Below are 118,258 nucleotides of genomic sequence, written 5' to 3' on the forward strand. Positions count from 1 at the left end.
GCAAAGACCCCCTCAGTCATTAGTCATACAGATGTATGGAAAGGTGCTCCGGTCTCCAACCAGCACAGACAGAACCACCTTCCAGCTTTGCAGAAAGCCCTCAAACAAAGAGATGTGAGGACCGTGTTGGGCAAAGCAGGTTAGGGTGCCACCTGCCACGCCGGCATCCCGTGTGGGCGACAGATGGAGTCTTGGCTTCCGATCCAGCTTCCTGCTAATGCGCCTGGGAAATGCAGCGGAAAATGGCTCCGCTGCAGCCATGTGGGGAGTTAACCAGCAGATAGAACATCTCTCTCTCTCTATCTCTCCCTTTCTTTCTCTCTAACTTTCAAATTTAAAAAAAAAAAAAAAAAATCTGAGGGGAGGGGGAGGTAGTTCCTAGCCACAGAGCCGGCTGCAGTAGTGAGTCCCAAGCCCTGAGATGAGTGCATGTCCAAGCAGCAGGGCCTCTGCCCACAGCGGATGCCCCCATAGCTTTCGTGACTAGAGTACAAGGAGAATGGGATCTGGGTTCTAATCCCGAGATCTCCGTAGGATTCTGTGGAATCCTGCCTCGGTTTGGTTTGTCTGGTGTTTTATCATGATTACATCGAGGCAAAAGAGATAGTGTTCACTCATCAGCGCATTACGTCAGGAAGTACACGGCATCAGTACAGGTGATTAACCTTGGCCCTGGTCTGGGCGGTGCTTTGGTTCCTCCTCTTCTCTATTTTTTCCTTTAGAATTAATAAATATGCCCAAAAACTACTTTGAGACTGTGTTTCTCACCACATTTTCACCCAGGAATCTTATTGTAAAATTCTGTTTATTTATTTGAGAGACAGGGAGATGGATATGGGGGGGGGGGGGCTCTCATTTGCTGGTCTACTCCCCGGATGCCTGCAATGACTGGAGTTGGACCAGCCCAAAGCCAGGAACTAAGAATTCCATCCAAATCTCACATGTGGGTGGCAGGGACCCAGCTACCTGAGCCACCACCACTGCCTGCCAAGAGTCTTCACTAGCAGCAGGCTGCAGGCAGGCACAGAGCCAGGTGTCGGACCCAGGTGCCCCAACACGGAATGCAGACACCTGAGCTTTTAACTGCTAGGCCAAATGCACCCCCCACCCACACACTTTAGCACCCATTAAGGGTTCTTACCTACGACTCAATTACCTGCAACTGTAATGCCTGTAGGGTTTTACCTAATTGTGATTTTCTCTTTCCTTCATTTTTTAGATCTACTTTTAAATTCGTCTGCACCCCAGCTTCCTTATCTGTAAATGAGGATAACAATTATGCCTATCAGAGGATCGCTGCGGGTTTAATTAGTGCATACGAAAGTGCACACACGACATAGGCTCAGTAAATGTGCTTTTTCCTCGGTGTTCCCAGGGGAGTCCAGAGTCTTTCGCTGCCCTGCTTCTCTTGAGCGTCGGTCCCCTCCCAGGGCTGATGGGGAACTGCAGTAGCTACTAGCAGGGATGCCAGAGACGGCATCTACACCCACGCCACAGGGAGCACAATGAGAGCGTGGTCCTGAGGTTGACTGTGACCTCATACCTGGTAGGCAAAGTCAGGTGAGTCAAAGAAAACTGTCCTTGACTTGGGGCAACTCAGAGTCCAGGAGAAGAGGTGGGAGGGAAGACGCGCCTTCGGGGAACTAGCCTCCTCCTACTGTCAAGGATGAAGAGGGTTCGTGGATCACATGCATGCAGGGGGCTTGCAGGCTGCTCAGTTTCTGGTGGTTTTTTTAGATTTATTCATTTATTTATTTATCTGAGAGAGAGAGAATCTTCCATCCACTAGTTCATGCCCCAGATGGTTGCAATGGCCTGGGTTGGGCCAGGCTGAAGTCAGGAGCCTGGAGCTTCATCTCGGTCTCCTACATGGGTGGCATCTTCCTTTGCTTTCCCAGGTGCATTATCAGGGAGCTGAATTCGGAGTGGGGCAGCCAAGACTCAAATCAACTCCCATAAGGGATGCCAGTGTTGCAGGCGATGGCTTAATCTGCCATACTACAATGCCAGCCCAAAAGAAAGCTGTTCTGTTGATCAAAAGACCACAAACCTAGCAAGATATAAAACTTTTAAACAATAACAGCTCCACTCAGCCAACCTCCCCCAAAAGCCTCAGCAAAGCTGAGTGGGGGGCCTAGACACCCACCCTCACCAGGTCAGAGGAGATGCTCCAATCCCATCCTCCTTCCCACTGGGGAGTGTCAGAGAAGCTGAGCAGAGAGCTAGGCCCTTTATAGCCCCCACTCACCCCCAAGTCCCACCCCTTTCTAAGCAAATGATAAAATTATGAGAAAAACCAACAAGGATACAGAACTCAGCAACACAATCAACCAATTGGCGTATAAAGAACACTGCCCCCAACAACAGCAGTACCCATAGACTATTCACCAATGTACACTATATCTTGGTCCATCAAACAAACCTCAACTAATTTAAAATAATTGGAATTAGGGGCCAGCATTTTGGCGTACCGGGCAAAGATGTCACCTGTGATGCTGGCATCCCATATGGGCACCAGTTCAAGTCCCAGGTGCTCCACTTCCAATCCAGCTCCATGCTAATGTGCCTGGGAAAGCAACTGGGGATAGACCAATTGGGATCTTGTACCCATGTGGGAGACCCAGAGGAAGCTCCTGGCAGCAGATTGGCCCAGCTCTGGCCATTGTGGCTATCTGAGGAGTAAATGGAAGATCCCCCCCCCCGCCCCCATGTGTGTGTCTCACTCTCTGCCTTTCAAATAAATAAATAAATCTTAAAAAAACCAATATAATTGAAATCATACATACAGAGTATGTTTTCTAACCATAATAGGACCAGACTAGAAAACAATAATGGAAAGGCAACATGAAAATACCTACACATTAGAAACTAAACACACTTCTAGGCCGGCGCCGCAGATCAATAGGCTAATCCTCCGACTTGCGGCGCTGGCACACTGGGTTCTAGTCCTGGTTGGGGCGCCGGATTCTATCCCGGTTGCCCTTCTTCCAGGCCAGCTCTCTGCTGTGGCCAGGGAGTGCAGTGGAGGATGGCCCAAGTGCTTGGGCCCTGCACCCCCTGGAAGACCAGGATAAGCAAGCACCTGGTTCCTGCCTTCGGATCAGCGCGGTGCGCTGGCTGCAGCACGCCGGCCACGGCGGCCATTGGAGGGTGAACCAACGGCAAAGTAAGACCTTTCTGTCTGTCTCTCTCACTGTCCACTCTGCCTGTCAAAAAAAAAAAAGAAAAGAAAAAAAGAAACTAAACACACTTCTAAATAATCCATGGTCCAAGAAGTCTCAGAGGAAATTAAAAATTAAGTTGAACAAATTAACATGAAAACACAGCATGTCAAAATTTGTGGTTTTGTGAGACATGGGGTGGGCATTTGGCCTGGTGGTTAAGACACCACATCCTGCAGTGCAGTGCTGGGTTAGACTCCCAGCTCTAGCTCCAGACTCCCACTACTGTGGAACCTGGGAAACAGTGCTAATGGATTAAGTAGTTGGATTCCTGCCACTCACATGGGAGATCTGAACTGAGTTCCTAGCTCCCAGCTTTGGCCCAGCCTCAACTGCTGCAGGCATTTGGAAAGTAAACCAATGGATAGAAGTTTCTCTCTCTCTCTCTCTCTTTCTCCCTCTCTCTCCCCCCATCCCCCATCTGCCTCTCAGAAAATGACAAAAACATTTTTTTGGAAGTTATAACTGAAGTTCTGCTGAAAGGGAAATTTAAAGAAACAAATGCTTACATTAAGGGTGGGTGGTGTGGCATAGCAGGTAAAGCCGCCACCTGCAGTGCCGGCATCCCAAATGGGCGCTGGTTGGAGTCCCGGCAGCTCCACTCTTCCATTCTAGCTCTCTGCTATGACCTGGGAAAGCAGTAGAAGATGGCCCAAGTCGTTGGGCCCCTGTACCCGTGTGGGAGACCTGGAAGAAGCTCCTGGCTCCTGGCTTCGGATCGGCGCAGCTCTGGCCATTGTGGCCAACTGGGGAGTGAACCAGCAGATAGAAGACACCTCTCTCTCTCTCTCTCTCTCTCTCTCTCTCTCTCTGCTTCTCCTCTCTCTATGTAACTCTGACTTTCAAATAAATAAGTAAATCTTTAAAAAAAATGCTTACATTAGGGCAAGTGTTTAGCATCACAGTTAAGTTGCCATTTGGGATGCCCACATCCCATATTGGAGGGACCAGTTCCAGTCCCAGCTTCTCTACGTCTGATCCTGCTTCCTACTAATGCGCACTCTGAGAGGCAGTGGACAATGAATCCAGCACTTGAGTCCCTGCTATTCACGTGGCAGATTGACCTTCAAGCCACTGAATTCAACTTGGCACAGCCTCTGGCTGTTTCAGGCATTTGAGAAGCCAACCAGCCAATGTAATCTCTGTTTCTCTGCATTTTGAATAAAGTTAAAATTTAAAACTAAATAGCAAAAGCCTCAAATCAATAATCTAAGCACACATATCAGTAAGCTAGGAAAAAAGGAGAGCAAAATAAACACAAATCAAGCAAAAGAAATGAAACAATGAAGAGCAAACTCAATGACATTGAAAGCAAGAATAAAAAAATCAATGAAACAAGAAGCTGGTGCTTCATAAATTAAGATTTATAAACTTTTAGCAAGACTGATGAAAGTAAAAGGAGAGAAGACAATTATTGCCAATATTGGGAATGAAAAAGAGAATTAAAATTCATTTCTGCAGTTATTAAAGGAATAAATAAGGAAATACTATGAAAAGTTCAATGTTCATAGATTGGATAACCTGGAATAAATGAACTAATCTCATCCCACTAAACTACCAAATTTCAACCAAGATGAAGTACATCATCTAAATAATCCCATAATCATTAAAGAAATTGAATCTATAATTTTAAAACTCCTTAAAAAGAAATTCTCGTTCCAGATAGTATCTCTGGAGAACTCTAACATTTAGAGAAGAATTCACAATCATTTTACAGAATATCTCCCAGGAAATATATGAATTGGGAACATTTTCCAACTCATTGATGAGTCAATATTAGCCTGATACCAAAACCAAAGATCTTACCAAAAAAAAAAAAAAAAAGGTGAACAGAGGAAGTTACGGATCAATATCTCTCACAAATTTAAAAGCAATCAAGATTTTGTTATAATTAACAAAATATTAACAAACTGAACCTAGTGATGTATAAAAATAATTATTTGCCATGACCACACAGAATCGTTCAACATTTAAAAATCAGTCTATATAACCCACTGTCAACATGCCAAAAAAAATCATATTCTATGAACACAGTAAAGAGCATTTTACAAAATCAACACCGATTTATGTATTTTTTAAAAAAAGATTTAGTTTTATTGATTTGAAAGAGTTACTGAGAGAGGCAGAGACAGAGAGAGAGAGAGAAAGGACTTCCATCCACCAGTTCACTCTCCGAATGGCTACTGGGCTGAGCCAAAGCCCAGGAGCCAGAAGCTTCTTCCAGGTCTCCTACTCAGGTACAAGGGCCCAAGAACTTGGGCCATCTTCTGCTGTTTTGCCAGGCCATATGCAGAGAGCTGGATCAGAAGTGGAGCACCCATTTGGGATGCTGGCACTGCGGGCCAGGGCTTTAATCTGCCATGCCACAGTGCCAACCCCCCATTTATGGTTCTTTAAAAAATTGCCAGTAAATTAGGTATAAAGGGAACTATCTCAACTTGATTAAAAATAAAGTGTCTACAAAACCAATAACTAATAGCGTACACATTGGTGAAAGACTGAATATTTTTCACCTAAAATCTAGAATAAATCAAGGATGCCTGTTCTTGAGAGGATGGAAAAACAAGCCAAAGACTAGAAAAAAAATATTTTTAAGATTTATTTAATTTAGGGGCCGGTGCTGTGGCACAGTGGGTTAATGCTCTGGCCTGAAGTACCGGCATCCCATATGGATGCCGGTTTGAGACCTGACTGCTCCACTTCCGATCCAGCTCTCTGCTATGGCCTGAGAAAGTAGTAGAAGATGGCCTAAGTCTTTGGGCCCCTACACCCACATGGGAGACCTGGAAGAAGCTCCTGGCTCCTGGCTTCAGATCGGCACAGCTCCAGCCATTGTGGCCATCTAGGGAGTGAACCAACGGATGAAAGACCTCTCTCTCTCTCTCTCTCTCTGTGTGTGTGTGTGTGTGTGTGTGTCTCTGCCTCTCCTCTCTCTGTGTAACTCTGACTTTCAAATAAATAAATAGACCTTTTAAAAAGATTTATATAATTTATTTATTTGAAATGCAGAATAACAGAAAGGTAGAAAGAGGGGGGAGAAAGAGAGAGAGATCTTCCATCCACTGGTTCATTCCGCAAATGGCCCAACAGCCAGGGCTGGGCCAGGCTGAAGCCAGGAGCCAGGAACTCCATCTTGGTTTCCAAGATGGGTGGCAGGGGCCTAAGTACTTGGGCCATTTCTGCTGCCTTCCAAGGTGGCACATTAGCAGGAAGCTGGTTTTGAAGGGGAGGAGCCAGGACTCAAATTGGTGCTCCAGTATGGGATGCTGGGCATCACAAGGGGTGGTTTAACCCACTGAGCTACAATGCTGGCCCGTGGGAGAAAACCATGTATCTAGCAAATGACTAGTATTTAGAATATACAAAGAACTCTCAAAACTCAACAGTAAAAACAAATATTTAAAGAAAAATCCCACAAGTAATTCAGTTAGAAAATGGGCAAGAGACATATTCAGACATTTTCCAAGAAGATCTACATATGGCAAAGAGAGATGTGAAAAAATGCTTAACATCATTGGCCACTAAGAAAAAGCAAAATAAAACCACAATTAGATATCACTATGCATCTATCAGAATGGCTAAAATTAAAACTGTGACTGGACCAAATCTGGGTGAGAATGTAAGGAAACTGGGTTGTTGGTATACTGCTGATAGAAATATAAAATGGCACAGTCACTCTAGGAAACAATTTGGCAGTTTCTTATCAAACTAAACATGCAACTTCCAAGTGACTTGGCAGTGGCATTCCTGGATTTTTTCCAGAGAAATTATATTCACTCAAAAACATATATATATATATATACATATATATATATATAAACATTCATCACGATTGTACTGTATTGGCTATTTGTAATACTCAAAATTGGCAACAATCCAGATAGCCTTCAACAGGTGAATGATTAAACAAACTGTAACATCCATACCATGGGTGCAATAAAAAGGAACAAAGTGTTGATACTTGCAACAACTTGGATGACTCTGGAGATAAGCAGGCTGAATAAACCAAGCCAGTCCTCAGTGGTTATGTACTGTATGATTTAACTCACATAACATCCTTGGAATGGTAGAATTATACAAATGAAAGAACTACTAGTAATTGCCAAGGGTTAGGGACAAAGGGTGTGGGAGGGATGATGCAGGCACAATTATGAAAGTGCAGCACAAGGGATCCTTGTCATCACCAAATTGTTCTGTATCTGAGCTCTGGTGGCGATGACATGAATCTACACTTGTGATGAACTGCACAGCACTAAGTACACACACATAAGTGCCTATAAAACTGTGAAAATGGAAGCTTGGTGTATGGTATCAATGTCAACTCCTTGTCTTTGATGTTGTGCTATGGTTGGGCAGGCATTACCACTGGGGGAAGCTGGATGAAGAGTACCTGGGGTTGTTCTGTATTATTGCTTAAAACTTGGAGTGACTATACAACCATACCAAAATCAAAAGTTTAGTTTTAAAGAAAGTCCATTCATAAGGAACTGAGAGGGACTAGGTGAGGACAATATAACAGGCTTAAGAGAATGCATTTGGGAGAGACCATTCACCTACACCTACACTAGAAAAAAAGCTCCAATCTGGGTAGTGAGGAGAGTCATACAAGGTGGGTGCCTAAGAAAAGGGACTCTACATCTTGCGTTCTTCCCTCAGTGAAACTCATACAGGTTGTGGAGATCCAAGTGCATTTGAGCCACCTTTGTCAGGGCTCCCAAGAGCCAGCAAAATATGAAAGTGACACAATGAGTTGTGCACACCTTAGAATAACCAACCAAAATTTTTTTATTTTTTATTTTTTTAACTTTTATTTAATGAATATAAATTTCCAGTGTACAGCTTATGGATTACAATGGCTTCCCCCTCCCATAACTTCCCTCCCACCCGCAACCCTCCCCTCTCCCGCTCCCTCTCCCCTTCCATTTGCATCAAGATTCATTTTCAATTCTCTTTATATACAGAAGATCAATTTAGTATAAAGATTTCAACAGTTTGCACCCACATAGAAACACAAAGTGAAACATACTGTTTGAGTACTAGTTATAGCATTAAATCACAATGTACAGCACATTAAGGACAGAGATCCCACATGAGGAGCAAGTGCACAGTGGCTCCTGTTGTTGACCCAACAAATTGACACTCTAGTTTATGGCGCCAGTAACCACCCTAGGCTGTTGTCATGAGTTGCCAAGGCTATGGAAGCCTTCCAAGTTTACCGACTCTGATCATATTTAGACAAGGTCATAAAAGACAGAGTGAGGATAGTAACCAATGATCCTAAGAGTGGCATTTACCAGGTTTGAACAATTATACAGCATTAAGTGGGGAAGAGGACCATCAGTACACACAGGTTGGGAGTAGAGCCATTGGTGGTAGAGTAGAGGTTATGATTACAAAGGAATGAGGCCCAAGTGCACTAGACAGGGCCTAGAACAAAGGACAGAGTCATTATTAGAGGAGCTAAGAAAGGTGCTGTCTAAGCTACAAGTAATTTTTCTGATTGAGAGGCAAATAGAACCTGATAGAAGGGGCTTGATAATAATCTGGTGGGCTTTAGGCCTTGTAAATTCAGAGGCCCAGACCTATCTATCTCTTCACATGGGGTATATCCTAAGGGAGGTGTGCACCTCCTAGGGGAAGGCACTCTGTTGACTTTCATTACTTGGCTGGCCTGGGAGGAGAGCTGGCCAGGTAAAGGCAGGTGGCATCTCTAGCAAGAAATTTACAGTTCTGCCTGCAATGTTGCTGACCCTACTTGACCATCCCCTCAGTTGCAGTGGTCACTTTGGAAGTTGGGCTGAGTGAAGGGCTTTTCAGCTTAGAGCCAATAAGATCTGTGGCTCTGACCTGGGCATCCTTCGACTCCAGGGCAGGTCCATTTCCAGTGATCCAACTCTTGGCAAAGCTGCCAGGGCTCTTCACAAGCTGACTTCTGCTGAAGCCCAGGCTTACCACATTGAAAGCCACTGCAGTGGACTGGCCTGTTCGGTCTGCTTGAGGGCAGATCACTGTACAGATCAGCCATTAATAGGCCTGCCACCCATTGCTTCTGATGCCTAGCTTTCTTTTCCTCCTGGTTTTTGTTAAAGCAGACCAGAGGATGCAAGTCAAGGGAGTGCCCAAGTCCCATCTCTAATCTTTGGTGGCCTGAACTACAAGTCTATAGTCACAGGCATGTTAAGTGCCCTAGATAATCCATCAAGACCCTTGGCCCATCATAGAATCTTAGAATACCCTGTGCATCAAGAAGGGCACAGGAGGGGCTGGTGCTGTGGCGTAGCGGGTTAAGCTGCCACCTGTGACACCAGCCTTCAATATGGTTGATGGTTCGAGTCCCCAATTGCTCCAGTTCTTTTTTTTTTTGACAGGCAGAGTGGACAGTGAGAGAGAGAGAGACAGAGAGAAAGGTCTTCCTTTTGCCGTTGGTTCACCCTCCAATGGCCGCCGCGGTAGGCACGCTGCGGCTGGCGCACTGCGCTGATCCGATGGCAGGAGCCAGGTGCTTCTCCTGGTCTCCCATGGGGTGCAGGGCCCAAGCACTTGGGCCATCCTCCACTGCACTCCCTGGCCACAGCAGAGAGCTGGCCTGGAAGAGGGGCAACCGGGACAGGATCGGTGCCCCGACCGGGACTAGAACCCGGTGTGCTGGCGCCGCAAGGCGGAGGATTAGCCTAGTGAGCCGCGGCAGTGTCAGAGAGAGGGAGAGAGAGAGAGAGAGAGAGAGAGAGAGAGAGAGAGAGAAAGGTATTCCTTTTTCCATTGGTTCACCCCACAAATGGTCACTACGGCCGGCACACTGCGCCGATCCAAAGCCAGGAGCCAGGTGCTTCCTCCTGGTCTCCCATGCGGGTGCAGGGCCTAAGCACTTGGGCCATCCTCCACTGCCTTCCCAAGCCACAGCAGAGAGCTGGACTGGAAGAGGAGCAACTGGGACAGAATCCTGCGCCCCAACTGGGACTAGAACCCTGTGTGCCGGCGCCGCAGGTGGAGGATTAGCCAAGAGAGCCGCAGCGCCAGCTCAATTGCTCCATTTCTAATCCAGCTCCCTGCTAATGCTCCTAGGAAAGCAGCAGAAAATGATCCAAGTGCTTGGGCCCCTGAACCCACATGGGAGACTTGGATGAAGCTCCTGGCTCCTGACTTCAGTTTGGCCCATCCCTTGCCATTTTAGGAGTGAAGGAGTGAACCAGCAGATGGAAGATCTCTCTCTCTCTCTCTCACTCTCTCTCTCTCTCTTTCTCTGACTCTCCATATCTATATTTCTGACTTTCAAATAATTAGATCTTATTATTTAAAAAGGCATTTCTTGCACAACTGCATTTTCCCACTGAAATGCGCATTCATTATACCAATCATTTGCTGAAAGAAGAGAGCTAAGGTTTCTTTCCAAGTAACTCAAGCCTGTTTCACTGTCAGGAGAAAAATCTCTACCATTCTCATCAAGGGATTGACTCTAAAGGGGAACAAGATAGGTGGTGCAGGTGGGATTTGGCAGTGGGAGCATTGCCCTGCTTTCAGGGCATCCCCAACCCCCATGAGGTGGGGTAATCTTTCTTGCAGAGGCCCTTGCCTACCCTCAAATCAAAGAGTCCTTGTTCTTCAAATTCTTCCAGTGAGGCCCTGGGTTCATTGTCCCCAGTGTCTTCCCAGGACCCCACCCTGGAAACTCCCAAGGCTCCTCCCTGCAGCTGCTTCATGTTATATGAGGGTTTCGTTCTCGTGTTGGAGGGGTGGGGAATTACTGATGCTGTCAGTGCCTCACACATTGCCCTTGGCATTCACCTTTGCACACTGAGAGCTGTGTACTGTGAACACCTGTAACTGGCTATCTGAAGGCTTTTGTTTTTGGCCACAGAAGCATGCTTGGTCCATGTAAAGGGCAAGGAAGAAGTGCTGGTTAGTTGAGGACCCAAGAAATAACCTTCAACAACTGATGAACAGGGAATTGGTGTATTAATGTCCCAGCCTCATCATTGGGGCCAGTAGCTCTGAGGTGTGTATTCTACACTGAATCTCAAAATCTCCAGGGGAATTAAATGTATAACACACAGTGGTAACACACCCTGCACTGGCTGTCTCACTTCACTCTACTAACTGGTGCTTCCTGGGACTACTACTTGACTTGAATTCTTGTCTCAGCACCTGGTTTGGGGGAGAACTGAAAACAAGATCAGTGGCTACCTAGTATTTCAAATCAAATCCACTGCATCATATTGTATATATGATACCATTTCTATGACATTCTAGAAAGGTACAACTACAGAAATGGAGAAAAGATCAGTGGCTGCGGCCAGTGCTGTGGCACAAGTTAAACCACCACCTGAAACATCAGCATCCCACATGGGCACTGGTTCCAGTCCCAGGTGCTACACTTCCAATCCACCTCCCTGCTAATGTGCCTGGGAAAGCAATAGAAGGTTGCTTTTCCCTGTCACCCATGTGGAAGACCCGGAAAAAGCTCCTGGCTCTAAGGCATCAGTCTGGCCCAGCCCTGGCTATTGTGGCCATTTGAGAGTAAATCAGCAGGTGGAAGATCTCTCTCTCTCTCTCTCTCTCTCTCTCTCTCTCTCTCTCTCTCTCCCCTTCTCTCTTTCTGTAACTCTGCCTTTCAAATAAATTAATTAAATCTTAAAAAAAAAATCAGTGGCTGCCAGGAGTTAAGGGTAGAGTGAGGTATTGACCACAAAGGGACAGTGTGAGGGAACTTTGGGGATGATGGAACTATTCTGTAGCATGAATACTGAAGTGGTTACGTGACTCTACACTTAGAACTGTGTAGCATGAATTTCACAGAGGCACAGATAGCCTTAAAGACACGTGGAAGTCAGTCCATTCTTGACATTTATAGATGATGACCCTGAAATCCAGGAAGGGAAAATTACTTGCCTAAATCCCATAGCTACTTCAAGACAGAGCCAGGACTAGAAGCGTAGCCTCAATAGGATTAGGGTAGTGCTCTTTTCAACAATAAGAGGGAGCTCTGTCTTTTGGCCAATTTACCTTAAAATCTGTACCTCTAAGACTGGTTACAAAGATGGCACAGCAACAGTGGTCATCTTGATGATGTCTTTAACATACTCTTAGTCTCTTAGTCTCTCTGTTCTCATCCTGCTAGATTCACCCTGCATCAGCCTCATGGAGATTCCCTTATACCTCTCCCCTCTGTTGTATTCCCAATTTCCCATATCCTGTGTATTTCTCTGATTTCTTCTCTTGGTTTGTAGAGCATCTCCTTAATTTACTTCCTAGGAAAGGAAATATGAGATTGTACAAATCTGAAATTGTCTACTCATTTCTTGATTGACAGTTTGGCTAGGTATAGAATTCTGGGTTGGAAACAATTTTTCTTTAGACTTTTGAAGATACTATTCTGATATTCTACCAGACAGTGTTATAACAGCTCCAGTAAAGTCTGAAGTCATTCTTATTCTTGAGACTTGGTGTATATTCATACACATATTTGTACCTTATTCAAGCTAGTAGAATCTCCTCTTTGTCCCCAGAATTCTGAAATTTCACAATTATGTGTCTTGGTAGGACCTACTTTTACTGGTTGAACTGGACACTTAATGGGCCCTTTCAATCAGGTAACTTATGCTTTTCAATTTGGAAAATTTGTCTTGAATTATCTCATCAATCATTTTTTCCCTTCCCATTCTAGAATGCCTGTTATTCAGATGATAAACCCTCTTGACAATTCTTCTCACATTCTTTATTCTTTATTTCTATTTTTCATGGTTTATCTTATAGGTCTATTTTCTGTGAGATATTCCAGAGTTTTTTCCCAAGCCATCTATTGGGTTTTTCATTTCCGCTATTGTGTGTGTGTGTGTGTGTATGTTTAGTTTTAAAATTTATTGATGTTCCCTGTCTTAAAACAGCAACTTATTCTTGTTTCATGGGTATAATATCATTGCTTAGTTTCTTCCAAGTTGCTTTTTTCTGTCTACTTTGTTGTTAATTGGTTTGTTTATTTTGATGTTTGTGTTGTTCCTTGTTCTCTGTCTCCCAGGTCAGCAGTTTTCCACAGCCACCTGGTAATCTACAGTAGATGTTACTGCTGTCCTTGCCATTCCCACAGAAGCTGTACGTATGTGTTGTCAATGGATCAGAGCTGCCCCTTCCTCTACAGAACTGTCCTCAGCCAGGGTAGCTATGGCATCCTCCCTGGCAACCCACAGCCAGGGAGTCACCAAAAATAGGCCCTCTTGCTTCAAGGTGAGATCAACTCTGTGGTAACAATTCATGCCCAGAGCTCCCTGTGGATCAGTCTGAGGCTGAACTCCAGCCAAGACCACATCCTCCACCTCCTTTCCCTGCTGCTTTTGGGATGGAATAAGGAGCTTCTTCTGAGAGTTCACTGGGTAACGCATGAGCAACTGAATCCATGTTGGCCTCTGTTTCAACAGACCCTAAGACATCCTATTTGGCTGTCTGCTCTTGATTTAGGGTAAAAGCCTGAGAAGTTTATTGAAAAGCCCTGAGTGCCAGAGCTGGGTCTGTCAATGCAGAGACTCACCTCCCTTCATATAGGGAGATACGAGTGGTCAGTCATTTACTGGAAACCGTAATGCCAGTATTCTTAGATCTTTCTGTTTTGGCTGGCCAGAGTCCCAGAGAAGAGAGATGGATATAGCTGCCAGTGATTCAGGAATTGGGCAGAAAAGAAAGTGGAGGTTCTCAGCCTGCTGTGAGGAAACATGAGCTTACTGCCCTTGTTCTCCATATGGGCCTTTGTCCTAGGCTCTGCTGGTGCCTCCAGTCCAGGGACCAAATCTCCATGCTTCTGCCTGGTTAAGGAAGGACTTGCAGCACGGAGAGTGGGAGAGGGGAACTCAGACTTTAACTGTTTCCAATAACCTTTTACTCAGTGTTCTGGATTTTGGCTTGCTCAGTTCCAGAGGTAACTAAGACTGCCAATTCTTCTTTGTTCCCAATTATTATTTTTTTGGATTGTGCTATGGAAATGGGGCTGTTCTGAGTTATCCCTGGGTTTCGGCTTTCCTGGAGCTGCTAAGTCAATCAGCATTCATTCGTCTGTTGGCCAGCTTCCTCAGTTTTTTTCTGCTATCATTTCTTCTTCTTTTCTCTCTGTCTTCATGAGTCTGTTGTCTTTTTGAATCCCCTTGTATTAATTTCAGTGGGTTTCAGGAGGAGCAAAAAGCAAACTACATGTATGGATCCAGTTCACCATTTGAACCTGGGGGAAAACTTTAGAGTTAGGAAGCTGCTGCCTCCCAGCACTCCCCTCCTTGTGAGAGTCCCTTTGGATGACAGACAGGCAAGTGAGAAACTCCAGGGAATGGAGCCAAAGGCCTGGGATGGAAGCAGTGTCTTCCTGTGGAGTCTCCTATGCCCCACAGAGCCCTTCTTCCTGACCCCTTTACTCATGAATTCCAAAGATTCCTCCTGCCTAGATCCCTCCTGATGGGCCTCTCTTTCCCATAGTCTATGTGTACCTCTCCCATGTGACCCAGCCCACGGAGGGATGGATTGCATCTCAATGCAGGATGTGTGTGCGTAACTGCAGAACTGAGTGACGAGTCTTTCTTCCCTTCCTCATCGCCTGGGCCAGCCTCCAAGGGCATAAAGGTCTGAGTCCAAATTGTCATCATGTGGGTTGGAAGGCAGACAGCCAAGATAAACCAGGGAAACCTGCCTAGAGGAGGTGCTGCCTCAGAGCCAGAGAACATTCTAGAAAACCTGCTTACTCTCTTGCTCTGTCCCTCGTTTTGGAAGGAGGTGTTGGTGGTTGAGAGCTATGTGGGTAGACCAGATAGGATGAAATGCAGAAAGAAGAAAACCACCATAGTTCCTTTTTCCTAGAACAAGCTGTGGGCAAAGGCACCATCCCACTTCACTTCTTCCTCTTTCAGGTTCACACTGAAGAAGCCAGCAGAGAGAAAAAGCAATGACACAACCGAGTGGGAGAAATCAGGAGAGGCAGAAGCAGTGTTGCCAGGGGTGTTCTGATGGTGATGGAAGTGGGAGGGGCTGAGCTGGACAGCTCGCTTCACTCCTCAGATGTAACCTGAAAAAGCTCTGAAAGTCATCTGTAGGCAACGGGGAGACCGGAATCAGGGGGTAAACACCCCGGCCTCCTCGTCATCCAGCAGGACCATGCTCAGGACTGTGCCGCAGGGTTTCTCAGAGGCTTCCACCAGGATGGCACCCACTTGCCCAGGCAGTAATCAACCCATCAATACACCTTAGTATTGGCTTCTCTTCCTTCCAGATATCACTTCCTGCATTTCTGTACTCCTGTTTCCTAGGATCGCCTCCCAAGTAAATCACCTACCCTTGTCTCAAGGTCTACACTTGTATGGGAGAATCCATACAAAGACAGGTGTCCTCCAGTCCAAAAGGGAGTCAGCACACTGTACCATCCTGGGGAATCACACCTCTGCTCTTCTGTATGTGCTGCTAACCTTAGGAAACTCCCACATGGAATCCCAAGCACATTTAGATTTTCAGGAGCTCTGAGTTTTCTTTGTATGCTTGACTTGCATGTGCCAAAAAGGAAACGTGCCTGTTGGTCACTGGGGAAACAGAATCTCTGGCTCCCATCTCCTTCACTGGATTGAGGGGGGACACACGGCCAGGTCCTGTACCATGCACAGGGAACTTACATCCCCTCCCCACTCTGTTCCACAGTTATGCGCACATCCTACATCGAGATGTAATCCATGCCTCCTCCGTGGGCTGGGTCACACCCACTGAGAGGTACACATAGACCACGGGGAAGGGAGGCCCATCAGGAGAGACCTAGGCAGGACATGTCTATTTGGAATTCATGGGTAAAGGGGCTCAGGAGTCACAAGAGGACATCTGCTCTTACAGAAATGGTGAAATTCTTCTGCTGACCAAAACCAAGGAGTCAAAGCATTGTATGGGCCACTCTTGTAGAGGTCATTCAGAACTCCAACTAATTAAGCAGTCAAATGATGACCAGTAGGAGACATGTTTTTCTGGAACAATACCCACTATGCAGCAGGTGGGTACCCACTAGGTAGAGAGGGCTGTGGACAGCATTTGATTTCCATCTTCTGGGTTTTTTGTTTCCAGTGAATTTATTTAATCACACTCTTAGAGGGGTCTAGAAACCTGCGTTTTAAAAAAGATTTATTTATTTGAAATTCAGAGTACAGAGAGAGGAGGAGGAGGTGGAGAAGGAGGGAGGGAGGGAGGGGTAAAAAGAGGGAGAGAGAGAGGGAGAGGAAGAGAGATCTTCCATCCACTGATTCATTCCCCAAATGACCATAATGACCAAGGCTGAGCCAGGCCAAAGCTAGGAGCGAAGAGCTTCTTTTCTCCCACATGGGTGCATGGGCCCAAGCACTTGGGCCTTCCTCTGCTGCTTTCCCAGGCACATTAGCAGGGAACTGGGCTGGTGTCCACAAATATGCTGGCATTGCAGGCAGTGGCTTAACTCTCTATGCCACAATGCTGGCCCCAGACACCTACATTTTTAACAAGGACCACAGAAGATTATAAGTTCTGAATAAAGGTCTACTTTGGAGAAGCAATTTTAACCTTCATTATGTGAAGGTTACACATACAATAAAATTAAATTATAAGTCTTGTAATTGAATAAAAGTTTCATTTGTTTTAATAGATACCTAAACACAATATGGTTTTAAAAATGAAATCATATGTTTACAGTTGATTCATAAAGAATGCTGAACTGAAAGGTGTATAACAATGAGAAACATTAACAGCAAATCCAAGTATACATGAAGGTATTCTCTGAATGTGCATGTTTCAAACATCAAAGCCCATTAATCTGTTAGTCCTTTTCTTGTACATTATTCTGTACCCACATTCTCTGCATCTGATTGGATCTCTGGATTTTATTTCGTGTTCTGTGTGGTGTTTTCTACCAATGTATATCATTGGCTGCTGCTTAGGGGCTGATGTTCTTCCAGGTATCCACTGTTAGCTTCTACGTAGCACGAAGAAAGTTCTCACTCCACGATTCCAAACAGAGCCTGGCACATGGCTGTGTCTCTAGCTTCTGTTTAAAAGACTAATTTTGCCTTCACTAGTCAGGCAGTCATTCAACAAACTTGTACTGAGTGCCAGATGCCAGGATGACTAACAGCAGCCCATGCTCCTGCTATGTTCACCAGTCAGAAGGTTAGTCACATGTTTGATTTAAAATTAGATGCAATTTCTTTTCCAGAGGGAGTTTTGAAGGACGTCAGCACAGAGCTTTCTGAGATGGGTTGGGGATGAGGAAAATGCTTGAAAGGAGTAAAATGTAGGAAGGAGAAGGAAGAGGACTAGGAGGAGCCATGTCTTATCTGCCTGGTGCTTCTGTAGCAGAACAGCTGAGACTGGGTAACGTAGAGAAGAACCCAGAGGTTTGTTTCCTACCTTTCTGGAGTTTTGCCAAGAGTGAGGGACCAGCCTCTAACGAGTGGCCTTCCTTTAGTATCATCCCTCCGTGGAAAGAGGAAAGGCGAGAGAGTTTGTGCACATGTAAGCTCAGGCGTGGGTGGGTGGCGGGGAGGAGGAAGAGGAGAAGGAGAAGAGAGAGAGGAGGTGACTGAATCTGTCCTTTTATAAGAAACAAGCTCCCACAATTATGGCATTAATGCATTCACAAGAGCAGAGCCCTCATGAACTAGTTACCTCGTAAAGGTATGCTTACGTTGGGGCTTAAGTATGCTTACACTGGGGATAAGCTTCCAACACATGAACCTTGAAGGACACGTTCAAACCATAGCACGGGGACAGACAGTAAAGTCTTCCCCCACCCTGCCCCCATACCGTGGATCAAGAGCATGTGCTAGCTGGAAAAGCCACCACTCTAAGTACTGGACGTCGGCTGTTTCACGATGCCCACCTAGACCACCCAGAAAAAAAACCACCTAGACTTCCCTCGCATCTCTGCTATCCCAGACACCACTGGCATTTTGCCTAAGGAAGGGGCAGGTGGTTGCTAGTGTGTGTGTGAGGGAGGTGAGGGGCAAGTAGACCCCTGTGCATCACTAAGCAAGCAGATTAATCTCCATCTGGAGGAACCAGGAGGTTAAAAAACTCTGATTTTTTTTTCCTTCAAGGGAGACAAAGGACCCACTACTGGAGACAGGAGGACAGGATCCTGCCATATGCAGTGGAAATGCTGAGGCCAGGTTCTGCCTATTCAGTTGTAAGAAGGGACTTTCCCCCTGGCCCTATTAGCTGAGGCATCAACAAGATTTCATTAAGATGGACCTCCCTGAAAGTAGCAAGCGAACACGGCCCATGCTCCCACATTCACTCTCCCTCCCTGCCCCTGCCCTCTCCCTCATTTCCTCTTCTCCCCCAGTTTTCATAAAGACAAAGAATATGAACTAGAGCCACTCCACCCTCTACCCTGTTTGGACTAGTGATTACTAGCCAAGCTTTCTAAACAAACAAAACAGGTTTCCAAACACAAGCCAGGGGAAGGAAGCCAGAGAGGGAGAAGAAAAGAAAGGGGTTCAGCCTTTCTCTCCGCTGTGGAGGGATCAACGATCACCTACAAACATCACCTCCACCAGCAACCATTGCATCATGCCTGCTGCGCGTCCATCATAAACCAGGTCCTGAGGACACATTCCTCTTGTGGTTGACGGACTCACGTTCTGGTAAAAAATGCAAGTGAGTAGGGAACTCCAAGGGTGCCTGGTGCTGAGAGGGAAGTTCGTACAAGGCACGGGTACACATTCCAAAGGCAAGCCTGTCCATGGGGTGGTGCCAGGAGGGGAGATCTCATTTTAAAAAGTGACTTTTAAGACTTAATTTTTTAATAGCAGCTTTAAGTTCACTGGATAATTGAGAGGAAGGCACAGAGATTTTGATTGTTATCTCCTGCCCCCACATATGCATGATCAACATCCCCCATCACAGCGGTACATTGGTTGTAATTCATAAACCTACACTGACACATCACTCAGAATGCATAGTTTACATTAGGGTTGTACATTCTATGGGTTTGGACAGATGTATCATGACATGTATTCACCAGTATAGTATCATACAGAACCTTTTCACTGCCCTAACACCCTCTATGGATTCTTAGGGGAGAAAGTGACTTGCATGTTGCCATATCAAAGTTGCTGTCCCAGCAGAAGGAACAGCAGGAAACACAGCCACCAAGGGTGAAACATCACAGTGTTATCCTAGAAATGGCTGGAAAATAAGACCAAGGTGCTAGACGGGGTCGGGAAAGAGGAAAAGAAACTGGGGGCAGATTGGCAAATCATGAGAATAGATGTGCAACAGCCCAGGGACGCTATGAGGAAGCCTGATTTAGACAGAGAGGTATCCGCAAATTGATTGAGAAAGCCCTTCCGGCAACTGCTACTGTTGACAGCAAGGAGGAAGGGGCTACCCCAGTTTGTCTTGTAGGGCAGGGAGGACACAGGGGAAGAACTCTCCCACCCCTTCCTTTTGCCACACTTTCCCTAGCACGTGCCTCTTTCACCTTGGGAGGCCATGATCACTGGGGGCAGCTGACGTCTTCGGACAGTCAGGGATGTTTCCTTCTTGACTTCCTCCTTGCTTTGGAGGTTTATGGTTTGCCAAAGCAGAAGGAAGAAGCTTGCTGTCACTTTCCACGATGACTTGTGCTTCCCAAAGCTAAGCCACTGAGCAGTTGGTTTATGGTTTGTGTGGGGGGGCCAGGAAGGTGGGAGAAGAAAGGAAAATCTCATGGGGTCTGAGAAAATGGGGGAGGATGACGATCACTTCTGCAATGCATGAGCTGCAGTGCCCAAACATTCGGCTGGGAAGCTGTGAGGCCAGACTCCAAGGACTCGGAACCAGAGAGTGACTCGGTAGCTTGCATGCACATGCCAGGCCTCCACAGAGCTTTGGAGCTGCATTCGACCCCAGGCCAGGGTATTACAGCAAGGGCTGAGACACCCACTGCCAACTCCACCCCAAGAGTGGGAGGTGGGAGCTGCGGGGACAGGAATGCACTGTTTCCTACACACACTTCACACCACCATCTGGACAGTCTGGGTCTCATCCATCACTGCAGTCCCGGCACTCAGCTGAGAAGACCTGCGGCAGGAGGGACAGATGGAACAGGGGGCGGTGTGCACGTCTCCCTATCAAACTAATTACCACCCCCGTGCCCATTCCTGTGTCCCCGGGGACTCCCAGGATGGATGTTACAAAGCAGGTGGCGTTCCTAGCTTTTAAGAATTTATAGGGCAAGCAAATTTTTCAACACTGCAGCGACAGAGACTACCTAGCATAATTAAGCCCGCAGGACCAGGCCAGCGGGCACGACCCAACCAGGGCTCTACCAGGCCCAGCCAAGGAGCGCCGCGCCTGCGCGCTGCAGACTCTGAAGCCACCGCGCCCTTAGCGAAGTGGGCGGAGACTGCCCGGGCATCCGGGTCCCTCACCCCGCCCCCGCTGCATGAATGAGAGGCGCGGCGCCCGCCCCTCCCCCGCCGGGCCCGCCCCTCGCCCGGGGCCGCGGAGCGCACAGTCGGCCGCCGCCACCTCAGCTGCGCTGGTCCTGGCGGACGCTCGCTGCCCGCTGCCCGCTGCCCACAGCCCGCAGCCCGCCTCCAGCCGCCGCACGCTGACGGTCCTGCACGCCCGTCGCAGCAGCCGCCGCTGGCGCGCCCGGGTAAGTGTGCGACGAGCACCCGTGCTCCGAGGGCCGCCGCCCCCGGGCTGGGGGACGGGGCGGGTCCCGCTCCGGGATGCTGAGGAGACCTCGGGCCCGCGAAGCCTCCCGACCCGTCCTCGGAGCGCCCCAGCTGGCTAGGCTCGGGACGGAGGGATGAGACAGCGGCCCCTGGCAAGGGACGGTCGCGGAGGGGCGTCGCGCGCGGCCCGGGGCCGGCGGCTGAGTCCCGCACAAAGGGCGGCGCGGGGCTGTGAGCCGGGGGTCGCCGACGGGAGGTTCGCGGCGCCCCGCGCGCCCGCTTGCTGCAGCTCCGGCGTCGAGTCCCGAGGCGTGGGAGGAGGCGGAGGATGGCGGGGACGCTGGCCGGGTGCGGGCTGTGGGAACGCCGTGGGGGGGGGGGGCGCGGCGTGGCGCGGCGTGGCGGTGTTTTCCTGGTTCGGATCCACTCCTCCCCTTTCTTTGTGGCGCTGGTTGTCACAGGGTGCATGGCAGGGGTCTGGGTTGAGACCTCTCTGCCTGGCTTACTCATTAATGAAAGTCAGGTGGTGGCCTCGTCGTCTGTGGATGGGGGGCATGTGTGCTTCCTAGGCCGGGGAATTGAGAACCCTCCTTTGTTTGCCGAGACCTGGTCGGGGGGTGTGTTGTGTGTGAGAGGGACACCAGCGAAACGGGAGAATCGGAGATGGCCAGAAAGGGAGGCGGAGAAGACAACTCCATCACACCTGTACCCAGCGCTGTCTCTGATGTTATTGCAAACGGCGGTTGTCTGGTTAAAGCCATTACATGTTGTTAATTGGAAACGTCTGTATTCTTCCACAGCCCTGTCATGTAGAACACTTTTGGGGATTTGGTTAGTGAGGATGTGTCTCATCTGTGTACAGGGGGATATCCCCCCCCCCAAATAGGATGCTGCTTTCTGGGCTTAGTTCATTGGTAATGTGTCTCTGTGCTCACACCCGTGTCTGGGGAGCACTCCACGGCACTCGCTTCTAGGACACTCTTTCCCCAGGCTCCGTACAGGCAGATTTTGTTTCTTCCTGCCTCCTGTGTTTAATAAGAAGGTGATCCAGCAGGTTCTCTCCACCTCCTTGCTTTTTTTTTTTTTTTCTTCTTTCTTTCCCTTAATGCTTTGGCAAAGGGTTTTATTGCTTATTACCCTGACATGTGCCCTTGCTTTGATCTGAGTTTTCCTCTGTTCTGTTGTCTGATTGTGCAGCCCAGCTCAATGGCTCCTCTTACAGGACTGCTGGAAAACAGAACACCTTTTTTCATTGTCTTCATCCCCAGAGAGAGAAGGAAGGTTTGGAACCTTCCCACAGACTGGCTGGGTGGCACTGTCTGACTTTGTTGTATTGGTTAACTTATGAGTTATAGTTGGTGTATACTGGTCAGAAAAAAGGCTGTTGTGACAGCACCAGCTATCCCTTACAGTTTTGTTTTCAAACCAGATTATATACATTTCAGAAGATAGTTGTTTGGTTGCATGATGACTTTCAGTTTCTCTTTAATTTTACAGCGTGATGGGAAATTAGCAAGGCTCAGTTATAAGAAGCATACTTCCAAAATATTATTGTGATCTTTTGGCTTAAAAGTAGCAATAGTAAAAACTTAAGAGGAGCTTATATTGGGCGATATGAATAATTGGATAGGTTCTGTTTTCATTAAGATTCTAAGGTTATTTTTGAGTCACCTGTATTTTAATTTCTATTTGTAGTGCAAAATTAAATGTAAACCAGTAATGTTCCACAGTGTCTGTCTGTGTATATTCCCTCTTTTTAAAACAGTAGTTTTGAATTTGATGGGGGAAATTTCCCATTGGTTGATTCAGAACCTATTATTGTTGGTGAAATTTTTACCTTATGTTACCATGTTAGAAGTTTGAGGGGGGAGGAGAAAAGTTAAGATTAATAGAAGTTCATTTTTCAGTTGGAAATGTTGTGGCTTTATGGAGAATTTAAATAAAATATTAATGTCAGTGGATTTAACTCAGATGAGGTAAAGTGAAAACAAGAGCTCTATTAACTAATGTCACTAATATTAAAGCAACCCTAATACATTTATCAACTGCCTATCTTGTCTAAGATTTTTTTTTAGGCATCGCATTAAAACAAAACATGGGCTGGTGCCGCGGCTCACTAGGCTAATCCTCCACCTGCAGCACCAGCACATCGGGTTCTAGTCCCGGTCACGGCGCCGGATTCTGTCCCGGTTGCTCCTCTTCCAGTCCAGCTCTCTGCTGTGGCCCGGGAGTGCAGTGGAGGATGGCCCAAGTGCTTGGGCCCTGCACCCGCATGGGAGACCAGGAGAGGCTCCTGGCTTCGGATCAGCGCGGTGCACCGGCTGCAGCGCGCCGGCCACAGCAGCAATGCATTGGGGGGTGAACCAATGGAAAAGGAAGACCTTTCTCTCTGTCTCTCTCACTGTCCACTCTACCTGTCCAAAAAAAAAAAAAAAAAAAAAAACGATGAAGGGAAGTCTTAGGTAAACAGAGTAGTATAACTGGAATTGTCACTGGAATAAGCTTGCAGAGTACCACAACTTCATGGAACTTTAATTTTGCAAGAGTGACTTAGCTAATTTTTCAGATCATGAAAGGGTCCTAACTGGCCTGGCCCTGTTATTTGGCTCATTAATAAAAATCTTGACCAATCCCTAGTTCAGCATTTCTGTGGTATGATGATGGTAGAAAAAATCTGAAGTAACTTCTGTATCATCCAAATAGGATTAATTATGGTAAATGATGCTATAGTAGTAAATATATTATTTACATTCATTAAAATACTAATATTGTTAGTGATGGTAATAGCATATGTAGTGATACTTTGTTAACCAAAACTAGGATCCATTATTCTCCCAACAGTGTCTGATAAACGGTAGTTTACTGTAAAATCAGCAGTGTTATTATAATGCTTTAACTTGAGGCATTTAAAATTGTGTCTTTAGCTTAGAAAATGATTAAAAAACAGCAATTTTGTGTGTTTCAACCTGTCAGTTCTTAGTTCCTTCTGGTATCTATTTTGTTTTTAATGTTTATACTGTTTTTCTTGGCTTTTCATCTTTGGTTATTACCTATGGACAGCAGTTAAGATTTCATTATCTGCATTGTCTGTATAGCCATGCTTTATCCCCCTACTCATACTTGACAGTTCCCAGTAAAGTGAGTAGTTAGTATTTGTATAACTGTGACAGAAAGCCTAATATTTATAGATGAGCTATGTAGGGAATTATTACTACATTTCCTTCTCTTTTTTTTTTTTTTTTTTGTTTGTTTGTTTTGTTTTTGACAGAGTGGACAGTGAGAGAGAGAGAAAGGTCTTCCTTTTGCCGTTGGTTCACCCTCCAATGGCCTCCGCGGCCGGCATGCTGCAGCAGGCACACCGCCCTGATCCGATGGCAGGAGCCAGGTGCTTCTCCTGGTCTCCCATGGGGTGCAGGGCCCAAGCACTTGGGCCATCCTCCACTGCACTCCCTGGCCACAGCAGAGAGCTGGCCTGGAAGAGAGGCAACTGGGACAGGATCCGGCGCCCCAACCAGGACTAGAACCCGGGGTGCCGGCACCACAAGGCGGAGGATTAGCCTATTGAGCCGCGGCAACGGCCCATTTCCTTCTTATACCAGTTTTTTTCTTCTGAATTTAATGACCTTTTTATATTTTCCTTTGCTTAGTTTTCTTTGAATCAGTCACTCAGGCTTCAATAGTATGACAGATTGATAATCTTCCAATATTTTCAGGTAATCAATTTCACTTTCCTGGGAGATGGTCCTTCTGGAGCCCTCCTCTGCCTCCAGTATGGATTGGTTTGCTCTCCAGACTATCACACAGCCATCATCTTGGGATTTCCTTTTGCCTTCCTCATGTTGGATCTCCCATTTCCTGGATCCTCTGCCTTTCTTGTTCTTTAAGTAACTTTCTGAAAAAGGGAACTCACAAAGTCTGAAATTCCTTCCTGATTCTGAATTTGTGTATCTGGAGACGCCTTCATTTTACCATCACACTTTAGTGGTGGTTTACTTCAGTATCTGAGACAGAAACCCTTCGTCTTCCCTTCACCGAATCTAGAAATCAGCCTTGCTGAGCACCCATGTTTTCTGTCTTCCTCGTATCAGAGGTCAGCTAACTGACCTTCCCACCATGTTCCTCCTTATCTCTGCTACACCTTACACCCCCTCATAACTCAGCTCTTGCCTTTATGCCTCCCTCTTACACCATCAGCAACTCTCCAGGGAACTATCCACGTCTGCATATACTCATGTTCTCCTGTTGCCTGCCTTTAAAAACAATAACAGGGCTGGTGTTGTGGCGCAGTAGGTTAAGCCACTACCTACAATGCCGACACTCATACGGGGTGTTGGATCGAGCTCCCTGCTAATGTGCCTGGGAAAGCAGCAGAAGATGGCCCAAGTACTTGGGCCCCTGCCACACATGTAGGACACGTGGATGGAGCTCTGGGCTCCTGGCTTCAGCCTGGCCCAGCCCTAGCCATTGTAGCCATATGAGAAGATTCATATGTTCTGTCTCTCTGCCTTTCAAAATAATAAATAATTTTGTAGAAATAGGAATGGAATAAGAAAATAAACTTTCACTGATCTATTCATTCCCTTCTGTTCACATGAATGGCTAAATGCCTTTCTAACTCCTCTATAGTGTACATAACTCTGAAATTCTGTTGTTGTTGACTGATTATTTTGTTTCTTACCTTCATTATAGAAGGTCAGCTCCAGGAAGGCAAGGACTTCTTCTGTCCTGTTTACCATTGTGTTCCCTAGCACAATAGCTGGCACAAGTGTATACTTGGTATGGGCAATGGCACAGCTGACTTCTTAAAAGAGTTATGTATTTATTTGAAAGGCAGAGTTACAGAGAAAGGGAGAGAGAGACAGATTTTCCATCTGCTGGTTCATTCCTCAAATTGCTGCAGTGGTCAGGGCTGGGCCAGGCCGAAGCCAAGAGCCAGGAGCATCTTATGGGTCTCCCACAAGGGTGGCAGGAGCCCAAACATTTGGGCCGTCTTCAGCTGCTTTCCCAGGCACTTTAGGAGGGAGATGGATCATAAGTAGAGGAACTGGTGCCCATATGGGATGCCTGTGTTGCAAGAAGTGGTTTAACCAACTATATCATAATGCTGGCTCCAGACAGCTGACATTTTAAATCTGGTAATCTCCTTAAATTTCTCTAAGAAGATGGGCTGGCATTTGGTGCAGCCAGTTGGGACACTCACATTGAGTGACTGGGTTCAAGTCTTGGGTCCACTTCCAATTCCAACTTCCTACTAATACATGCCCTGTGAGGCGTCAGATAATGGCTCTAATAGTTGGGTGCCTGCCACTCACATGGGAAGCCTGGATTGAGTTCTGGACCCCTGTCCTTGGCCTAGCCCAGTCCAGATTATTGCAGGTGTTTGGGGAGTGAAATAGTGAATGGAAGATCTTTCTCTCTCTCTCTCTCTCTCTGCATATTTGTAATTACCTCTTTGCACTTTACTGAGTTAAAAAAATCATGACTATTTTTCCTTATGTTACATTACAGGTCCTTTTGTAAATAAGATTTATAATAATAATAATATTGACAGTCTTGCACGTAGATTCTGGTATCAAACCACTTAAAGTTTGATTCTAGCTCTTCTGCTTTGCCATGTGACCTTGAGCAGGTTTCCTGATTTGTTTCTTCATCTGTAAAATAGGAATAATAATACCTACCTTGTGTGTGTGTTACATGGGTCAAATGAAGTAATGTGAAAATGTTAAACTCAGTACTCAACATGGGGGTAAACCAAATGGAAAAATATAATTATAGCCTCCTCCAGTTAATAATATTTGACTCTGACTTGATCCCTGTATTTTTTGTTGAGATTACTTTTATCTCCTAGGGTACATTGGCTGTGAATTGGATTAAGCGGTTTCTGGTTTTGTAGTTTTTTTCTGATTCCTTTCCTCTGTATTCCTAAGATAAACCCATGTGATAGATTGGAAAAATGATCTACAGTTAGCATATGAGCACCCGTTGTACCTCCCAGCAGTTTGAGTATTTGGTAAATCCTTTTGATCACTTGATAAAATATTTTTTTGTTTTAAGCTGAATGCTGTTCTTTGTTTTATTTGGCTTGCTTAGAGATGAGGTTCCTTGTTCATATTAGTCCACATTAAGTTTTCTTATGTTTAGAAATGGAACTTGTTAAACACCCAACATGTCACCAATAGATTTTTTTAAGGTCATTATAAGACACTCTTCTTTTCACCTCCTAGCTAGCTGGATAGGTAAATAAATATATGTAGTAATAGATAGTCCACTCTGAGGTCACATGAAGGCTACAGATGGACTCTTGAAGAGTTGAGAAGGGAGAGTCAGATCCTAGCAGCATTAAGGAATTATTTTCCACGTGTTCAGTTGTTGGTTTTAGCTTATTTCCTTATTATTTGTCTTGATTTTTATTGTGAAAAAATTGTTTAGTAATTGTAGGAATTCTTTAGATTTTTAGATCAAATACAAGCTAAAATTGAGAGCAATTTTTAGTTCCAAAAAATTGCTTCTTGAAACAATTGACATAGCAGTTACTCTGCCTCTCTTATAATTTAGGTAGGTATTAAGGATTCCTCCAATTATCTGAACATTTCAGACCTCAGACCTCAGAGTATAGTGTTGGGTTAATCAGGGGCCCTAAAAGAGTGCCAGATGATTTGAAAGAAATTGTGAGAACTCCAACTAGTATAGTCCTTTGAAAGCCAGCTGGCTGGGCTTCCTCTGTTCTTGAGGGGGGAACCAGACACTTTGTTCTATGCCAGCTGGCCTAGGAGTAGCTGGCAAATGGCTTTACTTGTGGTTGGCCATTCTTGGGAAAGCCAGCCTGGGCCCAACACCTGCCTTAAGGGTAGTTGAACACCAGAGAGTTGCTGTGGACCTCCATGGCCTCCCTGGTGCCCCGGACAGTTGGGGTAACCCTGCAGTGGCAAGGGAAAGGAAGCCACTTTTTACATAGTGCTCAAGTGAACCCATGTTCTGAAGTTGCTCTGGAAAACTTTAATGCTAGCTGAATTTTTATGGATTCAGTGCTAAGCGTATGAGTTGCTTACTACTGAAGGAATTGTAGGGAATTTTTTTTTATTGTAAGTAACATCCAGTTTACCTGCTTTCAAAGTTCCTGTTTTGATTCATTTTTTCTTTAAATGATATCTGCTATTTTCATTGTTTTGGTTATCTAGATCAGTAGTTTTTTTTTTTTTATCTTGTGATAAACGTTCTTATATAAACCATCAGCTTCTATAGAAGTCTGATTATAGGAGCTGGTGTTGTGGAGAAGCAAGTTAAGGCACCACTTGAGACACTGGCATCCCATATCAGAGAGCTACTCTACTTCCAATCCAACTTCCTGCTAATGTACCTGGGAAGGCAGCAGAAGGTGTCCCAACTACGTGGGCCAGTGCCACCCATATGAATGACCAGGATGGAGTATCTGGCTCCTGGCTTTGGTCTGGGCTAGACCTACCTGTAGCAGCCATTTGAAGAGTGAACCAGAAGATGGAAGATCTCCGTTAATTTGTCTTTCAAATAAATAAACCTTTTTTAAAAATTCTGGTTACATGTGTTATGCTAAAATCTGTCTCTCACTTTATCTGTTATTTATATACTTTTTTTAAAGATTTGTTTATTTATTTGAAAGTTGGAGTTACACAGAGAGAGGAGAGATGGGGGGGGGTATCTTCCATCTGATGGTTCACTCCCCAGTTGGCCGCAACGGCCAGAGCTGTGCAGATCCAAAGCCAGGAGCTTCTTCTGGGTCTTCCACACGGGTGCAGGGGCCCAAGAACTTGGGCCATCTTCTGTTTCCCCAGGCTATAGCAGAGAGCTAGATAAGAAGTGGAGCCGCCAGGTCTTGAACCAGCGCCCATATGGGATGCTAGAGCTTCAGGCCAGGGCGTTAACCCACTGCACCATAGTGCTGGCCCCTGTTATTTATGTTTTCCTAGTTAAATGTGTATATCAGATGCAACGTTTCACTTCTTTTAACAAACTTAATGTCATAATTTAATAGACGTGCAAATATGGCACAGCAAATATAATGAGCATTCAGTTCATTTGATGACAGTGTTTATTGAATTCTCAAAATTAGTAGCTTTACTACTATCACTATGCTTTATGTTGCCTTAATTTTTTTTTTCGAATTTGGTATTGCATTAGTTATATTTATTTAGTTCTTCTAGACAAACAGAAAAAAAAAATGAACTACCTGTGTCTCTTTATTGTTCTGTCCCAAATCTCACTGTGTGAAATTATGCTTAGTAATATAACCTTGAAATAGGAGTCTAGATATCATATCCAAATAGTCTCTTCACCTTTGGCAGGATGAAAAAGTTTAGCAGATAATGAAATGCCAAATTCAGAGTTAATGTAGTTTGTGGGAAATGGGTAGAAAGAGAAATCAAAGGTGTAAGCTTGTGTTCTTTTTCCTTAGTGAAAAAGAAATTACAAAACTTGGAACTTTCATGCATGGCCGTCATTAAATAAAAAATTTTTTAAAATAATCCAGAAGGAATTTTTGTGGTAGTGAGAAGTTATTTAAAAATAAAAATTACAGAATTGTATGTATATCAATAGCTTGAGGCAGTATTATACCCTGGAAATCTGTCACATTAGGTAACCTATATTGAAAACCTTTTATGCCTGTAGCTTTTCATGTATTACTTATTTACTCTTTACAGCAACCCTCAAAGAGTTCTTTATGGATGAAATAACTAAAGATCAAAGAAGTAACCTATTCACAAAATGGGAGCCAGGTTTTGAACCCAGGCCTTCATCCTCCAAAGTCTACCATGTGGCACAGTTGATATTGTCACCTTTCATAAGAATCCAGTCTCTTGACTGTTCAGGTGCTTTCCTGCACTGACATGTTGGAGAGCTACTGATACAGGAAGTTTAGAGAACTTTGCAGAGAATAGATGGACAATAGGAGAGATTTAAAGGTACCTCTTCTGATGCCCTTGCAGAATAGCAATAAATAAAATTAAGTAAATAAAAATGACTTGTTAGGATGGGGCAAAGGCATAAGTTTCCCATGGTTGCAATATCAAATTATCACAAGCTCAGTGGTTTAGAACAACAGAAATTTATTCTTCCACAGTTCTGGAAATTCAAATCAAGGTATCAGAACTGTTGTGTTTCTTCCGAAGACTACAGAATTCCTTGTTGGCTTCTTCCAGTCGCTGGTGACTGCATACATTCCAATCTGCCTGTCTTCATTTGACTTTCTCTTTCTCTCTTATAAAGACACTTGTCGTTGGATTTAGGGCCTGTGTGTGTGTGTTTTTCTCTTCCTTTCAAAATTTAAAAATAAAAGATAATACCCTTTAGTAAAAAAAAAAAAAAAAACTTAAAAAGAAATGCTTTATGATTTGAAGATGCTTTTGGAAGAGTATTGTTTTTCTTTTAAAAGATTTATTTATTTATTTGAAATAGTTACACAGAGAGAGGAGAGGCAGAGACAGAGAGAGAGGTCTTCTATCTGCTGGTTCACTCCCCAGTTGGCCGCAACGACCAGAGCTGTGCCAATCTGAAGCCAGGAGCTTCTTCCAGGTCTCCCATGCAGGAGCAGGGGCCCAAGGACTTGGGCCACCTTTTACTGCTTTCCCAGGCCATAGCAGAGAGCTGGATTGGAAGTAGAGCAGCCAGGACTCGAACTAGCGCCCATATGGGATGCTGGCCCTGTAGGCAGCAACTTAACCCACTACGCCAGAGCACCAGCCCCAAGAGTATTGATTTTCTTTGGTTTACTTTGAACTACTTGAAGGATAATTTGAAAATTGATCTCCAAAGAGCCTTAGCCAGCACTCTCTGTAAATGAGGCATACTAAAAGTTAAAATACATTTCAGGATGGATGTGAAGGGGGCCCTGGATTCTTAGAAGAGTGATCAAATGATTGAAATGAAAAAAAAAAATTCAATAGTGTTCAGCTCAAAATGCAGTGTAACTTCTGTTTTCTGTGTGTCCATTTTTTTTCTGATTCAATTCACTGATACCATCTACTTACAATTCTAGAATTACATAAAAGCACAGCACAGTTCTGAGGGGATGAAATGGATAGCTGCGTTCCTAAAAGTTTTTTGTTTTTTAAAGAGTTACTTATAAATTTGAAAGAGTTCCTGAAAGAGAATGAGAATGAATCTTCTACCTACTGGTTCATTCCTCAGATGGCCACAACAGCCAGGGCTGGGCCAGGCCAAACCCATGAGCTTCATCCAGGTCTCCCACGTGGTGGCAGGGGCCCAAACACTTCAGCTGTCTTCCACTGCTTTTCCTTTGCCGTTAGCAGGGAGCTAGATTGGAAGTGGAACAGCCAGGACACGAACCAGTGTCTTTATGGGATGTTGACATCGCAGAAGGCGGCTTTACCAGCTGTGTCACAATTCTGGCCCCTCTAAAAAAATTTTTTTAAAGATTTATTTATTTATTTGAAAGAGTTACAGGGAGAGAGGTCCTCCATCCGCTGGTTTACTCCCCAGTTTATCACAATGGCTGGAGCTGCGCAGATCCGAAGCCGGGAGTCAGGAGCTTCCTCTGGGCCTCCCACGTGGGTGCAGGGGCCCAAGGACTTGGGCCATTTTCTACTGCTTTCCCAGGCCATAGCAGAGAGCTGGAGCAGAAGTGGAGCAGCCAGGTCTCGAACCGGCACCCATATGGGATGCGGGCACTGCAGGCGGCGGCTTTACCCGCTATGCCACAGCTTCACACACACACACACCCTTTTTTTAATATGTTCAGTAAAACTACTTGTTCTCTGCTATTGATTTTCTATAACCTACTTCAAGAGTGACGCAGTATTTGTATTACATACCTGGATGATCATATTATCAAGGAGAAAATTGATCTCTTTCATCTTATTCTACCTCTAAATAATAACTGCTGTGTAAATTTTTTTCATTGATCCCTTTATTTTCTAACTGGGACTAGTATTCCTTCATAGATATACCTGGATTGTTTTCAGACTTCTCTGCTGGTAAGGTTTTTAATTTTCTTTTATGAAAAACTGTATAAACACTCAAGAGCAGAAAGATAGCAGAACATACACACATGCCTATTCCCTCAGATTGAACAATTAAGATTTTGTGAATTTTTTTTATTTTATCCTTTTTCTCTTTTACCTTTTCTCACTGAGGTGTTTTAAAGAAAATTGTAGACATTCACTTTGGCATACTTCTATAAGCATCTCTAAGGGCATTATCTTATTGAATCAAAATACCATCTAATAATAATCAGCATTTATTCTTTGGTATCATCTAATAGCTGAACCCATTCAACATAGTCCAGGTATCTCAATATCTGTTTTTAAAGAAGATGGCTTCTTCAAAGCAAGATTCAGAGTCCACAGATCACATTTGATCATTTTGTCTCTAATGTCTATTTTGATCTAGGACAGTTCCTCCTCCTCCTCTTTTTGTTTTGTGTCATGGACTCTTTGCAGGAACTGGGTCAGTTGTCCTGTGAAATTTCTTGCATTTGGGATTTGTCTGCTTCATTGTGGTGTCAGTTCATTGCTCAGTTTCCTGCATTTCCTATAAATGGAAGTTAGTTCTAGAAGTTTGATTGAAGTCAAGCTTAAGTTTTTTGTCAAGAATATTTAGTAGGAATTTAATACTGCATCATGTCCAGAGGCCTGCCATGTCTGGCTGCCCCACTTTTAGTGCTGTTAAAAGATCCCACTGTCCACTCTGCCTGTCAAAAAAATAAAAAAAAAAAAAATTAAAAAAAAAAAAAAAAAAAAAAAAAAAAGATCCCACTGTTGCCGGCGCCGCGGCTCAATAGGCTAATCCTCTGGCTTGTGGCGCCGGCACACCGGGTTCTAGTCCCGGTCAGGGCGCCAGATTCTGTCCCAGTTGCCCCTCTTCCAGGCCAGCTCTCTGCTGTGGCCAGGGAGTGCAGTGGAGGATGGCCCAAGTGCTTGGGCCCTGCACCCCATGGGAGACCAGGAGAAGCACCTGGCTCCTGGCTTCGGATCAGCGCGGTGCGGCCATTAGAGAGTGAACCAACAGCAAAGGAAGACCTTTCTCTCTGTCTCTCTCTCTCTCTCACTGTCCACTCTGCCTGTCAAAAAAAGAAAAAAAAAAAAAAAGATCCCACTGTTGGTCACATCAATTTAAGTTATTTCATGTTTGGTAGCAAAATGGTGATTTTCCTGTCCTGTCATCTCTTCCACATTTATTAACAGGAATCCTGTAAAGAAGACCTTTACCTCATCAACCAGTGCTGTTTGGGGTTACCCTCAAATACAGTTTGTATGAGAGACTGCCAAGTAATTTTGTATTGTTGTATCCTTGATAAAGTAATGAGTTTTAATCAGAATAAAAGGAATTGAGTTAACTGAATTGAGGATTTAATTTTTTATTATAATGAATATTATAATGAGATTCTGAGTTCTGTAGCAAAATGGGAATTAATTGCATTTCTGTTAAAATATCTATACTCTGATACCTCTGAAAGTTAAAGATGGAGATATTGAAAAGCCTTTTATAGACTAGAATCAAGCAGAAGGGAATAAAGAGTACTAGATTAGGATAAAGAGTTAGGGGATTCCATAAATCAGCTTGATCCTTCCCCTCTTCCTTAAATATGACTGAACATCTAATCCATTCTTTGTAGACTAGAGTCTCTGTCAGGGTAACCACCACTAAGTTCCCAGGTTGGTCCTGAGTCTGGACTCAACAAATTTTTTTTTACATGAACCATGCAGAAGATACTGTTTTTTACTCAATAAAATAAAGAAGAAAATAGTGATGATCATATTGGAGTATTTTTTCTAGATTAAAATGCTGCTTAAACAAGATTTTTTTGTTTAGAGAGATAAACCTTTGATCTAAAGCTTTTTGGATGCAAAGAGCACTCTGCCTCCCTCATCCCACTTCTATCTGAATGAAATTAGAATGATGTTTTTTATCATAATAATTTCATTTGTTCAATTTTTATGATTTCTCAGGAGTATTATTTAGTGATTCTGAATTCTTAATTACCCTAGGATTTACCTGTACTTTTTGTTTTTTAATGTTTATTTGCTTATTTTCATCTACTTGAAAGGCAGAGTGATAGAGAAAGTAATCTTCCATACGCTGGTTCACTCCCCAAATGCCTATGACAGCCACTGCAGGGATATTCAGATTTACTAATTTGAATTCAATCTGATCTTTTAGTTTCTCTTTAGTTGTCTCTTCCCCCCAATTTAATTTGGCTTTAAATCTTAGAAGAATGGGGCAGGCTTTGTGGAATTGTGGATAAAAATACTGCCTGGGATGCCAGCATCCTGGCTGCTCCACTCTGATCCAGCTCCCTGCTAATGTGCCTGATAAGGCAGCTGAGGACAGCCCAAGTGCTTGGGCCTCTTCACCCACATGGGAAACCAGGAAGAAGCTTCTGGTTCTGGCCTGGCCCAGCCCCCGCTGTTGTGGCCGTTTGGAGAGTGAACCAGAGGATGGAAGATCTCTCTCTCTCTCTCTCTCTGTAACTCTTTCAAATAAACAAATCTTAAAAAAAAAAAAAAAAAAGAAAAGAAAAGAAAAGAAAAGAAAACTAGCAGAAGGAGCTTGACTAGTCAGATCTGTGGAGTTCTTATTGTTTATAATGAGATGAAAACCATAGACATACTCTGCCTTTTTAATGTTTTCCCTAAAATTCCTTTTTCTCTCCAGAAATTAACATTCTCTGTGTGTGTCTCTGAAATAATGTCTGTTTAAAGAAGTGAAGGTTGTATATTATAGAATTAATGCTTAAATGTTTTTAAAGGCAGAATAAATTCTCCATTGAATATTGTTCTTTTTATTTACATTGTACTTTATCGGAGAGAGTTCCTTGATCACCTTTTCTCATAATACCTGTTGTTTAACTTCACATATTCTTTATATTGCTATTACTGAATAAACTGATGTTGAGTAAAGCCTTACTTATATGTCCTGCTCCATTTTACCTAAGCCAGTTTAATTCTTTTCTCCTGAATTCTTGTATCCTGGGGAAAGTAACCTTGCTATCACATGAAAAGTAAACATATCAGTGTTCTTAGCTTAGTAACCATCTCTAGATAGCTATAATCATTTTATTTGAGAAAGTCATTAAAAGTATGCGCTCATGTGATTTCTCCATAGGAGAGCTCTTACTATTTATTTTTTTTTAAAGATTTATTTATTTGAAAGTCACAGAGAGAAAGGAGACACGGGGCGGGGGGGAGGGAGAGAAGGAGAGGGGGAGAGGGAGAGAAAGAGGTCCTTCATCTGCCGGCCTACCCCCCAGATGGCCGCAACGGTCAGAGCTGCACCATCCGAAGCCAGGAGCCTCCTCTGGGTCTCCCACACAGGTGCAGGGCCCCAAGGACCTGGGCCATCCTCCACCACTGTCCCAGGCCACAGCAGAGAGCCTGATTGGAAGAGTAGCAGCCGGGACTAGAACCACTCATATGGGATGCCAGCACCCCAGGCCGGGGCCCTAACCCGCTACACCACAGTGCCGGTCCCGAATGTGCTATTTAAAAACAATGACGCTGTGGATCTTCTGTGAAAGATAAAGAATGCTATTATACAAGGATTTATGGAAAAAAATCAGGGTAAGTATTTTTAATTAGTTGTGCCAAGCATGAAAGCCAATAATTTCTCAGTAGGGCTCTAAAATGGTTTTAGTGCTGAAAATGACATTTTTCTCACCTTTTGAATTAGACAGATGCTTTTGTAGAACACCTACTATGTGCAAGTCATTGTGCTAGGTCTGATGAAAAAGACTCACTTCATGTGTTCAAAGAGCCCTTATAGGAACTGTGTTTCCACTCTGTTGCCTCCTTGCCCTTTGTTTAATGCAGCCAAGTGCCCTCTGCCTTTGGGCCACACCATCCAGCCTTGTCCTGTTCCCTTGTTCACTTAAGGTGGGGGAGCTAGAAAGTAGTGGAATAGAGCAATTAGTGTGCTTTATGCTCTGCTCTTTGGAGGCCACAGTGCTTGTACATTGTTTTTTTCTGTCCTCCAAAATAAGGTGGTCTGTCTTTTTCAGTTTTATCCAGTATGCTGCATAGATGTACCATCTTACCTGTTTGTGTCAATAACTTTATTTTTTTTTTTTAGATTTTTTTTTATTTATTTGAAAGTCAGAGTTACAACAGAGAGAAGGAGACAGAGAGAGGGAGGGAAGGAGGGGTCTTCTATTCACTGGTTCACTCCCCAGTTGGCCGGAGCTGAGCCAATCCGAAGACAGGAGCTTCTTCCGGGTCACCCACGCAGGTGCAGGGTGCAGGGGCCCAATGACTTGGGCCATCTTCTGCTTTCCCAGGCCACAGCAGAGAGCTGAATGGAAGTGGAGCTGCCAGGTTTCAAACTGGTGCCCATATGGGATGCCGACACTGCAGGCAATGGCTCTACCCGCTATGCCACAGTGCCAGCCCCCAGCGACTTTATTAATATGTTCTGTGTACCAGGAATTGTTTGGTCTGAATTTATAGTTATAGATATCCATTTTAAGGTAAGAAACACTTGACAAATAACTCCCTGACATTTAATGGGTTATAGTTCACTTCTGAATTTATTAAATTTGAGGTTTTCATTCTGATACTCATTTTCTGACATTTTTCATATGATCTTTCTTGTAAAGCTGAAGAAAACTGGCACATCATGCGGAGTTTCAACAGTTTCTATAGGCAAGATGGAGCCTACATCCAGATTTTATTCAGACTAACTTCTAGCTCTCTTAAGAACCTAAGCATATATTTTTTCACAGTGAATTCCTAGTTTGTCTCCATAAAGGCAAAAATGAAGTAGGAAGTAGGGGAAAGCATATGGGATTTGAACAAGTTCTGGCCTACTTTTTTTTTTTTTTTTTTTTTTTTTTGGACAGGCAGAATTAGACTGTGAGAGAGAGAGAGACAGAAAGATCTTCCTTCCATTGGTTCACCCCCCAAATGGCTTCTACAGCCGGCACGCTGCATCGATCCAAAGCCAGGAGCCAGGTGCTTCCTCCTGGTCTCCCATGCGGGTGCAGGGCCCAGACACTTGGGCCATCCTCCACTGTCTTCCCAGGCCACAGCAGAGACCTGGACTGCAAGAGGAGCAACCGGGACAGAATCCAGCGCCCCAACTGGGACTAGAACACAGGGTGCCGGCGCCACAGGCAGAGGATTAGCCTAGTGAGCCGTGGTGCCGTGGCCCTACTATTTTCTAACTGTGTAGCCTTAGTGACTCACTTACCTCTCTTAGCCTCACCAGTGATAATTTTAATTGAATACTTCAGAATTATTGTGAATATAGTTTATCTCCCTCAATAAAGTACTGTCCTAATAATTATTGCAGTTAGGGAAGGATGAGGCAGTGGCAGGAGTGAACATCAGAACAAATAATTCTTGCAGCATTTCAGTTACCTCCTTTTCATCAATAGAAGATCAGTTATACTTCCAGGTTCCATTCCAGTGGTTGTCAGATGATGTAAAAAATTGTTACCACTTCACGGTACTTTGTATTTTCTTTTAAGGGGATTATATGTGTAGTATTTCTGATGGTTCTTTTAAGTCAGTTCTCTTTTTCCTGCTTTTTTTTAAACAGCTTTATTGAGACATAATTTATATCCCACATAGTTCACTCATTTGAAATATACAATTCAGTAGATTTTAGTATATTTACAGAGTTGTGCCTCCAACACCACCATCTTAGAACATTCTTTTTGTTATATTTAAGTTCTTAGAAGCTTACTGATCTATAGAGTGACTTTAAAAATATATATGTACACTTGAGAGAGAGTGAGAGTACATGCTTCTATCTGCTGGCTCACCCCTCAGATGCCCACAACAGCCAAGGCTGGGCCAGGCCAAAGCCAGGAGACAGGAACCCAAGTACTTGGGACATCATCTGCTGCCTCTCAGGTACATTAGCAGACAGCTAGATTGAAACCATAGGTGAGACTCCAGTATGGGATGTGAGCATCCCAAGCATCAGCTTACCCTGCTGCACCACAGTGCTCACGCTTGTTTAATAAAGAACATCGATTAATGCCCTCAGTCACAAATGATGAGAAAAGCTCTATGAACAGTTACTGTAGCTGCAGACCAAAGAATACTGTTCTAGCAAAGAATGTAGGAGAGATTCATGCTCCATCATTCTTTTTAGCTGCTTTTGTGTACATGAATAATGTCATGATTGTTGGTTTGTCTTTCAACACAGAGCACAATAGTGTGTGACTCTTTGGGGATACTGTAAGCAAAACTGTTGTGCCACTGTCATTTCTACTCTTGTTTGCTATTTTCCTTTTATAACTAATTTCCTGCTAACTGTTCAGCATAATTCAGATATTATAATGCCTATAGTTACATGCTACATTTTTATTCTTATGAGTTTGATGAGCTAAATGCTAGGATTTTATTTTGAGATAACCAGTTTTTTTTTTGACAGGCAGAGTTAGAGAAAGGTCTTCCTTCCGTTGGTTCACCCCCCAAATGGCCGCTATGGCCAGCGCACCGCGCTGATCCGAAGCCAGGAGCCTCTCCTGGTCTCCCTTGCGGGTGCAGGGCCCAAGCACTTGGGCCATCCTCCACTGCACTCCCGGGCCACAGCAGAGAGCTGGACTGGAAGAGGAGCAACCGAGACAGAATCCAGCGCCCCGACCGGGACTAGAACTCGGGGTGCGAGCACCGCAGGCAGAGGACTAGCCAAGTGAGCCGCGGCGCCGGCCGAGATAACCAATTGTTATTTGTTATATTACAGATTGAGCACCCCTAATCTGAAAACATGAACTCTGAAATGCTCTAAAATTTAAAACTTGATTAGCATTGACTTGACACAAGTGGCAAATCCCACCCATGACCTAACATGAAGGGTCACAATCAAAATGCAAGTACACTAAAATGTTGCATAAAATTATCTTCAGTCTATATGTATAAGATGTGTGTGAAACAGAAATGAATTTCATGTTAAATCTGGATCCCATTCCCAAGATGTCTCATTGTGTGTGTGTGTATGTATGTATATTCCAAAATCCAAAACACTTCTGATCCCAAGTATTTTAGATAAGAAATACCCAACCTGATGAGGCCGGTGTTGTGGCTTAGTGGGTAAAGCCACCGCCTGCAGTGCTGACTTCCCATATGGGCACTGGTTCGAGTCCCGACTGTTCCACTGCCAATCTAGCCCTCTGCTATGGCCTGGGAAAGCAGCAGAAGATGGCCCAAGTCCTTGGGCCCCTGTACCCATGTGGGAGACCCGGAAGAAGTTCCAGGCTCCTGGATTCAGATCTACCCAGCTCCAGCCGTTGCAGCCATATGGGGAGTAAACCAGTGGATGGAAGACCTCTTTCTTTCCCCGTCTCCCACTTCCTCTCCAAATAAATAAATAAATATTAAAAAAAGAAGAAGAAACAAAAATATCCAACCTGAAGTATACATGAGTTTTGGAAACAGGATACACGCAAGTGCAGTCCTTAGAGCATGTTCCCCACAAAACTCATGAACATAGTTTAAAACGTGGAAACCATCCTTTGACCTTGAAAATTCAGACTTTGTTTCTTCTGTAGAGTAGAGTGATTGAACTGTGAGACTTAATTAGGGCTGAAGGTGTTTAACTCTGGTTCTGTGAAGATAACTGATGTGTATTGCTGATGGCCTGAGACTAGTTTGTATAGCACATCAAGATTACATTGTAGTGTTAGATTTCCTATATTCTTGTGGCCAGCACTGTGGTGCAGTGGGTTGAAGCCCCAGTCTGCAGTGCCAGCATCCCATCTGGGCACCGGTTTGAGTCCCGGCTCCTCCACTTCTGATCCAGCTCTCTGCTGTAGCCTGGGAAAGCCGTAGATGATGGCCCAAGTCCTTGGGCCCCTGCACCCACGTGGGAGACCCAGAGGAAGCTCCCAGCTCCTGGCTTCAAATCGGCGCAGCTCCGGCCATTGTGGTAAACTGGGGAGTAAACCAGTGGATGGAATACTTTTCTCTCTCTCTGCCTCTGCCTCTCTGTAACTCTTCAAATAAATAAACAAATCTTCAAAAAATTTTTTTCTGTATTCTCTTCCGTTATCTAACTTGGTATCCTTGCAGAAATTTAGTAGTGTGTATAGTCTCAGCAAAAAATGTATTTTTTGGGCCGGCGCCATGGCTCACTTGGTTTATCCTCCGCCTGCGGCACTGGCATCCCGTATGGGCGCTGGGTTCTAGTCCCGGTTGCTCCTCTTCCAGTCCAGCTCTCTGCTGTGGCCCAGGAGGGCAGTGGAGGATGGCCCAAGTGCTTGGGCCCCTGCACCTGCATGGGAGACCAGGAGGAAGCACCTGGCTCCTGGCTTTGGATCGGCACAGCGCTGGCCGTAGTGGCCATTTGGGGGGTGAACCAGAAGACCTTTCTCTCTGTCTCTCTCTCTCTCACTGTCTACAACTCTGTCAAATAAATTAATTTAAAAAAATTTTTTAAATGTATTTTTCTGAACTAAAATTAGTTTGATATCCTAAATGGTCTTTGAATACAAAATAATGTAAAATAGTACTGGCCTAGAACATTAGTATATAATGTAGGTTCATCTGTCAGAGACAGAAAACCCAAAATAACAAGTGACAATACAAAATTAAAATGTATTTCCTGCAAATAAAAATAATAGTGCTTTGTGTGGTGAAGATTAATAGTTGCCTTGTGAAACGTTTTTATAGAGGAAAGTGAGTTTCCAGGCTAATGATATTACAAGTCTTGACTCTTTGAAACCCATTTAGAAGGAAATCATTCACTATTCCGGAGTGATTGTGACCTTTTAGAATCTTTCAAACTATGACGTCAGCAGAGCCAGAATCACCTCCCAGAATATTGAAATAATTCCATCTGGTTGTTCTGAAATCATCATGAGCACGAGATGCCGTGTCTTTAAAAGAATAAGGTGGTCCTAGTAAATGAAAGAGATTTTGAGGCAGTGCTTAGGACTGTAATTTCAGAAACTTTAAAGTTATTATCATCAGTGACAACCTAGCAGGAGCTTGCTGAATGCAGAACTGTTTAAGGATTGCTGAATAGGTCGTGAGTGTCTTAGATGCTGTTTTATAGCCACAGGATTTTCCTTACACAACATTAAGAGCCGAAGATTGATGGGCTTTTAATTAGATTAATTATCTGGAAATTGTTGGTGAAGAAATGTAGCTAGACTAATGCTTGTTTTCCAGAACTCCATACCATGCCCCAGTCACTTGAGAAAGGAGTCTGCCTGTGGCCCTAGAAGATGTGCTGCAGGCCCAAATGATTTCTGTCTCAGAAAAATTCATAAACTGACCAATATCAGCCTTGCAACAACCAACCAAAGGAGACCTTGATGGTAACAAAAAGCATTTGCTATATGCCAGGTCATCCCAGAGGTGGGTGTTGTAACTGTCCTCAATTTACAGATGGGAAATTGAAACTTGCCTGTACTCCTGGGGGTGGGGTACTAAGTGAGGGTTTGCAGGTTAATGCCCTCTGCTGTGGCATCTTGCTAGAACCCACTTAACTGCCATAGAATTTTTCCTGATTTACTCTCATTTCCTGGCTAATAAATTTCTAAACTCTCAGGAACTTTTTTTTTTTTAAGATTTATTTTACGGTTGGGGTGCCGGATTCTATCCCGGTTGCCCCTCTTCCATGCCAGCTCTCTGCTATGGCCCGGGAGTGCAGTGGAGGATGGCCCAAGTGCTTGGGCCCTGCACCTGCAAGGGAGACCAGGATAAGCACCTGGCTCCTGGCTTCGGATCAGCGAGATGTGCCATCCGCAGCGGCCATTGGAGGGTGAACCAACGGCAAAAAGGAAGACCTTTCTCTCTGTCTCTCTCTCTCTCTCACTATCCACTCTGCCTGTCAAAAAAAAAAAAAAATTAAAATTTATTTTATTTATTTGAAAGAGTTACAGAGAGAGGTAGAGACAGAAAGAGAGGTCTTCCATCCACTGGTTCACTCCCCCAGATGGCCACAACGGCTGGAGCTGTGCCAATCCAAAGCCAGGAGCCAGGAACTTCTTCCAGGTTTCCCACACAGGTGCAGGGGCCCAAGGACTTGGGCCCTCTTATCCCAGGCCATAGCAGAGAGCTGGATCGGAAGAGGAGCAGCTGGGACTAGAATCAGTGCCCATATGGGATGCCAGTGCTTCAGGCCAGGGCATTAACCCAGTGTGCCACAGTGCTGGCCCAGGAACATTGTTTTTTCTAATTTTTAAAGCTGTACAATAACAATCTTCAATTTTTATTTGTTAGCTTATTCCTCTTTTTTCACTCTAGAAGTGCTTGTGGCTTACCAAACATCCTTATTTCACTTTTGCTACATATAGTTTATGCTTTCTAATTTTTCTTCTTCAGGGATTCTAAGTTCCTATAGGAATTCTGAAAAACTGGTATCTTTCCTGGTAATTAGGAATTTGCCAGTAAAGTCTTGGAAATTAATGTACTTAACCCAGAGCCCCCAAGAATAAGGGTTTATGGTGGATCCTCTTGCTATGTCTCCCAAAGCAGTTTGAACAGGATCTAAAGATTGTACATCTTCTCCAGAGTTTGTACATCTTCTCCAGATGCAGGGGCATCTGCAACTCAGCAACTTTTATGTTGCCAATTGGAAAAGGACATCTATATGTAGAGAAAGTCATTGCCTTCTAATAACCTTTGTGTACATGAATTTAGTTATTAATTTAGCCTGTCTGTGGACTGAACAAACTCAAGCCCTGTAATTTAAAAACAAATCTTTCATAACTGCTCCATAAAACAGAGTTGTATTGAATTCTGTCTGGCACCTGTGGTTTTCCAGGGAGTTTTCACTGATTGTTGATTTCTTGTCATAGGAGCAGTTGTCTTAAATACAACTGACTACTCGGATAATTACAGCCAATTCTTTATTGAAAAAGTGGCTGTTTTTCCTATCATTAAGCCAATCTGGCTCTTTATTTTGGGATGTTTTCTTCGTTATCACATAGACCCAATCATTTCCAAAGCAGGTTTTCAGTAGTCAATACTGTTTCCAGAAATGCTGTGACATTTTCAGATTAAAATGAACCTTAATTTTAATTTAAAAGCCACAGTTTTTTTGTCTACTTTGTAGAAGTAAAGAGATATAACTAAATATGATATGGAATCCTGGATTAGATCCTAGAAAAAGGAAAAGACCATTAGTGGTAAAACTGGTGAAATTTGAATAAAGTCTGCATTTTAGTTAATAGAATTATACTAGTCTTGGGGCCAGCACTGTGGCACAGCAGGTAAAGCCACCACCTGTGGTGCTGGCATCCCATACAGGCACAGATTCAATTATCAGCTCTCCACTTCCAATCCAGATGCCTGCTTATGCACCTGGGAACATGGTAGAAAGATGGCTCAAGTGCTTGGGTCCTGCACCCATGTGGGAGACCTGGAAGAAGCTCCTGGTTTCAGATTGGCCCAGCTCTGGCCATGCAGCCATTTGGAGAGTGAGCCAGCAGGTGGATGGAAGATTTTCTCTCTCTCTCTCTCTCTCTCTCTCTCTGCCTTTCAAATAAACAAGTCTTTTTAAAAATAGAATTAAAAAATAGAATTGTACGAGTCTTGATTTTTCTGTCATTGTGTCATGGTTATATAAGATGTTAACATTAGGGGACGTTAGGTGAAGGGTATATGAGAACTCTTGCGGCTTTTCTCTAAATCTAAAATTATTTCAAAATTTAAAGTTTAAGAATATATACCATGTTCCAAATTATTTAGGAATTACATTGCTGGCCCATCTGGAGGCTGTAAAACGGTGAAAATAACCCAAGATACATCAACATTGACTGCCCACAGGAGCCAGGCATAAAAATTGTTTTACCCCTTCATGTAAGGCACAAGCTTACCAAGATTTTTGGAAGGCTGCAGGATCTCATTTTCTTTATCTAAATATCTGGGAGTATAGTACCCACCTCATGGTAATTAACAAGGATTAAGTAATATGTATATTAATCCTTATCATAAACTGTAAGGCAAATGTTTGCTTTCATTAAAATCCTAATTGATTACTTAGAAAAAGATTCTCTGGTTTCAAGGATTATGTAAAGAGAATTATACAGAAAATTTTGAAATCTGTGCATATGAGGGATCTTCAAAAAGTTAATGGGAAATGCATATTATGGGAAAACGATGTAAGTTTCAAAATATTTTTGCACTAAAATAAAGCCATCTTTTAATTCTATTTTTCCATGAACTTTTTGAACCGTCCTCATGTGTTAGGCTGGTTTTCTTTGGTCAGTTTTTCCTAGATTGATTGTATTGCTGCATTGACTGCAACCAAAATCTGTAGATGATATAATTAGAATATTTTGAGGGGCCGGCGCCGTGGCTCACTTGGTTAATCCTTTGCCTGCGGCGCCAGCAACCCATATGGGCGTCGGGTTCTAGTCCCAGTTGCTCCTCTTCTAGTCCAGCTCTCTGCTGTGGCCCAGGAAGGCAGTGGAGGATGGTCCAGGTGCTTGGGCCCCTGCACCCACATGGAAGACCAGGAGGAAGCACCTGGCTCCTGGCTTTGGATTGCCGTAGCAGCCATTTGGGGGGTGAACCAATGGAAAAAGGAAGACCTTTCTCTCTGTATCTCTCTCTCACTGTCTAACTCTGTCAAATAAATAAAGAATATTTTGAATCCTATATCATTAACATTTGAACCTAAACCAATATGACAAAGCAAGCAGTAAGCTAAGCATTGTATTCTATTTAATATAGATATCTTACTTGTACATTATTTTGATGTTTTTAAGCCAATCTCTAGCCCTTTTGCTTTTGGAAATCTTGATAGTACGATGAAAATTTCAAATATGAAATCCCCAAATTTGTTAGGTTTTCCTGAAATGTAAAGCTAAAGCCATCAATAAAATACATGGAGCTATTTTCAGTACAGACCTTAGGTAACAATGTCCAGTCAGCCAATTAAATGAGACATACAGCCTTGTTTGTTTTCACAAGTAAATTATTCTATAGCTAATCAAAACCAAGGAGCTCAGCCAAAATATTTAAGTACGGCTGCCACCTTTCTATATTGAAATTTTTCTTACTTTACATCTGAGGGATCTAAAGTGATTGTAAGAGCATATTTCAGATGGTTTAATGTTCTGTTTCTAGTGAACGACTGCTTGTGACTTCACCCATATTTTAATTCTTCATGCTGTGTCTACTGTCTGTTGATTTAGCTGCCTCACTAATGCAGCCTTACATAGATCAATCAGGGTTCTTTTTTAAAAGTCCCAATCTAGTTCCAGGGCCAAAAGAAGTCAAAGAAACAGAAGATTTTCTTGGGAACTCAGAGCTGTTCATCAGTAGAGCTCAAATGTTTACTCTTACATAAAGAGAAATACTTAAAAAAAGAATTGTCACTGAATTTTTAAAATAATGAGTGACATTTCTATATATCCTCAAGGAACGTATTTTCTAATTCAGTAGGAATAGATGGAAACTCCCTTGGTATGGTTAATTGTCTATGTGTCTGTGAGTATAACAGTAGATTGTATTTGCTGATGAAACAGTAGTCTTACTGGATTAGGATTAAAGACAAGAATTAAGAATAAGAAGTCTGTAATAACATGATTTTTATTATTCCAAAAATATTGGACAACTCAGAAGAAATAATTTATATATAATTGTAAAGAAGGAATTAAAATGATCATTTGATAATTAAGTCAGCAAATACTGATTTAAGACATCTATAGGATATTTATGAAATATATAATAATCCTTGTAATATTTCTTCCCAAATTCAGAAAATTAAAATTTTTCAGTCCCTGTGAATCTTCACAAACAAGGAACCCTTCTCATAAAAATGGCTTATTTTTCTATTTACAATTAAAGTTGTTATTCTCTTTAAATAATATGAACATATACTATAATATATTAAAGGTATTATAAACAGATATTCAGAGGCAGTCACTGAATTTTTAATGTATATTTTTAGAGACTTTTAGGCATAGACAAGCTAGCTTTTATTAATTCCTTTTACATTAATAGTATAGTAGCATACCATGTACCGTTTTGCACCTTGCTTCTATTTTATTGTTTTTATTTAGCAATATTATGCCAAAAATTGTACTGATCAGCACATATAGATCTACAGCTTTTTTGTTTTTAACAACTGCAAAGTATAAAATCATGGTGATATACTGTAACTGGCTACATATTTAGGTTATTTTCAGACTTTTGCATTATAAACAAGATTGCCTGAAGAGCCTGGTACATAAATGTCCCTCAGTATGCATGCAAGTACATCTGAAAGGTAAATCCCTAAATGTGAAATTATGGGGTTAGCAGTTAATCATGTAGAATTTTGCTAGGTTGTTCTCATGGAGGCTCACAATATCTACTAAGTGATGATTTCACTAATAATGTGTGAAAATGCTTCCTTGAAACCCCAAGCAGGAAGTTTTTGTGAATTTTTTGTGGGTTTTGTAAGGGGAGAGGTTACATCTGGGTTATACTTAGAAAGGTTTCCCCATTTTGAGATTTTAAAAACTTTTTTTTTTTTTTTAATTTGTAAAGTAGTGAGGGGGGAGGGGCGGGAGAGCAGTGGAAAGACAGCCATCCTACCCTGTGGTTCACAGCCAGAGCTGAGCTGAGGCTGAAGTGGGAGCCGAGAACACTATCCAGGTCTGATCTCCCATGTCAATGGCAGGAATCCAGTTACTTCAGTCTTCATTGCTACTTCCCAGGGGCAGCAGTAGTAGGAAGCTGGAGTCAGGTGCCAGAAGCATGTATTGAACCCAGGCATTCTGATAAGGGATGCAGGCATCTTAACCAATAGGCCAGGTGCTAGCCTTGAGATTTTTAAAAATAATTATTTGATATCTTCTTTTAATAGTTTCATAATTTAGTTTTAATTTTTATATTGGGTCATGAGAACTCTGCCCTCATGGATGGATTTACAATGCTATTGCGGTCGTGGGTTATGTTTATGACGTTATTGTGGTAGATGGGTCTAGGTTCTCGATAAAAGAGTGAGTTCATCCCCCGCTTCCTGTCCCCAACACACACTCATATTCTCTTGCCCTCCTGCCTTCTGCCATGGGATGCCACAGCAGAAGCCCCTTGCATCATATAGGTAGGTCCTTGGACCTGGGATTTGTCAGCCTCCAGAACCATAAGAAATCTCTGTGTAAATTACCCAGTCTTAGATGTTCTGCAACAGAAGCACAAAGCAGACTGAGACAATACCTAACAGTTATAAATTTCTACACTCTAAAGGTGTGTGTGTGCGTGTGCACCTGTCCCTGGCACTCACACACTGGTCTTAAATGAGATCAAAAGAAACTATCTGTAAACCATAAGAGACCAAAATTAACTTCTCACTATCCTAAAAGTTAATACAAAGCAGTAATGGGAAAACCAGCTTGTTGAGAAAGTAGTAAAGCACATGAACAAACACGGGGAAAGCGATACAACTGGCCACTAAACATGCCCCACTTCTGATCCAGCTCTCTGCTGTGGCCTGGGAAAGCAGTACAAGATGGCCCAAGTCCTTTGGCCCCTGCACCTGTATGGGAGACCTGGAAGAAGCTCCTAGCTCCTTCCTGGCTTCAGATCAGCTCAGTTCTAGCCGTTGCGGTCATTTGGGGAGTGAACCAGCGGATGGAAGACCTACCTCTCTCTTTCTCACTCTTTCTTGCTCTCGTACTCGCTCGCGCTCGCTCTACCTCACTATGTAACTCTGTCTTTCAAATAAATAAAATCTTTTTAAAAAAAGAAATTGAGTTATTCTTCAGCTTTTTTGTATCCACTAGGATATGCTAAGTTGTGCCATGTTAGTAACCAACCTCAAAATCCTAGTGGCTTACACAAACAAGAATTTTCAGGGGTTGACTGGGGTCCCTGACCCCTGTCTCAGAAACCTAGACTGATGGCTCTGTCACCATCTTCAACATTGTCAACTGTCCTGGCTAAATGAAAGGAGCCTGGAAGTGTCTCCATCATCAATAAAAATTCAGCCTGGAAGCAATATACCTAAATTTTGTACACACCTCACCGACTTGACCTGGAGCAGGGACCAGGAAATACAGTCACCTTGTGTCCAAGATGGAAAACTGAAGATATTTGGCAGACAGTGACTGTGACTGACTATTCTATTTTGTCATTTTAGTCTGTCAGTTCATGTTTCAGTAGCACAATTTTTTCTTTTTTGGAATATTTTTGGCTGTTCTCTCATTTTCATTTTTCCTGTTGAAGTTGAATTAGTTTCTTCATCTTTTCAAAAAGACTAACCCTGCTATCATTTTTTATTGTGCTTGTATTAAATTTATAAGGAAAGTTGACATCTTTATAATATTTAGTCTTCACTACCAAGAAGAGATTATACAAGGGTGCTTTAACAAGTTTGTGAAAAAGTGGGATTGAAAGGTAAGTTGATATGGGTGCAAAAAACCTTTTGAAATCCATATGTAGTTTTTCCATAGTACACATTTTCCACAAATTTGTTGAAGGACCCTCATATCTTTTTAGTTATTTAGATCTTTTTTTGTCTTTCATATTTTCTTAATATAGGTTGTATATATTTACTAGTATCCTGTTATTCCTTTAATGAGATTTTTTTTTATGTTACTATCATCTGCACATAATGATCATTTTAACTCCATTATAAACAAGGTAGTTTTCTTTGAAGGATTGGAAAAGATACAGCCACTTCTCAACTAACCTATCTATTGCCCCAGTCAAAAGATTTTTCAACAAATTTTGTACTAAAGATTTTCTTTTCATTATGTATCTCATTAATCCTAGTAAACAAGTAGATTAACATCAACACAATAAGTACTATTTATTCCAGCAACTTAAAACACTTAACAGAATTTTTAAACTTTTTATTTTGCTTTATGCTTTACAGGGTTTCTGTTAGGACCACCTGTAAGTACCATAGCTGATAGCTCTAAATAAAGAGACTCACTGGCACATTCAGCCATCCTGAGAGATACTGAAAATTAAGCATCCTTGAGGAATTAGTTTTCAGTGACATAGGCATTGTTCCCCTATTGAGTTCTGATTTTCTTTGCTGTGAGAAAAAGTATACATACAGTTTTGTTGGGGGAAAATTTTTTTCTAAAGTTAATCAGGCAGTGTATTACACTTAAAGTTTATTTCATTTTGAGATGGTAATGGCTTGTTGCTTCTTACTTCCTTTGATATAATTATGATGTGAAGTTGAACCTGAGAGTGTTTTCCTCTGTTATAACTTGTATTCCTTTTCACTGTCCTCCAATCTCAGGATTACCCTGTGTTCTTTTTTATAACCCAAAGAGTTCGGCCCTCAGTTAATTGCAAAGCCATAAGTCAAGTAGAAGTCAATAGTTAAATGCTGATAAACAGATTCTTTGAAAATTATAGTGCATGCGCTATCATTCCTGAGATAGAGCGATCAGAAGGGAGTACAGGGGGTGAAATTTTGAATCCATCACCATCATCAAAGTGAAGTCTCGTAACGATCTGATGGGATTTTAAGTTTGTTTGTTTGTTTGTTTGTTTGACAGGCAGAGTGGACAGTGAGAGAGAGAGAAAGGTCTTCCTTTGCCATTGGTTCACCCTCCAATGGCTGCTGCGGCCGGCGCACCGTGCTGATCTGAAGCCAGGAGTCAGGTACTTCCTCCTGGTCTCCCATGTGGGTGCAGGGCCCAAGGACTTGGGCCATCCTCCACTGCACTCCCAGGCCATAGCAGAGAGCTGGCCTTGAAGAGGGGCAACCGGGACAGAATCCAGCGCCCCAACCGGGACTAGAACCTGGGGTGCTGGCGCCGCAGGTGGAGGATTAGCCTATTGAGCCTGGGATTTTAAGTTAAAGTAGTTACACAGAATTAGAGAAAAGGTTTTAACGGAGCTGGCACAGAGAATAATTATTGGGAATATGGAAGAGTAAAAATAGAGCCACCATAGGCCAGCACCGTGGCTCAACAGGCTAATCCTCTGCCTAGCGGCGCCAGCACACCAGGTTCTAGTCCCATTCAGGGCGCCGGATTCTGTCCCGGTTGCCCCTGTTCCAGGCCAGCTCTCTGCTGTGGCCAGGGAGTGCAGTGGAGGATGGCCCAAGTGCTTGGGCCCTGCACCCCATGGGAGACCAGGATAAGCACCTGGCTCCTGGCTTCGGATCAGTGCGGTGCGCCGGCCGCGGCAGCCGTTGGAGGGTGAACCAACGGCAAAAGGAAGACCTTTCTCTCTGTCTCTCTCTCTCTCACTGTCCACTCTGCCTGTCAAAAAACAAACAAACAAACAAAATAGAGCTACCAAAATGAAGATCACACCTCAGGCTTGATTTTAGAACTTCTGCAACGCCAGCAAAGAGAAAAGCTGTGCCCAAACCCAGACAAGACAATGGTAACAAATCAACTGGAAAAAAAAAAAAAAAAAAAAAACTGCAGAGGCATTGGAATTGTCAGTAATGGAGCTAAAGAGAATAAAAGATTCAAAGACTATTAAAAGGAACTGATTAGAGACCTGCATTGAGGAACAGCAGGTTAAGCCACAGCTTGGACATCAATGTGCCATATCAGAGTGTCTGGGATAGAGTCTTGCTTCCACTTTTTTTTTTTTAAATAAAGATTTATTTTTTTGAAAGGCAGAGTGTACAGAGAGAAAGGAAGAAACAGAGCTCCATTTGCTAGTACATTCCCCGGATGGCCACAATGGCCTGTGCTGGGCCTATCTGAAGCCAGGAGCTTCGTCCAGGTCTCCCACATGGTGGCAGAGGCCAAGAACTTGGGCTGTCTTCCGCTGCTTTCCCAGGCACATTGGCAGGGATCTGCATTGGAAGCAAAGCAGCTGGAACTTGAACTGTCATCCATTTAGGACACCAGTGTTGGAGGCAGCAGCTTTATGCACTACACTACAACACTGCCCCCACTTACACTTTTTTTTTTTCTTTAAGATTTATTTATTTACTTGAAAGGCAGAGTTACAGAGAGGCAGAGAGAGAGAGAGAGGTCTTCCATCTGCTGGCCTCAATGGGTGGAGTTGTGCCAGTCAGGAGCTAGGAGCTTCTTCTGGGTCTCCGAGATGGGTGCAGGGGCCCAAGGACTTGGGCCATCTTCCAGTGCTTTCCCAGGCCATAGCAGAGAGCTGAATCAGAAGCAGAGCAGCCAGGACTCAACCCAGCGCCCATATGGGATGCTGGCACTGCAGGCAGCGGCTTTACCCGCTATGCCACAGCGCTAGCCCCCCACCTACACTTTCAATACAGCTTTCTGCTGCTGTGTACACCTAAATGGGATACTTGGATGGAGTTCCTGGCTTCTGGCTTTGCCCTGGCCCAGCCCCAGCTGATGCAGGCATTTCGGTAGTGAACCAGTAGATGGAAGACTTCTGTCTCTCTGTCATTCAAATAAACTTGCACCAGAAAAGGAGGGGTGGGGGTGGCGGGACTGTTCAAAATTTTTTTAAAGTACTGTGATGAAAGGTATAAGAATTTAAAACATTCCTTAATGAAACAAATAATAGGGTGGGGGTTGATGTTGTGGCAAAGTTGGTTACGCTGCCACTTGGGCATCCCATATCAATTGCCAGTTCAAGTCCTTAATGCTCCACTTCTGATCCAACTTCCTACTAATGTGCTTGAGACAGTAGAGGTTGATGGCTCACATGCTTAGGCTTGTGCCACCCACATGGGAGACTGAGATTTCCTGACTCCTGGCTTCAGCCTTGCCTATTTTAGTCATTTGGAGAGTGAACTAGCAGATGGAAAATCTGTCTCCTCTTTGTCACTCTGCCTTCCAAATAAATAAATTAACCTTTTTTAAAAACAGAGTGGTCAGTAAAATTGAAACTTAAAATGGAAAATTCTTGATTAAAATACAGATGGAATACATGAATAGGTTATAACAATTCCAGTAGGCATAGTTCTTTTTTGTACCTCCAGTCTCCTCAAAGAGAGGTGCAAATGAGAGGAAGCCTCAGTAAAGGAAAAATTGAAAAAGTTATTGTAGAGAAAACTAAACCTTTGTCTACAGATTGAGAGCTTGTGGAGTACCTAATTTTCAGATTTTGCACTTAAAAATTGGACAGTAGGAGAAACTGTTTTCTGGAGAATAAAAGAATGACCTCAGACATTAAACTCAAACAGTTGAGAGAAGACACTCCTAGAGAAATAGTTACAGAATACCACTTGGTTACCTGGCCTGTCTGCCTTTTGAAAATAAGAGATTTTTTGTACTCTGATAACCTTTTTCCCTAATAGATCTTTGATAGGTATTTCTAATGGCCAATTACCAAAAAGATTATAAAAGGCTGGGATTGTAGAAGTGATCTTTGAATGTGTCATCCAGGAGTACCAGCTTAGGTGCTCAGCTCCAGCCTCTCATTGCAGGACCTCCACCCATGGTCTGGGTCATAGGCTTCCAGAAACGCAGCCTCGCCTTTACTCTGGGATAACCAGGTCCTAGGAAAATCTTGCCTAGCCAGAGCTCCCAATGCTAATTTGTCATGAGAAATGAAATTTTCAGATGAACTTGAATATCGACCAAGCATGACCAGATCTTCACACTCTTAGCTTTCAGGTAAGTAATATAGGAAAAAAGAAAACCAGTGTATAATTGGTTACTTTAAAGTTAGAATAAAGGAATGTAACTGGTTTAAGAAGTATTTATTCTCTGACATAGGGATACTTTCTGGAGGGCCTAAGTGTTTGCATTCACTGGTGTACTCTGGATCTAGCAAAGTGTATGTTTCATTCTCTATGTGTAATCTACAGTTCATGCACACAGACTTCTGCTGCCATCTTCTTCCTTCAAATCCTGAATATGAGTATCTACCACCTTTTATATGCAGATGACATACTGGTCAAATATATCACTGATTTTTTTACTTTAAAATGTTATATTTTGAAATGATAATAATCATAGCATTCAAAATTTTAAAGATACAAAAGGATATATGCAGTGAAAAAGTTATCCCTCTTAGCTTTCTTATTTCCTCACCAGAAGCAGTACATGTTACCAATGTTTTGGGTATCACATCCTTTAGGGTTAATTTATGCATATCCAAGCCAACTTACACTCTTTACTAGTCAAATCTACTTAGTAATGGATGTGTTTGTAATATTATTAGCTTCTGACATGTTAGAGAGAAGTCACCTGCTCCTGACTGTTAAGATAAGAACCTACCACCTAAATTCAGTCAGGCTTAGGTTGTTGCAGTAGGGCCATGTACTGGCCTGTCCAGTGAGGCCACACTGTGGCTCATCAGCTAAACCTCAGCAACAGATTTGAAAATAATGATCTCTTCTGCAATTGGTTCCCCCATTAGCTGAATAAAACAAGGATGCATCCTCATTTTCTCTCATTTATAACTTGTTCCTCAGACTACCTTTGATTAAAGTAGAAAGCTGAAAGTTTGGGGCTGATGTAGTGGCATAGTGGATTAAGCTGCTGCATGCATCCCATTGCTCTGCTTCCAATCCAGCTCCCTGCTGATGTGCCTGGGAAAGCAACAGAGGCTGGCAGCACCCACATGGGAGATTTATCTGAAGCTCTTGGTTCCTGACTTTGATCTGACCATTGTGGCCTTTGGGGAGTGACCCAGTGGATGGAAGATTTTTCTCTTTGTCTATACCTTCCTTTCTCTCTAACTCTGACTTTCAAATAAACAAATCTTGGAGAAAGAGAGGAGGAAGGAAGGAAGCAAGCAATCAAGCAGAAAGCACAGTGTGTGTGTTTCATGTTCTCATTTGGGCAGGGTTTCAGGAGACAACCTGCTGGTTTATTTATTGTCAGATGGGTGAGAAGGGATCAACTAGTCCAAAACAAAAGCTGTGTTTGATGGTGTGTATTCTTTGTGATTCTTTTTTCTTTAAATATTTATCTATTTATTTGAAAGGCAGAGTTACAGAGATAGAGACAGAGAGAGAGAGAGATCTTCCATCTGTGAAGTCATTCCCCAGATGGCCACAACAGCCAGAGCTGTGTCAATCCAAAGACAGGAGCCAGGAGCTTCTTCCCAGTCTCCCATGCCCATGTAGGGGCCCAAGGATTTGGGCCATCTTCCACTGCTTTCCCAGGGAAAAGCAGAGAGCTGGATCGGAAGTGGAACAGCCATGACTTGAACTGGCACCCATATGGGATGCCAGCACTACAGGCGGCAGCTTTACCTACTACACCACAGCACCAACCCCTGTAATTCTTTTTTTTTTTTTAAGATTTATTTTTATTTATTTGAAAGAGTTACAGAGAGAGGTAGAGACAGAGAGAGAGAAGTCTTCCATCCGCTGGTTCACTCCCCAGATGGCTGCAACCCCGGAGCTGCGCCAATCCAAAGCCAGGAGCAAAGAGCCTCCTCCAGGTCTCCCACTTGGGTGCAGGGGCCCAAGGATTGAACCATCTTCTACTGCCCTCCCAGGCCACAGTAAAGAGCTGGATTGGAAGAGGAGCAGCCGGGACCAGAAGTGGCGCCCATATGGGATGCCGGCACATCAGGCCAGGGCTTTAACTCACTGTACCACAGCGCCGACCTGGGCCCCTGTAATTCTTTAAGTGATTTTTAAGTAAAAAGTTCATGCAGAAAGTCATTGTCTTCATTTGCCTTGCTGTTTATTTTTCAGCTTTTAAAAGATTGTTTGTTTTTAAATAAGAGGGAAAGACAGATTTTCCATCTGCTGGTTCACTCCATGATAGTCAGGGCTGGGCCAGGCGAAACAGGAGCCTAAAACTCCGTCCGAGTTTCCCACATGAATGGCAGGGGCCCAAGCATTTGGGCCATCTTTTGCTGCTTTCCTGTGTTTGTAAGCAGGTAGCAGGATCAGAAGTGGAGTAACTCGGTCTCAAACTGGTGTTTGCTTAGGACACCAGTGTCACAGGCAGTGGCTTAATTTGCTGTACCACAATGCCAGCCCCTGGAACTGTGCTGTGTGTGGTTGGTTTTGGTTTTTGTTTTGTTTTTGGTTTTTTTTTTGTTTTGTTTTGTTTTGTTTTGTTTTTTTTTTTTTTTTTTTTTGACAGACAGAGTGGACAGTGAGAGACAGAGAGAAAGGTCTTCCTTTTGCCGTTGGTTCACCCTCCAATGGCCGCCGCGGTAGCACGCTGCGGCCGGCCCACCGCGCTGATCCGATGGCAGGAGCCAGGTGCTTCTCCTGGTCTCCCATGAGGTGCAGGGCCCAAGCACTTGGGCCATCCTCCACTGCCTTCCCGGGCCACAGCAGAGAGCTGGCCTGGAAGAGGGGCAACCGGGACAGGATCGGTGCCCCGACCGGGACTAGAACCCGGTGTGCCAGCACCGCAAGGCGGAGGATTAGCCTAGTGAGCCGCGGCGCCAGCCTGTTTTTTGTTTTTAGTGTTCAGAACTGGGTTGTTTGGGTGTTTTGTTAAGATTTATTTATATGGCTGGCAGTTAATTGCACCTTTCCTACAAATTTTTCCAGAGTGAGCTGAAAAATAAATTTACAAAGAGCAGTAGTTTTTCTCTATGCCAGAAGAACCAGTTCAGAAAATATACTGGAAAAAAATCCCTTCTGTAATGTATATAAATAAATATGAATGTTTAATACTTAGGAATAAAGAAAAATTCAAAACCTGTATGAATAAGCTATTTAAATCTATGAAAAGTATAAAATAAAACTAGAATAAATGAAAAGATTTCTCATTTGCCTGGATATAAAGACCTGTGTTAGTCTGTTTTGTGCTGCTTTAACAGTACCACAGGCTGAATAATTTATAAAGAACAGAAATTTATTTTTCATGGTTCTGGAATCTGGCAAGTGCAAGGTCAAGGTATAGCATCTGACAAGGACCTTCTTGTTGCATCATAACTTGGTATAAGGCATCTCATGACAGAAGAACAGAGAGGAAGGGGGGCCCTCCTTTGATAACAGTATTAATCATTTATGAATGCAGAGCTCTTATAGATTTATTTAACCCTTTTCAATTTATTTTATGTATTTGAAAGGGAGGGAGGGAGGGAGAGAATGAGAAAGGGAGGGAGATCGAGGGAGATCGAAGGAGATCTCTTCCGTCTGCTGGTGCACTCCCCGAATGGTCACAATGGCTGGGGCTGGGGCTGGGCCGAACCAAAGCCAGGAGCCAGGAACTCAATCTGGGTCTGGGACCCAAGCACTTGGGAGAACTTACACTGCTTTCCCAGGCATTATAGTAGGAAGCTGGGTCAGAAGTGGGGAAGCTGGGACTCCACCTGACATGGATGCAGGTGTTGCTTAACCTGCTGTGCCATAATGCCAGACCTCCTAATCACCTCTTACTACTGTTGCCATGATAATTACATTTCACCATGGGGACAGGGGAGTATGTTCTTAGTGGTTATCAGTTAAGATGCTCACATATGTCTCTCTGCCTCTTAAATAAATTTTAAAAAGTTTTTTAAAACATGAGTTTGAGAGGGAACATTTAAAGCCATAGCAAGACTCATTCTCCTTAAAGTAAGCTATAAATCTAATGTACTTTCAAATCAAGTCAACTTCCCAACAGGTATTTTTCAAACTTACTTGTAAAAGAATTGTGTCAGAATACTTAGAGCATTAAGCCTGTGATAATAAAGTAAATTCAACGTATATTATCTTAAAAATTTTAAAGGAGGGCTGGCGCTGTGGCATAACGGGTAAAGCTGCCACCTGCAGTGCTGGCATCCCATATGGGCGCCGATTCAAGCCCCAGCTGCTTCATTTCCAATCCCACTCTTTTCTGTGGCCTGGGAAAGCAGTAGAAGGTAGCCCAAGTCTTTGGACCCCTGCACCTGCGTGGGAGACCCAAAGGAAGCTCCTGACTTCAAATCGGCACAGCTCTACCTGTTGCGGCCAACTGGGGAGTGAACCAGTGGATGGAAGACCTCTCTCTCTTTGCCTCTCCTTCTCTCTCTGTGTAACTCTGACTTTCAAGTAAATAAATATTTTTAAAAATTTTGAGAGATGGAAGGGAAAAATGATACTTTTAGAATCGTATCTGAAATTCATGAAATCTGTTCTCTATTAATTTTTAAAAATTGTTGTGACTAGTACCCCCACTATACTGTGTGATGCTTGAAACTTATTGCTTCTATTTAGCTCTGATTTGATCAGTACATAGTGTATACCTGTTTTGAAATGTCACACTGTACCCCAGAAATATGTACAATTATTTAATCAAAAAATTTAATGTTGGGACTGGGTTAAGCCTCAACCTGCAATGCCATCATCCCATATGGGTGCCAGTTCGAGTCCTGGTTGCTCTACTTCCAATTCAGCACCCTGCTAATGTGCCTGGGGAAGCAGGGGAAGATGACCCAAGTATTTGGGCCTCTGCACCCATGTAGGAGACCTGGATAAAGCTGCTGGCTTTGGCCTGGCCCTACCACAGCTATTGCAGCCATCTGGGGAGTGAACCAATGGATGGAAGATCATTCTCTCTCTTCTCTCTCTCTCTCTCTCTCTCTCCTCTCTCTCTCTCTCTCTCTAACTCTGCTGTTCAAATTTTAACAAAAGAGTTTAATGTTTTAAGAAATTTATGATAAAAATATTTGAAAATGATGGGGCCGGCGCCATGGCTCACTTGATTAATCCTCCACCTGCGGTGCCGGCATCCCATATGGGCAATGTGTTCTAGTCCCTGTTGCTCCTCTTCCAATCCAGCTCTCTGCTGTGGCCTGGGAAGGCAGTGGAGGATGGTCCAAGTGCTTGGACCCCTGTACCTACATGGGAGACCAGGAGGAAGCACCTGGCTCCTGGCTTCGGATTGGCACAGCGTGGCGCCGGCCATAGCTGCCATTTGGGGGGTGAACCAACGGAAAAGGAAGACCTTTATCTCTGTCTCTCTCTCTCTCACTGTCTAACTCTGTCAAATAAATTTTAAAAAATTGAAAATGAAAAAAGAATAACCTTGAAGATATTAAAAAGAATGGGGTCGGCACTATGGCGCAGCAGGTTAATGCCCTAGCCTGATGCGCCAGCATCCCATATGGGCGCCAGTTCGAGACCAGGCTGCTCCTCTTCCAGTCCAGCTCTCTGCTACAGCCTGGGAAAGCAGTAAGAAGATGGCCCAAGTCCTTGGGCCCCTGCACCCATGTGGGAGACCCGGAAGAGGCTCCTGGCTTTGGATCTGCACAGCTCCAGCCGTTGCAGCCAATTGGGGAGTGAACCATAGATGGAAGACCTCTCTCTCCCTCCCTCCCTCCCTCCCTCTCCCTCCCTCTCCCTCTCCCTCTCTCCCTCCTCTCTTTCTCTAACTCTGCCTGTCAAAAAAATATTAAAAAGGAAAAGTAATTATGGAAATAGTGCCCTATTGAGTATGAGTTCTTGTTGTGCTGATGTTTTATTAAACCAAAATAGTGCTGATGCAGGACATCATAGGGAAAAAGGAACACATTAGAAATTTAAGAAACAGATTGAGGAATATGTAAGAAGTGACTCAAAGTTTAACTTTATGACAGTAGAGAAAGAATTTCATAAATGTTATTGGAACAAATGCCAAATTTGGAAAAACCATTTCAGGTCTTTTTCCAAGCCATAAATTCAAGATGGATTAAACATTTAAATTTAAGTCACAAAACCATGCAAATATTAAAAAGTATTATAAGCGGGGTTTTTTGTAACCTGGTATGAAGAAACCAAAGATAGAAAGCATAAGACAGGGACTGGCTCTGTGTTGCAAATGGTTAAGCCATCACCTGCAGCACTCACATCCCATATGGACACCAGATTGAGTCCTGGCTGCTTTACTTCTGATCCAGCTACCTTCTAATGTACCTGGAAAAGCAGTGGAAGATGGCCCAAGTCCTTGGGCCTCTGCATCCATGTGGGAGACCCAGATAAAGCTCTGGCTTCAGCCTGGCCCGCCCTGACAGTTGTGGCCATTTAGAGAGTGAAACAGCAGATGGAAAGCCTCTCTTTCCCTCCCAGCCCCCTTCCTCGCTCCCCTTTTCTCTCTTTAACTCTGCCTTTCAAATAAATAAAATAGAAAGCAGGGCACACACTCAATGCCAACAGGGACCCCCTCCAGTTCTTTTGTACTTTGTTTTTGTGACAGAGGTAGAAATGTGTAACTACTCTGAGAAAATTAACTGCATAATCATATCATTAAGTGGCAGCTTAATTTGGTTAAGAGTTAGGGAGCGTTGAAAATGTCAACAAATGGGAGTCTGTTGATGGGCACACCTTCCCAACTCCAAATTGTACAACTTAGTGGCCTACGGGTCGAAGCCACTCAGCACCAGGTGTTTGCCATGCAAGAATGAAGGCTAGGGGGCTGATTGTACTGCAGCAGGTTAAATTGCCCCTCGCAACACCAGCATCCACTATTGGACTGCCAGTTTGAGTCTTGGCTGCTCCGCTTCCTAACCAGCTTCCTACTGATGTGGCTGAAAAGGCAGCAGATGTTGGCCCAAGTACTTGGACCCCTGCCACCCATGTGGCAGACCCAGATGGAATTCTTGGCTTTGGCCTCTTGCTCTCTCGCTCTCTCTCTTGCTCTTTCACATAAATAAATACATAAATCTTTAAAACAGAAAGAATGAAGCCCAGGTTTATCAAGTATTCTGATCTTTTCCCATGTAAAGCTGGAAATTGCAGATTTTGTGTTAAAACTCCCAAATTTAGGCTGTTATCTCTATCTTTAAAACTTTATCTAGGCCAAAGTATGTTTGCCAGCCAGATTAAGCCCATAGGCCTTGAGTTTATGAACCTTTCTATAGTTTGAGTGTTTTTTGTTTTTTGTTCTTTTTTTTTTTTTTTGGCAGAGAGAAAGGTCCACCTTTTCTGTTGGTTCACCCCCCCAAATGGCTGCCACGGCCAGCGCGCTGTGCCGATCCGAAGCCAGGCACCAGGTGCTTCCTCCTGGTCTCCCATGCAGGTGCAGGGCCCAAGCACCTGGGCCATCCTCCACTGCTTTCCTGGGCCACAGCAGAGAGCTGGACTGGAAGAGGAGCAACCAGGACTAGAACCTGGGGTGCTGGTGCTGCAGGCAGAGGATTAGCCAAATAAGCCACAGCGCCGGCCTTGAGTTTTGATTTAAGGGTTGCTTCACTCTTTAAGTAATATGTTCAATCTTTTTTTTCAGTACTCTAGATCAGTTTACATAACAAGAATTATATACACAAGTTTAGTCAGTTCCACCTCCTTTGTGTGGGGCTTTTTGGTAAAGATTTTCTATATTTTTAGGCTTTCTTCTTGAGCCAGTTTAGGTTATTTATATTCCTATTAAATCCATTTAATATAGACTTTAATGCTTGAATTATTTTATAGATTTTTTTCAAATCAGCATAAAATTTCTGCCTTCTAAAGTTGACTTTTGCTCATTTATTTTTATTTTTCAATTGATAATACAAGATTGTTATTCATTTTTCTCTCAGTAAAAGGCTTCTTTCCTGCATAATGTGATTAATTTCTGAATGATCTGATTTGGTTGAAGTAATTGAAGACTACTTTTGAATTTTCAAGTAGCTAGTTTTATTTATTTTTTTACCGCTGAGTTATTTTTATTGCAGATGGTCACAGAATATGGCTTATAACATTTTCACTCTTTGGAATGTTCTTTAAGGCATAATAAATAATCAGTTTATCTAATTATATGTGTTCCAGATTGATTTGATAAGAATGTGTTTTCTCTGTTAAGATACAAAATTCTAAATATATATTATTCATTAATGATTGTCTTTTTGTTATATTTTATTTGAAAGTATTTTTATGATTATAAAACATTATCCCATATAACCCTTTTTACCTTCATTTCAACTTATTTTAAAATTGATAACTCTGGCTTTCACTCTGATATTTCCCTTTTAAATTTTTGCTCATTTTATCACCACCAGCATTTAAAAATTTAAGCCATTTTAAATGTTTCCTTATAAACAGTATATAGCTAAATAATGTTTTATGTAATTGTCAAATCTTTTTTAATAGGGGGATTTAAACATTTATTTTTCTCGTACTTTTTTATCTTATTCCTGCCATTTTATGTTTCCGTCATTTGCTTTCTTTTGATTCTCCTCTCCTTTTTTTTCCTTTCTAGATTTTGTAGAGATGATCCAATTGTCTTAATTTCCCTGGTAGTGATAAAAGTTACACATCCCATTTGTGGCTATCTACTTTTTTTTTTTTTTGACAGGCAGAGTGGATAGTGAGAGACAGAGAGAAAGGTCTTCCTTTTTGCCGTTGGTTCACCCTCCAATGGCCGCTGCGGCCTGCGCACCGCACTGATCCGAAGCCAGGAGTCAGGTGCTTCTCCTGGTCTCCCATGGGGTACAGGGCCCAAGCACTTGGGCCATCCTCCAATGGCCGCTGCGGCCTGCGCACCGCACTGATCCGAAGCCAGAAGCCAGGTGCTTCTCCTGGTCTCCCATGGGGTGCAGGGCCCAAGCACTTGGGCCATCCTCCACTGCACTCCCGGGCCACAACAGAGAGCTGGCCTGGAACAGGGGCAACTGGGACAGAATCTGGCGCCCCGACCGGGACTAGAACCCGGTGTGCCGGTGCCGCCAGGCGGAGGATTAGCCTGTTGAGCCACGGCGCCGGCCACACTTTTCTAATTTCATAATTGATTTATGTAGGATAGCCTTTCAAAATGAAACTGTAAGCACAGCTTAACTTGCTTCCATCTCTCCATTCCTATCTTCCATGCTTTGCTGAAAGAATCCTTAATGTAGGTTACTGTGAGAGTTCTAATACATAGAATGACTATACATAACAAAAGAAGACTTTCATGCCTGAAAATCTCTCAATCTCTCTCTCTCTCCCTCCTTCCCTCCCCCTCCCACCACATGTAGGTTTGGATACAGAGTTACAATGTCACAGTTCTTTTCCATAAGATCTCAGTTGTTGCTTCACTGTGTATTTTTTAATTTTTTGTTTTGAGACAATTTAAGATTTACATGCAGCTATAAGAAACAATATAAAGGGCGCAATACTTAGGATACTACCTGGGAAGCCCCCATGCCATATCAAATTGCTGGGCTCAAATCCTTGCTCCATTTCCAATTGCAGCATTCTGCTAATGTGCACCCTAGGAGGCAGGAGGTGATGGCTAAAATACTTGGGTTCCTGACACCCACATGAGAGACCCAGATTCATCCTGGCCCTGCCTCAGCTGTTGCAGGCTTTGGATATCAACCATCAGATAGAAGATCTCCGTCTCTGTCTCTCTATGCCTTTCACATAAAGGTAGGTAGGTAGGTAGGTAGGTAGAAACAAGAAGAGACTCGACATTCTTTTTAAAAGAAACAATATAGAAAGATTCTGTGTGCCTATTACACAGTTTCCCCTAATAGTAGCATCTTGCAAAACTATAGTACAATATAGTAATCAGGATATTGATTTTGATACAGTCAAGATAACAAAATATTTCCATCACATCAGGAATCTTTCATGTTGCCCTTTGAAAGACGTATCAGTTTCCCCCTGCCCTAAAAAATGTCCTTAACTGATGATAACCACTAATTTATTCTCCTTTTCTATAATTTTGTCACTTCAAGAATGTTAATATATTAAGTGTACTCATTCTTCATATTTTGTGTAATCTTTTGGAATTGTTTTTTCTCATTCAACATAATTATCTGAAGAGTGATTCAGATTATTGCATGTATTTGTTCCATATTGTTTATTGCTAAGTAATATTCCGTGGTAGCATATACCATAGTTTGTTTAATCACCCACTTATTGAAGAACATCTGGGTTATTTCCAATTTGGGACTGCTAAAAATAAAGCTTATGTCAATACTGATGTAGAGGTTTGTATGTGGGTGTGAGTTTTCATTTCCCTGGGATAAGTGTCCAGGGGTAATCACACCCCTGTTGAATTTTATAAGAAACTGCCAGCTGTTTTCCAGAGCAGCTATACCATTTTACATATTCCCACAAACAAGATAAGAATTATTGGCCCAGTTCCATCCATTGTGGCCATCTTGGGAGTGAACCAGCAGATGGAAGACCTCTCTCTCTCTCTCTCTCTCTCTCTCTCTGCCTTTCAAATAAATAAATCTTTAAAAAAATAAAAAGATAAGAATTATCTAATTTATCTGTTAACATAAGCATATGGTAGTGTTATTTTTTAGTCATTCTGATAGGTGTGTGGTAATATCTGATTGTAGTTTTGATTAGCATATGCCTAATGGCTAATGATTTTGAACATATTTTCTTCCTTGTGGATTAGGGTGGGCGGAGCTTGAAGCTTTATTATTTATCTGAAAAGCAGAATGGCCTAAAGGGAAGTAGCGATCTTCCATCTGCTGATTCACACTCTAAATGACCACAACAGTCAGGACTGGGCCAGATTGAAGCTAGGAGCCAGGAACTCCATTCGGATCTCCACATGGGCTGCAGGGCTTCAAGTACTTGAACCATCATCTGCTTCTTCTCCGCACATTAGCGGAGAAATGAATTGGAAGTAGAAACCGGCACTCCAGTATGGGATGCAGGCATCCCAGGTAGCAGCTTAACCTGCTGTGCCACAACACCTACTCCAATTTTGAACATATTTCCATGTGCTTTTTATCACCTATAGACCCTCTTTGATGAAATGTTTCTTGCCCATTTTCCAATTGAATTGTTTATTATTTTCCTAGGACTGCTGTAACAAAGTACCATAAAACTGGTAGCTTAAAACAACAGAAAATTTGTCTCAGTTCTGGGGTTCTGAAGTCTGAAATTAAAATGTTAGCAGAATGGGCTCCTGGGTGCTCTGTGTGAGGATCTAACGCCTCTCTCCTAGTTCCTGCTGGCTACCAGTGATCTTTGATGTTCCTCAGCTTGTCGCTGAAGCACTTTGCTTCTTCCATCACATATCTGTGTCTCTTCTCTTCTCGTAAGGACACCAAATCATGCTGTAAGGTCTACCTTACTCTGTGACTTTTAACTTGTTGATTATACCGTAACTAATTACATATGCAACAACTATTTCTGAATAAAGTTAAATTTTGAGATACTGGGGATGATGACTTTGCTGTATCTTTGAGGACACAATCCAACCCATATTTTATTGTTTTTATTGTTGCATTTTGAGTTTAGATATTAGCCTTTTTTTTCAGGAATGTGGTATACAATTATATTCTCCCAGTTTGTAGCTTAACAGAGTCATTCATAAGGCAAAGATGTTTTTTCATTGCTTTTGGCATCAAGTCTGGAACCCTTTGCTTAACCCTAGATCCTGAGTAATTTTTCCTGTGTTTTACCCAACCATATTACAGTTCTGCATTTCGTATTTAAGTCCATGATTCATTTTGAGGTGTGTGTGTATGTGTATGTGTGTGAAAATCAAGGTTGTTTTTTTTAATCAATGGGTGTCCAATTGCTCAAGCAAAAATTATTGAAAATACTTTCCTTTCTCTATTGAATTGATTTTGCATATTTATCAAAAATCATGTAGATGTTATTTGTGTACATTTGTTTCTGGGTTCTCTATTCTGTTTCACTGACCTATGTGTCAATCATTTTACTAATTCCACACAGCCTTTTTTTTTTTTTTTTTTTTTTGACAGACAGAGTGGATAGTGAGAGAGAGAGAGACAGAGAGAAAGGTCTTCCTTTTTGCCGTTGGTTCACCCTCCAATGGCCGCTGCGGCCGGCACATCTTGCTGATCCGAAGCCAGGAGCCAGGTGCTTCCTCCTGGTCACCCATGCGGGTGCAGGGCCCAAGGACTTGGGCTGCCCTCCACTGCCTTCCCGGGCCATAGCAGAGAGCTGGACTGGAAGAGGGGCAACCGGGATAGAATCCGGCGCCCCAACCGGGACTAGAACCCAGTGTGCCGGCGCCACAAGGTGGAGGATTAGCCTGTTGAGCCACAGCGCTGGCCTTTTTTTTTTTTTTTTAAGATTTATTTTAGGCCGGCGCCGCCGCTCACTAGGCTAATACTCCGCCTGCAGCGCTAGCACCTCGGGTTCTAGGTATCGGCGCGGCACGCCAGCCGTAGCATACCAACCATAGCAGCCATTTGGGGGGTAAGCCAACAGAAGGAAGACTTTTCTCTATGTCTCTCTCTCACTGTCTAACTCTGCCTACAAAAAAAAAAAAAAAAAAAAAAAAAAAGATTTATTTATCAGAAAGAGTTACAGAGAGAGGTAGGGACAGAGAGGGATCTTCCATCTGCTGGTTCACTCCCCAGATGGCTGCAACGGCTGGAGTTGCACAGATCTGAAGCCAGGAGCAAGGAGCTTCTTCCTGGTCTTCCAAGCAGGTGCAGGGACCCAAGGATTTAGGCCATCTTCCACTGCTCTCCCAGGCCATAGTAGAGAGCTGGATCAGAAGATAAGCAGCTGGGACTAGAACCAGCACCCGTATGGGATGCCGGCGCCTCAGGCCAGGGCTTTAACCCCCTGCGCCACAGCGCCGGCCCCTCCACGCAGTCTTGATTCATGCTGCTATGATAAGTTCTTAAATTAGATAGACTAATTCCTTTCCTTTTTTCTTCTTTTTTCAAACTTGTTTAAGCTGATTTAGTTCCTTGCCTTTCTTTCATCTAAATTTTGTAAACTTACCTTTATCTCCAAAACAGTCTTACTGGATGCTATGGCTTGAATGGGATTTAGTACAAGTTAATTAAGTCCTTGTGAGCACTACTCTTGGAAGGCTCACAAGAATGGGTTGTAATAAAGCAAGACCACTGTTTTGCATCTGGCTGGTTTCCTTTCCTTTTCTCTGCCATATTGTGATGAGCTTAGGGGGCCCTCACCAGAGGCTGAATAGATTCACCCACTCAATCTTAGACTTTCAGCCTCCCAAATGAGCTAAATAAACCTTTTTCCTTATAAAGTACCCATTCTTGGGAATTTTGTGATAGCAACAGAAAACAACTAATACAGTAGGCTTTGGATAAGAATTATAGTAGCTTTCAGCTTCTAAGTCTTGTATATATCTTGTTAGACTTACTCTTTTGCAATTTTTTGGAATAGTTATAAATGTCATTAAATTATTAAATTCAACATTCAGGTGTTCATTACTACTTTGTAGAAATAAAATTGATTTTATGTTTACCTTTTGAATTGCAACTTTGCTAAACTCACTTACTCTAGAAATATTTTTGTGGATTCTTTGCTATAGACAATGCTATAGCAGATAGGGGCAATTTAATTTCTTCTTTTCTGATATTTATGCCTTTTATTCCCTTTCTAACCATATTGCACTGGCTAGAACTTCCAGCATAAATTATGTTGAGTGGGATTGATGAGAGTAGATACCCTGCCTTGTTCCTGGTCTTAAGGAAGTATTTCTTTCACCATTAAGAGCAATGTTAGCAGTATAGTTTCTATAGTTGTCTGATTTGGTTTTATTTTTGTTTGTTTGTTTGTTTGTTTGACAGGCAGAGTGGACAGTGAGAGAGAGAGAGAAAGGTCTTCCTTTGCCGTTGGTTCAACCTCCAATGGCTGCCGTGGCTGGCATGCTGTGGCCGGTGCACCACACTGATCCGAAGCCAGAAGCCAGGTGCTTCTCCTGGTCTCCCATGGGGTGCAGGGCCCAAGCACTTGGGCCATCCTCCACTGCACTCCCGGGCCACAACAGAGAGCTGGCCTGGAAGAGGGGCATCCGGGACAGGATCCGGCATCCCAACCGGGACTAGAAGCCGGTGTGTGGCGCTGCAGGCAGAGGATTAGCCTATTGAGCCACGGCGCCGGCTTATTTGTTTTTTACAGATGCTTTTTATCAGTTGGGGAAGTTCTCTTCTATTTCTATATTTCTGGGAGTTTTTGATCATGAATGGATTTCAAATTTTCCTAAATGTTTTTTTTTTATTTTATTTTTTATTTTTGACAGGCAGAGTGGACAGTGAGAGAGAGAGAGAGAGACAGAGAGAAAGGTCTTCCTTTTTGCCATTGGTTCACCCTCTAATGGCCGCCGCGGTAGCGCGCTGCGGCCGGCGCACCGCGCTGTTCCGATGGCAGGAGCCAGGTGCTTCTCCTGGTCTCCCATGGGGTGCAGAGCCCAAACACTTGGGCCATCCTCCACTGCACTCCTTGGCCACAGCAGAGAGCTGGCCTGAAAGGGGGGCAACGGGGACAGGATCGGTGCCCCGACCGGGACTAGAACCCGGTGTGCCGGCGCCGCAAGGCGGAGGATTAGCCTGTTGAGCCACGGCGCCGGCCCCTAAATGTTTTTTATGTCTCAGTAGGATTGTGTGATTTTTCTTCTTAGTCATTGGCTATGACAGATTGCATTGATATTTGAATATTGAACCAGCCTTGCATCTTTGGAATAAACCCCAGTGGTCATGATGTAAAGTTCTGCTTATATCTTGCTGAATTCTACTTGCTAATTTTTTTAAAAGATTTTTTATTTATTTCTTTGACAGACCTAGTTAGAGAAGTCTTTCATCTGCTAGTTCACTCCCCAGATGGCTGCAATGACTGAGGCTAGGCCGATCCAAAGCCAGGAGCTTCTTTCAGGTCTCCCACGTGGATGCAGGGCCCAAGGACTTAGGCTATCTCCCACTGCTTTCCCAGGCATCAGCCTGGAGCTGGATCAGGAGAGGACACAAATGGTGCCCATATGGGTTGCCAGCGCCACAGGCAGAGGCTTAGTCAACTACACCACAGCATTGGCCCCATTAATATTTTTTTAAGAATTTTTTATCTGAGGCTGGCATTGTGTAGTGAGGGAAAGCCACCACTACATGGGCACCAGTTTATGTCCTGGCTGCTCCACTTTGCATTCAGCTCCCTGCTAATGGCCTGAGAAAAAACAGGGAAAGATGGTCCAAGTGTTTGGGCCCCTGCCACCATGTGGGAAACCAGGGTGAAGCTCCTGGCTTTGGCATGGCCCAACCCTAGCTGTTTCAGCTGTTTAGAGAGTAAACCAGCAGGTGGAAGATCTCTATCTCTCCATCTTTCTCTCTATAATTCTGACTTTCAAAATAAGTAAATCAATAAATAGAATTTTTTATCTATATTTGTTAAATGCTGTTGTTTTTGTTTTTTGTTTTTTTGAGAAGGAGAAAGAGGTACAGACATACAGGGAGTGCTCCTGTCTACCTATTTACTCCTCAGATGCCTATAGTGGAAGGGGCAAGGCAAAGCCAAGGGCCAAGAACTCAATCCAGGTCTACCATGTGTCTGTCAGGTACCCAACTACTAATCTTTTTCTGGTTTTGCTACCAGGGTAATAATAGAATGAATCAGTAAATGTGCTCTTCTATTTTCTCTAAAAGATTATCAAGAATTGGCATTGGGACCAGCACTGTGGCACAGCAGGTTAAAGCCCCGGTCTGCAGCACCAGCATCCCATATGGGTACCAGTTTGAATCCCGGCTGCTCTACTTCCAGTCCAGCTCTCTGCTGTGGCCTGGGAAAGCAGTGGAGGATGGCCCAAGTCCTTGGGCCCCTGGGCCCATGTGGGAGACCCGGAAGAAGCTCCTGACTTTGGATTGTCGCAGCGCTGGCTGCTGCGGCCATCTGGGGAGTGAACTAGTAGATGGAAGACAGTCTCTCTCTCTCTGTCTCTCAAATAAATAAATAAATCTTTATTTAAAAAAAGAATTGGCATTAATTTTTTAAATATTTGGTAGAATTCTCTGGTAAAATCGTTTGATCTTGAGCTTTCTTTTTTAAATTATGAATTCAGATTTCTTCAGTAGCTACTGAGCTATCCAAATGGTCTGTTTTATGTTGGATGAGTTGTGGCAGTTTGCGTTTTTTGAGAAATTGTTCTATTTTGGTTACACTGTTAAATTTATATCTGGGTCAGGCACGTGGCATAACTGTTAAGATGCTGCTTGGGATGCCCACATCCCATAGTATAGTGCCTAGGTTCAAGTACTGGCTCTGCGCCCAATTCTGCCTTCTGCTAATGCACACCCTGATAGGCAGCAGGTAATGGCTTTAAGTACCTGGGTCCCACCCACATGGGAGACCCCAGTTAGGTTTCGGGCTCCTGATTTCAACCTAGCCCAGCCCTGGATGTTGCAAGCATTTGGGGAGTGAACCAATGAACAGGAAATCTCTGTCTGTATGTCTCAGCCTTTCAGATAAATACAAATAAATAAAATTTCAAATAGCATGTCTGTATATGTGTGTATACCCTTATTATCCTTTTTATGCATGCAGAGTCTGTAATATCTCCTGTTTAATTCTTGATATTGGTAATTTTATTTTATTTTTCACTTGGAAGACAGAGGTCTTCCATCATGCACTAGTTCACTCCCCACATGTCCATGACAGCTGGGACTGGGCCAAGCCAAAAATGAATGTATGTATGTATGTATTTATTACACTCTTCCTAGAGGTTTGACAATGTTGATTTTAAAAAAAAAAATAAGCTCAGCTTTTTGCTTCATGGATTTTTCTCTATTTTTTCCCTGTTTTCAATTTCATTAATTTCTGTTTATTATTTCCTCTACTTGGTCTTTTTTTTTTTTAATTTTATTGTCTTATTTGAAAGGCAGAGCATTAGAGAGAGAGAGACAGAGACAGAGAGAGAGATTGATCTATCTTCTATCTGCTGGCCACATAGCCAGGGCTATGCCAACCCAAAGCCAGGAGCCAGAAACTCCAGTTGTGTTTCCCACATGCATGGAAGGGGCCCAAACACTTGGGCCATCATCTGCTTTCTGCCTTCCCAGGCAAATTAGTAGGAATATGGATTGGAAGTAGAGCATCCGGGATTCAAACTGGCACTCCAAAATGGGATGCTAGCATCACAAGCAGCAACTTAACCCACTGTGCCACAAGGCAGGCCTCTTGTTTTGTTTTTGTAGGCTCTTGATATAGGAGTGTTGTGTTGTGTTTTGTGTGAGAGTTTCCATCTATTGGTTTACCCCTCAGAAGCTGCCAGGGCTGGGCCACACCAAAGTCAACTTGATCTAGGTCTCTCATTCTCCAGTGGATGGAGAATGTATCTCACTCACTCTGTCTCTACTTTTCAAGTAGATGAAAATACAATAAATAAATTTTAAAAGTTTTTTTTTTTTAAGATCTTTTTTGAAAGAGCTACAGAGGGAGAGAGAGGGAGAGACATCGTTTAGCTGCTGGTTCACTCCCCAGATGGCCACAGTGGTCTGAGCCAGTATGAAGCTGGAAGCCAGGAGCTTCTTCCAGGTCCCCTATGTGAGTGTCAAGGGCCCAGACACTTCGGCCTTCTGCTGCTGCTTTTCCCAGGACATTAGCAGGGAGCTGGATCAGAGAAGTGGAGCAGCCAGGACATGAGCTGGCACCCATGTGGGATGCCAGCCCTGCAGGCAGCAGCTTTACTGCTATGCCACAATGCTGGTCCCTAAAAGTTGTGATTTATTTGAAAAAGTGAGAGAGATCATGCTCACATGCACTGAATCACTCCCCAGATGCATGCTACAGCTAGGCCTGGAGCCAGAACTGCAATCCAAGTCTGCCACATGGGTGGCAGGAACCCATTACTGCTGCCTTCCAAGGTCTGCATAGACAAAAAGCTAGTCAGGAGCCAGAAGCCAGGAATCAAACCCAGGTACTCTAATAGGCGACACAGTCAAGTTTAACTGCTAGGCTAAATGCCTGCCCCTGAACATTTTTTTTTTTCCTTTGAGTACTTTTTCATTCTTCCCTTTTACTCCTCTTATGGAAATTTAATGACATGAATGTGAATTTTTGTATTATACCCTCACATGTCCCTGATGCTGTTATTTTTCCTTAAGTCTATTTTCTGTTACTCATACTGAGTAGTTTCTGTTATTCTGTCTTCTAGTTCACTGATGCTTTCCTCTAATTCACTGACGCTTTTCTTCAGCTTTTTGCTGTTGAGCCCTTCCACCGAGTTCTTTCAATTATTGTGGGTTTTTTTTTGTTTGTTTGTTTGTTTTTTGTTTTTGACAGGCAGAGTGGATAGTGAGACAGAGAGAGAGACAGAGAGAAAGGTCTTCCTTTTTGCCATTGGTTCACACTCCAATGGCCACTGCGGCCTGTGCACTGTGGCCAGCGCATCGCGCTGATCTGAAGCCAGGAGCCAGATGCTTCTCCTGGTCTCCCATGCAGGTGCAGGGCCCAAGGACTTGGGCCATCCTCCACTGCCTTCCCGGGCCATAGCAGAGAGCTGGCCTGGAAGAGGGGCAACCGGGATAGAATCTGGCGCCCCAACCGGGACTAGAACCCGGTAATTATTGTGTTTTTCAGTTCTACAATTTCCATTTTGTTCTTTCTCCTGATGAGACTTTGTTTCCACTTCAAGCATATTCATAATTGCTTGTTGAAACATTTTTATGGTGCTTCAAAGTCTGTCAGATAATGCTTATATTTTTGTCATCAGTGTTGGCATCTGTGATTGTCCTTTTTCATTCAATTTGTGGTCATCTTAATTCTTGGTATGATAAATCATCTTCAGTTGAAACTTGGACATTTTGTGCATTGCATTATAAGACCCTAGGTTTTACTTAAACATTCAGTGCTAGCTGACTTTGATACCATTCAGACAGTGGAAGAGATGGAGGTCTAGTACTGCCTCATTAATGCGAAATGAGGGTAGAAGTCTGGGAACCTCACTAAGCCTCTGTTGACATGAGGAGTGGGGTGGGGGAGCTCCTTGTTATTACTGGACGGAGATGGGAGCCCTCCACAAGGCTTTCATTGATGCCTTGTTGAGTGAGAGGGTTTGGAATGCTTCTTGTTGCTGGTTGCTAGTAAAATTCTTATTCTCCACCAGATCCCCTCTGTCGCCACCCCAGAGGGGCGGGATGTAGTCACTTAATTACTTGGGAAGGGTGGACGTCAGGATCCACATGTATTCTCTGCTGCAGATGGGAGCTCATTACTGCCCAGCTTTCTGCTCGGCCTTTTCAGACACTGTCCTAGCAGGGTGGCTTCTTCCAGGTGAGTGCAGAGGGCCATCCTTCACTGCTTTCCAGTGCATAGCAGGGAGCTGGATCAGAAGTGAGGCAGCCGGGACCCTAGCCAGCGTCTGGGATACTGGGTGGTGGCTTTGCCCTCTATACCACAGCACCAGGCCCTTGATTCCTCTTTAAAATCTCAATTTCAGGGGAAAAATTTTCATTCATGTTATCTATGGATTTCTTTAATTTGTGAATTTGCTTCTGATTGCTTCGAGTAATCCTATAATTTTTTGATTTCCATTTCTGGCATTTTATCAATATCTTCATCTTCACTTTGTAATATTGAAGTATTGTTGTGTTCCTTTGGGGCATCATGTTGTCTTCCTTATTCTGTTTCTTGAATTTCTGTGTTTATTTTTAGGCATTTGTGGAGCTACTTGTTGGTTTTTTGTTTTTTCCCTGAGGACTTTTATCTTTGGACCATGCCTGTGTGGCTTAGTGTGGAGTGTGTGCTCTTTCACTGAATACCCAGAGATGTGTGTTGAGTGTGGCCAGGGAGCTCTGGTCAGAGCTGCAAAGTGCAAGTATCCATAGTGACACCTAAGTTGGGTGTGGCAGATCTCTTTTTTATCAGAAGGGAGGGTTTGATCAGCTCTGTTAGGAACAAATCATTGATACACATAACAACTTGGATTAATCTCTAAAGAATTATGTGAGTGAAAAAACCAAAATTCCAAAAAGCTATATATTTGATGATTTCATTTACCATTTTGGAAATGATAGCATTTTTGGAAATAGACTGGTTGTTCCTAGACATTGATTACTAAGGTTAAGATGGAAGTAAAGGTGAAGAGCAGAAGTGTGTCTGATCACAAAAGAAATCCTTACAGTGTTGGAACTGTTCATATCTGGAGTCTTGGTAGGTAATTTAAACACAACAAATTAATACAAGTGGAGAAATCTGAATAGGATTGGTGGTATGTATCAGTCCATACCCTGTTTATGTTGTGATATGATGTTTTATTTACAACTAATATATAGATGTGATATTATATGATAAATTATTACCACTGTGGGATATGGGCAAAGTATACAAGGAATCTCTTGATGTATTATATAGTATAGCTACCTATGAATCTACAGGTTTTTTTTTTTTTAAGATTTACTTTATTTATTTGAAAGGCAGAATTACAGAGAGGCAGAGGTCTTCCATCCGCTGGTTCACTCCCCAGGTAGCCATAACAGCCTGAGCAACACCCATCCAAAGACAGGAGCCAGGAGCTGTCTCCAGGTCTCCCATGTGGATGCAGGGGTCCAAGCACTTGGGCCGTCCTCCACTGCTTTCCCAAGCCATAGCAGCAGAGCTGGATCAGAAGTGGAGCAGCCAGGACTCGAACTGGCATCCATATGGGTTGCCGGCACTGTAGCATGCCAGCTTTACCCACTATGCCCCAGTGCCGGCCCTACAGTTTTCTTAATAAAATTTAAGAAAAAAAATATTTTTAAATTCAAAAAGAAAATGGCACACTAAAAATATCTGTGGTTAAGATGCTGCTTAGGACACCTACAACCCATTTTCCAGTGCTCGGGTTGTATCCCAGCTCTACTTCTGATTCCAGCTTCCTGCTAATGTGAACCCTGGGGAATGATGGTTCAAATGCTTGGGTTCCTGCCACCCATATTGGAAACTCAGACTGAAATCCAGGCTCCTGCCTTTGGCCAGGCCCAGCACTGGCAGCTATGGATTCTTGAGAAGTGACCCAGTGGATAGAAGATCATTTCCAATTCCTCATCCCTCTCCCTCATCCCTCTTTCCCTCTGACTCCCTCTCTCCCTTCCCCTGCTCTGCTTTTCAAATAAAATTATACAAAGAATTCTTCTTGCTCCACAGTCTTGCTTGTCATTTTGATAATAGCCATCCTATTATATCATTATGGTTTTGAATTGCATTTTCCTGGTGATGAGTGATGTTCAGGGTAAAACCTTTAAAAATAAGTTGGACATTAAGAAGTCTCCAAAAATGTTAATATGCCCAGTTCCAACTGTATGTTTCTCATGTTTGCTTTTGGACACCCAGAGTATCTCCCTCTTTGTACACCAAATTTTATTTTATTTTTCTTTTGATAGACGGAGTTAGAGAGAGAGAGAAAGGTCTTCCTTTTCCATTGGTTCTCCCTACAAATGGCCGCTATGGCTGGTGCACTGCAGCCAGCACGCTGCGCCCATCCAAAGCCAGGAGCCAGGTGCTTCCTCCTGGTTTCCCATGTGGGTGCAGGGCCCGAGCACTTGGGCCATCCTCCACTGCCTTTCCGTGCCACAGCAGAGAGCTGGACTGAAAGAGGAGCAACCGGGACAGAATTCAGTGCCCCAACTGGGACTAGAACTGGGGGTGCTGGCACCACAGGTGGAGGGTTAGCCAAGTGAGCCACAGCACCTGTCCATACACCGAATTTTAAAAGGGTAGTTTAAGTTCCTGTACTTAACCTAGGACTGGCCTCAAAAGCCTATTTATTTTTTTAGCTTTATTTTTTAATTAATTAATTTATTTGAAAGGCAGAGTTACAGAGAGGGAGGGAGGGAGAGAGAGGTAGGTGTCTTTCATTCGCTGGTTCACTCCCCAAATGGTTGCAACAGCTGGAGCTGGGCCAGTCTGGAGCCAGGAGCTTTTTCCGGGTCTCCCATGCAGGTTCAGGGGCCCAAGGACTTCGGTCGTCTTCTGCTTTCCGAGGCCATAGCAGAGAGCTGTATCGGAAGTGGAGCAGCCAGGACTTGAACCTGCGTCCATATGGGATGCTGGCACTTCAGGCGGCAGCTTTACCCACTGTGCCACAGCGCCAGCCCCTCAAAAGCCTGTTTAACCCATGGGTTGACCATGTAAAAGATCCTAGAATTCTCATTCATGTTCATTCCCCCCTCCCCACCCTCTCTCCCGCTCTCCCGCTCTCCCTCTCATTTGTTTTTATTTTGTTTTTTAACTGGGAAAAACTCAGTTCTAGCCAGAATTCTGACATGAGCAATATTGCCATGCCAGACCACTCTCCTTTCTATTTCTTCGCACAGCAGCTTGTACTCAGTGCCTTGCTGAGCTGGACTGATGCGATTCGGTGTGATTGATGCAGATGTAACCAACAGCCTATCCCAGTAGATGCTTTCAATAGGGAGAGAGAGAAAGCTGCCTTGTCAGGACTGTTTCTTGGTGTGTGGTCTTTTCACTCCCTCCCTCCTAGAGTAATATGTCAACTTAAAAGATGTAGAAAATGCAGATTAAAAAGGCACAATAATATACAGACTGCAGGCTGGCGCTATGGCTCACTTTTGTTAATCCTCCGCCTGCAGTGCCAGCATCCCATATGGGCTCTGGGTTCTAGTCCTGGTTGCTCCTCTTCCAGTCCAGCTCTCTGCTGTGGCCCGGGAGGGCAGTGGAGGATGGCCCAAGTGCTTGGGCCCTGCACCCACGTGGGAGACCAGGAGAAGCACCTGGCTCCTGGCTTCAGATCAGCATGGTGCTCCAGTTGCAGCGTGCCGGCTGCAGCGGCCTTTGGGGGGTGAACCAACGGAAAAGGAAGACCTTTCTCTCTGTCTCTCTCTCTCTCTCACTGTCCACTCTGTCAAAAAAAAAAAAAAGTTCATGGAAAACAATTAAAAGGTATGTGTTTTTTTGGTGAACAATTTTAAATCTATACATAGTTTTTTCATAATTTTTTTTTTTTTTGACAGGCAGAGTGGATAGTGAGAGAGAGACAGAGAGAAAGGTCTTCCTTTTTGCCGTTGGTTCACCCTCCAATGGCCGCTGCGGCCGGCCCATCTCGCTGATCCGAAGCCAGGAGCCAGGTGCTTCTCCTGGTCTCCCATGCGGGTGCAGGGCCCAAGGACTTGGGCCATCCTCCACTGCCCTCCCAGGCCATAGCAGAGAACTGGCCTGGAAAAGGGGCAACCAGGATAGAATCCGGCGCCCCAACCAGGACTAGAACCCGGTGTGCCAGCGCTGCAAGGTGGAGGATTAGCCTGTTAAGCCATGGCGCTGGCCAGTTTTTTCATAATACACATTTTCCATGAACTTTTGGAAGACCCTGCATATGCAGACAGCATCACACTTCTTATTTAAGGAGAGTGGAAGTATTGTTTTAAGAAATCTGAAGGGTACTCCAGAGAAGTTGGACCAAGAATTGAGAACATAAAGAGAAAAATTCTAACAGGAAAATAACACCAAAGGTACAAAAATGGAGGATGAGTTGATGAGAATTCTCAGGATATATTTGAGGAAAAAAAATTTATTTTATTTTATTTATTTATTTATTTATTTTTGACAGGCAGAGTGGACAGTGAGAGGCAGAGAGAAAGGTCTCCTTTTCCATTGGTTCACCCCCCAAAGGCCGCTGCAGCCGGCACACTGTGGCCAGCGCACCATGCTGATCTGAAGTCAGGAGCCAGGTGCTTCTTCTGGTCTCCCGTGGGGTGCAGGGCCCAAGCACTTGGGCCATCCTCCACTGCCCTCCCGGGCCATAACAGAGAGCTGGACTGGAAGAAGAGCGACTGGGACAGAATCCGGCGCCCTGAATGGGACTAGAACCCGGTGTGCCGGCGCCGCAGGCAGAGGATTAGCCTATTGAGCTGCAGCGCTGGCCACAAAAAACATTTTTTAAATAGAGATTAAAAAAAAAGAAACACAAGAAATGAAGAAGAATGTTTAAACAATTCCCCAGATGTTGATCATCTTATGAGTGCATTAGTTTATAACAATGTTTTCTACCAACAGATGTGAATACTGTTAGTACAGAGTGACCTGGGCCATCTTCTGCTCTCCCTAGCCATAGCAGAGAGCTGTATTGGAAGTGGAGCAGCCAGGACTCGAACTGGTGCCCATATGGGCTGCCGGCAGTGCAGGCTGCGGCTTTACCTGCTATGCCACTGTGCCAGCCCCATTGTCTTATTTCTTGATTAGAGTGGTGTAAACATGATTGTATTCTTTTGTTCAGACTCTTAGCCTGTACACTTACTAATATGGGTGTATTTTTAAATGTAAATTATATCTGGTTTTTTTTAAGATTTATTTTATTTATTTGAAAGAGTTACAGAGAGAGGTAGAGACAGAGAGAGAGAGGTCTTCCATGCGTTGGTTCACTCCCCACATGGCCACAACGGCCGGAGCCACACCAATCCAAAGCCAGAAGCCAGGAACCTCCTCCAGGTCTCCCACGTGGGCACAGGGGCCCAAGGCCTTGGGCCATCTTCCACTGCTATCCCAGGCCATAGCAGAGAGCTGGATCAGAAGAGGAGCAGCCTAGCCGGCGCCGTGGCTTAACAGGCTAATCCTCTGCCTTGCGGCACTGGCACACCAGGTTCTAGTCTAGGAATGAAATTAAATGAAAGCAACAACATAAAAGAAACCTCAAAGATCAAGTCTCTGAAGAGGACACTAACTGACCAAGCACCCACCTCTCAGGACATCCTTTCTCAAGCATGGCTAATCCTCCTGCCAAGTGCTCTGCCAACCTGACCCCCAGGAAGTGACCAAAGACATACATCAATATAGTGAGACTGCGCAGTATGTGAGAATGTTGCCCTGCAGGGGCCCTTGCAGTGAGTGTACCACAAAGGACTCTTGTAGGATTCTGAACAGATACACAGACACAGAGCACTAGAGGCAGCACTCTTTTCAGAGGGAAGAAACACCTGTCGCGGTGCTCCTGAAGGGCTGAATACTGAGACCCTCATTAGACCTCACTATCTGGCAGGGCCTCAGAATTAATCCCCATTACCAGAGAGGTAGGGGTTGGTAGAGAATATACTGATACAGAATACATTTCAGAATTTTCCCCTTTTATTTTGGCAAATGGAATGGTTTAGCTACAATTGATGTGTTGGCCCAAAACAGTCTAGTAGATGCAATCCTGGTATAGTGATACATTAGTTTTTATTATATCTTTGCAGGATGACTATTCTTTTAAAATAAAATTTTTAAAGAAGAGTTACATATTCAACATAGTAAGAAACATTCTTTGTTATCAAAATCTTACAAACATAAGTTATTTAGTAATTGTTCCTTGTGCAAGTGAAGACATGCAGCTTATGGTGCTGTAAGATCTTGGCATTTCCAACTTCATTCACATGAAAACCTCCCCTCCCCCAGAGGTAATTCATAGTTCCTGAAATCTCTAGTCTCAGCCTAAATTTCAATATACCTACTCTGCTTATTTAAAAACAAACAAACAAACAAAAAAAAGACAAGAAAATCTGAGTATTTTATCTGCAATAGGATTTCTAACCAAGAAGTTGTAAGAGGGCCGGCGCCGTGGCTCAACAGGCTAATCCTCCGCCTTGCGGCGCCGGCACACCGGGTTCTAGTCCCGGTCGGGGCACCGATCCTATCCCGGTTGCCCCTCTTCCAGGCCAGCTCTCTGCTGTGGCCAGGGAGTGCAGTGGAGGATGGCCCAAGTGTTTGGGCTCTGCACCCCATGGGAGACCAGGATAAGCACCTGGCTCCTGCCATCGGAACAGCGCGGTGCGCCGGCCGCAGCGCGCTACCGCGGCGGCCATTGGAGGGTGAACCAACGGCAAAAGGAAGACCTTTCTCTCTGTCTCTCTCTCACTGTCCACTCTGCCTGTCAAAAAAAAAAAAAAAAAAAAAAGAAGTTGTAAGAGGGACAGATTACATGAACTCTTGGCCCCAACAGGAACTGAGATTACTACAGTACTCCACAGCCACAAGCAATGCAGCCGTGTTTTGTTTCTCAGCCGCACTATCTGATCAGTTCTTGTTCCCAGGATAATATCACATCATCATCTGGTTTCCAATAGTCAGCTTTCTACTTCTGCTTCAAAAATGTTTAGAAAAGGAAATGTCAGTAATTATACTTACTATATTTTACAATTTATAATTCACAAACCATTAACAAAAACCCATATATGTGTCTGCTGTAAATAGCTAAGAAAATTTGGGGAAAAACTACTGTAGGCATTGCTAATCTTTTTTTAAAAACTGAGATATAGGGGCCGGCGTTGTGGTGCAGTGGGTTAAAGCCCTGGCCTGAGGCACCAGCATCCATGCGGGCTCCAGTTCTGGTCCTGGCTGTTCCTCTTCTTCTTCTTTTTTTTTTTTTTGACAGGCAGAGTGGATAGTGAGAGAGAGAGAGACAGAGAGAAAGGTCTTCCTTTTTGCCATTGGTTCACCCTCCAATGTACAGTACATGTGTACTGTTAATATTTTTATCATAATCCTTAAGTTTTCAAATGCTTTGATTTCTATTGTTTCATTTTATGTTTCTAGGAATTCCTTGAAGTTAACAGAATAGGTATTACCCCATTTAAAAGAGGAGAAAATTGAGGTGTAAATGGGCCAAGTACTGACATTTACTAGTGATATCCTGGGAACAAGCATTCAGATTTGCTGACTGCAGACCTGTCACTTTTTTCCGCTGCACCAGTTTCTCCACATCAGCCTGCTCAGTACATATGTTTAATTTCTTGTTTCCTAAGGTGAAAGATACCCTACCAAGCCCATTTGGTCTGATGATAGACATTTCTTAAGGACTGAAGGACAGCCATCTAGGTCTTGACTCTAACAAGGGTCACCAAGTGAGGCCCTGTCAGCAGCATGAAGTTAGCTAAGTTTTCGGGGCCAGCGTTGTGGTATACCAGCTAAAGCCACCACCTGCAATGCTGGCGTCACATATAGGCATCAGTTTGTGGCCCAGCTGATACACTTCCAATCCAGCTCCCTGCTGGTGGCCTGGGAAAAGCAGCAGAAGATGGCCCAAATGTTTGGGTCCCTGCCACCCATATGGGACACCCGCAGGAAGCTCCTGGTTCCTGGCTTTGGCCTGGCCCAGCTCTGGCTGTTGGAGCCATCTAGGGAGTGAATCAGCAGATGGAAGATCTCTCTCTGTCTCCCCCACTATCTCTGTAACTCTGACTTTCAAATAAATAAATATTTTTAAAAATATTATACGGCTGTATAAATTTTATACAGCTGTAATTTTCTTACAGCTTTGCAGTACATGTGCTTTGTATATTTGGGAAAGTGCTTAGGTACATCCTTCTCTCACTCCTAAGAAGATCTGAATATGGGGAAAATGAAATTATATATTGGAGTAAAAGCACTTGCTCTAACTAAACCAAATTCCCAAATATCCAGAGACTCAAAACTAAATATTACCCGTTATTTATGTTTGGCCTTTCTGAGAGGAGAGTTTCAGTGGGATGAAGTTGTTCTTGTCAGCCATTGACTTCCTGCTGTAAATTATTAGAGACCAGAAATGAAAGTAACAATAAGACCTAAATTTCAGATACAGAAGGTCAGCATCTCAGTGGCACCAGCATGTAAATATAATCTCTTTGGAACCAAGAAGAACACTAAAGATCCATGGGCACATTTTAACTTACTGTACATAAAGTAGAAGTTTGGGGTGTAGGGTTTTTATTTTGATTTTGGCAGTAGTCATAGTTATAATTCACTTATCATTATTTGGACTTAATAAACAGGCCTGGCAAGAGCTCTTTATTTTGTTAGGAATCAAAATGACAAGGAAAGCTGTGATGAAAAGGTATTAACACTATTCCTCTTCACCTAAAGAAGGGGGAAAACCCTGTTCATGGAATTTTAACTGTGTAGAGATCAGGAAGTATTTCCAAGCAAATTGACAGAAATAGTCCTTTTGTTAATGTTTAGACAACATTTTTCTGATTACGAAAGTAAGACAAAAAAGGCAGTAGAGTACACAGGCTGAGAGCACTAGCTTGGAGTCAGAGAGGATCCTGGCTTGGGTACATCTTTGGTCAGTAATGGCTGTGTGACTGACACTCACTAGGCCCTGGTTTCCTTATCTGTAAAATGGAAGAAACTATGGTACCTACCATAGAAGTTTGATTGTGAGGATTAAATAAATAATACCAGTAAAATTCTTAGAACAAGACCTAACAATAAAAGGGTCTACAGAAAGAAAATCAAAATGACTAGCAAACCACAAGCCAGTGTTAACCTTTCGAAATGTTGGCTTCCAGGCTTTTTTCTGCCATACACATATACTTATACTCCCATATATGTATTTATAAATTTATAAAATTGGAACGCTTTATATACAGTTATATTCTACTTAATTTTTCCCATATACCTATTTCTCTTGACACTACAATTTACAGAAAACTTGGGTTATTTCATTGCTAGACATACATTTATGTTTTATAATATTGCTACTTTAAAGGTTGAGTTATCGAGTTAAAGGAGAATTTGAAAAATCTCAAGACCTTATTTTACATCTTTGAAATTTCACATTTTCATGTTTATTGATTACTTGTATTATTTCAGTGAGATGCTATGAATGCAACTTGCAGAGCTCCTTATGTTGGATCTCTAGTCTCTGGAATAGTGCCAGGCATGTAGTAAGCACTCAGAATATTTGGTATGATAAATGAATGAATGGCAAGAATAGTAACATTTTGGTCTATCATATTTATTTCAAATGGGGTTGAGCTTAGGAAAGTTTTGCCTCTATGTATGTACAAAGGTAATGCTATCTTGATTCTTAGTCTTTATACCTAATTCTTTTCCATTCTTTGCTTCTCCCACAGTTCATCCATGAGCTCGGATTTCCCACATTACAACTTCAGAATGCCTAATATTGGATTCCAGAATCTGCCTCTCAACATATATATTGTGGTTTTTGGCACTGCTATATTTGTCTTCATCCTTAGTTTACTCTTCTGTTGCTACTTGATTAGGTAATCGATTTTCATTCTGTGTTACTTCTTGATGCATTAATCAATAGTAAATCAAATTCTTGCCCTCAGATTTAAAAAGCAAAAGTAGAAGTATGATAATCGGCAAATTTTTAGAAATTAAGGGGTTTAATATTTTAATAGTATAAGTTAGTAATCAGTAAAACACCTTTATACATTCTTCAGCCCTGTCTGCTGATTAGATGTTTTACTCTATAAGAGAAAATTGTTCTCATTTGTTTTTCCACCATATTAGCACCTGGTCTGAATACACTTATGTCATTGTCCTCAAGACTTAACCTACTTTCATAGAGATTTTAAAATTGTTTTTCAGTAGGATATTGCATCATTGTTAGCAAAAGTCATTAAGGATCAGAAAACAATGTCCATGACAAGGGCCAACCCTTAAAAGCTTCTTGTGATCTCAAAAGATTTTTATTTATTTATTTTTTTATTTTTTTTATTTTTTTGACAGGCAGAGTGGATAGTGAGAGAGAGAGAGAGACAGAGAGAAAGGTCTTCCTTTTTGCCATTGGTTCACCCTCCAATGGCCGCTGTGGCCGGCGCATCGTGCTGATCCGAAGCCAGGAGCCAGGTGCCTATCCTGGTCTCCCGTGGGGTGCAGGGCCCAAGCACTTGGGCCATCCTCCACTGCACTCCTTGGCCACAGCAGAGAGCTGGCCTGGAAGAGGGGCAACCGGGATAGAATCTGACGCCCTAACCGGGACTAGAACCCGGTGTGCCAGCGCCGCAAGGCGGAGGATTAGCCTGTTAAGCCACGGCACCGGCCATCTCAAAAGATTTTAAGCTTCTATTTGTTGTCACGTTAGTCTGGAGTTCAGGTGATAAAACACTAAATATTTCAGTGTTGAGGGGTATACCCCAATTGAGGGAGTAATAGATTTGGCCAGTAAAAATTTACTGACTCATAATTATTCAAGCAAGCATTTTTACTTAGGTTTTTAAATAATTTTCAAAGCCAAAACTGAGACTATAAAAGTTTTATATGGTGGTGTTCAAAGAGCTTTATAGAGTAAGAGTAGGAAATTGAATTTTATTAAGCAGCTCAATATCTAATAGTTTTTAGTGTTTGTACAATATATGATTATGATTAAGATAAATATTGTATCTTTCAACAATAATTCATTACCACCAGTGTTTGGGGGCATTCACTAACTGATAATCAAAGTCAACTGAATTTAGTGTGCAGTTTCTGATATTCTGGCAAATGATTTTGCATTCTTCATGGGAAGTCTTCTCTGAAAATTGTCACAAAATATAAGAGCTCCTTATAGCTCATAGATAAGTTGACTGCTTATGATTTTATGCCTTTGCTCAGGGAAATAAATACTTGAGGCTAATAATAGGATTCAGGAGAAAAAAATTTTAATCTGTATTTCTAGAAGTTCTTTTTCTAATACTTGTTTCTAGTTTTATAAATATATAAATATTTTAGCATTTTTAAAAATTTCAAGTTAAATGCTAAATACAGATATTTAGGATTTTTAAAAAATTACAAAATTAACCATAGCACAAACAGAACCTCAAAGGTCTTTTTTTCAGACCTACCAGATATTTTTTTTTGGCAATACCTCTACAAATGGTTGTTTAACTCAAAAATGTGTTGATTTAAAATTTAAAACCAAATTACTAAAAGGGCAGGGACAAAAACAATACAAAAGTATAATAAAATGTTAAAGAAACTTCATAAGGAAGGGTTATGGTTTACAGTATACAAAATATTCTAAAATAGATGGCTCATATTATGGTTTCTGTTATGTCAAAGAATTAGTAGACCTTTAACTTTTAAAAGAAAAACATTAATGTACCAATTAATATACCAATTCTGTAAATATTTTGAGAAATAAATTATGAAACTCCCTTTTACTTTCTTGTATTCCATTTAGTAACTAAGCAAATAAGAGATACTTAGAAATGATAAGCAGTTTTTATACATTATCATTGCACCTCATTTTATCCTTTTTAAGATTTATTTATTTATTTGAAAGACAGAGTTACAGAGAGGCAGAACCAAAGAGGGAGATAAGTCTTGCATCCATACAGTGGCTTACTCCCCAAATGGCTGCAACGGCCAGAGTTGGGCCAATCCGAAGCCAAGAGCCAGGGGTTTCTTCCAAGTCTCCCACACAATGGCAGGGGCCCAAGGACTTGGGCCATCTTCTACTGCTTTCCCAGGCCATAACAGAGAGCTGGATCAAAAGTGGAGCAGCCGGGACTCGACTGGTGCCCATATGGGCTGCTGGCACTGCAGGTGGTGGCTTTACCCACTACACAAGAGTACCAGCCCCCATTTTATCCGTTCTTTATAATCAAGCTAACAAAGCAAAAAAAAAAAAAAAAAAGGGAATCTGCTAACATTTATCAAGTTTAACTTAGAAAGCTAGTAATGTTTAAATGTTTCTAAATTTTATTTACTAGTCATTAGGAATATTTTGAAAATTTTAATTATCTCAGCTTTCCTTTCTATTGATCCTACTTTGTTACCTTTAACCTTTCTTTGAAAGGCAGGGTTACAGAGAGAATGGGAGAGACAGGGAGGAAGAGATCTTCCATCCACTGCTGCACTCCCTAAACAGCTGCGACAGCCAGGGCTGAGCCAGGCTGAAGCCAGCAGATAGGAGACAGGAGCTTCTACCTTTCTCCCACGTGGATATAGGGGTCCAAGGAATTGGGCCATCTTCCACTGCTTTCCCAGACACATTAGCAGAGATCTGGATTGAAAGTGGAGTAGCATAGACTTGAAGCAGTGCCCATATGGGATGCCAGTGTGACTGGCGGCGGCTTAATCAGCCATGCCACAATGCCAGGCCCGATTTGACAAGTCTTGATTTTTTTTTTTTTTTAAGATTTATTTATTTATTTGAAAGTCAGAGTTACACAGAGGAGAGGCAGAGAGAGATCTTCTATCTGCTGGTTCACACCGCAGCAGCCGGAGCTTCGCCGATCTGAAGCCAGGAGCCTCTTCTGGGTCTCCCTCGCAGATTCAGGGGCCCAAGGACTTGGGCCATCTTCAACTGCTTTCTCAGGCCACAGTAGAGAGCTGGATCCAAAGTGGGGCAACCAGAACTTGAACCGCCCATATGGAATGCCAGCACTGCAGGCGGCGGCTTTACCTGCTGCAGCACAAAGTCTTATAGTTAGTCCTGGAGATCCATGAATTTAGCTCCTAGAAAATTACTCAAGCCCACACCTTCCCAGGAAGCTCCTATGTTCTCATGCAGAGAGATTTCTCCAGTCACAGCCAAAGTCAACCATAGGAGAACACAAGTTAGGTCTAAATAAGACACCCACGATCAGCCACAAGCTTACGCAACATTTTAGTATAAAATCTGTGACTGACAGGGCTATGAACAAGACACTACTTAGCAAGTGTGGGAAACCTTTTTTCTGCCAAGGGCCATTGGATATTTATAACATCATTTGCAGGCCATACACAATTAAGTTAAAAATTAGCCTGCTATAGATTTATTTAATTTCAAGTCCCATTTACGATTGCCTTGGCAGGGCCAGACCAAGTGATTTCACATATCTTATACAGTCCATAGGCCAGACTTTCCCCAGCCCTGCACTACTGGAACACAAAGGACATCTTACCATGTTGGGAGAGACCCTGTTTTATAATGTTGTGTAATAGTTTAGATTTGGTATTTGTCTCCTCCAAATAGATATTTGTTCTCTTTACTATGTTCTCAAATATGCAGAACAACACCTGGTACAAGATAAAGCATTCGAAAAATATTTTTGGGTGAATGAATGATTTTCCTAGTAAGAAGTCAAGGAAAGGGCCAGCACTGTGGCACAGTGGGTTAAGGCCCTGGCCTGAGGCGTTGGCATCCCATATGGGCGCCAGCTATAGTCCCGGCTGCTCCACTTCCTATCCAGCTCTCTGCTATGGCCTGGGAGAGCAATAGAAGATGGCCCAAGTCTTTGGGCCCCTGCACCCACGTGGGAGACCCGGAAGAAGCTCCTGGCTTCAGATCGGCGCAGCTCTGGCCATTGCAGCCATTTGGGGAGTGAACCAGCTAATGGAAGACCTCTCTCTCTGTCTCTACCTCTGTAATTCTGTCTTTCAAATAAGATAAATCTTTAAAAAAAAAAAAAAGTCAAGAAAAAAATCAAAATGTAGCAGCACAACCAAATTGGTTAAAGACATGGAAGTAAATACTAAAATAATGAGATGAGAAATTATCCCCGGGGAAAGGGACAAAGGACTGCTGATTCTTTGTTACTAACACTACAGGACTACATATAACTTTGAAATATGTAGACATATATATGATATAGTGTATACAAAACTAAAAATAGAAATTTTAGAGTTGCCTACTAGTAATTATGAGATCCTAAACCAAGATGGCAATAGAGCTAGAGAAAATGTTATGATTGTAAGAAATATTTGACAATGAATATAAAATTGGTGATTGAGTAATAAGAAGTGGGGGGGAGGGATTTGGCACAGCAGTAAAGACGCTGCAGGATACCCAGATCCTACACTGGAGTGCTTGGCTTCAAGTCTCAGCTCCATTTCCAATTCCAGCTGCTTACTGATGCATACTCTGGAAGGGAGCAGGTGATGACTCAAGTAGTTGGGTCCCTGCCACCCATATGGGAGACCAGATTGAGTTCCTGGCTCCTGGCTTCTACCTGGCCCAACCCTCCTGGCTATGACAGACATGGGAGTAAACCAGTAGATGCAAGATATCCCTCCCTATCCCCTATCCTGCTTTCAAAAAAAGAAAATTAGAATTTTTCCTGACCTCAAGCTTAGGCAGCTGGGTAGATAGCAATCCCTTCACAGAGATAGAAAATACATGACAAGTTTGGGTGGAAGGATGATAGATTCCATTTCAGATATGTGGGGACAGAGTTTCCTGTGTAACAGTCAGGATGTTTAGTAGACTGTTGGATATATAATCTAAAACTTAAGCCAAGTCTGGTCTGGAAATAAGAGGTCAGTGTAATAATACTTGAAAACTGAAGCCAGGAATGTCCCCTAGAGAAAATGTGGATAGTGAAATGAAATGAATCCAGGACAGAATTCTAGGGGAACATTGATACTTAAAAAGGACTCCATAAAAGAGACTGTAGATATCCAGAGGTATCTAGAGATGTGATGAAAATTATGACAGATGCCCCACAAATAGGGTTTCAGTGGATCAAGTCAGTTGTGTCAATTGCTCCCAAGGAGATCCAATTGAAAACTTCCCAGTACCTTTGACCATTAGGTGTACATCCATCCATAAGTTCCAGTAGCATGGATAAAGGGATAATGGAAAGCACACTATAATGGGGCAAAGCCTGCCTAGTGGGTGAAAATGAACACAAACAGTATAACCTTCTAAGAACCTTGGCTGAGAAAAGATTAGCTTTGGGTGGAGGAGAGGCAACTGCTGAAGAAACAAATACTTTGGTGTTTGTTTTTTTTGTTTGTTTTTGTTGTTTTTTTTTTAGATTTTATTTATTTATTTGAAAGAGTTACACAGAAAGAGAAGGAGAGGCAGAGAGGGAGAGAGAGGTCTTCCATCCACTGGTTCACTTCCCAGTTGGCCGCCAATGGCCAGAGCTGCACTGATCAGGAGCCAGAAGCTTCTTCTGGGTCTCCCACGAGGTTGCAGGGGCCCAAGCACTTGTGCCATCTTCTACTACTTTCCTATGCATGGCAGAGAGTTGGATCAGAAGTGGAGCAGGTGGGGCATGAACTGGTGTTCGTATGGGGTGCCAGCACTGCAGGCAGAAGCTTTACCTGCTCTACCACAGTGCCAGCCCTGGTGTTTGGGTTTTGTTTTGTTTATTTTAGATAGGGACCTAGTCATTTTTATAAATATAAGGAGATTGAGCCAGTTATGAAGGATTTATAAGAAAGAACAAATCATGGAGGTTAAGAAAAAACATGTAACTAGGAGATCAGTAGTAGTCCCAACCAGTGACTACCAGCTAAGATGGCGGTGAGGATGTCTGTAGAGTAGTACTCATGTAGGTATGTAGGGCTGGGGGTGAGGGAGCTCACATCTCTGACAACTTTCTTTGATTCTCTGTGAGTAGAAAATGTTGGGGGAGGAGGAGATAGGGTAACAAGGATTTGAAACAGCCAATTCCTAGAAGCTTAGGATACTGAGCATGAATAGATAGATAGATTAGAGAGCAGTGTGGCAAGTCGGGCAAAGAATTGTGATTACATATTTGTAGTGGCCATAAGCTCCATGGGTTTTTCCATTTTCGCCAGCACAATTCAGTATTGTTAATCATGCCCTCTCAGATACTTCTTAAGATATTTATTTAGCAATACAGAATAAAATAATGCAATCTAAAATATTAGATAATTAGTGGGATTCCAAATAAAGGAGTAATCAAGTAATCAGTAAGGTAAAGTTCATTTAAGGGAGAACTTCCTAGAAGGGATGAATTTTGAGCCATAGACTGAAGAAAAAGCACTAATTGATCCATGCTATAGCTAGAAGTAGCAAGTTTTGCAGTGGGAAAATACACAGATCCAATTAAAAGATTCTTCAAATGAACAAAACAAAGTTACAAATCAGGCCTCCCTCATTAATGAATTCTAATGGAGTTTATTTCTTTATATGAAAATGTACTGTATACTTTAAGTAAAACAAGTAGACAAAAACCAATTAGCATTTATAGATTATTTGAATTACATGATTAATAAATCAAGATACATGATTAATAAATTTGTAATTTTAAATCCATGTAAGGCAAAAGAGACTAAAAACCTTTCCTTTCATGGAGCAAATAAATAAATAAATAGAAAATCTTTTAAAAAGCCAATTAAACCTAAAAGAAAAGAAAAATGGAAAAAGCTGGAGTGGCTGTTTGGCACAGCAGTTAAGACACTGCGTAGGATGCCCACATTCCATACCAGAGGGCCTGGGTTCATATCCTAACTCTGCTTCCAATTCCAGCTTCCTGCTAAGCGTGCCCTGTGAGAGAGAGGTGTTGGCACCAGTACCAGGTCTCTGCCACCCATGTGTGAGACCTGATTGATTTCCAGGCTCCTGGCTTCAGCCAGCCCATCCTGACTGTAACTGGCATTAGGGAATGAATGAACCAGCAGATGGGAGATCTCTGTCTCTGTCTGATTTTCAAATAAAATTTTTGAGAGAACTAAAATGGCTAAGCACAGAAATCAGTGAAATAGAAAAAAAATATATAAGAGAAAATCCTCAAGGGGCCGGCGCCTTGGCGCACTAGATTAATCCTGCCTATGGCCTGGAGTCCCATGTGGGCGCCGGTTCTAGTCCCAGCTGTTCCTGTTCCAGCCCAGCTCTCTGCTGTGAGAGACCAGGAAGAAGCTCCTGGCTTGGATCGGTGCAGCTCCGGCCTTTGTGGCCATCTGGGGAGTGAACTAATGGAGGGAAGGCCTTTCTCTCTGTCTCTCTCTCTCTCACTGTCTGTAACTCTACCTGTCAAATAAATAAAATCTTTAAAAAAAAAAAAAAAAAAGGTTACACACTTTGTTAAAAACAAAAAGAAAATCATCAAAACCAAAAGCTGGTTCTTGGGAAAGGTTAATAAAATTGATAAATGTTTAGAAAACTTATCAGGGAAAAAGAAACATAAACTACTTATATCTAAGATGAAAAGGAGAACATTACTATCACAAAGAGGGGTTGGCGCTGTGGCACAGCGGGTTAACGCCCTGGCCAGAAGTGCCGGCATCCCATATGGGCGCTGGTTCTAGTCCCGGCTGCTTCACTTCCAATCCAGCTCTCTGCTATATGGCCTGGGATAGCAGTAGAGGATGGCCCAAGTCCATGGGCCCCTGCACCCGTGTGGGAGACCAAGAGGAAGCTCCTGGTTCCTGGCTTTGGATCATCACAGTTCCGGCCATTGCAGCGAATTGGGGAGTGGACCATCAGATGGAAGACCCCCTCTCTCTGTGTGTCTCTCTGTCTCTCTGTCTGTCTGTCTGTCTCTCTCTCTCTCTCTCTCTGCCTCTCCTCTCTCTGTGTAACTCTGACTCTCAAGTAAAAAAATAAATAAATCTTTAAAAAAATCACAAAGAATGTTAAAGATTTATGCCATAAATTTAAAACTTTAGGTGAATTACATAGATTCATAGAAAAAATAAAGTGTACCATGAAAAGGCATTTGTGAAAAACACACAGCAAAATCATAGTGGGGAAGGTTGGAAGCTTTTTCCCTAAGCTCAGACACGAGAGAAGGATGCTCAGTTTATCGATGCTATTTAACATTGTACTGAAAGTTCTATCCACAGCACTTAGGCAACAAAAAGAAACAGAAGACAATCAATGGGAAAGAAGTAAAACTAACTCTGTTTGCAGATTATATGATTCCATATAAAGAAAAACCCATAGAATACTCCAAAAAAAGGTACTAGAGGCAATAAGCAAACTTCCAGAGTACACAATCAACATACAAAAATTAGTTGTTTCTGTATACCAACAAAGTCTGAAAAGGAAATAAACAATTCCATTTACAATAGCAAAAAAGATGCTAAAAATTTGTAGGTATAAAGTTAACCAAATAGGTAAAAGACTTGTACACTGGAAACTGCAAAACATTGCTAAACGAAATTAGAAAAGATCTAAATAGATGGAAAAACATCCCGTATTCATGGGTTGGAAGACTTAATACTATCAAGTTGGCAGTGCTCCCCAAAGCGATCTGTAGATTCAATGAAATCCCTACCAAAACTCCAAGGCCTTTTTTGCAGAAATAGAAAAAACGAGTCCTGAAATTCATTTGGAACTGCAAGGAATCCCAAATAGCCAGAACAATATTGAAAAAGAAAACAAATGAGAAGGACTCACACTTTCTGATTTCAAAACTTCCTACAAAGCACTAATAAAAACATTGTGGTTCTGGCATAAACATATAAACCAAAGAAATAGAATTGAGAGTTTAGAAATAAACCCAAATATGTATGGCAAATTGATACTCAACAAGGGTGCCAGAATCATTCAACAGGGAAAGAGTTGTTTCTTCAACACTGTAGCTCGTATGAGGCCAGCGTAATTTTGCCTGCTTCTGAGGCCCACCTTTGGCTCCTGACTCTAGCTTCCTGCTAGGGTGGACTGTGGGAGGCAGCAGTGATGGGGCAACTGTTTTGGTTCCTGCCACCCACGTGGGAGATCTGGATTGAGTTCCTGGGTCCTGGCTTCAGTCTCAGTCCTGCCTAGGCCTTTGTGGGCACTGAGGGAGTGGGTGAGCAGATTGAAGCTCTTTCTCTCAAATTTACACACACACACACACACACATACACATGCATAAGTGCTTTTCACCAAACACTCATGTCTTGTTTTCTAAATATTGTTCTCAGTAACATATTATTCTATATTCCAACCTAGAGCACAGAAAATACAACATGATCCAGGAACATCTTTTGATGGATAAGGATGAGGGCATGTTGCTAGGACATAGGAGTCCATCTGAATGAACTTCTAAAGGCCAAGCCTAAATTAATTTCAGCATCAAATAAATAGAGATCATATTGAATTATAACCCATAGACTAAAATAGATTTCCATGAATCCAGACTGATATAAAAATATAACTACATGAATAAATAAGAGACTTATTTATGAATGGATTCCAATTAATAAATATACAAGGAATAGAGAACTATAAAGTCAGTATTAGGCAGACTCTACAGTAATTTTTGTAAGTGGGATAGGTGCTAGTATTGGTGGGAAAAAGCTTGAGGAGAAAAATAAGATATTTACATAGTTTCAGCATATCCTTTCCAAGATATTTATCAGTTACAAAGGCAAATGTTGTAACTTTAAAGTAGAGAGATAAGCATCTTAATCCAAGTGATCGTAGTTAATAGGTCAAAATCTTGAAAGACAGGAAAGACTAGGTAATTGTCACATGAGAAGAGGCATAGCCGGCGCCGCGGCTCACTAGGCTAATCCTCCGCCTTGTGGCACCGGCACACCGGGTTCTAGTCCTGGTCGGGGCACCGATCCTGTCCCGTTTGCCCCTCTTCCAGGCCAGCTCTCTGCTGTGGCCAGGGATGCAGTGGAGGATGGCCCAAGTGCTTGGGCCCTGCACCCCATGGGAGACCAGGATTAGTACCTGGCTCCTGCCATTGGATCAGCGCAGTGCGCCTGCCACAGCACGCCTACCGTGGCGGCCATTGGAGGGTGAACCAACGGCAAAAGGAAGACCTTTGTCTCTGTCTCTCTCTCTCACTGTCCACTCTGCCTGTCAAAAATAAAAAAAAAAAAAAAAAAAAAGAGGCATAACTAGATAGAATGTGAGATCCTGGAACAGGAAAAGAATATGAGTGGAAAACTGGTGAAATTCAACTAAGGTCTATAGTTTTTTTAATAAATCAATGATATCAATATATTAATATTAATTTCTTGGTTTTTATAATTATGGCTTTATAAAATGTGTACACTGAAAAAGCTGGTAGAAGTTATATGTGGGCCAGCACTGCGGCTCACTTGGCTAATGCTCCGCCTGCGGCACTGGTACCCCAGGTTCTAGTCCCGGTTGGGGCGCCGGAGTCTGTCCCGGTTGCTCCTCATCCAGTCCAGCTCTCTGCTGTGGCCAGAGAGTGCAGTGGAGGATGGCCCAAGCCCTTGGGCTCTGCACCCACATGGGAGACCAGGAGAAGCACCTGGCTCCTGGCTCCGGATCGGCACAGCACACCAGCCATAGAGGCCATTTGGGAGGTGAACCAACGGAAGGAAGACCTTTCTCTCTGTCTCTCTCTCTCACTGTCTAAAAAAAAAGTTATATGTGAACTCTACTTTTTGTGACTTTTCTATAAGTCTAAAATTATTTCAAACTAAAAGTTTAGTAGCATGGTATTGACAAAGTGTCTTAATTTCTAAGGTTGCTGTGACAAAGTATCACAAATTAGGTGACTGGAAACAACAAAACTTTAATCTCTCACAATTGTAAAGGCTGAAAGTTTGAAATCAAAACATTGAGAAGGCCGTGTTCTCTCTGACGGCTCTAGGAAAGGCTTCTTCCTTACCTCTTCCTGGCTGCTGGTGGTTACCAGCAATCCTTGGCACTGCTTGGTTTGTAGCTGCATCATTTCAGTGCATGCCTCTGCCTTTACAGGGCCTTCTTCTTCGCTCTATCTGTATGTCCTCTCTTCTAAGGGTACCAAAGTCATGTAGGCTCCACCCTAATCTTATATGACCTCATCCTAATCAAAAAGATGCTATTTTCAAATAAGATTACAGGGTTCTGGTTAGACGTGATGTTTTGAGGGGACACTGTTCAACCCAGTATACAAGAATAGGCAGATAGACTAATGGAACAGACTCTTTATAGAAATAGACATACATATTGGATATACCTGATTTATAACAGACTTGCCAGTGCAATGCAATGGGGAAAGGAAGGTCTTGTTCATAAATAATGATGACTTGGATGATAATCCAGTTGGGACTAAAAAATATTCTTGACCAATTTCAGGTAGCTCATAGTCCTAAAAATAATAGTAAAAAACAAATTGCTTTCATAACATTTAAGAGGTTATTTTCATAACCTTGGGACAGGCAAAGATTTCTTTAAGTGGACACAAATTAACTAAACTAATTGGGAAATGTTGTTAAATTGGACTTCATTTCCATTAAAAAAAGTTTTAATTGAACCTGCCAAGCAAAGTCAAAGATGTAGAACCATTAGAATGCTCTAGAACTACTCATAGGGGTAGAAATTGGCACAAGAACTTTGAATCAGCTGTTCTAGCTATATGTCCAACAGAAATGAATCTGTGTATCTACTTAAAGGTATACAATTTATGTAGCAGTTTTATTGATAATAGCCTAAAACTGGAATTAAATTACATATTCATCCACAGTAGAATGGATTCATTGCCTTATATTCAGACACTGGGGGACTATATGGCATTCAAAAGACAGAATGACAACAGCAATATACATAACTGTCACAAGGTATTGTGAACAGAAGTAAGCCAGATACAAAAGAATTCATGCACACATTTGGAAGTTCAAAAACAGACATGGTTAATCTACAATGATAAAGTCAGGAGAGTGGATATTTATTGAGAGGTATCATTTCAGAGACTTCAGAGATATTAGAAATGTTCTGTTTCAATAAGTTGCACTGGAATATACATTTTTAAAATTTGTGAGCTGTTCAAGTTTTTTACTTTAATGGATGTTATATTTAGTTTTTCAATTAAGAAATTTGATAGCCGGTGCTGCGGCTCAGTAGGCTAATCCTCCGCCTTGCGGCGCCGGCACACCAGGTTCTAGTCCCGGTCGGGGCACCGATCCTGTCCCGGTTGCCCCTCTTCCAGGCCAGCTCTCTGCTGTGGCCAGGGATGCAGTGGAGGATGGCCCAAGTGCTTGGGCCCTGCACCCCATGGGAGACCAGGAGAAGCACCTGGCTCCTGCCATCGGAACAGCGCGGTGCGCTGGCCGCAGCGCGCCTACCGCGGCGGCCATTGGAGGGTGAACCAACGGCAAAGGAAGACCTTTCTCTCTGTCTCTCTCTACTGTCCACTCTGCCTGTCAAAAAAAAAAAAAAAAGAAAGAAATTTGATATACTATTGATGAAACAGTGGACTATCAGTATAAGAAGATTCAGTTAGCCTCATTAAAATGTTGTGTTGAGGCTTCGTTTTAATACAGTTTCAGTAGAATTTACATTTAACTACATTTCATGATTCACTGAGCACTTTTTCACATTATAGTAAGAAATATGTCATTTGGGTGTTTTCCAGGATAAATATTCTGGATTTTAAACTATAAATGATATAAACTAATATAAGAACTCAGCAGAGCTTTTTCCAGTTACTATATTTGAAATTTCAATATTGCATTGCTTATTTCTATCTTTTAGGCTAAGACATCAAGCACACAAAGAATTTTATGCCTATAAACAGGTGAGAAATTTTATTCAGATTGTCTTTGATCTCATTTTTTCCACCAAAACTGAGAACTCTCTATTTCCACTTACTTTTCAAACCAGGGCTGGGTTTACTCGTGTTCCTTTTAGTGTTTCATTTGCAGTAAAAATGGATCGACTTAATTTTCTCAAATATTCTTTTTATCTCCTGAGTATTATTTGAAGCTGTAGAAAGTTCAGATGTTATAATTTTACAGGAACTTGAGCCAACACTTTGCTAAAGAGAAATGTATGGATTGTAATCCTCAAAGTGGTTTTTAACCTCGTGGAATTCAGAAACCCCATTAAGTGGATATCTTCCCCCTCTTCTCCATCAGTTCCTCAGAGATGACCAGCTGCATACAGCGAGCTCATCCATCCCTTGTGTGCTTAAGCTCTCAGTTCAGGTCACACTCCAGCAGTCACAGCACTGTCGGCTGTCTACCCTTCACTGGTTTGTTGTTTAAGTCAGTAAATTTAGCTCTTCTTGAAACTCAAGTCAGTTTTTTATTCATGTGTCATTCATGAACATTTTACCACTGACACTAAACAATGGGCCTAGATTTTCCTCAATTTTCTTTTGATCCTGAACATGAATTTTTTTGCTGTCCTTCACTTTTTTTCTTTTTTTGCCCCTTCAGCTTATTTGGATCTTTAATAAACCTTGCCAACACTGATTTACAGGACTGTGTTTCCATTTTAGGATTGAATATCTTTCTGCCCATCTCTTGTCCATGTGTTTAAAATTTAAGCTCACTAGCCCATCCTGTATATACACTGACATCCTTGTATAACCCATGTTCTTTCCCATAAGTCTCGTAGCTGAATGCTTTAGTTTTCTAAATGACTGGGTCTTTTTGTCTTAGTTCTATTGTAATCTTGACAACTTACAAGATGTTTATATGTAGGCAAGCTAGAAAGTAAAATTGGCCTTTGTGGTCAATGAATAGGTGAAATTATTTGATAGAATTAATCAAGTCGGGGCCAGCACTGTGGCCCAGCAGGTTAATGCCCTGGCCTGAAGCGCTGGCATCCCATCCCATATGAGCGCCAATTTGAGACCCGGCTGCTCCACTTCTGATCCAGCTCTCTGCTATGGCCTGGGATAGCAGTAGAAAATGGCCCAAGTCCTTGGGCCCCTGCACCTGTGTGGGAGACTCAGAGGAGGCTCCTGGCTTTGGATTGGCGCAGCTTTGGCCATTGCAGCCAATTGGGGAGTGAACCATCGGATGGAAGACCCCTCTCTCTCTCTCTGCCCCCCTGCCTCTCTCCCCTCTGCCCCTCCCCCTCCCCCGCCCCTCCTCCCTTCCCCCTCTCTCACTCCCCCTCCCCTTCTCCCTCTCTCCCCCTCTTCCTCCCTCTCTCCACCTCTCTCCCCCTCTCCCCCCCCCCCTCTCCCTCTCCCTCTCTTCCTCCACTCTCTGCCTCTACTCTCTGTGTAACTCTGACTTTCAAATAAACATAAATAAATCTTTAAAAAAAAAAAGAATTAAATCATAGGCATGTTAAGTTTGATCTTCAAAATACACTAAATAGGAAATTTAGTACATCTGTGTATAGCTGGATGGTAGCTTCTAGTTGTGATTTCCTTTTTTTTTTTTTTTTTTTTCTTTAAGATTTATTTATTTGAGAGGCAGAGTTACAGAGGAAGGGAGAGACCGAGATAGAGAGTGAGTCTTCCAACCATTGGTTCATTCCCCAAATGGCCCGAACAGCCGGAGCAGGGACAATCCAAAGCGAGGAGCCAGGAATTTCTTCCAGGTCTCTCACGTGGGTGTAGGGGCCCAAGCACTTGGGCCATCTTCTGCTTTCCCAGGCCATCAGCAGGGAGCTGGATCAGAAGTGGAGCAGCGGGGACATGAACTGGCACTCGTGTGGGAAGTCAGCACCATAGGTAAAGGCTTAACCTACTACACCACATTGCCTGCCCCTCTGGTTGTGATTTCTGAAAATGTGATTCGCCCTCAAAACCAGAATGTAAGATACCCAACATTTGGGGATTTTTGTTTTCTGAAATTTTACTTGCCTTTTTTTTTAAAGATGAAATATAACTCTCGATTTTTTAAAAATAGTAATCTGCCTTCTTAATACTTGGCATTCATTTTAACTGGTGCCTGATCACCATAGAATTGGACTAGGGACAAATGGGTGAATTTTAGCAAATTAACACAACTCTGGTAGAGCTAAAATTTATGAGGACATTTATGACTTTCAGAAATTAATATTGACTTTCGTTTTTAATCTTTTCTAAGTTACTAGTCAATCTCATCAGCAGTGCTGGCTTAGTAAATCACAAAACCGTCTCCGCCATGCTAGCACTTAGTACGGATGGGCATGTGTTAATTACTATCTTTTCCCAAAATTTAAAGTTCTCACATAGAGATTTTATTGCATTTCAGAATATGGCCTCATTGCTCAAGTTGGAAAAAAAGTTGCTAAAATGTTCTGTCTCAAACAGTAAAAGAGTTTGAAATGTCTAATATGAGGGAAGTGAACTGTCTACATAAAAGACAAATATTTGTGAGGATATTAAGGAATGTTTTAAATTACAAGTTTAGATGAGCATAAGAAATTTTTTTGTCTTACAGGTTATATTAAAAGAGAAAGTAAAAGAATTGAATTTACATGAGGTAAGTCACAAATATTTTAACCTTTCTTGAGCCGTTTTCCAATATTGGGGTGCTGAGGTATGTTTAAATACCTTTACTTTAGGAAGTTGAAAAAAAGCGGGCCTATTTTGATCAGCTTAATAGAATATTTGAGGGTGGGGTCACGAAGAAATCAATTGTGAAGGTTCTAAAGATAGCGTTTTTAATAGAAGTGGCAACAATGTAAGATTCCCTTGTTGCAGGAATGCTGCTTCCTGTTCATGCTGTGTGACTGGGAGATAAATGTACATTAGGGTGTATAATCAAGATACATTTTTAATTTTACCCTTGAGTATGTTCCCAGTTTTTCCCTTCTTACATTATAATGGGTGCAGAAAAGGCAGTGATTATTTCATGGAGATTGAGGTTAGGGAGGTGAGGTAGAGGAATGGAATAGGAGAAGAACACATAGGTAGACAAATGGATCCTTGGGATCATTTAGCACTTAAGTTGCACAGTTGGTTCACAGGAGTTCACTGTGTTACACTTTGTGACTTAACTACAAACTTGAATCTGTGTATCTTACTGTATACCCTAAGACCTACAGTCTACAAGGTTCTTTATAATTCTAGTCTTTATGTTACCTCCAATTTTTAGTGTTCAGAACTTTTATTTATGTTACTCTTTCTTCCATTTTTAATTGATGTTTAAAGTAAGAATATGGAAAGGTGTATATCTGTGTTTTATATAGTCTTATCTGGTGAAACTACCTTGCTTCAAAGCTGCTCAAATAAACTAGTTATTTGAATAATAATAAAAATACATTATTTTAAAACACTTTGAAATCATCTACTGTTCCTGTGGTCTTTCTACATATTTTTCATCAGAGTTGATTTATTATGTTTAATAGAACTTTAGACCTAACTTTGGGTTAAACTCAAACATCAATTACTGTTTGATTTTTAACTTTTCCAAAATTCAATTTTGGCCAAAATTAACATGAAGTAATAGAATGTGATGTTTTTCCTAATTGACTTCTTTTTGATGACCATAAATAGAGTAAACTCTTAACATACATTACTATGTTCAGCATAACCAGGTTTGTCAGGAACGGAAGTCTTCTTTATTGGTTTGACCCATTACTTTGGACACTGTGAATTAAGTAAGTGCACAGTGTTTCAGCTTTATCAGAGTCAGTATCCCAGCTGCACTCACCAATTCCAATTTTGCCGAATCTAGCCATTTGCAGTTTGTTCAGCACAGTAGCCCAGCTTGGTGAGTAGTTTTTCCCTTCATTGAATTTCTTTTATTATTTGGACATATTTTATGACATGGATTCTCTGTTTTGCTCCCTTGATTTATGTGCCTACCCCTTCATTAATAACTACACTTGATTACCATGTCTTTATAGAAAGTCAAAATCAACTAGCATGATTCTTCCAACTTTATTCTTTTCCAAAATTGTTTTAGCTAGTTGTCTTAGTCTGTATTTTGTTGCTGTGACAAGAGACTGAATAACTTGTAAAGGAAAAGGTTTATGTTAACTTGTAAAGGAAAAGGTTTATGTTAACTCAAGGTTCTGGAGGTCCAGTCCATCTGCTCAGCTTCTGGTGAGAGCCACTTGGCACTCAGTGTGCAGCAGGAAAGCAGAAAGGAAGCAGGTGCATGCAGAACAGCCGCCACAGGGCCAGGGAGAGACAGAGGGAAGGCCGATCAGCCTTCTAACGATTTCCTCTCCACACTAAGCCAGTCTCATGAATCCTAACTCGTCCCTAGATCTAATCCAATAACAAGAGAACTAAACAGTCTCCTGAGAATGACATTAATCTATTCATGAGGGTTGTACCCCATAACCTGCTTGTCTCCCACTGGGCCCACCTCTTAAAGGTCCCGCCATCTCTCAACACTTATTAAGGACCGAGTCTGAACATGAGGGTTTTCTTTTTTAAAGATGTATTTATTTGTAAGGCAGAATTACAGTGGGTTGGGGGAGAACAAGTGAGTTAGCGTCCATCTACTGGTTCACTCCTCAAATGGCCTTAGTGGCTTGGGCTGAGCTGGGCCGAAGCCAGAAGCCTGAAATTCCATCCAGGTCTAGATGGTAGGGATCCAAGCACTTGAGCCATCTTCCACTGTCTTCATAGGCATGCAGTGGAGAAGCTGGATTGGAAATGGAGCAGCCAGGACTTGAATGCGTGCCCATATGGGATGCTGGCATCTCAGGCAGAGATGAGTTTAACACTGAGTTTTGGTGGGAATAAACCGTATTCAAACCATAGCACTAGTCTAGTTCCTTCCCCCTTGTCATGTAAATTGTAATATCAGCTAATCTATATCTACAAAAAAAATTGGGATTTTTTATTAGTACTGCATTAAATCTATAAATCCATTTGGAAAGAATTGACCTTTACCATGTTGAGTCTTCTGACCTATGAACACACTATGTCTTTGTAGTTTCTTTATTGGAAGCTCCATTGTTAGATGTGTACATATTTAGGATTTTTATGTTTTCTTGGTGAATTGATGTGTTTATCAACATCTTTCTTTGTCCCTGGTAATTCTCTTTTGCCAGATAATCATATAACCATTCTAGCTTCCTTTCTTTGTGTGGGATATCTTTTTCCATCCTTTTCTTTAACATTTATTTTTTATTTGAAAGGCAGAGTGACAGAGTAGAAAAGACAGATCTTCCATCCATGGGTTTACTCCCCAATGTCCATAACATCCAAGGGTAGGCCAGGCTGAATCCAGGAGCCAGGAACTCCATCAGGGTCTTCCACAGGGGTAGCAGGGGCCCAAGCACTTGAGCTATCAAATGCTGTCTCCCAGGCACTTTAGCAGGAAACTAGATCAGAAGCATGGAGTAGCTGCGACTCAAACCAGCACTTCAGTATGGGATGCTGGCTTCCCAAGCAGCAGCTTAAACCACTGTGCCACAACACCTGCGCCCCCCCCCTTATTTTCAATCTACCTATATAATTTTATTTGGGGTGTTCTTATAAACAGCATATAGTTGGATCATTTTTTTTAACCCATTCTGCCAATATGTGGGTTTTTTAAATTAATTTATTTAATGCATTTGAGAGGGAGAGTCAAATCCAGATTGGAAGAACTCGTATCTGCTGCCCACTCCATAAATGCCCACAACAGCAAGGGGGCCAAAGACTGGAGCTGAGACCCCAGTCCAGGCCTCCCACACGGATAGTGTAGACCCAACCATTTTAGCCATCACCTGGATTCCAGGATCTGCATTGGCAGGAAGTTGGAATTGGGAACCAGAGCTGGGAATTGAACCCAGGCACTCTAATATAGGATCCTGGCATCCTAACTAGTATTATAACTGCTAGGCAAAATGGTTTCCCCTAATATCTCTCTAATTGGTGTAGTTGTAACATCTGTGCAATGGCTGATAGGTTTAGAATCGATCTACCATTTTATCGTTTGTCTCGTGCTTTTCCTTCTCTTTTATTCTCTTTGCCTTTCTTGTCTTGGGTTATTTGAACGTTCTTTTATTAAACCATTTTAATTTATTGTAATTGTTTATACTTTATTTCTTTATATGACTTTAATGATTGCTGTATAAGAATTATAAAATAATTAAATTAGAATCAACTTTTTAGCACTTCAGTTGACATGCTGAAACCTTACTCTCTCATAGATCCCTTTCCCTACTGCCCACCTTATACAAGAGATGTCATATTACACCTATATGTGTTAAAAAAAAAAAAAAAAGCCCATCAGATAATGTTACGTGCTTTACTCGTAACTCTCAGACATATTTTTAAAACCTCTTAGGGCAAAAAAAATAAAGTTTGTGGAAAATACTAACTTATGCAGAGGCTCTGCATGGATTTTAATTTTTTGCACCAGAATAACTTCATATTAACTTGTTACAAAGTGTCTAAACAAGATCTAGTCTGAGGCATTAAGAAAGCTAAGACGGGGCCAGCGCTGTGGCTCACTTGGTTAATCCTCCATCTGTGGCACCGGCATCCCATATGGGCACTGGGTTCTAGTCCCGGTTTCTCCTCTTCCAGTCCAGCTCTCTGCTGTGGCCTGGGAGGGCAGTGGAGGATGGCCCAAGTGCTTGGCCCCTGCACCCACAAGGGAGACCAAGAGGAAGCACCTGGCTCCGTTTGGGGGGTGAACCAATGGAATGAAGACCTTTTTCTCTGTTTCTCTCTGTTACTGTCTAACTCTGCCTATAAAATTAAAAAAAAAAAAAAAAGCTAAGACATCAGTGTGAAAAGAGCCATATTACTGCAACACGAAATCTAAAATTGAAGCAAGAACATACATGAAATTTATGGAAGCTTAGACATCATAAGCATAGTGAAATCATTGATGCTTCTAAAAAGTTGATAAGAAAATTCCTCAAAGAAATCAGCAGTAAAAAAAAAATGTTTTAAGGGATAAGACAAGGGTGAAGATGAAGCTCACAATCAGCACACCATTTATATCTATTTGCAAGGGAGACATTAATCTTGCTTGTGCCCTAATTGATGAGAACTAATGATTAAGGATAGAAACAATGGCCAACACCCTAGATATCTCAGTGGTTCAGTTTACACAATTCTGACTGAAACATTAAAGTAGAAAAAGCCTTCTGCCCAGTGGGTGCCAAAACTGTTACACTTAGATCAGAAGTCAAGAGCAGAACTTTTTTCCCCCTAAGATTTATTTTATTTATTTGAAAGGCAGAGTTATAGAATGAGAGAGGGGAGGGGAGAAAGAGCAATCTTCCATCTGCTGGTTCACTCCCCAAATGGCCGCACCAACTGGGGCTGGGCCAGAATGAGGCCAGGAGCCAGGGGCTTCTTCTCGGTCTTACATGGGCACAGAGGCCAGAGGACTTGGGCCATCTTCTGCTGCTTTTGCAGGCACATTAGCATGGAGCAGCCAGGACTTGAACCCATGCCTATATGGGGTGGCAGCTTAATCTGTTACACCACAATGCTGTGCCCTCAAGAGCAGGACTTTTGATGGAAATTTCAACCAAGTGGGATCAAGATCCTGAAGCATTTCTTTGAAAAATTATAACAAGAAAAGAAACATGGCTTTACCAGTATGATGCTGAAGACAAAGCACAATGAAAGCAATGGTTGTTAAGAGATGAGAGTTGTCCATTCACAGCAAAGGTGGACCAGTCAAGAGCTGAGGTCTGGCAACAGACTTTGGGATGCTCAGTTCATTTTTCTCATTGACTTTCTGAAGGGTGTAAGAATGACAACACCTGCCTATTAGGAGACTGTTTTGAGAAACTTAGCCAAAGCTGTAGTAGAAAAATGCCCGGGAAAGCTTCACCAGAGAGTGCTTTTCCACCATGACAATGCTTCTACTCATTCCTGTCATTCAACGGGCAGTTTTGTGAGTTTCAGTGGAAAATAATTAGGCATCCACCTTACGATCTTGAGTTGAACTTCTTTTTGTTTTCTAATCTTAAAAAACTTTAAGTGCTGCCGGCGCCGCGGCTCACTAGGCTAATCCTCCGCCTTGCGGCGCCGGCACACCGGGTTCTAGTCCAGGTCGGGGCACCGATCCTGTCCCGGTTGCCCCTCTTCCAGGCCAGCTCTCTGCTGTGGCCAGGGAGTGCAGTGGAGGATGGCCCAAGTCCTTGGGCCTTGCACCCCATGGGAGACCAGGAGAAGCACCTGGCTCCTGCCATCGGATCAGTGCGGTGCGCCGGCCGCAGCGCGCTACCACGGCGGCCATTGGAGGGTGAACCAACGGCAAAAGGAAGACCTTTCTCTCTGTCTCTCTCTCACTGTCCACTCTGCCTGTCAAAAAAAAAAAAAAAACTTTAAGTGCACTCATGTTTTCTTCAGTTAATGTAAAAAAGACTGCATTGACATGGTTAAATTATCAGGACCCTCAGTTCTGTTTTTTTTTTTTTTTTTAAGATTTATTTATTTGAAAGGCAGAGTTGCCCAGAGAAGGAAAGGCAGAAAGAGAGAGAGAGAGAGAGAGAGAGAGAGAGAGATCTTCCATCCACTGGTTCACTCCCCAATTGGCCGCAACAGCCGGAGCTGTGCCGATCCATAGCCAGAAGCCAGGAGCTTCTTCAGGATCTCCACATGGTTGCAGGGGCCCAAGCACTTGGACCATCTTCTACTGTTTTCCTAAGCCATAGCAGAGAGCTAAATCGGAAGTGGAGCAGCTGGGACTCAATCCAGCACGCATATGGAATGCCGGTACTGCAGGCAGCGGCTTTGCCTGCTATGCCACAGTGCCAGCCCAGGACCCTCAGTTCTTTAGGGGTAGACCAAATGAATGGTGTCATTGCTTATAAAAGTACCTTGAACTTTATGGAACTTATGTTGAGAAAATTCATATTTTTTAATTTTTATCTTTTAATTCTACTTTTCCATGAACTTCGTTTTTAAGATTTATTTATTTTTTTAAAGAGCTACAGAAGTGAGGGAGGAGGGCTCCCCAGATGGCCACAGTGGCCAGGTCTGAGCCAGGCTGAGGCCGGGAGCCAGGAGCTTCCTCTAGGTCTCCCATGTGGGTAGCAGGGCCCAAGTATGTGGGCCATCCTCCACTGCTTTTCCCAGGCCATTAGCAGGGAGCTGGATCAGAAGCAGAGCAGCCAGGACACAAACACGTGCTCATTTGGGATGCCAGTATTGCAGGCAGCAGCTTTATCTACTAGGTCACGATGCCAGCCTCTCATGAACTTTTTGAAATCCTCTTGTACATGCTATGGTCACTATAAAACCATTTTTACCTAGGATTTGTTTTATATATGGATATAAGGTACATGGAATCACATGCGCAAGGTGACAAGATCATCAAGATGCCCATTTATTCATATATAATTACCTTAGAAGCAAGAGAGCTCACTTTAAAACATTTAGACAAGGTAATTAATATTCCCTATTTTGCATTTATAGAAATTGAGGTTTAAGAAAGTTTATTATAGGGTCCGGTGCTGTCGCGTAGTAGGCTAAACCTTTGCCTACAGTGCTGGCATCCATTGTGGGCACTGGTTCATGTCCTGTCTGCTCCTCTTCCAAACCAGCTTTCTGCTTTTGGCCTGGGAAATCAGTGGAAGATGGCCCAAATGCTTGGGCCCCTGCACTGGTGTGGAAGACCCAGAAGAAGCTCCTGGATTCAGATAGGCGCAACTCCGGCTGTTGTGGCCATTTGAGTTGAACCAGCAGATGGAAGACCTCTGTCTGTCTCTCGATTGATCGATCAATCGATAGATAGATAGATCTGTAACTCTGCCTTTCAAATAAATAAATCATTTTTTTAAAAAGTTAATTATAATGGGCAGGTCATCTGACTTCTGCGTGTGAAGAGAGAATGCTTTAGTCTATAGCCAGTATATCATGATGCCTTTTGCTGCCTCCACAGATGTAGTTCCCCAGCTGCAAACAAAGTTGCTTTTGTGTGACTTGACCCAGCTTCCTTCTGCAGATGCCATCAATTGGTGATGCTGCTGACTTTTAAAATATATATATATATACAAATATATATATTGCAAGGCAGTTACAGGGGCAGAGAGAGATCTTCACTCCCTAAATGGCCGCAGTGGCTGAAGCTGGACCAATCCAAAGCCAGGAGCTTCTTCCAGGTCTCCAACATGGATGCAGGGGCCCAGGGACTTGGGCTACTTCTACTGCTTTCCCATAACAGAGAGCTGGATCGGCAGTGGAGCAGCTGGGTCTCGAACAGGCACCTGTATAGTCTGGCACACTGGGTAAGATGCCACTTGAATGCTGAGTTCCAGCTCTGCTTCCAATTGTAGCTTCCTACTGATGTGCACCCTGGGGAACAGCAATGAAGACTCAAATACTTGGTTCCTGCCACCCACATTGGTGACACAGATCAAGTGTGAGCCAGCCATTGTGAGCATTTGAAGTAAACCAGTGGGTGGAAGATCTATATGTTCTCTCCCTCTCCATCCTCTACCCTCCTTCAAATAAAATTCTTAATTAAAAAAATAGATGGGAAACAAGATAAGGATGCCAACTCTTACCACTTTTATTCAGATTAGAAGTGAAACTATCTATTTGCAGATGGCATGGTTTTATAAATATGAGAAACCACAAAGAATCCACAAAAATATGAGAGCTATTAAGTGACTTCAACAAATTTCTAAGATGTAAGAATCATATATAAAAATGAGTTGTTTTTCTATAGGTTAGCAATGAACAATCTGAAAATAAATTAAGAAAATTCTACTTAAATACTATCAAGAAGAATAAGATACTTAGGAATAAATTTAACAAAAGCTCAGATTTGTATGCTATAAACTGCGAAACATTATTGAAAGATATTAAAGAAGACCTAAATGAATAGACACCCCAAGTTCATGGATTAGAAGAGTTGATGTTAAGATGGCAGTATTTCCTCAAAGGATTTATATAATCAAAATCTCTATCAAAATCCCAGCAGTCTTTTCTTTTTTAAAGTCCTGGGGCCAGGACTAAGATGTAGCAGATAAAGCTGCTGCCTGCAGTGCCAGCATCCCATATGGGTGCCCATTTGAGTCCCAGCTGCTCCACTTCCAATCCAGCTCCCTGCTAATGGGCCCAGGAAAGCAGCAGCAGATGACCCAAATGCTTGGGTGCCTAAACCCATGTGGGAGACCGAAAGGAAGCTCCTGGCTGCAGACTGACCCAAATGCAGCCATTTGGGAGGTAAACCAACTCATGGAAAATCTCTGTCTCTTCCTCCCTCTCTCTCTCCCTCACTGCCTCCCTCTCTCTCCCTGCCTCCCCTACCCCTCCTTTCAAATAAATAAATTTTTTTAAACAATGTAATTCCTAAAATCTTTATAGCAATATAAGGGACCCAGAGTAGCCAAAATAGTCTTGAGGGGAAGAAAAAAAGGAGAGTAAAGTTCTAACACCTCCCAATTTCAAAACTTAACTAACACTGCCCACTTTCCAAACTTACTTTAAAGAAATAGTATTTAAGACACTGTGATCCTGGCACATGGATAGACATACAGATCAATGGAATAAAATTGCAAGTCCAGAAATAAATCCAAGCATCTACAGCCAACTGATTTTCAACAAAGGTATCAAAGCAATGGGAAAAGAATAGTCCTTTCAACAAATGGTCCGTAACAGCTGGATGTCTACATGCAAACGAATGAATTTGGATCCCTACTCAACCCCATATACAAAAATTAACTCAAAAATTAATCAAAGGCCTAAATGTATCAGCTAAGAGTATAAAATTCTTAGAAGTAAACAAAGGTATACAAATCTTCATAGCCTTGGATTAGGACACAAATAGCATAAGCAACTAAAGAAAAAACAATAAATTGAACTCCAACATTACAAAGTTTTGTGCTTCAAAGAACATTATCAAGAAGTGAATAGAGGCTGGCACTATGACATAGTGGGTAATGCCGCTGCCTGCAGTGCCAGCATCCCATATGGGCGCCAGTTCAAGACCCGGCTGCTCCACTTCCTATCCAGCTCTCTGCTATGGCCTGGGAAAGCAGTAGAAGATGTCCCAAGTCCTTGGGCCCCTGCACCCACATGGGAGACGCGGAGGAAGCTCCTGGCTTTGGATCAGCGCAGCTCCGGCTATTGTGGTCAATTGGGGAGTGAACTAGCAGATGGAAGACCTCTCTCTCCCTGCTTCTCCTTCTCTCTCTGTAACTCTGACTTTCAAATAAATAAATAAATTTTTAAAAAAAAAAGTGAATAGACAACCCACAGGGAAAGAATACTTAAAAAACTTATATCTGATAAGTGGCTAATATGCAGAATATATTAAAGAACACTTGAAAATCAGTAATAAAAAGCCTGCAAAATAAAAAGGTTTGCAAATATTTTCTCCCATCTTTGCATTCTGCTGGAGGATTTGCATAACAAAAGTTGTTAAACTTGATAACGTTCAGTTTATCAGTATTTTTCTTTGGTTGCTTATGCTTAGGTTAGCTGCACTTTTGATGCCTGTGAATGTGTAAATGCACCAACATCATTTGTTGCAAAGGCTGTTCTTCTGCTATTGAAATGCTTTTCTGCCGGCGCCGTGGCTTAACAGGCTAATCTTCCGCCTTGCGGCGCCGGCACACGGGGTTCTAGTCCCGGTTGGGGCGCCGGACTATCCCGGTTGTCCCTCTTCCAGGCCAGCTCTCTGCTATGGCCCGGGAAGGCAGTGGAGGATGGCCCAAGTGCTTGGGCCCTGCACCCGAGTGGGAGACCAGGAGAAGCACCTGGCTCCTGGCTTCGGATCAGCAAGATGCGCAGGCCGCAGCGGCCATTGGAGGGTGAACCAACGGCAAAAAGGAAGACCTTTCTCTCTGTCTCTCTCTCTCACTATCCACTCTGCCTGTTTAAAAAAAGAAAAAGAAAAAGAAAAAAAAGAAATGCTTTTCTACCTTTGTCAAAATCAGTTGACTATTAGATAAGGGATTTGTGTCTAAAATATATTTTACCAACTAAATAACTCAACTAAAAGGGCAAAGGACTTGAATAAACATTTCTCCAAAAAATATGCAAATTGCCTATAAGCACATCATTCATAGTCATGAGAGAAGTGACCACTGCCTGTGTACTGCTGGTAAGAATCAGTCTGGTAGCTCCTCACAAAGTTCAACCCAGGGGCCGGCATCGTGATGCAGCAGGTTAAGCCACCACTTACAACACCGGCATCCCATCAGAGCTCCAGTTTGAGTCCTGGCCACCCGGCTTCCAATCTAGCTTCCTGCAAGTGCACCTGGAAAGGCAATAGAAGATGGTCCAAGTGCTTAGGAGAAATAAACAGAATTCTGGCCTCCTACCTTTGGCCTGGCCCAGCCCCCACCATTGCAGCCATTTGGGGAACAGACCAGCAAGTACATCTGTCTATCACTCTTTTTTTTTTTTTTTCTTTTTTTTTTTTTTCTTTTTTTTTTTTTTGACAGGCAGAGTGGACAGTGAAAGAGAGAGACAGAGAAAGGTCTTCCTTTGCCATTGGTTCACCCTCCAATGGCTGCTGCGGCCGGCACACTGCACCAATCCAAAGCCAGGAGCCAGGTGCTTCTCCTGGTCTCCCATGGGGTGCAGGGTCCAAACACTTGGGCCATCCTCCACTGCACTCCTGGGCCACAGCAGAGAGCTGGACTGGAAGAGGAGCAACTGGGACTAGAACCCAGGGTGTCGGCGCCACAGGCAGAGGATTAGCCTATTGAGCCATGGCACCGGCCACTCTGTCTTTCAAATAAATATTTTTTAAAAGTTAAATATAAAGTTATCATATGACCCAGGAATTCCACTCTTTGGAATTTCAAAAGAGAACAGGGACCTGTTTAAAGCAGCATTATTCAAAATAACCAAAAGATAGTTACACCCTGAATGGTCATAATCAAAGAATAGATAAACAAAATTGGCTTATACATACAATAGAATATTATTCAGCCATAAAAATAAGTGTATGCTACAGTATGGATAAAGCTTAAAGACATTATGCTAAAGGAAAGAAGCTAAATACAGAGGACCACATATTATGAGATTCCGTTTACAGGAAATGTATAGAATAGACAAACCCATCAAGACAGAAAATAGACTAGTGGTTGATTGCCAGTGACTAAGGAGAATAAGGAGTGACTGCTTGTGGGTATGGGCTTTTTGAAAAGGTGGGGAAGGTGATGGTTGCACAACTCTGAATATACTTAAACACTGATGGATTGTGTACTTTAATTGTATCTAGTTTTTTTTTAATGGAATCACACTGGTAAACTCTTGTCACTGAGATACTGGAAAGTAAAGCTCATTTGCAAAATATAATCTGTAAAATTGTAAAATGAACTTGGCCCTCAGAGTGAACTTCTAGGAAGTGCTCTGATTGCCCTGAGTTTTGGTTACCTTTATCAGTAAATTGTGTTTCTTTTCAGATAGCTATGGTTGTAGAGTTTATTTAGAATTTAACAATAGCACATTATAACCCTTAACAGAAACTAGGTTTTGAAAAGGCTACAATAATAAGTGGATAAAAATGAGCAATGTGTCCAGCTTGTGCTTTGGTACAGACAGAACTCCATCTCCAGGTGACAGTACTGACCCTGTTTTTCAAGACTGGGCTGACAAGCTAGCTGTGAAAGGCCGGAGGGCATGTTTACACAGTCTGGGAGGTGGGAGCATCCTTCCTTAGACAAGGAAGACAGGGGCCTGAAAAGATTCCCCAAGGCTGGAACTTTCTCAGCTCGTTCTCAGTTTGCCTCCAGAAAATAAAAATGATCTTGAAAAGTGATATTTCCATCACAAAATGTAAACATCATAAAAAAACAACTGGTATTGGCCGGCGCCGTGGCTCACTAGGCTAATCCTCCACCTGCGGTGCTGGTACTCCGGGTTCTAGTCCCAGTTGGAGCACCAGATTCTGTCCCGGTTGCTCCTCTTCCAGTCCAGCTCTCCGCTGTGGCCCGGGAAGGCAGTGGAGGATGGCCCAAGTGCTTGGGCCCTGCACCCGTGTGGGAGACCCAGAAGAAGCTCCTGGCTTCGGATCGGCGCAACGCACCTGCCGTAGTGGCCATTTGGGGGGTGAACCAACGGAAAAGGAAGACCTTTGTCTCTGTCTCTCTCTCTGTCTAACTCTGCCTGTCAAAAACAAAACAAAAAAACAAAAAAACACAGGTGGTATTGGTAGATACCTTACTGTGTGGCCCTACACCCAAGCTGAGCTGATGGCAGTTCTGTGAAAGCAGAGGCCAACACAGCTGGTGGGTGTGCTAATCAGGCCAGCTGCCTATCCTGTGCTCCTGCCTGTCCCCCTGGCATCTTGGCAGGGACACAGGGCGTGGGCATGGTTTTTCATTTTCCTTTTCCTGTGAAAGTTCTGTCTGTCTTTAACACAAGGCCCTGAGAGCTGCCTCAACAAAAATGTTCACGGCCATGGCACACACATAATCTAAGAAGGCCAGGTTACATGTGATAGGTTAGGAAACTGGTGACATGAAGCCAGGCAAGAAATGGTGATGGCCTGAGCCAGGAGCCTGGGGGTACAGGGAGGGAAGCAGGAAGGAATTCAGTCATTGAGCATGAGGTAAAAGTGGTTCGGCAGCACACCAGTGTGACAAGTCTGGGTCTCTGGCTAGGCCTGGAGTCTCCACAGTGGAATGGCTAGAGCACTGTGGTTATTGCTCTGGGCCTGTTTCTTCATCTGTAAAATGGGTAAGTGCAATGGCATGGTGTCCATGGGCACTGGTAAGTGTCCAAGAAGTAGTGTGAGAACCTGGCATCTGGATGAGGAGAAAGCCTCTGTCCAAGCACTGGAGGCTGATCACCTGTCAGAGGGATCTTGGCCCTGTTTATGCTTTCTTAAGTTTTAAGTTAGTCTTTAATAACTTTTTGTATGACAATGACAGACTGACAGGACAGTGCCACAATGAGAGGCCCCAGGAACTATAAATAGCATGTTACTGCAGGCTGTGCCCTTTTAAAAAACTGGACCAAGGATTGCCCAGGGCCCAAAGTGTTTTCCAAGAAACAATCCCTGGGCACATCCCAGGAAGCAGACCGTAGGTTAAGCCTTGGTGTGGGAGAGTAACCCTGAGTCACACTTGTTCCTCTGGATGAAGTGGAGGGGCTGCCTCGTGCTCTCCATCTTTTCCCATCTGCTCAGTGCCTCAAGGCATGCGATGGATTCAGCAGGAGACTCCTCTTCAGGAGGCCTCATCCATCCCAACCTGGGGATTCCACTTAACAAGTTCTGGGCCAGTGGAGGTTCCTTCACATGCTGGTCTCAGGAGCCTGCACCCTACTGTGGGACCTGGGAGAATACTTGGTAGACTCTCAGCCTCATTTGTGAACTTGCCTTTCAGCTCTGCGCAGTGTGTCTAGAAGACTTCAGGCCTCGAGATGAGTTGGGAATCTGTCCATGTAAGCATGCCTTCCACAGAAAGTGAGTACTGACGTGGAGTTATGTACTGGGGCTCGAGTTTGGGACACACTGGCCATCTTATTTGTGACCCTTGGAGCAATGCCAAACTTGGTGGTTTCATGATTGGTCTGCGATGCAGAAAGCTGACAGCATATTGGGGGGGGGGGGGGGGAATGTGTGTCTACGTGACACCAGAAGGGGCCAGGGCGATGGGAAGTGACCGTCACAGAACTCTGCCAGAGAGCCAGATGAGCCCCTGTGGAGCCCAGACTGTAAACAGTGATTTAGCTGGGGCTTCCCAGTAAGAGCTTCCAGCTTCTAAAATTTATCTCACTGCAAACCATAGTTCTTTTAAGTAGTCTGGATATAAATGGTATTTCCTACTTCCTACAGATACATTAAATAGTCTGCCCATCTCTTGCAGTTTTACCGATTTTATATTTCTGTTAAACATTTACTTTTCCTACTTCCTACCTCCCTCCTTGGTATACTTTGTCCTTTGTGAAATCATGAGTGGCTGAAGATGTGACGCACTAGGTGTGGCTTCTTAGTATCCCCTGTGGCAGACAGGACACCTTGGTTTCTCTGGGGGTAATGTGCATTCTCCATATGTGGTGGAGTCCTTGGGGCTCCTCACACTTGCTCTGGGTGTCAGGTACTCACTGTACGTGGCAACAGCAAGATGAGGGCAGGGGTGCCATCACCACGGGACTGATGTCTTCTTCCCCCTGTGGCATCTTGTTCTACAGGTGCCTTATTAAGTGGCTGGAGGTTCGGAAAGTGTGTCCCCTGTGCAACATGCCAGTTCTGCAGTTGGCCCAGTTGCACAGTAAGCAGGACCGTGGTCCCCCGCAGGGTCCCCTTCCTGGGGCAGAGAACATTGTATAGCTCGCCATAGGATCAAACTGTTGGGATGCGACGTCTGCGTACAGCCAGGAGGAACGCGGGCAGGCTCTGTCTTGGTTGCTCTTACCTGAGGCACCAGCTGCCACTTCCTTTGCCTCATGAAGAACTCTTGGGCCAGCCACGCTGGGGACCCAGGCATCTGGGCCTTGTGACAACCAAAGCACTCTGATAACTACCCCACGCCAAGAGAAGAGGAGTGGATGAGCCTGCAGGTTTGGTTCAAGAAACTTCATGAGGGTCTCTTGCTAACTCTATTACAGTCTCCCAGATACTCATGTCCTTGTCAAGGTGAAGCTTTATCAAAAAGGGAAGATACAGTATTAGAGAAGGGAACTGAGGGGAGGGCTTTAAAGCCACCGCCCACCCATGGAGGATGAGCTTGAGTGGACCATGCATGCCTTCCCAGCACTGAATCCCCCTGCCAGTCTGGGCCAAGTAAAACCTGGGGCCATGGTGAGCCGAAGTACAGCTGGCTGCCAGTTGGCAGTAGGACAGTGCCAGTGGCCTCTTCGTGTTCTGTTCCTTTGATAAGGCCATCTTGGAACCCAAGGGCTTTGGGTACAATAGAGCAGCAGAGCCCCTCACCACCCTGTTCCCTTCAACTTCACAACACTTGCTATACTATTGCTAAGCTATACCCATTAAATGCACTTGGAAAGGCCTGGTCAGAAGCCATTTCCTCTTCTCACCGACTACCCACTTCCGTTCACTAGGGAAGTCCAGCTGGGGCTGAGCTCTCAGCCCACACGGTCCCTGCACAACCCAGGGGATCCCAGCCAGGGTGCTGCCCATATCCCCACTGCACAGCATGGTTCCAGCATAGGTGCTGGCTTCCTTGGGAGGAGGATGCTGGGGGCCCACCCAAGGCTCTGGAGTGGCCTAAGAATGGCGGGTCCCCCTGGCCCAGCTGGATACGGATGCTGACTCTGTTGCCTCCCCTTCCTTTCTCTTCCCCCGTTGCACTATCTCTGCCTGTTGTTGACTTTTTAACAATTTATCCCAAATAAGATTCCCGTGTAATTCTGAAGCTGGAAATCCACCTGAAATTGTAAATAGTTTTAGGAAGCTCCTGCAGGGCTCTCCACCTATTGGCGTGTGCCTCCATTTTTGGACTTGTGATCACTCACTGAAAGTGTCTTTATAGGAAAGAAATGCATGCTGCTCTTTGCCTCTTGCTGTCCAACTTTTCTAGAAGTGACTGAGTCCACTAGGATTTGTGAATACTGTAAAATGTAGCTATGTAAGCAGAAGTGGGTCAAATAGAACATTCTTTGCCACAGCCCTGCTCCACCCCTCCCTCATCACAGGAGTTCACCAACTGCTTTGTTCCACTCTACCCCACAGGTGGAAGTGGGGGAAGTGTTTCATTGGAATATACTCGGTGTGATATGGACAGGGTGGAGAGAGCGTTGCTACTCTGCTTATGGCATGCCTCCAGGAATATTTTCTGGAATTTAACCTCTACCATCTAAGAATGGGAAGGGGAACCTGTCCTTGGCTCTGGTGGCTGGGGTCAGATGAGGAGGAAAATTCCTGTTAGCCTAGAAAAGTGCTGGGCAGAGTCCAGCTTGGAAAATTACAAGTCTAGTTGGGCAGAACTGGCTGTTTCCCATGTGTGACCTGCCTGCAGTCTGCCAGCTGGACCGCTTCCTGAACAGGGCACGGGGAGTGTGGAATATTTTTATATGAACGCCTTAGCCGGTTTGGCACCATGGGAAGAACTCTTTGTACACTGCTACTTTCACCTTCTTTTCGCGTTCTCTATTTATAGCAGCTAAAGCTGAATGCTGCGAAGCACCCAGTTTACAGTGACACGTTTTCAGTGACAGTGCCAACAGTGGGCTTTCCATGAAGTGGTCTTGGGACAGATGTCGCCTCTTTGCTGTGGGCCTCCAATAGGAAAGATTTTCCTTCCCCACAGGGGAGGAATTCTGTATGATCTACACGGCAGATTGCTGCTGCTGCTCACAGCTTTGGTGGAATTCTAGCCTTTCAGTTGCCACCACCTTTTGTGTCCCCATGCCTCCGTGCCAAGGAGACTGCCTCACCGTGACCCTGTTTCTCCAGAGGGGAATCAATTCTGTGTTAGTGCCCCGGACCAGAGGCCGAGTGTGTGTAGTTAGGTCCATACGAGGAAAGCGCAGGAACACCGGAGTCTGCTCTGCCCAAACTGAGCCGCCGTAAACCTCACCTTCTTGGCCCTTGTGAATGGGGCGGGCTTTCTGCCGTGCACTGCTGCCAGGGTTGGCTGGAAGCTGGAGACATCAGTGTCTATTCTGCTTTTAGTCCTCTTCCCTTTCTTGGGACCAGGCCCAGGATTACCGCCTGTGTTTGCTCTCTGCAGCTGGGGCCTCCAACTATAACCCTTCCCCGCCCCCACCCCAAAGCCTCTGTGCTACAAATGGCAGCAGGCCTTTTCATATGTCTTCCTTTGATTCTGCTTACAATTCGTATTTTATTTAAAAGACAATCCATTCAGTTTCTTCAAGAATGAGGGATCCCTTTATACCCTGTTGGCTTGGGCTTAATTCCCACAATGAGGCATGAGTTATCGGTGACCTGTGTGAATGTGTAGGTATGTGGGGACTGGGCTGCTCTGGGACCACTGGCTGCTGTAGTCTTACTGTGTCTTCTTAACAGCTATTTGTGTGCTGCCGGTTAGTGGAGCGGAACTCAGGCCCCTCTGGAGCCCATGAGCGTCTTGGCTCATCAGGGAGTTGTTGCTAAGGGGACATCTGAGTTCAGGTGACTTATTAGAAACAGGGAACAAAACCAGCCTGACTTGATTCTTGGATGAGCACAAGACACTATAAGTTGACATCTGCTTTTCTTTGCCAAGTGTGATATGCGCCGGCACTTGGCAGGTAAGATCCTTATAGTCACCTCGAAAGGGAGCAGACAGAAACAGCCAAAAGGGGGCAGGTGGTCCCACCACCATTGCCAGACACCATGTTCTTGATAGACTTGACAAGTGAAACTGCTTTTCTCCAGTGCCAGGCCCCTTAGATCCATCAGAGGAATGACCTGGGGCCTTATCCCTTTCCACAGCCTCACGCTGAGCTGCTCTAACCAGCTCCTTTCTCCGGGCCTTTAGTGAATTATGAAATGCACGCTGTGTGGTGTCCCCAGAGCTCTGGGCAGACCAGGGATGTCATCTTCTCCTTGCCCCTTACTGCTCAGCTTCCTTGTCCACCATGCAGGGCTTGAAAAAAAGGGGCTCTTGTAAGGATTAGCCCGTGGCCAGAGCCTGGTATGTGACAGACCTGGGGTCACCCAGTAGACACAGAGCCCCCCAATCTTCCTTGACCACCTGTCTATACCATGGCACACCTGACTTAATTGCTTTTTTTTTTTTTTTTTTTTTTTGACAGGCAGAGTGGACAGTGAGAGAGAGAGACAGAGAGAAAGGTCTTCCTTTTGCCGTTGGTTCACCCTCCAATGACCGCCGCGGTAGCGCGCTGCAGCCGGCGCACCGCGCTGTTCCGATGGCAGGAGCCAGGTGCTTCTCCTGGTCTCCCATGGGGTGCAGGGCCCAAGCACTTGGGCCATCCTCCACTGCACTCCCTGGCCACAGCAGAGAGCTGGCCTGGAAGAGGGGCAACCAGGACAGGATCGGTGCCCTGACCGGGACTAGAACCCGGGGTGCCCGCGCCGCAAGGCGGAGGATTAGCCTGTTGAGCCACGGTGCCGGCCTTAATTGCTCATTTGACTTTTTGAATAGGTAACCTGGCATAGAGTTCACAAATCATCAGGCTCCCTTACCCCAGCGCCTCACCTGTTGAGCACCCACCAGTAGCTTGTTCCTTGTTAGTGCATATTCAAGGACCTCTCCTGTTCGTGTGGGAGAGGCATGCTACAAGTCAGATTTTCTAAGAGGCAAGCCCAGAATGGAGGTATTTTTGCAGTCACACTCTGCTTGAATAGGCATTTGTGCTTGATTGCAACATACTGGAATTCAAGTTTTCTACCCAAGTCAGAAGCTGCAGTCTCTGCCCCACCTCAGAGACCCAGCTAATCAGAGCGCAGCCCCACAATTTTCCCCTTTCCCACACAAGCGGACTCCCACCTGGATGTGCTGCCACCCTTCCTCTCTCTGGGCCCAGAGTCCAGCACTAATGGCTCCAACTGTCTCGTCTCCTAGGCCGGCTCGTTTCTGATGCAGGAGTTTGGGCAGCAGCAACTGCAGGCTTCCATTTTGTAGGACAGAGACAGTGAATCTCCTGGCTAACCAGATACAGGCCCGGGGGCTCATCTGCCAAGTTCCTGGCTTTCCTCGTATCCCCCCTATAAGCACACACAAGAGAAATGCTTCCTACACAGCCCCTTTTGTTCTATGTGACACCAGGAATTAGGCCACCAGCAATCTTTTAGGAAGTATTTTCAATTTCATTTTGCCTCCCCAGGGATAAACGTTAAGCTGCTTCCTCCAGGTGGCCTTGGGGAGAAGGGGCATGGATTCCTCCCTGGCCGTCTGGCAAGCTTCACCTGCTTGCCTCCTTTGGTACACCTGCTGCCCAGGTCTTGAGTGCAGCTGGGCCCCTAACCTGAAACTGAGGACAGTGTGCAAAATCCTGCTGGAACCTCTGGTCCAGGGTTAGTGTCTTGCAGAGGTCATGGTCATGGCTAGAGTCTGACATTTGCAGTAGTAACTGAGAAGTGCTGGTTAACAGTTCTTTACTAAGATTAACAAAGGAGCCCATGTACTGTGGACTGGGCTTCCATTCGAGTGGGAATGTCAGAAAAAAAAAAAAAAAAAAAGCTTGTTCAGACCGGCTTCAGAATTCAACTTGGTTTTCACCCACTTCTAGCCCAAGAACCAGTGGCATTTTTGGTTGCCCAGCTCTGTGGAATCAGGGAGAATCCCCTGGTGATGCCAGGTGTGTGTTGTACCTGGTGTGTGAGCCCACCAGTGGCAGGGTAAGTTTTTGCACTTAAAGTTTTTCCTGGTTCCCTGTGTCAGTCCCTAAGCTGGCATGTCTGAACTTGAGGCCCACTGCGCACTCTCGGGCCCGTCCCTTCCAGGGCAGGCAGTGTCAGCAAGTCCCCCTTGCTGAAGGCCCTGCTCTCCTGAGTGTGTTCCTGGTAAACACTGCCTCAGTGGGTCATTGCCAGAACCGGGGACACTTAGTCCTGTAGCCTGGCCCTTTGGGGTTTATTCACTAGATGTGTAACTCCCTCAAAAAAAGGTTTTGAAATGCTGAGCCTCAGGTTTCATAGACGTGTTTTGTACACTACGAATTCTGCAGCAGAATATTTTTAAACATTCGCAGTTTTTTGTAAGCTATATTTTTGTATATTTAATTGCTATTTTAAAATTTTTAATGCATTTTTTGCTAATCACTCGTTTAAAAAGACATGCATGTAATTGGACAAACAGGTGTAAATAAAATGCAGATTTTTGAAGATACTGTGTTGAGCATATGCCTTTCAGCTTAGAAATTGTGAGACTTAGGAACTCAAGGTAAATGGTTCTGATCAAGCAGGGCTGTGATGGAGGAACCTCTGGCCCGCATTCTCTGTGATATGGGGGTGGCCCCAGTGATCGAGAACAGGGGAGGGCACATGCCCTGCTACACCCAGCCACCTCCATCTAGGACCCTGCAGCCAAAACTGGGCCTCTACACCAAGGTACCTGCAGAGCTCCTCTCCCCTTCATCTCCCAAAGCAGGGAGCCAGTCTCCAGTTTTCTTTGTAGCCTTTTCTGTCCCTGCCCTCTTTTGTTTTTCTCTCCCACTACCTGGGGAGAGGCAGGAGCAGCAAGAGGGGTCTGCTATGTGGGAGCTACAGAAGACAGGCCCCAAAACAGCCCAGATTCACTAACACAGGAGTGCTTCACCTTGGCCTGCCAAGAACTCTCACAGGCAGCAGGGTGGGCGAGCACAGTGGAAAGTGGAGAAATGGAGCAGCTTCTCTAAAGAGGTGCTGAAGGCAAGAGCTGATAGTGCCAGGAGAGGCTCAGCTTTGTGACCTTGGGTAGGTTTGCTCCTCTGGGCTTCATTTTCCTTCTCCTTCAAATAGAAGGACTAGAAGAGCTGAAGATGACCCACCTGGAACACTGATCACAACCACTGGAACCCAGTGAGCACGTACAGACGCTGCCTTTGGGTGGCCCGGCCTAGGTCTCCTTGGGAAGTCAGCAAGTTCACAGGAGCCTTCTGCCTGGGGGCATTGAGGAGGGTGTGGGACCCAGACACCCGGGGAGGTGTCCCATGTGGCTCAGAAGGGCCTGTCACATATTTCCTGCCTAAGGGGTGTGACTGCCACCCCACAGGGTTCCTCCCACCCCATCAGAAAGACAAAAACAGGACAGCCTCATGGTTTTTTTTTTTCCAGTTTCTTTGTACAGACCCACCCTTGCCTTTAACAGTGATGCAGGCACTACTTTATACAAAAACACAAAAGCTGCACCAGCTCAGAGAAGGCTTTTAAAGTCATTCTGCACAGCAGGAAGCAAAGGTTCAACTCCAAGACTCAGCGGGCAGGGAGCCTGTCACTCTCCCCATGCAAACTCCTAAGTGTGCTCTGAGGGATACCAACCTCCCTCCCCAGAAGCTCTTCAAGACATGGTCCATTCCTACTCAGCCAGAAAGAACCACACCCCGGGCCCCTGAAGAGATGTCAGTCCCTGCAGCCCTGTGTCTGGAGTTCATCTTCCAGACGTGTGCTTTCTCCTAGCTCACCCACTTGTACCAGATCAGGAAGCCTCTACTGCCAAGGAGATGCTCTTCTTTCCAGAAGTCTCTCTGCAAACAGACCGTCACAGGATTTACAGTGTGAAGTAACCAGGCACCACCCCTCCAAAAGGTGCCTGTCAGGTATGATACAAAACGCATCTGCCCAAAGAAGTCTGGAGAACCTTGAAATGACACAAAACACGTTTTTCATATGTTCACATGAAGGCAGGTGCAGACAGTAATGCCCAGAGATCTTGCAGAGCAGCTTGCCTTACATGTCACA

General features: G+C 43.5%; 1 protein-coding gene across 2 annotated transcripts; it reads left to right on the forward strand.

Moving 5' to 3' along the window:
• Positions 1-20,745: 20,745 nt before the first annotated feature.
• Positions 20,746-116,689, forward strand: RNF24 (ring finger protein 24). 2 transcript variants are annotated; one of them, XM_062203914.1, is made up of 6 exons: positions 20,746-20,835; positions 80,959-81,108; positions 93,936-93,978; positions 96,569-96,610; positions 110,337-110,416; positions 111,145-116,689. In XM_062203914.1, the coding sequence occupies exons 2-6, from the start codon at positions 80,966-80,968 to the stop codon at positions 111,281-111,283; spliced, it is 447 nt and encodes a 148-aa protein (XP_062059898.1). In that variant the 5' UTR covers positions 20,746-20,835; positions 80,959-80,965; the 3' UTR covers positions 111,284-116,689. The 2 variants fall into 2 exon arrangements, with proteins under 2 accessions (XP_062059898.1, XP_062059899.1); XM_062203915.1 differs by lacking the exon at positions 20,746-20,835 and adding an exon at positions 52,223-52,265.
• Positions 116,690-118,258: the final 1,569 nt, after the last annotated feature.

This window comes from Lepus europaeus, chromosome 10 (assembly GCF_033115175.1).
Source record: "Lepus europaeus isolate LE1 chromosome 10, mLepTim1.pri, whole genome shotgun sequence".
In the NCBI taxonomy this organism is placed as follows: domain Eukaryota; kingdom Metazoa; phylum Chordata; class Mammalia; order Lagomorpha; family Leporidae; genus Lepus; species Lepus europaeus.

What these genes read in the sequence shown, in the direction of transcription:
- RNF24 (XM_062203914.1), top strand. Translation starts at nt 80,966, where the DNA reads ATGAGCTCGGATTTCCCACATTACAACTTCAGAATGCCTAATATTGGA. An exon ending in AAGAATTGAATTTACATGAG is followed by an intron (nt 96,611 to 110,336) that starts GTAAGTCACAAA and finishes CTTGCCTTTCAG; the next exon opens with CTCTGCGCAGTGTGTCTAGA. An exon ending in AAGCATGCCTTCCACAGAAA is followed by an intron (nt 110,417 to 111,144) that starts GTGAGTACTGAC and finishes CTTGTTCTACAG; the next exon opens with GTGCCTTATTAAGTGGCTGG.